This window comes from Gavia stellata, chromosome 20, assembly GCF_030936135.1.
Source record: "Gavia stellata isolate bGavSte3 chromosome 20, bGavSte3.hap2, whole genome shotgun sequence".
Lineage (NCBI taxonomy): Eukaryota > Metazoa > Chordata > Aves > Gaviiformes > Gaviidae > Gavia > Gavia stellata.
This window is the reverse complement of record NC_082613.1, coordinates 10,519,553-10,663,731: the sequence shown is the minus strand read 5'-3', so window position 1 is coordinate 10,663,731 and position 144,179 is coordinate 10,519,553. Positions and strand designations below refer to the sequence as shown.

Sequence of the window (144,179 nt, the reverse complement as noted above, 5' to 3'; positions counted from 1 at the left end):
CATAGAGAAATTATGCTAGCGTCAATCCAAACACTGCAAACAAAGTTAGAGCTGGTTGGTCAGGGTTTTGTTCAGTCAAGTTTCAAAGGTCTCTTAGGATAGAGATTCCATAGGCTGTCTCAAACTGGTTCCTGTGTTCAACCACTATTTCAAAAACTGAAATTTAACTTGTTGCAGGTAGTAAAGCTTGCATCTTGGCCTTTTGTTGTAGGCCTCGGGGGAGACTCTGTGACTCTCCAGTCTATAATATCTCTCTAGGTGCTATTTTTCTATTTTGTATAGCATTGAACAATGACACCAACCTTTGGGGTTAGCTTAATTTTTAAATAATTGATCCCTGAAATTTAAGATTTGAGTCTACCAGTGACGTGCAAAATAACATTACAGCTTTCAGTTTTGTGCAGTAAATTTTAGCAGATGCTCTGTGTTATAACCGTTAGTACACAGTGGATGGGCAACATTTGAAATATAACAAGGTAACCTGACTGTACTATGGAGAGAGAGAGAGACAAATTAACCTAATTTGGGAGTGATTCTATTCTGCCTTTATTTTGCAGTTTAGCTGAAGGTACTCTACTAAGCTCTGGTCACTGTGAATATGAAATATAGTAAGTATATGGAAAAAAAAAAAAGAAGAAAGGGGATTATTAACTAAAGAAATGCTCAGATTTATTGGTATACTACATATAGACAACTGTCACTTCAGATTTTGAATGGTAAGCATTTGTGTTGAACTAAATGAACACCTCTTGCAGCCATATTAAGTGTACCTGTGTACACTCAAACTTGATTTTAATTACAGCATTGAGCTAGGAACATTTCCATATTTCAAGGTCAAACTGTGTTTTAGCAATGTCACCTTTTGTATTAAGTAGCTGTACTTAATCCTTACAATGAAGTAAAAGATATGTAAGCACTGATACTATGCATGGAAAAGTAAACTATTTTGATTTCCTTTCTTCAGTAGCTTCCTTTGGTTTTAGTCTCTGATCTTGTACTCTCAAATTTGAGAGTCTAGTTATGCCAAAAACTCAGGAAACTTCATTAACAGGCCTATTATTATAATTATTATTATTAGATCTCAAAAGCACTCTAACACACCAGGCATTTAACTCCCATCAAAGCCAGTTTGTGTGAGTCTGTGCATATATAACATGGAACCCCCTAATGGATAGCTGCCTTCCCCCCTGCCCTCTCCCCATAGGACTCAAACACTTTTTCAGAATATGAATCTGTGTTTTTAAAATGGTAATATATCCAGAGCTTTGATTAAAATTAGTTGTTTTACAGTGTAAAATAATATATTTACTGACATTAATTCTGTACCTTAGTTCTTGTGGAAACACATGAATAAATGTCGGTAAGTACTGCATCTGCTGACTAGCAAAATGTGCCTAAGGCAAGTCGACATCATTTATGGACTATATTTCTTTCCTGCCCATGTGCCCCTCCTTATTGATGGGTGTAAATATTTCCAACAATTAAATCAGTGATTTAAATGCCAGTTTAAAGTCTGCTCTAAATGAATATTCTTAATCAGAAGTTGCAATCTGTCATAATCAAGACAGTATTAATCAGTGTTTACTCTTCATAGGCAAAAACCCCAGTGTCCTAATTTGAATGTCACTGAAGGTCCCTATGGTACCCATGTTGGGCAAAGGCCAAGTTAGGATCCCGGTCCTCGGCAGACTTCAGTGCTCCGTTTGAGACCATTATCTATCACCACATAGTAAAGCGAACACAGTTGCTGAAATAGTAATGCACTATGGAGATGATACAACAGACATAAGTCTATAGTAGTCTTTTCTGTGAACTGATGGGGGCCAGTCCCACATAGTCTAATAAATGGTTGCACAGAAATGTGCTTAATTAACTATGCGCAACAAGTGTTAAAGGGAAGTGTTGCGAGCTGGAGTTGACAATACTATTTTAAGTGTTTTGAATGACCTCACAACCTTAGTATTTTCAGTGTAACTTTTCATATGCCTTTAAAAAGCATATGGAAAAAGTAGTATAATTTGCCATAAGGAAATTTTTGCTCTGTTTGCCAGCAAGATTGTCATCTGGAATCCCACAGAGCAGATCAACACCACTTTTGTCACTGGACTGAGTGTGCTTTCTACGTGGGCTAGCCACTAGAGGGGCAGGAGCATAAGTCTTTCAGCACTCTGGCCCAGACCCCCATCTGCGGTTTCAACTCAGATCTTGAACTGGGGGGGAGGGAAGGGTGGCCTTTGCTAAGCCCTTGATCCTGCTGCTGCCTCATGGTTTGTGGATGCTGTGTATGGGTGGGGCAGTATAACCTGGAAAAATGTCCCTGTTCACTAGCTGCTGTGCTGCTTCATAGCTGGCACGTTTATAGAGAAGCTGCTCTTGTTCTTTATAATACAGTGCTAAAGCATGTTCTATCCTGTCAGCATGGAAGAGCTGTGCAGTGACAAAGCTTACTTGGTTAGCTAAAATACTTGAGGGTCTTGTCAAGTGGTTTAAAACAAAACTGAGCGTGTTCGAAGACTTTCAAGGCACTTACCGTCTGTACAGGTATCTTCACTGGAGCAGCAAGATGAAGTTTAGCTTTTTGAGATTGTTAGATTGTCTCTTGTTAGAGATTTGATCAGTTTCTCTTCTAAAGCTTTAACTTCTCAGACTGAATAAAAAGTTCTATTTTGTTCAACTTAATTTTCCATTCTGTTTTTAAATGTCTGAAAAAAATTTTATGCAAGTCTTCCAAAAGTAGTTCTGAGAGGTGTGTGAGAGACAGTCGTTAAGAATTAGAACAGACTTCTGTGATGGAAAACGTTAGGCATCCTTAACCACAGATGTAGCTTGGCCTGCATAGGTAATGATATGCTTTAGTGTATTTTTCTATTTCAGGCAAAGATGCCCACCCGAAACCAGCAATGTTCTTTTCTTTTTAGTGCACCAGTTTGTCAAAATTAACTTTCATTCAATAGATCCTCCTAATTTTAGACTAGTATGAAACTTTAGTTACAATGTTGGGTGTATCAGGGCTGTTTTAAAAGATGAAGTATATTAAAGTGTGTGTTCATAAATAAAGTCGCTGGGGCCCCTTTCCTAGACTAACAGATGCCCTTGTGGAAATGTCTGTTGGTGTGTGGTTTTAAATATTTTTTCAGCAATCCATTCCTCCTCCCCCATTTGGTACTCCAAATTGTAGAATCTTTATTTGTATGCACAAAAAAGAAGAAAAAAACCAAAACTCTCTTTTGTTTGCTATGGGTCTTATTTTCATGACCTGTAAGCTTTAACTGTGTCTGGGAATGGAAGAAACTACATGTTTGGCCCCCTGCATAATGCAAATGTGGCATGTTTTTAAAATAACTTTTAAAATTACAGGTGCACACAGCTAATTTCTAATTGGTTTTGTAGACAATAGGTATAGTCTTCAGTAACTGGAAAAATGCATGCTGTAGACTTCTGGAAAGAGCTTGCATGCTTTCCTGAAATATGTTTTTCCTGAGTGGCTTCAGCATAAGACACAGTGTAGATTGGGTGGAGCCTCACAGTCTCAGTAGGACTGAGGCATGCTGTTAATTCAAGGGCAGTCTCATAGTAGCTTCATGAGCTGCATAATAAAACATACATAGTAAAAAAAAAAAAAGGACATTTTCAAGGGAATTGCGTAAAGTTTAGTAAAGGGTCCTCAGAATTATTCATTTTTTGCAGACATGCTGGTGCATCATCGTGAATCTTTTTTGCTTGAAAACATGGTTATACAGACTCAGACTTTAGTTAATAGGTTACTTATGTGGTGAACTAGTAAACACTTCTAAATATTACTCAAGGTTTGTAATTAGTGTATTTTTGGAGATAGTGTTAGGATTGCTAGTGTTGTCCTCCCATCCCCCAGCTTTGAGCTCAGAGGAGTCTAGTTTGCTTGCAGCTGCAGTGGTAGGCATCTTTCAGGAAGTGACCTTGGCTTGTATTAATCAAATTCAGAACACACAGAAAAGCTTCTTGGTAACATGCTGACTTGATGTAAAATTTTATAGCATCCATTTTCTTTTAAAATGAGGCCATCTTACAGAAAGGGAATTTATTTATGATATCTCAATTTAAAGGAATTTCTCTACAATGACATGGTATTTAGAGAAGGTAAAGCAACAAAAACAAACTGCTCTTTTTACTGAGAGGAAAATAGCTTTTTATATATGTAATTAAGTCTTAAATTACTATTTGCAAAACTGTATTTTAGTCTAGCTAAACTACGAAAATACAGCGTTATTTGATAGTATTTTCATTGGTGTCTTTCCATTTTTGAACTAGAGTAGAAAAGCTTGGTAGTAGGGCATGATCTCAATCAGCTAAGATTCTCATGATGTCTTTAACTTTCTGACTTGATGTATTTTAATCACTTACTGCATCTTTTGTTAGCAGCTTTCAAGGCATTAAACTTAACCTCACAGTAGCTGTATAGAGCTGCTATGCCTATTTGCATAGATTGAGAAAGGAATCTACCTTTGCCTGTTCAAGAAATCACTGTTTGACCTTGCCCACCAGCTGCAAATTGGTTTTCATTGGCTGCTCTTAAATTAAGTGTTTGACTATTCCTGAAGCAGGTTTTAAGAGTTTTGCATGATTATCTTCTTGCCCAAAACTATTTTGTGAATTGAGTTACCAAAAGAAAATTATTGGCAGTATTTTCAGCGGGCATAGCTGTTTCTAAGAGTATCTGTCTTTATCCCTCCTTGGGACTCACACAGAGAGCTGAGACAAGAATATCTTTCATCATCACAAAGTGCTGTGAAAGCCTTTAAGGTTCTGGGTAAGATAATTTACCAATTTTCAAACTGCCATCTTTCTGGAGAATTAGTAATAGCTGCCACCTGACTGATGTTTTTTCCCTTAGGTTGTCATGCACATTACCATCTGGTGGGTTTCAGGGTTTGGAAAACGGAGTTCTACTTTAGGTGGCATCTTCAGCATAAACCTCTTCTGCATGTTGATGGCATATTTACTCATTTTACCCCTTCACAATTACATTCAGACTTGTCATTCTTTCTGCAGTGTGTTGGAGATCTGAGTATGCTAACATACATGTTCTCAAGTGTTTCCTAACTTGACTGCTGCCTGTTTTGGAATGGTTTAATTCCATGTTGTTTACATTGCAAATGTATGCAATGACTTGCCATTCTACTTGTTATCAAGTGAGAGCTGCTAATCATTCACTTAAAGACCTCTGTGTAACCCTACCCCTTTCTGCTGTGTTGAATATACTCTTAGGTTATGTTACTACTGAATTTTCCTTAAATACATGCTTTATACACTTCTCTTCATGCTGCCTCATATTATATTGTCTGTTATTGCACCAAACTGAGAACTCTTCATCCACATCTTCACTTACAGTACTTTAGTCCTTCTTCCTTGTTGTCTGCAAGGCCAATGAAGAGGTGATAAATCTGTCGCTCTCCGTGCATAAGTGTAGTTGACACTGACTTACCAAGATCAAGTGGATGCCAAAACACCATCACAGATTGTGTCATTCAGTTATTTGCTGTTGTCAGCATTTTCATCAATCTCCCAGGGAATAAAACTGGTCCCAAGCACAGATTTTTGGGATACCCCCCACCATGGACTAATTCACTCAGTCATTAGTCCCTGAGGTGAAACTACATTGCTAGTGATGATATTTTCACTGTGAAAAGCTTGGGTCATAATTATCTCAATTAAAATTTTAAACCAAAACTACTGATTAGGAGATGACAGAACCTGGAACTGTTTATACAGAATGGAGGCATACAGTGGAACAAGAAGCCTGTTCTATGTTCTTCCTCTAGTTCTGTAATCTTAAAATGAGTGGAGACCAAGATGCATCTTTTTCTGTGCCAAAGTAAGACAATCTATTACAAGTGTCTCGTGTCCAGACCATTTGCTACTTCTGTGGCTAGGTATTACTTGTTTTCCTGTGCAAGACTGTGAACAGCTGATGATTTCTGTACCCAAGAGCCACAACTTCAATGTCTATCCTTCTTGAAGTAGATGGAGGATGACTGGTTTTAAAGTCAACACCTTGAAGCAGAGTATTATTAATAGTACTGTGGGGACTGGACAGTGGGCAGCAGTATTCCTTGGGCTGCCCAGCCTTATGCCAGGGCAATGCCGATTCCTTGTGTGACAAGCAAAGTAAATCACTGCAGCTCTGTACTGCGCATTCCGAATCCTTTCCGACAATTCTGTGCTGGTGTCCTCCCTCCCTCCCCTTTCGCAAGGTCGGTCTTTCCTGTTTGCCAGCACAATCTCGCTGCTGTCACAGCTCCATAGTTCAGCGCTGCTTTGATACTGCCTAGTATCAGTCCTGCCCCTTAGATTACTGACCTGCTTTTCAACTACGATGGGGGTGGGGGACCCACTTCTGCAGCTCTTAACTTCTGACTCACTGCCGTACTGCTTCTGCACAGCTCCTGTTCCCTCTTATTTCCATGCTAAGAGGAACGCTCAACTCGTAGGAGGCTGCTGGGGGCTCTGCTACGGTCGCTGCTGGAGGGGAAGGGGAGGAGAGGACCTTTCCTGCCTCGGCCCGCTCCCTCCGGTGGGTGCCGTGGCGAGCCCCGCGGCGCGGCCGGCCGGGCCGGGCCGCAAGGAGTTAAGGGCCGCGCTGCCGCCCGCGGTTCTGTCTGCAGCCGCCGCGCTCTCATTGGTTGCGAAAAGGTGAAATTGAAACCACGGTAAACTTTTGACCCTGTAGCAGTTCTTGTGGAACGCCTTCCCCGTGCCAAGAGCAGAGGGCTTTTTCCCCCCCTTTTCCTGTATTTATTCTCTGTGATCGTGCCGTGCCGCATGCAGCCTTGCCGAGGGAGGGGGAGGACAAGCACAAGCAAGTGGTTTGCGTGTCCAGCTAACGGTAAAGCTGGAATATGTCTTACTGCTAGTGCTAGCTATCTTCTAAAACTCTGATCGGTAAACAAGTAGGAGTCCATTTTTCAACTTCCGAGATGGTTTTTGTGTGGTTAAAAACAAGAAAATAACCACCACGCTGATGCTGACTATCACGCTAACTAGAAAGTGGGGAAGGAGGATGAGTCATCAGGCACGCTGGCTGCACCGAGCTCTGCTGCTCAATGAACGCGTTGGGTTTTTTAAAGATTGAAGTGGTTTCTCCTTACTGAAATCCGAGGTAGAAATGTCTCGTTATTACTTAGTTAGTAAGTTGGTGTGTTCAATAAATATTTACATAACTGTAACTGTTTTTCTATTCTCCTGTATCTTCCTTAAAAGAATGTATTTGTTCAGTCTGGGAGACAGTAGTGCCAGCTGAACTTCATTGCCAACTTGCAAAGTGTCAGAGGGCCATGGTAGCCAATGTTATGAATTTTTATTTAGGTAGGGCGACTCTGACAAATCCTGGACCTAATTAGAATGTCTGTCACTTTCATACTATGCAGAGTTTGTCACAAAAAAAAAAAAAATCTGTGGTCGAGAAAATTCACCTTCCCTCTGTAGTTTTGCCAAACCAGACAAATTAAAACAGCATTACGTTTTCAATGAAGTATGAGTACGAGATTTAGTTAATCCACGTTTCTTTCCCCTTAAACATGTCTGTCTTTTTACTGACAAAAGAATAGCTGACTTGGTTACTGCATCAGCTGCCATTTCCTCCCTCCCCCGCTCCCAGGCACAGGTATCGGCCTGCTCCTCTTGCTGGAACATTAAACTTACCGAATGTTAAGTGCCACTTCATCAAGGAGTCACTCAGCACCTGACTTAGAGATAACATTCAAAACTCTTCCTCAACAAAGAAACTTGATTCCTGACTACTTCAGGCTGATGTTTTTACCTCTCTAGTGGCTTGTTCTTGTTTCATCAGATTTATACAGCGTGTTCATTTTCCTAATGAGAGATTAGGGTGGGGAGGAACCCTCAACTGCTGTGATCGGGATTTTTTTTTTTTAAATTCAGTTCCCTAAGCAGTGCAGTGGTTAAGAAGTGTTTAGTTTATGGCAGTGTTAGCATAGTAGAAGATTGTGAAGGTTCAATGTGGGCTGTTTTCAGACTGCTGCTGTTCTCGCTGCAGTTTTATCCGGGAATTGGGGGAGTCTCCTGAAGCTTTGCCAGCAGCATCAAGGGAACAATGAATATCATATGATTAATAGCAGATCCCCTGCCCCCTCTTGTGTGCAATTCTCCTTGCAACTGCAAAAGAAGCATGCGCTTGTAATGATAGTTGGTGGCCTCCCTGTTTGTTCCAGCTAGTGTTCCCAAGCAGCAGCTATTATATAGTTTATTTTTCCCCACTCCCTGTGATTCTTTGTTCTGTCCTCCCTGTGCCTGTGTGCGTCCTGTCTGCTTCTCATTGTCCGTTTCATGGCAGTTCGTCTGCCTTCACAGTGAAGCTGCACTGAAGCTGCAAATCACATTGCCTTTCACAGTGAAATGGAATAAATGCTCTTCTAAAGGAAAGAAGAGTGAGTAACAACTGCTAGGAACTAAGAATCACTTGTGAACTTTATTTCTGAAGTGTCATTTAAATGTCTCTATCTGAAAGGCTTCTCTTGAACAATTGCATGATTGCATTGTGGTAACATTGGGTGCACATGCCTTTTAGTGTTAGAAATCAGTGATCTCTAAAAATACTACTGCATATGCTAGTGGTAGGGTGGGAAACTGGCAAAAAACAAACACTGACTCTCAAGCTAAAAAAACACAAACTTCACCAGATTCATAAATCCTATAACTTCGAAGTATCCTACTTTGGGGGGAGTGTTATTGAAGACTACTATTGAAAGCTAATTGCTGATCATGAGAAAATCACTAGTGTAACCTTTACTTCTAATGAAATTGGCCAGAAGGAGGGGTATCAGGGATCCTGTCAATGCATTCTGTGACCGAAAAGCATTAAATGAGTAGTCACAAAGTTCTATACTGTTTTATTCTGTGTGTTTATTTTGAGGTTGGTTAGATCTCCCGAGTTTCCTCAGGGGGGAATTGCAATCTGCTGCTTTGGAGCTGCCCTTTTAGAATCACAGAATCACTAAGGTTGGAAAAGACCTGTAAGATCATCAAGTCCAACCATAAGTTTCTCCCTCTACCAAGTTTTCCCAACTGTGAATGAGAAATGTAAAAAGAAGTTCATGCCAAGGTGTTTTCATCTATTCTTTCTGTTGTCTAGAGTAAGCAGTTCCTATTGTCATGTTTTACTGAAGGATGGAAAGATGGTTTAGAGGAAATTCTAGAGCACAACCTCTCAATTTGGAAAATTGTTTTATATTCCAAAACTTGTTATCTATTGTGTGCTTCAAATTTCTGCTGGCTTTCATCACGGAGTTGTACGGTGAGCTGGACTCTGTTATGTAGTATTAAAGCATGCCACTTCCCCCTAAATTAGCTCCTAATTATCATGCTGGCACAGATCATGCTGAAAAAGAGTAGACCTGTAGTAGCTGGAACTTAGATTTTTGTTTGTTTTTTTAAAGCATTGCCATTGTATCTCTGTCTTCTCTGCTTTTATGTCTGTTTCAGCTGCTAATGAAACTTACTATCTGCAGTCCAAGTGTTCCATTATGGGATGCAATAAGCTGCTTTTTCTCTGCTTCTTCCTCAATAGGTTTGTGTCAAAGCTGTCCTGTCTGCATCCTTGTTGCAGATCTCCAGTGATGAGTGAACTCTTGGTCCTCTGCAACAATATTGGGTTGGGTTTCTGGAATGTAAATCCCTCTTTGAAGAGCTGTGTTAGATATGGAGACGTACCTTTACTGAGAAATACATTGAGCAGATGTAGAGGTCCTCAAAACACTTTCAGGCAACTTTCAGGTCCAGTTTTGCTCTAGCCTTGGAGCAGGTTTATAGCAGCAACTTCTTAAAAGACAGTAAAAAAAAAAAAAAAAAAATTGACATACTCGTTCTTGCATCTTCTCAGCTGGCATCATAATTTTTGTAAGTTCTCTTGTATGCTATTGGGATGTAGCAAGATTAATAGATGCAAAAAAAATTTAAGCTGCAGACATGTTGATTCCTTTAAGCATATGTGTACGTAAACATAGTCTTGTTTCTCTGGCACTAGAGTTCAGGAATCAGTGTCTAAGAATTTTTTTTTTCTTTTTTCTTTTAACATACAAAACAGTATGTAGAAAGCATAATGTTTTTCAGATGGAACGAAGTGGTGTGATCTCAGTGAAGCAGGCCTCCTGCTGTGAGTTGTGTTTTGCCTCCCGCACTTTCTTGAAAAATGCGGTAAATACAGGGATTGGCTGCTATAGCTGAACGGACATTATGCATTTATAATCTCTACAGCTTGCATTATCTATGCAGCTGTTGCTCATAAATGTTTCTGGGTTGATATGCCCTAATACCCAGGTTGTTCCTAGCTTCTGTTGTAGGCTGAAGTCTTCTCAGGCCACAGGGACGGTAAACAGTAGCTTTCCTTACTGATTTCTGCTGAAGCAGCAGACCAGGATATTTACTCTGTAGTCTTTTTAGAAGAGTCTGCTTTATTTCCAGCACAGTTTAAAACTGGTTTTGGGTTGTTTGTTTGGTTGGGGATAGGAGAGGATAGGATTGCTCAAAGAAATTCCGTATGCTAATGTAGAAACCTCTCTGCCATTTACATTCAGCTTTTTTGGTGTGTTCTGGAAAGCTGCTCTTATGTATTCTATTTCGTCATTAGCTCTGATTTCTCTAAACTTTCCTTCCGATGTTTATTGAGCATATAGTGCTTGTCCTTTAGGATGATAATCAGTATAACCTATCTGGCTATTTCTTAAAGTACTACATGAATTTTAAATAGTAGAGGGACCACATCCCTGAACAGATGGAGGAAGGAAAACAGAAGATTGGCTTAAGTGCTCCATAACTGTTGCATTTTCTCATTTGTGGTATGTAGTCATCCTTACAATAATCCGCTGAAGTCTAGATCTGGAAGGATAAGGCAACAAAAGGGATCAACTTTACAGTTTGTGGTATCAAAAATTCTTCCTGATGTATCACTGCACTATGCCCATTGTTCACTCTCTCCAATGAGATGGCTGTAGAAATGCATAGTTTTCTTCAAGATAAGTGAATTAAAAGCACAATACAATAATCCTTATAATAATAATAATACTGTAATCCTTGCAGTAGACAGTTTTAGTTCTCAAGGTACAAATAGGCAGTGTCCTCAGAAATCAAGGATCTGACAAATATAAATAGACCCAGAGCAAAAATGATATGCCAGCAAAAATGGTATGTCTTTTGTCTTGCTGGCTCCACATGCTATTGTAGTCTTTTGGTAATGATGCTGTGAAAATAGAGGATGAGTATTTTTCATTTTGGATGTTACTACTTAAACATATTCCCATTTCCAGCACTAGAACAGACAACTCTAAACATTCTTTCATAATAAACCTCAGGGCTGTGATGTGATAGAGAATAGGAAAATTAGTGATGCCTATCTAAATTTTTTTCTAGCACTAAGCTTTGTCTGTCCTAGAGAGGAAAAAGGGCCACATGTACTGAACGTAGATGATTACAGAAAGTTTATTTTATTTGAGGGAAGAATTTCTAATGTCTTACAGTAGGAGAAATAATGTTGCTTTTTATTCAATGCCTGTTTAATGTAATTATAAATTGAGGGGGCAAAACTGAATTATCCTGGCTATGCTAATGGAGGAGGAAGGGGAATTGCAAGCTCTGTGATGGTCACAATATTTCTTTTAATTGATCTATGACTGTTGCTTATAAGAAGAATACCTGTGTAGATAGCGACATTTCAGATTGAAACTAATTTCAGGAATTTTGAATTAATACTTTTAGATTATATGTATTGAATATATTGATAACTTTATGCTGCTTTTTCTCTTTTGCAGCTTCTTGCATAGAATATTCATTAGGTGATTTGTTACTTCAAAAGCTGTCATTCCCCTTCTTTTTTCCACAATACTGTTAAAGTAGGAAAAGCAGTTCTGTCTCTTTGTTTTAGATTTCTTTTGTTTTTTACCTTGATTCTCTACCACCTATGTAATGTCGTCCTCCTGGGTCCTGTGTCGACATTACTCACATGTTGTTGTGGCAGGATTAGAATTGAGGATTTCAGTCAGAGGAATCTTAGTTTGAAATATCCTAAAGTTGAAGAAAATTAAGATCAATATGAAGCTTGTTTAACCTTGCTATAAGAGGCAGAAGAGAACATTTGGAGAGGGAATAAATGTTTGAGGTTTTCAGAAGCTGAATAACAGAGCATGACACATAAGAACAGACTGGAGTCTTGTGTATTTTATGGGGAGGACAATGGGGGCATCCTGTTAAATGGAAAGCAAAACCGTTTAAAATTGATTAAAAAAAAAAATCACTTACGCAGTTAGCAGGCACATGGTATCAGAGAAGTTATTAGTATACTAAAAAGCATTTTGTATTTTTTAATAGGAGAATAGTTATAGCAGAGTTTATATTTGTAAGAGTATTCTGTGGTATATATTAGTTGCCTAATGATTCCTGGAAGCTAAACCTCCCTCTGGTAGATTCACCCTTTTTCAGTACTGAATAAGGCGAGGCTCTGATCTGATACGGCATGGTGAATTCTATGTTTCTGTGCTAAACAGGTATTGATAGTGAACACATTTGTGCCAGAAACACTATCTTTATTTGAAGGAAATAACCCTTCTCTTTTGCTTTCTTGTTATTTTATGGGTACATAATATAAATGTTAATTATGTCTTTTCAGGTATGCAGAAGGCATTTCTGATTTTTCTAGAAGTAAAGCATTCTAAGTTGTAACTCTCTTTGTTGCTTGCTTTTACACACTGTCAGAGCAAGATTAATACTGTTTAATGGCACTGTTTTACACAGTATACTATTCAAGCTGTCTTCATAGTGTTTTTCAGTTAATGGTTTCTTAAAGTTCCAGGGTAGCTTCTGAGAAACTTTGAAGGCTGCTAGTCATTCATTGGCTCAAAAAGTTAGGAAAATGTTGACTTTCTTGGCTGTAAAGGCAAAACTAGTCTTTGCTTTTAGGAAACTTAATTCAGTGTCTCTTTGAAGTGTGGTCATTAAAAAAAACAGCCTTGGTGTTTTAAAGATTTCCCCCCCGCCCACCCCCCCCCAGTCCCATAAAGTAGCAGACCTAAGACAATTTTTTTTTAGTAGTGTCTTAGGATCTCTGATGAGAAACTGAAGACCTTCTGCCCTGCTTGTACTGTGTGACAGTTATGTGTCAATCCTGAACCACTGCAGTTTGCAGAATGATGTTTTAAGGTACCAGTTTCATTTTGCTTAAAACGCTCCACTGTGATGTGTGACATCTTAGTGGCTAATAATGAGCAATTTGTCAATGAGTAGCTGGCCATGCAGTAATGGCAGGGCAGTAAGTGGTAACCCCTTCACTTGCCCAAAGATAGTAAGAAATCCCCACTCATCATCCAGAATTCTGCAAAAATCCTTGAATTTTAAAGAACATCTAGAGCTAGGAAAGCTAGGAAACCTCTAGTGTAAAGCAGTAAAAATAACTGTCTGGTGTTTCTGCAAAATGGCAAGATTTGTGAGTCTTTTGTAATCCAGGTCAGTGTTATCATTCATAGATAGTGGCATTTAACTCTTCCATGACAGATGGATGAAATTTACCTCTCATCCAAACTAAACTTCGCTTTGTTTTTAAGCGTGACAAATTTCTCTTTAGAATGAATGAAATAATCTAGCAATCTTCCTAGAAGTTGTGAGGATAGAAGGAAATATATCATTTAAAGACTAAGAAAAAATTTTAGAATTTATCAATGAAGTATTGTATGTCTTCTGTAATGCTTTAAAACTTAAGACCTAACCAGTTATTACTAACTTGAATGAACTATTTTCCATTACACAGGATATGTTCCCTGGTCAGTCGTAGGTACACTGTGGTCCTTAATTTGACAGATTTTGTCATTCTTAGTACCTCTCCTTTCCTTTTTTATATGTTTGTCACATGAATACAGGATATATTTACTAATCTGTCTCTTTGAAGGTACCTATTTTGAAATGTCGATATGAGGATTATAGCATTAAGAACTATGTAATCTTAGATATTTATTGTGAAACAACATACAAATGTTACTCTTCAGAACTGTACATCTTCTTGCTGGTATTAATAGGCAACTTACTTTAGGTTACAGCCTTTTCATTAGATTTTCTACCTTGATTGTTCAGCTCTAATTTCACATCACCAATATTGGTTTCAGAGCAGATGCAGTGAATACTGTAAATGAAATGTGCAAGGGGACTTCTTCATACTTTATGTTCTTTCTTATGCCATAAAAGACCTGAAGAGCTTTTGTCGTTTGCTGAAACGCAATAGTTTGCTCTGATTAGTGCTTATAATCACTTTTGCAGTTAAAGGTTGTTATTTTGATGTCTACATTGCTACAAATAATGCAATTTTTGTAGTAAGTCTGGCAGTTAAGTTGCCACTGCTTTCAGCAGTTGTTGTTCCGGTTTTGCAACACTGGTGTTCAATGTGGTTGATGAAAGATCATTTCGATTACTTATCATAACTATAAGTAGTGGACAGTTAGTGTGTAAAAAGTGTGTCTTTTTAAAGTTAAAAAAATGTGAACATTGTAGGTTATTACTGACGTTCTTGGAAAACGTGAGGTAGACTGGAATAATAGTTTTAAATAGGAGTTGCTCCAATTCAGACACCAGGTTTAACATAGATAGTAGTACCAGAACATTCTTAAAAGGTGTCTGTTGAGCAAACAGAGATATTTTATCTGTTTTTCTTGTCTCTGTACAGTGCACACCTATGTTTCTAAATAACTTGGGAAGTAGTTCTAAACAAAATTCAGGTCTTCTGAATCTTCTGATAGGACAAAACACATTTATGGTATTTTTCTATTTGAAGTTAATAAAAATATTCAGGTAAAAGTTTTTTCTTTCCTGCTGAAGATAAAATTTTTAAAGTAGTATTACTTTCAGCCTCAGTATTTCTACTGGAGCTGGTGATAGAAATCTCATTGAATTAACAGAAACAGACTTAGACCAATGTTAAGTGTTTCTGAAAATCCCAGTAGAAATATATTAAATTTCAATGGATCAAAATACTTACTACTTAAATGCAGAGAGGGAAAGGCATTGGTATGACACGTGTATTTCACGATCTTTCAACACACTGAGCTTTTAACCTGCTCAGGAAAACTAGCTAATACTTTTAGTAAAAATTCACAAAAGACTAACATAGTGCTTCAGACTCAGCTGTGGAAGAAGAAACCTGCTTGTTAACATGGTAATCACAGTGGAATTTTTAAAGTACATTTCACTGCTTGGCATGATAACGGTAGGATAGTAATCATTTTTCATATACACAGAATGATAAATTATATGTGGTTTCAAATGGGGGAGCTGGGGCATGAGCAGCTTTTAAGTGGACTACACTGTAGATAGGGATGATTGATGTATTTATATCACATTAAAAAGTAACACTTCTTAATGGGAAGTTCTGCCAACCTGATCCCTACCCCACCCTTTTATTGTACAGCTAGTGTTCCAAGACTTTGCTCAGTTTGTTGGGCTAATCCTGCAAGATACAATTCGAATTTTATAATGAGTGATTTACTGCAGCAGAAAATGGTGCTCAAGTAAAATTGGACTGTAAAAATACAGAATTGGTAGTGGATGTAAGAACAAATGTTCTTTCTCTTCAGGTTCTTGTTGACTTGGTTTGATGTTAGAATGTGTATATTAGAGCCTTATATGTAACTTTACCAGAGATTTTTGGAAATACTTCCATTAATTTCAGTGTGATGATGATGTCTGTGTAACAATACCCTGCTTTGGAAGTTAAAATTTGAAAACACTAAACTTTTGACCTTGGGTAGATGTTGCCATGTACAATGCATTATATTCAGCTGGTGAAGTAAAAATTGCATTTTTCTGGGCTCTAGTTTGTGGAAAAAAATAGTGTGTATTGGACTGCGATGCCTGACAGCTGACATTTATCAAGGGTAACATGAGCTTTACTCATTCTCACATTTTTAAGCAGCTTTCAAAGCTTTACATGTATACACATGTTCAGCATATGTCTTGCAGCTTTCAACATTTTGTTCTAAAGATGTTAACTCTCATTAAGATGAGAATCCAGACTATAAGCCCATAATGATTTTCGTTTATCAAATTTAGTCACAATGTTAACATTTTGTAAACTGGCACTATAGTGCAAAACATTAAGAGTAATGTTCAAAGCTTAGAAATACTTTTTCCCTGTTAAATGTTTTAGTGAACTTTAGGTCAGACTTTCAGTACATGGGATTGTTTTGAATGTATGATAGTCTTTCAGCAGCATACATTTTCTAGAAATCATGACATTAAATATAATAAAAATGCCATTTCTTATTAGAATAAAGTGCTAAAGCTTCTCTTTGAAAAAGAAAAAAAAGAAAAAAGAAAAAAAAGATGATGCATTTTCTTTTCAGTATTGAACAAATTGTCTGGTAGCCATTTTGATATCTTTGTAAACAGTTTGTGTGCATTGGCCAAGTAATGAAAAACTTGTTCTACGTGCTTTAAATATCATAAAGAATTACGTGATTGTCTTGAAATGTTCAAAACTCTCTATGTAATTATTCTTGCTTAATAGTCCTCTTAGAGAGAATTGTCTGGAAGAAATTAGTCTTTTCATATTTGACAATTTTTCTGCTAGTCTACGTAGTTTGCTGGTCTATTTTTAGACTCATAGTTTCCTGTTAGTTCAGTAACTTGGTGTAGCACTGAACAGATCCCACTGGTCTGATGCCAGGTGACTTGAAACTGTAGGTGACTCCTAAAGATAAAATGGATGGGTATGATTGTGATCGTCATAATTTTAATTGCTAATCAATGGTGTAAGGTACATTTCTTTCTCCTTACTAATGGTCTTACTAAATACTTCATACTAACATTACTAACATTCATACCAAATACTTTTAGTTTGTCACTTCTACATGGTAGTCTTTTCAGATGACCAAAGAAATTATTTTTTTTCTTCTTTAAATAATATCCAAATTGCTAAAGTCATAAGATAAATTAAGGTCTGAAGCCAGTCTGGAATTCAGACTTTGCTGGATCAGTTTGTTAAAAATTGGAGATTCAAGATGGGTTTTCTTTGCTCCAGTTTGGAAGCAGCAGGGTTTTAAACACTAGTTGATCTCAAACACTCCTGAGAGGCAGAATGGATTCATTGTATTTTCTGTGTTGTTTTGGATTGACCTCAGCCAAAATTGTGGTTATAATTATACCAGCCCTCAAATCCTCCCCGTTTATTTCCTGAATTTAAAATGTGGAGTTATATTTGTTGGATCATTTCAGGGTATTACTAATGCATAACCAGGTGTTAGAAGTCATGCAGGCAACAAACAAGTCAAAGTAAGATGACAGCAGAAAATATCTCTCTTTCTTGAGCTTGTTGATCTTGAAATAATCCATAGATTTTAACTACTGCCCTTAAAAGCTTTGCACAGTCATTTAAAGAAATGAGTGCATTGATTTATGACATTTTCAAATTTCAAAAGATGTAACAAGAAAAAAAGCTGACTTTGTTCAGTGTTTTGTTTAGACTCGTGAGAACCCTAAACTGATGTCTAGTAAAATTTGGTCTCACAGACAAAATAAGCTGGATGAATAGCAGAAAATAGCCTTTTATAAATAGGAATTAAAAGTTAGTGTAGTTGTGCCAGGATGATTGTTTTTAATTACTTGTGAATAACTGTATATTACAGATAATTCAGAAGATCCATTTTTCTCTCTACCAGTATCCCTCGTAATTTGTCTGCTGTTCATGGTAGAACGATGAGCAAATGGTTCTCTCACAAATGTTAACTTTTTCCCCTGTCAGACCATGTTTATATACTTTTACCTTGTAAAGTTTTTCTTCCATGCGTCCCTCCATGTACATGTGCTCAAGAAAACTAGTATTTTATGTATATAGGCACCTCTTTACTGAGGAAAGCTGCTTTTACGTGACTTTTCTTGAGCTATTTTGGGTTACTTTGTTGGAAACCCATGTGATTTCTCTTTGCAGTGACACACTGTGATCTTGGTGGTGGTGATGCTTTTGGTTTTTTTTTTTTTTGTTTGTTTGGTTGGTTTTGTTTGTTTTTGTTTTTTGTTCTGTTTTGAAGGTAGTAAATAAAATATTTTGTTGTAGTGACTTGAAGCTTGTCTGTCCTTTCTTGGCTAGCCCCAGTTGTAGAATTACAGTCTTTATTTCACAGTTGTAACAGACATATTGCCAAAGTGGGACTGATGGAGGGGCAAGCACATAAAGGTCTTAAAAGTGAGAAGCTTTCTTTCTGAGTTAGATTTTTGTATGCTTGTTTAATTTTATACAAGCTTAAATATATGGTAAGGTATATGTTGGAGGGGAGCAGATTTCTTCCTGTAAAATTTTTGTTGCTTTATCTGTTCTTTTCCTTCTGAAGTAGCTGTAGGCATCATTATGTAAAACTGTAGATGCTAAGAATGATTAAGGATATAAATACTCTGTTTTAAAAAGCATTTTGTAATAATAAAAATGGATGAGTAGCTTTATTTTTATCAGTGCTGGTCACTGATACTGAACAGCAAATTATAGTAGGGAGCATGGTGAAATTATCATGCTGTAATGAAATACATTTTTGTTCTGTACTGTTGCTACAGTGATTGTCTGCAAAACTCATTTTACTATTGTAAATGAGTGAAAGTCTTATAAGTATACTGCAGTATAGGTACAGTATTTACAGTGTGTTCTCTCATGGGTTGCTTGATTAATCTTAGATCGCTTTTCTACTTTCAAATATTTCAGATATGCGTTCATTCACTTACAATCAGTCTAGAAGAGGAAGGAGGTTATTAGCACACAGGTAACTTTTGAATACGTTGGCCAGACTGTATTATCATTCCCTAGTTGAGGAACTTGTATACCTATTGCACAAATGTTTGTGTTTACCTCCATGGTAAAATGTATCAGTGTTACTATGCCACTATTTTTAGACTTCTGTCATTATTGTGGCTGAACATTTGCTCTAAGTAATTTATCTAATATTAGAATGTTTTAAGTCCAGTTACTTTGTTCTGATGTAGGTGTAATGTAGATGTGGTGTTTTATTGGTATAATAGCACTAGTAAGACTTCCTATGTAAACAAGCCTGTAGTTTTGAGTTTTACAGATCCTTTCTAGATGTGGTTTCTCACAATGCACTGATGGTCAAGCGCTTCTCTTCGTTCCTTCTCTAAAATACTTTTTTTTTCCTAGGTTCATTTGCTTGTTTTTGTTTGTTCTAAATAATTGTAATGTATTTTTTCTTGAAGCAATTTTGACATTTAGAAATCACAGGTAATGTTGTAGTTTTAAATATTTTTTCATATTAATATACTTCTCAGTTAATGTAGGAAGGAAAACACAATTGCTTTTTCTTCACATTTGTATGTCTCTCTTGCAGGCTGCAGTATTGCCTGTTTGTTTTTTTTTTTTTTTTCCAAAACTCATTATATTTGCTCTTTCTTTTCAAACCCCAACTGTGACAGTGACACGACTAGCAAAGCATCTCATTTTTCATTTAAAAAGAAAGACAGATTCCATTCCCCCAGCACTGTAAAAGAAAATTTGAAAATATCAACAGTTTACCTTGAAGTCTAACTGAAGAAAATGGAGAAGCAAGGAGCTTACATCTAGAAGCCACTTTTTTTTTTTTTTTAAATAAGGAAATGTGAATTTCAATTACACGTAGTTGTAAAGGAGAAATAATAAAAACAAAAACAAACCAAAAAACCTGAGTTGCACAATTCACGGTTTCACTGAACTCTCTTCACTCCTCCTCTTTCATTGACCTCTGGCTCATAAATCGGTAAAGCTTTGACTTTTAGAAAATATTAGATGTTCAGAGTGATAGCGCCATGTTGATCCCACCAGTTTTTCTTAGGCTTAATCTATTAGTAGGGAAGCTTCCTGGTAAAGCTCTGTCAACAAACACTAGTAAAATCACATTTCATACTGGCAAAGGAGTCTCTACACAAGTTCCCTGAGTGAAATAGGTTATATGCGTAAATATATTTTTGCTGCTGCACTAAATCAATTCAAATATTAAAAAAAAAATCTTCTTACAAGTTTTAACAAATGTAAAACGACAAGAAATATTAGATCAGTCTGAGGATCATAGAGGTCACACAATAATTCTGTGCAACTTCCTTTTTTTTCCTCAAATAAGCTTTCCCTATTCAGAAGTCATGCCATGTTGGCTGTTCCTCTGCAGACTTTGTTTATTCATGTGCTCAGTGATATTATTCTTAAGGATGGAAGTCAATCAAGGCATGAATGTGAAATTCCCTGGTGCATAGCTCCTGAGAGTCCCCCTGGTCACCTGCCAGTCCTCTGATACAGTAGCCATTCGTAATGACAGATTGTGCAGTTTGGCCAGCAAATCTGAAGATTCACGTTTGAAGCCCTTCTTGGATGAAGGGTATCCTGGTGACCGATTAACACCTCGTGTGTCTGTTTGGTTTAATTCTTCCTCTGCAATTCCTTAAAATTCATTTTGCTTCTCCAGCCAGTTTGCTACAAAGAAATGCTGGAAGTGGGAATCTCTGCAGTATCTTCAGTGGTGAAGGCCAACATGAAGAGATTTTCAGAGCTATGGCTTTATCCTCTCTGAGTGCCCATTTTATGCCTTTGCCATGAAGAGGTCCACTGTCTCCCTAGCTGGCTTCCTGCTTCTGATGTGTTGTTTAAATATCTTTTTATTATCAGTTGGAGTTCGGTGCAAGGCACTCTTCTCGTTCTTTTTTTAGTCCTGTATTTCCTGTTTACATTCAATTTACCGTGTTCTAAGGGTGTTTCAGTTCTTCCCATGTAGACAAGCTTTCCAGTTTTTAAATGCTAACCTTTTCTCTGTGGATTCCCCCTTAACATTCTTATAGAGCCATGTAGGTATTTTTTTGATGTTTTTGTTCTCTGCTCCAAAAGCTGTGTAGGTGTAGCAGCTATTATCCAGAATTCACTTGAGAGCCTGCATCTTTTTTGTCTCTCTCTCTCTCTCACCGTTGTAATCACGGTACAGTCATACAGTGACAGTGTAATTGCTTTTCCATCTTGAGGGCTGGAGGTGTGTGGTGATGTCCTCACATGTCACTAGAGATGTGTAAATTAATATTCCACGCTGCTTCTAAGCTGCATGTTGTTTTTTAAGCACAACTAACTTTATAGGAGAATAATACCATCTTTGAGAATTTCTTTGATTTGTGTGTCATGAGTATTAACTGATTAATGTGCTGATTTTCTTTCCCTTTTTTTTCCTTGTTAAGACTATTTAAGATATTTGGTTTTAATACTTTGAATTGGAGCTACAAATGATGTGAGGAAATAAATACAGTATTTTAATGTCCTAGAAATTTTAGAATATATGTGTCATGCAGTCTGTATGTCTTTGTTTAATGTGGAAAAGAGTTCTGGCAGAATTCTAAGTAGTTTTGAAAATTAAATCTTCACTCGATTCATGTAGTGTAACTCAAGACTTCAAGTTTTAAATACCTGGGAATTTGCAGTGATTGTCTTGCTTGCTCGGTCTTTTTAGTGTGCCAATGCATGTTCCTAGTAAAAAAGTTATATTAAAAAATAAGCTTCAGATTTGAAAGGCCTTTTTGAACTTACAGTAGATGTATTCAGAGCCGATTAATTTAATTTTAAGTAGTACTCCTGCTGGTCTTATAAAGATCCCCTAAATACTATGTTAAATTTGGAATGAAATATAGAAAGTTGCCTATGTTTTAATCTATGAACATCTGGTGAGTTGTAGTAAGAATTTGGTCTTTTTTGTTTTCTGCTGTCTTCACTTCAGTATTTCTCCAAGGTTCTGATCTGCTTTCTCTGATGGCCAGGCAATAATGTTTTCTGAGGTCCATAGAAATGCTAGGCTTTGTTTGTTCCATGGATTTGCCCTTTTGTTTGATGGCTTTTATGAAATGTGTCCATCGTACCTAGCCGCTTACTTTTTCTTCTCCTTCTCCTGGAAAGACTCGTGTTTTCTTTTCCTGTTTCTCTGTGTTTGAGTCTGTTTCATGACTTCTGTCTGATTCTTCTAAAAACTCAATTCAGCTAAGAAATCCAGCAAGAAATAAGACTCGTTTAGTTATGGCACATAATGCTTCTTAACTGCATTTTACAGATTTATTCACATCTTCATGTAACAAACAAAAAAGGCTTGCTAGCCTTCCTCCCCCACACCCTCCATTATAGCCGTATAAGGCGTCTATTGTCTCCATTCATATTGAGATGTCACAGATGTGTACACTCTTCTGGGTTCTTTTCTTTCTTGCAGCTCTAATGACCACTGCTCCTTTGATTCCTTTCTCAGGCAAATTGGCATAGGCTACAAAAAGAAATTTAGGTCACAAGTAGTCTTTAAATTATTCTACTTGAGTGAGAGGAAGATTTAGCTGACTATGTAGTTGTATATACCAGAAATCTATGGCGAAACATGGCAAAACTAGTTTCCTCCAACGAATACTGTTTTGTCATTTCAGAGATCGTTGGCTTAAAAATATCGCCAAGGGAATGTGCAGTTTTAGTGTGAAATATAAATGTGCAATTGAAAGAGTTTTAAAGCTAGATTTATGCTTTTTTTTCTAGTGATTAAAATCAGGTGTGTTCACCTGTACTGTTAAAACAACTAGGAGTATTAAGAATGACTAATTTTAAATAAATACTTCTAATGTATTTTTATTTCAAAATGAACATAGATATTTTTGTTCTGTTTTCAGATTAGTTACCCTCAATACCAGATTCCCTGTCTGTCAGGACAGGGAATTTAGGGTTTAGCTCTAAGCGTGGATGTAGCTTTCTTTGAAGTACCCGGAACCCCACGTGTATTATGACTCTTGGCTCTGTACACTGAGGTGTCGTGGTAGGCAATTTGTATTTGCTCATGGACCATATAAGTTGCACAGATATGCAGATCGTTGAGTTGTGCAGGCAGCAGCAGTGGTGGTCTTTTCACTAACAATGATTTTTCTGTAAGCAGACAAATTCCTTTTTTACACGCTCCTCAGAAAAAGCAAGCGTTTACAGAAACAGAAAACTATTTTGTGCTTTGCATTACATCTCTGAACTGTCTTGTACCAACATCCTTTTATGGTTGGCTACTGTATTTTCCAGTTAAAACTAACATTGTGTTTAAACTATAGTAGCAGGTCACAGTCTTCATCACTTCTGTAGTCTGAGTTTTGCCTGTTGTCTAGTCCTATTTTTTAAGTTAAGAGCACTCAAAAGGTAAAAAATCCACAGATGCAGCATCATTTCTAGTTGTTTTACAGGATGCTGTGATTCAATCTAAACATATTAGCTCAGTTATTTAATTTGCTTCTTGTTATTGTCTTTGTTGTTGTTTTGTAATAACAGAATACTATTCCCTCAAATATTTGTGCCTTTGAAAGTGTTGTGTATTTCAGCTGTCTGCAAATCCGTGACAGCAGGCCACACAACTTATGACATGGTTTTTTTAAGAGGGTAATCAATGCTTCTACCCAGTACTAGGGGCTTGGTAGTGTTGGATGGTATGTTTTGTAGAACTGGCTTTCAGTATTTAGGAAGAGGGATGGGAATTACTGTGTGCATGTTTTGGGTGGCTTGTATCCCAGCTCATCTGCTGTGTACCCAGAGCACCGCTGGCAAGGCTTATTTCTCTATTAATTTGTTTGTGTGTAATTCTGCTAATACCAAAATCTGTCTTTGAAGCATCAAAATGACTGGAACCAAAATATTTCATTAAGCATTATATTGTGTTGTTTTCTTGGTATTTGTGCTATGAAAGTCTTGAGAGATTGGAGTTTTTCCAAGGTTAATATCAGAAACTAATTTGTTAATTGTGTAACAAATTGTGTTCTTATAAATTTAGAACAAAAGGTTGTTGTCTAAACACTAACATAAAAGATTCTTGGAACTGCAGCACGAGATTGCATACTTCGTAGACCTAATTTTCTGTCATTCATAAAAGTGAAAGATTTGCTTTTCAGTAGTCAGAATCAAAGAGGCGCTCTCTTTTGATGGCCAGCACATTCCAGTAAATTTTGAAGTTGATCTGATGTATGTAGTGTTCAAGCATTTTCACTTCAGAGGTCTTTATGTTGAGTGTAAGAACTTGCCTCACTTGGTCCATTTGGCTGAAAATGGTCCTTTTTGTAGCATCCACCCAACAAAAGGTTAGCTTTGTTAGAAGTTTGCAGTATCTTCCAGGAAACTCTATACAAGTATAGAAACAATTATATTTTACTGTTCCCCAGGACTTCCCCAAAGGCAAAATATGACCAAAAATCAGTAGAAATACTCACAAGCATCAGGACTGTTCTTTTCAAGGATTTGGGGTTTCCAGCTGTTGATAAACTTTTGTGCTTGTCAATAATTTGTGATTATTCAAGTGCTAGGAAGTGGCAGATGAAGTGAACAGGCTGATAGGCTAAATGTATGGTGGGATGATTAATGACAGTGCTGTTTCAGACACATGAGCATCAACTAGATCACATCTGATCTCCCAAGACGAACAGTTGCCCAAAGTAGAACCGGGGAAACAAAACTATGATTAGAGCATTGCAAAAATTCTAGATTGCTTATGGCTTTTAATTGAGAGACTTGCTCTTTAATTGAGAGGCTTGCTTTTCAAATATGCAAGGTATAAAAAGAACAGTTAGAATGTTTTTTTCAGCTGTGCAATTCCAATTAAAAAATATTTTTGCTCTGCAACTTGACACTTGAAAGCATTTACTACTTCAAATAAGCAGTTTTCTTAAAAGCCAATCTCCATACCTACCGAAATGATTAATACTTTCAATTCACATACAAGATTCAAAGACTAAATTGGAAATACTGGAGATGAACATTCATTGCCAATAATAGCTGCAGAAAACGCAACAAATTCATCTATTTTGAATGCTTTTCTGAGTATTACTTGTAGAAGTTCAAAAGCTGGCATTAAGCTTGGCATCTACTTGATACAGATCATGTGTCAGAAACTGATAGTGTGTATATTAAATGTTTCATTCTGTCAAAACCAGTCAGTTTTTGTCTGAAGGTATTTTGGTATTGTTAGAGATTTTGATCCAAATGTAAAATGACTTCTGTCTCTAAATTTAAGCTTGCAATGGGCAAGCTTTTACAAGGAAATTGCTGATATTTTGCCCAATTTTTAACTGCTGCTTTGGAAAACTCTGATTTTGAACTATTCTAATTCTAAACATGTTTTCTATAAAACTGTGATCTCTGTAAAATGAGTAAGATTTTGGCATGGTAGGGTCTGCTTCAATTATAACAATGCCGTAGCACTCAATGAGTTAATGCTAATTGTAATACTATAGTTGTGTTTAAGTTGTCTCTCTCTAGAAATCCAGTAAGCAGTCTTTGCTTCCATGAGACACTGGTAGGGTAGACTGGCAGAACAAAAAAAATTGCATGCATATAATACATAAAAACGTATGTGAACACATTCAGGTCTCAGGAAGGAGAATGGACTTGCTGATGGCACATTCAGAGCTTCAAGAGAGGGAATGAACTTGTTGATGACTTGGAGAGGGATCACTTGTATAGAGTGAAACAAACTCAGTTTAGTTGATGACATTTCCTGTTTTCACCAAGAACTTCGTAAGTATTCTCTGCTTTTGAAGTATCAGATAGGGTATAGCTACCTCAGAAAATGACAGTTGTTGCTGCTGAAAACTTGCAGATTGAATTCTTACTAAATTGAAACTATGTTGGGAAAATTGCTTCCTCCCTTTTAAGGGAAAACTAATTCCTTAGTCATTGTTAAAGTAAGGTAAGAGCTCTTGTGTCTTTATCAGATCATATAGCAAAAAGTCTCTGTCACTCTGTTATCTTACAGGAGCTGCTGTATTCTGTAAGAAAAAAACCCACCCATATTTATGTGTGATTTTGTTCCCATAAAATATAGTTCTCCCAATTTTATAAGTTGTGCCATGAATCCCATCTGATATCTACCAGTAGTTACCGCTTTGTATTTGTATTTGATATGATTGTTACTTAGTTTCTGGCAATCATCCCTTTGCATTGGACATTTTCTTTATAATGGCGGGGATTAAAGTTTGTACTGAAAAGGTAATCACATTATTGTAATGTGTAGTGGTCAAAATTGTGTAAGAATTAAAGTAATATATTGATAAGACATGAAAACAAGCTTTCATCAGGTAAGTTAATATATCTGCTTAAAAAAAAACATAAAAAGTTAAAGTGGTTAAAAGTAAGTAGTAATGTTTTCAGACTTACATGGTCAAACTGATAGTTTCACGTTCTAAGGCTCTTAGTTGATATCCTTTTCTAATTTAGAGAGATTTTGTACTTTGGACTAATCTTTAAATAATTCAGGATTACCTAACTCCATTTTAACAAAGCATGTGAGTTATTTCAAACTTAATTCCTGATTAAGCTGACATTGCAATATGTAGAGATGCATTGTACAGCATTTATTCTTCTTAACTAACCTGTGGATTATGTCATCTGTTAAATGGCATGAAGTCACTTATGAATTAGGTGTATATCGAGCTGGAAAGTGACTCTGCAATATTGTTATGTTGGTATTCTCTTGTGAGCTCTGGCAAGGGTATTTCGTCTTGTAAATGGAACATTTCATATAAATTTCCTAATTTTTTAGAGTTTTATTGCTGTTAGTAATAGTAGAGAGGTTTGTGCACTGGTCACAGTAACATCTCTTTCCATAGTACCCACTGTTTTTGGCAAGGATGATGGGAAGAAGTGTTTTCCACTTTTAGAACGTCATTAAATATAAATATAAAACCTAAGTAGACCATATGTATTTCAGTCAGCTACTGACTTGCTGGAGTTTCTTCTGCTGTTGAAGTGTCTGGATGTACAGAAAAGAATGGCGGTGCTCTGCGGTTTCTTACCAGTTAAGCAGTTATCAAGTCACATTACAGTAGCCCAGACATCACAGCCTCTTTCTTCCTTTGTGATGTTTGAGCTAGGGATTTCTTCTTTCCATATATATTTATTAATTTTTAAATTATTTTTTAAAATAACTGCTTACTAATTCTTCCAGACACAAGTCTGTAAGGACTTACCTATGTTCAAAACATTCTAAATATGTTCTAAAAACATCTGACTGATGCTATCAGCTATATTGAAAGCCCCGGTTACCTGTTCCAGTACAGTGGATTGAAAATTAGTCAAGATTAAAGGCCACCTTCAATATTTTTTGGCCTGCTGTGTTTGAGCATACTGATTCTTGTCGCCAGTGTCATGCAAGTAGGCGGTGTGGCTGCATCATGCCCAATTGCCTTTTACTTACAAGAGCTGTATCCTGAGAAACACAACTAGCCAAATAAGTTTGATACCTCTTCACAGCTGGGTTATGAGGGCAGCATTTGCTCCGAGTCTAGAATGTGGCTCACATGTCTTTGGAGCCATGATGAGGTGCAATAACCACTTTACTACAGTGCTTTGTGCAGAAGCTGAGAGGTAAGAAATTTTTACAAATGTTTGGCGGTGTATGGTGAAGGCATAAGGAAAAAGACTAGTCTTTTTTGTAACAGTGAGTTCTCTTTCATACATTTTGTTTCTTATAGCAGGGTCCTGTATCTATTGCTGTGAGTTGCAAACAGGGGCATATAGGAAACAAATTAACAAGTGATGACATTCCAAAAATAGAGCACACGCATTATTTATCAGTGGAACAGGAGAGGCACTCCAAGTGTGTTCCACCTCTGACCATCCTTTAACTGAAAGTGGCCTGTCATTTTAATATATGCAAAGTGAACAAGTCTCAAGTTAATTGTCATGTCTGAAAAATAGCCCAGGAGTGCATAGTGCTTACTAAACACTGCAGGGGAATTGGTAAATGAAACCTGACAAGGCCTGAAAAATTATAGTCTCCCTAAAATGGAACGTATAATATAAAAAGGATGTGTGCTGAGTTAAGATTATTTAATGTGTTGCAACAAGGTGTGCTTCACTGGCTACCAGATTATAGATGGCACTTTTTTATTTAAAAAAACCCCCTGATTCAGTGAAGTCTCTGAGTCAGTTATTTATTATCTAGTAAATGACCTTTTTGGCTGAGGGGGTGGGGGAAAAAAAAAAGAGTGGAGAATGATCAAATGCATATGTTTTGGAATAGTATTTTATTAGTTACTATACTGATGGAAGTGCTAGATTAGCATAATGATGTATCAATACAATTAACAATATAATTTGCTGTTTGCTTTATAATGTAAGTATAGCTGCTTTAATCTTAAAAGATAAGGCTTTTTAATACAAGGTAGTTACAGTACACCAAAAGCTCTTTTATTAACTCAGTGTACTTGAGTCCCATTATCTGTTTCAGTAGTTTGTTACATTGTAGTTTCAGATTCGCAAAGCTGTAGTTAAGGTTCAGTGGCATTTTTCATCTGCTGCGTTTTTCCCCTCCCCCAGAGGTTTAAAAATATGTTGGTTTTATGTACTGTAGTTTGAAGTGTAGTATAGTGTATTTGATTTCTTTTTTAAACAGGCACATTAATTATCTGTGAAACATTTAAGGAGGATTACAGATACAATCCTTTTTATGTCTTCTTTCAAAAAGTAATCATTGCATTTACCATATCTGGCATACTTGACTATGAATATAGATGTATATTTTTAACCTTCAAAACAGTGTAGCTCTAGCTCTCTGTCATATTGTTGTTGTCTGTGCCACAGGCAACAATATGGCTTGTCACTTAGCTGTCCCAACCAAACTCTAATGTAATGTTCTTTCTTTTATGTGTGTTAAAAATTGGATTGAAATTGGAACCCTCTGCACGCTTGAATTTGGTAGCTAGGCTATGCTGGATGCCTAGTTTCTATCTGGTGTAAACTGAGTATCTCTGTAGCTCATCCGGAAAGTGGGGAAATCAGTTGAAGGTCACTGTGTTGAGCTCATTGAGATCAAAACATGCCAAAAAATGTTTTTGTGTGAGCACTCTTGGTTTTTGGGTGAGCAGTTTTTAGACAGGAAATAGTATGCTCACGTGTTGAAAGTGGTACTGGGGTGGTGAGAGCTGATGGAGAAGCTGACTGCACAGCCCCAAGTGCCAAGCTTTTTAGAAGAATATTGACTCTGAGACCGGCAATCGCTTAGTGCATGACTGTGCTTTGATACAGGCACTCTAATAACCTAAACTAATTCATGTGAAGCAGAACAGAAAACAATGTTGGAATAAAATATTTTTTGTATTGAAAAAGTTAAGAAGGTGGCTGTTATCTCTGTACTCAGAAGAGGAAGCACGTAGGTTTCTTTAGAGTAGGGTTAACAGACTTGAATGGTCAGCTTTCAATCTGTAAGAGTTCGGGCTTTCATTAGCAAGAAAAGACCAAGTATTATTGAAAAAGAGGGACGTATATTATTTTTTCATTTAAATGTTGTAGATGATAATGTAATGACTTATTAAGACTATAGAATTTTAATATCCTGTTTTATTTATAATGGTAGTTACTTGAGGTCTAATTTACTTTTGATATGTGGCAACATTTTACTGTAGCGTATTTGGTGTTAACTTTTTGGTTTACTGGGTAGGGTTTTCATCCCTAGTTCAGGTTGTTTTAATTTCATCCTGGTCTGTAGAACAGAATTTAGAATATCTGTCTAGGTTGCCCTGCCAGTTGACAGTTCTCATAGGATGGCCAAACTGCAATGTTTGGCCAGACTGAATTAGTGCAAGTGCTACTCTAGATGCTTTTCTAACCCCTCAAGAGCCTTCAGATTATTCAGAATGTTATTTTTTAGTTACTTTACTGCAGTACTTATTTGAGAAGTTGTATTCCATCTTCTGTTTAAAGAGCTCAGATATTGACATCCATGGAATGACTATTTACTTGAGAGGAATATGAAGAGAATATTCTAAAACTAATTTAATCAGTGTTAAGATTTTTATGTGGTCTTCAACTTAATATATTTTCAGGGTTCTTCTCTTTCCCCTTGCATTTCCAGTCATAGAGAATCATTTTAATACTTGCGGGTATTGAATCTCTCCCACCTTTAAGTGATTTTGTGCTGTATATAGGTCTCCTGCACAGGTCAACTTCTCAGTGAGACTCTGTTCGTGATTCTGTTGAACTGCTTCTGTTCTTGCACAGGTGTATTCACCAGTTTATCAAGCTGTTGTAGAAATCTGAGGGAAAAACCTGCACATCAAACTGAACGCTGAATGTAATTTATGCTGCCTTTTTGTTTCATAAATTCTGACCAGTGGAGACATCAGAAAATAGCCCTTGTTGGGAAGATCATCATCGCAGGGAAGCTAGATAGCAAGCTATCACTGTATTAGCATTTTTACAAAAATGAACAGCTGAAGGATTTAATCTTCTGTGATGTCCAAATGTTTCTGATACTGCATCTTAAGATTTCTTAGTTTTTTCTTCCTTTTTTTTTTTTTTTTTTTTTGTACTTCTGTTCTGGTTTCCATGATTAGCAGAGGTTGATTTAGCATAAAATGGGGTTATAGAAGTCTTTAATTAGGAGACAATTTACTCTTGATGCTTACGCTTACGTGACCACATTGTCAATCAACTTTCTAATTGGTAATTCCAGTTCATATAAATAAAGCTACAGTCAGTATTGTCAAAGGGGTGGTTAAAACAGCAGATGAATGCATATGCAACCAGTTGATATGAAAAGCTTCAGTTTAATTTCTTCTTAAGAAATGAGCTACTTGAATAAAACTCCTTTACCTGCCTGTTAGTGATTACCTATTAAGTAGTCTGAGTAGAAGTATCAATTTTGAAACTCTTGATTTTGGATAGGACAATGGTGTGTGCTTACATGTGAATGTCTCATAAATATTTCCCAAGAGCAATTTATTTTTCTAATTAGCTTGAACAGCCTCTGCTTTATGTAGTGCTTTAAGCAGTTTTCAGTAAATCAATTCAATCACACAGCTGTTGTTTAAAACTTTTCCTAAGTTACTGTAATTCTCTATAGAGACCCAGAATCTCACTAATTAGTACACTTAATCATACCTTGTATAAAATGCATGATAATATGGATTAATCATTCCTAGAATGTCATAGGAAAATGGAGTAACAGAAACCTGAGTGTCCATAGCTCTGAAAACAGTTTGTTGTTCTCATATAATAGTTATGTACCAAGCAGTGTGTACAGGCTGACATAGAGTGGCTACACACTTAATTTTTACTTGCCACTCATAACTTTACAAAATAATTAACTTGGGCTGCAGCTTTTTATATAAAGTTTTAAAAGTTACTAAGATCAAACATCTACAACAGTTTCATTATTTATTCCAAAGCAAAAAATAATTATAGTTAAAATAAATATGTTTATATGTTTAGTTCTCATGTGAAAGGAAATCTAGCTTACTGGGTGGCATCTGTGATGTTAAGATTCAGACTATTGAGCTGTTTAGCATATAGCAGAGATGACACAGTTATTGTAAGTGAGTTTTAAATTAATTTAACATGAAAATATCTCAATATTGAGTGTTTACTTTTTGGTAAGATTATTAATATTAGATGAAAAAATGGAAAAACAAGCAATTTTTTTTTTTAAAGTAATGCCTTTTTTGTTTTTCAGGATGTGACTTAAAATGACTTCTGATTCTGAAGGTCTTCTGAAAAATATGCTGTGCTTGAATGTTTGCTAAGGACAAGTAAGTGACTGATTTCATATTTGGACTATACGTACCTGAATAGTTATTCCCTTACCATTTTTAAAGCTACAATTTGCAAACCATACATGTAAGTATCTAAGAAGCCTGTTCTTGAAAAGAAGAAAAGGAGGGGAGGGAAGAAAGGGAAAAAAAAAAAGAAAGAAAAAAGGAAAAAACCTTACTTCACTACTGCTAGAAGGTGAGTTTTCTAAGTTTGCTTTCTTGTGGATTCCTATCTATGTAAATGGGAACATCAGTTGTTTCTGTGGTCAGGCTTATAACAAAAGTATCTTTGCATAATTTCAAGAATATTTTGAATCAGAAGTTTCACTGGAAAGCTACGATGCTTTTTATACATTTGAGGGAAATATAAGTTTGAAATAACAAATTTTCACTAAGAATATGGAGTTGCTGAATGGAAGGTCCTCTAGTTTTATTTGTATCAAATAAAATTTAAATGTTTGGGGCTTCTCTTAGCATAAACCAGTTTAATACTATTTGCATCTTAACTGTGTGAATTATGTCTTGTTTTTTTTTAGAAAGGAGGATTATATTTAGTATTTTAACATTATATACAATTAAAAAAATTCCAGACCATCTTCATGATTCATTGAAAAGGAGTGGTTTGATTTAATTCTTCATAATTGGCTTATTCTGGGGAATGCTAAGAGCCAATTTATGCTTTTTCCCTAGTGAATTTTTCAAACAAGAAATGAGCTCAGACAGAAGAGCTTGCAAGCCTGCAAGATACCATGAGTACTTATATTTAGTATAGGGAAAAGTTGATGGTTTCATGGGACCAAAGAAGTGTTAAAAATGTTTTTATGCAAATAATATGATTTTTTAAATAGTTTGGATATGTTTTAAATTAGTATTGTATGGTTGTGCTTTGTGGGTTTGGGGTTTTTTTTTGTGTGTGGTCAACTATTTCAGCTAAACAAATACAAAAACTAAATCTGAAGCATCTAGTTGTTTATATTTTTGGGCCCTTGTTAGGACAAAACCTTCCCAGTTGCCATGTCCTATTTGGTGAATAGGTCTTTCATCTACAACTACTGAGAACATGGACGTGAGGGGGTAATGCTTGCTTGGAGAAGGAAACGAGGGCATTGAAAGACAAACTAGCAGGAAGTGATCTAATGAATGTTGTTAAGTTAGTAGCCTTCCAATTTGTGTAAGGGTGAGGTGAGTAAGACCAGGGAAGAAACTACCGTATCAAGCTGAAAACTTTCTGCTTACTGAGCTTAGTACTTCTCAATGTCCTTTTGACTCGAATGCTCTCTAGGAAATGACTTTCGGAACTTTACTGATTTCAAACATACTGTATTGTCGACATGCGCATCCTTTTCTTGGTAGTCTGGGACAGAATTTTAGAAGATTTTTTTTTTTTAATTTTTATTTTTTCAACCTGTCAAAATATTGAAACCCTGGCAGATTGAAAAATGCTAGTCCTAAATGCTGATGATTTCTTTAAATTCTATGGGTTTGTTTGGAAGGCTGTACCTATATTGTTGCAATAGATGGATTAATAATTACTAGAACTTGTTCTACCTGTCACATGCAAAAAACAGTACCTTTTTAACAATCCATCTATGGTTTTCGCTGAGAAATGAACAGACCTGACATGACAAGTATATAGTACATTGCAAAGGACGTAGGCACGTGCACCTTATTAATAAGGGCAAATGTTTTTTCAACGCACTTATTGATGAGCAAAAAGGTCTTTGTTATGTTTTGTTTTCTTGTTTCCCCTTTTTGTGATAAGTGAGAAAAATTTTGGAAAATTTATGATTATATCTGAAAAGATAAATGATAATGCAGAAACTAGTACTTAGTATTTGCAAATAATCATGAAAATTTGGAACTTTTTTTCCAAATATTGCTGCCTTTGGTTCCACTCTGTTGGTGGGATTAGGAACATCAGCATATAGTGGGTCATTCCTGCTACAGCCAATGGAATTAAACAATGTCTTGCTTTGAAGACTTTGAACCATCTCTTATGTCATCTTGTTTTTTCTCAAATTTGCTTTAAGTTTAACCTTGGAGGGCTCTGGACATCTTTGCTTCCAATCAACTTTAACATGCTCTATTTCATACAAATGTATACCTTTCTAAATTATTTGGCAAGAGCTAGGGCTTTGTTTTTCCAAATAAGTTTTGGAAAATCATATTGGACAGAACAAAGTGTAACTTGTGTCATCTGTTTTCAATAGCTAAATGGAGTGTAGCATAAAATGCTTTTATTTTATAAAATGTTTGATGAAAATGACAAAGTATTCCAGTACAGTGGAGTAAAATGGGCAGTTTAATTTAGAAATCAAAATCAGTTGCTGGTGCTGATGACATCAGACTAGCAAACATTTAAATATTATTATATACATAGCAATTATTGTTCATTAAGCACCTGGCTTTAAAATTTGGCAGTCCCAAGAAATTCTCTCTATAAATTATATAAACTAGAAACAGATAAATTTTAGAAAATTCTAGTTGTTTATCACTGGACAGAATCTATATTCAGCATTTCTTCATCCTTATATGTAATCAATGTGCTGTAGCTTCTTACATTTTAAGCAAATACGTGCATACAGATTTCATTAAGAAGTGCATAATAGTATGGTATTGATAGCTGAAGTTCATAACACAGTCCCACTGTTAGTTATCCTTCTATGCAGTAGGTTTACCATCTGCTTTGTGAGCTTGTACATGCAACTTGGAAGAAAAATAGCAGAACATTTGTCAGATTTTTCATGGAAGTGGTTGCTGTCATATCTGTATTTCTGTTACTCTGGGTAAGAATAATACTCTATGATGGAAGATGATTATTCCTGTGTTTTGGGTAATTTTTACTTAATCTAAAATTTAACATAATTTCTTATGTTTGCCTGGTTTTATGTAGTAACTGAGCTATTCATTGAGTCAAATTAAGCTAGCTTTTTAGCTATAATTACGCAAATAATAGGAAGAATTTCACTGTGTAATCCTTTTCTTTAGAAACTGCTTCGCTTAGGTAGATAATATTGTGCAGTATAACCAGCAGAGGAGTCTTTCTAGCCAGCATTATAGGTTCGTGAGCCAGAAATAATGCTATTGTCTGTTAGCTCAGAAAGTAAGTTTACAAAGATGTCGGTGTTAAACTTCTTTGCTTTTAGTAGTAAAAACACATCAGAGTTTTAACATTTGAAAGCTCTGTTTTGGAGCTGTCTTTTGAAATAATGATTCACTTCAGGAAAACTCCCCAAACACCCAATAGATTTCTTCTTGGAAAAACTTCTTACTTAGCCCATTAGAAATTACAGGTTCATATTTAATGAATAAATTTAACACCTGGTACTTTTTAACTGTTTCTTTCTTTCATTATTAATTCATTGAATAATGGCTTCTTTTGCTAATATTTCCTGTACAGGGAAATTAGTTTGCTAACAATTTGTATTGTAAATCCATCTGTATTGGGAAGCAGCTTCTGTAATTTCCTTAGCTAAGCAGTTACAGAGTTGTTCTAGGCATTACATGCCTTCCCAGCTTGTAATGATACTCTTAGGGAAAGGAAAATACATGTGCAGGAACTCTGCAGCTTCAGGCCTGAAAAAACTACCACAGGCTACTTGGGTGTAATAGGGAAACAGCCTACACAAATTACCTAATTTTTCCTTCCTTCTCCAAGCTTCTATATTTAGGCACTGAAAGGTTTTCTTAAATAGAAGAAGGGTTGTAATCTCAGATACGTATCATGTTTCTGAGGCAAAATGTATTAATTTTGTTTTTCTATTTAATCATATTGTGAGTTATCTGTCAGTACAGGTAGATGTTAAACCAGAAATGATGTTTCCATTCTAAATCGTTTAATGCAACCCCTGTTACCTACAAAATTACGTTCTGGTGAAATGTCTGTCCTAGCTCAAATTTTCAACTATTTAATGTATTTCAAGTCTTTCCTCCTCTTAAATAGAATTTGCTCTTGGCTTCTGACATACTTGCTGTGCCCACACCCTTCCTGAGCTATCCTTAAGTCTTATATTTTAAGCTCTTCCTTTCTCTTTCTGCAGTAGCTCTTAACCCTGCAGCTCTGTACTCTGCCTGTGAATGCAGTTACAGGGAGGGAAGCACCAATCCTGGAGCCTGTGCGTGTGTCACCTACAGAATGACTCTCAGGATTCAGCCTTAGCTGTGAGGTCTGTAGGCATGAGAGCCTATGAGTCATATGTTCTGTTGCGTGTCAGCTTCAGATAGCCAACTGCTTTTCGCATGATCGTAGCCTGTTTATAGAATCTGTTTTTGAAACTGCTTACTTGTTCAGATGAGTAGTTTTTCATTCAGCAGTTTAATTGAAGAAAATATTATCCCTGCAGTTGTTCAGTGCTACACTGTCATCTAGTGGCAAAACAGTGTATTTTTCTTGAACGTCACATAAGGTGGACCAATATAAATGTATTTGAGAGGCTTTTGCCCTGGAGGAATGTATGATTGAATAAAAGTCCTCAGGCTTGCTTTTCCATCTCTCTGTATATTGACTTTTGTCTTATTCATCCTGGTTTTGTATCAAAAATTTACATGTAAACCCAACTTCTTATCTGTGCAGTCTATGACCATAGTTAGAGAGTTAGGCATCTTTTGTAATTGTTTATTTCAAATGCAAGATTATGTTTTACTGCTGTTTTTAATTTTATTGTGATGTACAAAGTATATTATCCTTCCTCTGCTAATGCCTATCAATTGGGATGAGGATTGGTTATGAAGACAATTTTATGTTTAGCATTGTAACATTTGCTTAGCTGCAAAGAGAACTTGTGCTTTAAAGAGATGCTATTTTATTTCTGAGTTTTGTACATGTGCCAGATTAATCCAGAGTCTGCTCCTCAGTGCAGCCAGCAGTCCTCTGTCCTGTCTAGCTTTCAAAGGTTTGTACTGCTGTAATAAGAATGGCCTTTTAAATTCTCCACCCGTAGCTAACATCCTGCAACAACATTATTAGTTATTGCAAGCAACCCTCATGCAGCTTTATGCAAATATGTTCTTGTATGTCTTTGCCCTTTCAGGTTAAACTTTAGAAAGATAAAAGCAGTATTATTTTTTTGCCCCGAAAAGCCAGTACGCAAAAAACCCAATCAGTCAAGGTTAGTACATCAGAAGGAATACACACACTTACCTTTTTTTTATTTAGATGTCTTGTCCTGGAAGCACTTAGTTGACTAGGTGCCTTTCTAAGGGGTTGATTTTCTTTGCTGCAAGGGTACGCTGCTGACTTGTGTTTAACTAACTTCTTGTTCACCAGGGTGCCCAGATCCTGTTCTGCAGAGCTACTTCAAGTCAGTTGGCTACCAGCCTCTGATACCTTAACATAAACTTCATTTAGATAGAAGTGTGTCTGTCAGTTCCTTGTCCTTGTGATATGTGATCACAGACTCCTAGGGATTTGGTCATCCTAAACCAGTTTTTTTTTTAATAACTGTAGCAATGGTGGGTTTTGCTTGTGGAGAGCCTTAAAAAATTCTTCATTTTTCCTGAAATGTTTATTAGTGCCTGTGTTGTATGTTATGGAAAAGTTTCTCTCCAACTAACAAGTATAACTTGTCTTACCTAAATGTTTAAGGCCACTTACTGTTGTTGCTGTATGGGGTAAAGAAATGCAGTCTGAACTAGACTGCAGTAAATGAAATTTACATTTAATTTGGAAATTTCTGTAAAAAGGATAAAATAATGCTAAATTTCTAACTGCCCAGATGTGTCTCATTGTCATTGTGGTACAAAAAAACAAAATACAAATTATTAGATTATTTTATCATTCTAATTATGTTATAAAATACTCTGGCTACATAAATAGCATAGATCCATTAAAGAGTTTTTTTCTGCCCTCCCTCAGCATGTCGTTGATTATAGCATAGCAAGATCTTGTATAGGTGTCTTCTCTCCTCTGTGGCTGTCGTCCTTTTTCCTCGTGGGGAGTGAGGGGAGATGAGTGTCATGGATATATAATCTGCCAGGCTTGTTTGACATAACTAGACTAACAAAAGCAACCTATGATTTTACTGCATTATGGCCCAATCTTAGCTGCAGAAGCAATGGAGTTGAGAGTTCTGAATTCCTCAAAGTTTTAGAAAACTGTGTTCATTTTAGAAAGTTTAGCAAAGGATATGAAGTTAAGACTATAGTAACCTGTTGAGTTAGAGATGGTAATAGTAATTTGTTGGCTTTATACCAAGCCAAGTGTGAAACTCTCATTTAAGCCCACTGATTTACTCCGAAGGATGACAATTATTTGTGGCTGCAGTGCTTAGATTACATGACGAGAAAAAAGGAGCATACAGAAAAGGAAATTTTATTTAACATTTCTGTATTTTCAGTGTTCTGGTCACCCATCCTTCACTACCTTAGAGTATTGCTTGCCTTTTTCTTTAATGATATCTAACTTTATCCTTAGTATTTAACTATGTTTTGGCATAATGTATTAATTTACCACTTTCTCTTCAAGTTATCTAAGCATTATATATTTTTATATATATATTATTATATATCTACATTAAAACACTGAGAATATTTTTATTTTCAGACAAATTGGAGCTATACAGTGGTCCCAGTACTATGATACAAAACTTTGAACAACTCTGAAATAAATTAAATGCATTTTTTACATTTCTTTTTGTTTACGTTGATAGAAAGCTTTGTAAACCCACATTTTGGTGAGATACAAAATAGATTTTAAAAAATGGTAACCAAATATTATTTTTTTAATACTAAAAAGGTATATGGATTTCCAGTTAAAATACTGACTCCTAAATCTAATAAAAATAAATAACTTATCCAGATAAGTTCTCTGCATTTTAAATTATTATTTTGAGAGGTTCATTCACAATTTTTATTTTATAGCTTTTAGTTGCTGATGCATGGTCAAGATGAGTGGACTAGGAGAAAACTCCTTGGATAGCTTGACCAATGAGTCAAGGAAGCGCAAGCCATTGCCCTGTGATACACCAGGTGCAAGGTAAGTTTATATAGACTTCTCCCTTTTTTGTATTATGAGGTTTTAAAAAATATTTTTCAAGTTTTCATTGCAATTTAGAGTAAGTTCTAACTAATAATTTTTTTCAGTTGAAAAATGCTTCTGTTGTGAAGATACAAAACTTTACTATTATGAGTAGATATGCCAAAGCTGATGAACTATGCTCTATAATTAGACTCTTGCGGAAATCTTAATAGAGTGAACATATAAGAAATCACTGTTTGAAGCTGTGATTGCAAGGCAAAAGAAGAAAACCTTCTTGCTTCACAGAAATTTCAAAGGCAGCATCTTGTATCTGGTAATTGATTTGGCAGGCCTCATTTCAGGTGGTTATCAGCACAGAACACTGCAATAAGTTGAGCACTTTTTTAGACTTCCGTTTCTCCAGACTAGTTCTTTGCAACCTCACCTTGAATTCTGGCATTCCATTCTGTCTTCCTGCCCTTCACCCAACTCTGTCAGAGATCGCTGTCTGCAGGAATCGGTTTTCTGTCCCCTCCAACCTCATTGCTTTCCACCACATGTTAAGGGTTCTGTGTTATCCTTTCATGTTCTTATTCCCACAGAGTATTAACCTTTATTAAATTTGTCTTCAGTTTCACCAAAATACTAAGCATCATGTGTACTCATATTTCTCCCTTTTATATACGTCCCCACTGTCCCATGCTACGGTGCATCATGCAACAGATTGTGTATGAGACCCTCAGATTCTCCCACTGTATTCCAGTATCTCTTTGTGAGTGTCCTACATTCCAGTTTCTCTTTCCTTTTCTCCAGTGTCTGTCTGTCCATTCAGGAATTCTGTTTTTCAGTTTGTCATCCTTCATTAGCTTTCTTTATCTTTCAAGCCCCTGCTTTGCCATGTGTTTGTTTTTTCCAGTATTGGTCCATGCATAGTTTCCTAACTCTTCCGCTTGGTTTCTTCTCAAAGAATATTCATTCTTTTGATTCCCTCAGTGTGCCCATTCTTGCCCCTTCCCTTTCTCCTGAGCCTTTCTTTTCCTACTCTTGGCATACTCTGTGTATGACAGTGTTCTCTCTGTTGATTTAGGCTGTAGACAGTGTCTTTACTCAGCACATTAATCTATGTAGGAAGAGGAATTTCAGAGAGAGACTTTATCCAGCAACATTAGGTTGTCTGGGATTCTGATTTTCTTGGGTGTTGATATGGCATTTTTGTCCTGATGCCTAGAAACTTCTCTGAGCTATCACCTTCTGTAGTCATCTCGTTACAAGCAAACCCAAAGGGTTATCATAGAATATTAAAATTCTATTTCATTTGTCTAATAAATTATAAACAAATCTAAAGTAACTTTTAAAGTTAAAATATACTTTCTGTATGAGTGTTACAGTTTTATAGCAGGCAATTTCTATTTTCATTAAATTTAACGGCAGTTATCACAGGAGGATTTTTTGGATGAGTAACTTTCTCATATCCTCTTAAGAGAAATTTCTACTTAAAATTCTTAAAAAAACCCCACAAAACCCAAACCAAACAACAATGTAACTAAACACCCCCCCCCCCCCCCTTCAGACTTACGTTTGCTGGAAGAATAACTACTACCTAGGTTTAATAGGTAGGTGTTACATGAAGTACATTAACGTTCACAGAGTGAGCACAGCTTTTGTATATGACAGTATGTAAGTATATGAAATGATGTTTTTGGTTCCTAGTCTGACATGCAGTGGTGAGAAGCGTCGGCGTGAGCAGGAGAGCAAGTACATTGAAGAACTGGCTGAACTGATATCTGCTAATCTGAGTGACATTGACAATTTCAATGTCAAACCAGACAAATGTGCTATTTTAAAAGAAACCGTGAGACAGATTCGACAGATAAAAGAACAAGGTACAGTTCCCTGCTAAGCCAAAATAAATAATTTCATTTTCTTGTGATTCTTTTTCCAAACCAGTAGTTACTTGGGAAATTGAGTAGTGTTTTTCACAATAGCATGTAGCTGAGAAAGTCTTCAGACTTTGACTTGAACCAAACCTTTAATATGCCTTAAATAACTTTCTGTTTAAAAGTAAGCAAGTATTTACCATCACTTTTTTAATTGGGAATCAGGGCTTTAAAACTTTGTATGGCCTTTCTTACCAGTTTCCTGAAAATATTAGGAAAGCTTGAGATAATCCACAGAGAAATTAAAACCAGATGATATTGTACCATCAGCTGGTACAATATACAAAATAGCCACTGGTATGAAGAATACATACTGTTGTCTTTCACTTCAAGGGACTTAATGCTTAAAGGGACTTTAATGCTTTGAAATGAATTTCTTAAAAAATACCTAGTTTCTTATGGGGCACACTTCCAATCAGATACAACAATTTTTATTCCTATTAAGTTTCTATGGACTTTGCTTTCTTTTCTTGTGCTGTTTAAGACATGCTTCCTAAATATTTAAGTAGTGGACTCCAATATATTTAAAATTCATTTAGCTTGAGATCAAATAATTCAATAGTGCAGTTGACTGTACTCAGGATATAGTTAAGTCAACAAAGGAGAAAATAGCAATGCATCAAGTTTTGGTAATTTTTGTCAGTGAGTGTAATCCTAAGTGGTATAGTAATATATTTTTTTAATGGACAAGTATGTGCAAAACTGGTTTCTTGAAAGGTATAGTGAGGGGTATATAGATATGTTTTTTGTTGGTTTTTTTTTTAACCCCTCCCTCTTCCCCCCTCCCCCCCCCCCCCCCCCCCCCCCCCAAATGACTATAGCCTGCCAGGTATACATATTTCCTTTGGACAGTAAAGTATTAAAAAAATCAAGTAAGCTATGGTGTATATTTTACCTGTCTCTGTAAATTGCCACATCTTTTGAAAACATGTTAAAACAATTCTGAAAATAATAATCTTAACTTCTGTTTTTAAGGTTTTTCTTGTGTAATCTAGTGTATTCAAATGTAATAAATCTGTTTCATTATAGAGTTGTGTATGTGATAATCTTCCCTTAGGATGTTGTACTCCTCTTGTGGCCTGCTTAGCCAGCCAGCAAGTACCACAGAACAAAGATTACTGTTTGTTTTCTGTAATTCTGCTGCCTGGTGTGGATTCCCATTCCACCTTCCCTGCAGTCAATTTATTTAGGATATTTTGATTCTTAAAATACGATTTTTATTATAGACACACACACACGTATACATACATACGCACACACATGCACATTATTATTAACATGAGCCAAAGCCTTTTTGTAGAACAGTAGTGATGGCATCTGAAAACTGTGACCAGCGATGATGAGATGATCAAAATAAAACCAGAAGGAAGAGATACGTGTAATGAGTGTGTTTAATGGCCACTGAAAGATTCAGCAGGGATTCATCAGACAGGTGATCCCAAAAGCAGCAGAAGAAATATTGTTCACAAAACAAGTTGATCCAACTTTAACTGTCAAGTCAATTTGTGTAAGCAAAGGGTTTGGCATTATGTAGCTGTGACATTTTTTCTGGTCTTAAGCAGCTAACAAGATACGAGACTTCCTCTCTTATTTGTGCTTTTTTTTGCCTTTATTTACACGCTTCCTAGAATCTGGCTTGTAACATTAAAACGTGATCTTCATACGAAATGTTGCTTCACTGAAATGTATCTTCTTGGTTTCAGGAAAAGCAGTTTCTAATGATGATGATGTTCAGAAAGCTGATGTATCTTCTACGGGTCAAGGAGTTATTGATAAGGATTCATTGGGACCTCTTTTATTACAGGCAAGTACAAATTAGGCCCTAGTAAATCCCTATAGAAACAAATACTTAAGGCAGATGAAAATATTACAATAAAGCTTGTAATCCTATAGGAATAAATAGTATGCAAGAACTATACAGAACTATGTTGGGAAGGGACAGGAATAAAATCTATCATGTTTTCTTAATTTTGCTGAAATCCTCTGTAAAAGGAAAGAGAAGAATAGCATTTGGCTTTTTCTCATATTCTTGTGTTTTACTTTCTCCAGCAGTCATTAGCAAATTACTACTAAAGCAGTGCTTAGTAATATGAGGAATATTGTGCTTTTTTTAGGGGATAGGCATTAAAATAAATGGATGAGGTTTTGCAAAGACTAGAGGTTTGTGATGTGTATTGGGATTTGTGTTTCTAAATTGTGAAGCATTTTAAACAAATGTTGCCATCAAGTAAAATAACCTAAGAATAATTGTAAAAGAAGTTACGTGGCAGATACCTTTTCTTTATGCCTAGAGAACCAATCCCATATTTACAAGTCCATTAAAAAGCCCGTTTGAAACTTAACTGTTTTACATAGATATTGAATTTTTCTTTCAGTTAAGAAAATACAGTATTTTAAGATATGAATAGACCCACTTCTCTTACCTTATCACTTGCTGGTTGGAAATGTCTTCATGTTTGTGTTCTACTACTTGTTTCTACTGAATTTCTTCTTGTTTCAATTTGCCAGCTATTGAAATAACATTACGAATTTATTATCTTGTGTTCAAATAAAGCAAGAATGAAACAAGAAGGCTGGTTATCACTGTGAAAGAGCTCAATGGAATAACAAATGAACAGATTAATTTTTAATACTGAAATAATTTCTTACCAGACAGAATTTTCCTCAGAGAAAAATTTAAAACTTCAGCTGTACTCTTGAAAAGAAATGCATGTATTGTAACTTGACATTTATCACCCACATAGTTTTTAAAATAAATTATGTTCAGAATTAGGCAGTGTGTCTTACAGGGTATGTTGTCATGTTAATATTTAGGCATTGGACGGTTTCCTGTTTGTTGTAAATCGAGATGGGAACATAGTATTCGTGTCAGAAAATGTCACACAGTATCTGCAATATAAACAAGAAGATTTGGTTAATACAAGTGTCTATGGCATCTTGCATGAAGATGACCGGAAGGACTTTCTTAAGAACTTACCTAAATCTTCAGGTAATAAAAGCTGACTTACTACACTGTTACTAGGCTATTTGAAAACAGAGAAGAAAATAACAACTTGTAATGAATAACCTTTCAAAACAAATTACGTATACAAAGAATATTTGACTGTAGAAGTATGTTAATCTTGAAGAATATTACTGCGTTTTTACTAAAGCCCATCACCAGAAATAAATGTGCTGGAAATTCACGCTGTACTTCAGACTTTGCAGTTTGTTTACCTATAACTTAAAACAGGGATACTAAAGGAACATGTTGCCTAAAGCCACACGACTAGCTGAGGGAACTGCCTGTTTTTTAAATGTGTGAATGACTTTTCATCTCTCCTTCAAGTGACTAAAGGTGTCATGTAAAGGAAAGAGGTTTTTTTACTTGCTTCTCAATACTGCTATTCCCAAGGTGTAAAACTGACGGTATATTGAGAAAGCATCTTAAAATATTCTTTAATCTCTTTAATTAGGAACAAGGTATCTAAATTAAGAAGGATCAGTCATGAATTGATTTTATCTGAAAATCTTTATAAATTCTTACTGTGTTCTTCTAAGTTAATGGCGTTGCTTGGACCAATGAAACACCTAGACAGAAGAGTCACACTTTCAACTGCCGAATGATGGTGAAAACCTCTCATGATCTTTTGGAAGATGTAGGCAGCCACCAGGATACACGTCAAAGATATGAAACAATGCAGTGCTTTGCTTTATCTCAGCCGAGAGCTATGATGGAAGAGGGGGAAGGTAGGAAATTTTGTGGAATTACTGTGCACAAAAGAAATGTCTGAGTAAAGCTTTTTGGTATTTGGTATGTGTTATGAAATCTCTAGGTTCTGCAATCCATTTTTAAGTACATAGGAAAAGAATGCAAAAACTTAAATTCTTATTGTTTATACTTCCATTTTAACAGTGAAGGACGCTTCAGCTATTTTATTAGATGCTTTAATAGAATATAACAGGAGAGAAATTAAAGAAGAAACATTCTTTTTTAAATACAGATTTGCAGTCCTGTATGATTTGTGTGGCACGTCGTATGACAACTGCAGAAAGGGTATTTCCAGCAAATCCAGAGAGCTTTATTACGAGGCATGATCTTTCAGGTGAGAAGTGTACCCAAGATGAAGGTATGAAAGTATGTGTTTTGCCTGTGTGCTCTTGTTTTAAATAAATCAAGTATGTAAATAAATCATGTATCTGTAGTGACTAGCAGAATTCATACTGATAATTCCCAACTGGTTTTTGCAATATACCTCTGTTGGCCGTGGGGTATAACAACAACTGTGGGACGCGTTTTCTGTCTCTATGCCTAGCGTGCTATTGTTTGGCAGCTTGGTATAAAGCATTACTTGTGTTTTAACTTGGCAGCATTTCAAATGGTTGTCATTGTGCTTTCCTTTACACATAAGAAATATTTTAAATCATAACTGAAGCTAATGAAGGTTCTTTAGAATGCTTGTATTTTTCTACAGTACATGAGCTAATGTTTAAAGTGTTTTATGCTGTTTAAATTGAAATACTTAAATAATCTAGATGGGTCTTTTTCAGATGCCAGTTAGTGTTTATGATGTTCATTTGTGGATGTAGTTGGTCAGTATTTTTGAAAATTTTCCTGTGTAGGCATCATTTGGGTGACTGTAACCAGAGACTAAAGTTACTGTTTGCTAAAACTCTGCATTAACCTGTGGGTGCTTAACTTCCTCTATATCTACAACCCTTTGAATACTGATGTTTTAGCAACGTTCTCACATGGCAGATAATTCATAAATGCAACTTCTGCATACTCAAAATTTGGTGTTAGGCTGATGAACAATTAAAATGGTGATATTGGAGCCTTCTGAAATGTACCATATTTATACAAAAGGATTGGCATCGTCATAGAGAGTTTAACTTGCATATTTTGCTTCCTGTTACAGGCAAACTTGTCAACATTGATACAAACTCACTACGGTCTTCCATGAGACCTGGCTTTGAAGATATAATTCGTCGATGTATTCAGAGGTTCTTATGCCATAACGATGGACAGTCATGGTCAAACAAACGCCACTATCATGAAGGTAAAAATCTGTTTGCAGTGTTGGTTGTACTGCTTCTTCTAGTGGCTCCATTTTTTTCTGAAAAACAAAAATGCTAAATTCTGCCTGTGTTCATTTTTTTCATATTTTTTATTAGTGTTAATTGCTGTGACTCACATTTACAAGCTGAAGGAGTATGACCTCTTGAGAAATAGGAATTCTGATGGTAGTTATTTGTTTCTTCTAATGTACCTCTCTTGACAATTTCCATGGAAAATATCAGATACATGATCTGGGAGGCTGAAGTAATCTGTTCTTCCACAGATGGATATAGCAATGACAATTACAGCTACATTTCTGTAATAACATGTACTCCTTAATTATCATTAGTTTGTTACCTTTGTCTAACATTACTTTGACTTCTTTTTATATAAATTCATCCTTTCTTTTGTTAAAGGATAGCTCACTGAAAGTGGTAACAGTTGTGTTGATGCCCTTTTGTTATTCAAGACACAAGGATTCAAAATATTTTCAGTGTTCCAGTGTTATGTATTTTGTAATGCTAATTTGATAACCTTGATAGATAAAGTGAAGTACAGCCACTGTCTTAAGAAAGATGACATTTTCTAAGTTTTCTAAACTCTAGTCTTTTTGAAGGATTCACAGGGTAATTTAAGTAGAGGGGATATTAAATAAAGAGAAACTCATACTGGCAGAAAATGGAGTTTCCATTCCATTGGAAGTACTTCGACTTAACTGATTAAATAAATCCTAAATTAACAAGAAATTTGGAGCTCAGATTAAAAGCAATGGTTTCCACAATTTTTTGATTGAAATAAAACTTCTAAATTTAAAAATACTTAATCTGAAGGCTTCCAAGTTTCATTTCTATTCCACACTAATTATCTGTATATTTTAGTGCAATTAATATTTAAGAGTTGATTAGTCCTTCTCCCCAAGGAGAAGCCATGGAAACCTGCTAACCTTGCCTTGGAAGTCTGTTAGCAAATGTAGAACTGTGCCAGCTGTGCATGGTGAGCACAAAATACTGCAGCATCAAAATAATCTTGTTTGCTTTTATCTTCCCTGTACTAATTTAGGAGAAAATGTGGAATATGTCCTATTTCTGAATATCTATCTTGGGTGTGTCTTTATTTTTTTTTTTAATCTTCAGCAAATGAAGGGTATTCTGTTAAAAAACTGTAGAGTGCATATGAATAATTCTTGGGTTTTTAAATATGAACTATATTTGTATATTTCCTTTACAGCTTATACACAAGGTCATGCTGAAACACCACTGTATCGGTTTTCTTTAGCGGATGGTACTATAGTGACAGCGCAAACAAAGACTAAACTGTTTCGAAATCCTGTGACTAATGATCGCCATGGATTTGTCTCTACCCACTTTCTTCAAAGGTGAAATCAGTGGTATCTGTTTATTATTTAAGTGTCATAGCTTTTAAAAATACATCTGACTTTGAAGATACCTGAAAAAATAGTATACCAAAATAATTTATCTGATTAAAACTCAAACAGAGGGGGAATAACTTGGGAAGCAGAGTTGCATAGCGTACAAATAAATGTGTCAACCTAACACTGACACTCCCAGCTTAACTGTGTGGCAGAAAGACAGTCACAGTCAAAAGAGAGGTTTTCCTCAGTACCTGCATGGAGCCTGCATTATGTATTCATTATTCTTTTGGGTTAACATTTATAATGATGAAACACTGAAAATAGAAATGCTCAGTTAGATGCTTTATCTTACTCTTTTTAATTGCAGACCAATTAAAAAGAGAACAAACCCCCCAGATGCATCACTGATGACTTAAAGTGAAATGTACCTTAAATAGCACTTCCTGTGACCTGTTCTTGTTGATTGCAAGAATAATTGAAATGCCTCTCTGGAGGGAATCTGTCTGCTTCTGGCATTAAAGTGCCTCCAGATGCTGAAAAATGAGTAGCTGAGATTGTTCAGGGCATCATTAGTGTGCACAGTAGAATGGTGTCATGCATTGACTCAGGAAGGGAGTAAAAGAAGGAAGATGTTTAAACTGATAAATCTGACTAATGACTGTTGATGAAAGCCTTTTGAAGGGGTGATACTGTGTGTACTTACAACTCAAATCACCTAAAGGACCAAGCACTTCTGTAATGAATAAATGAGTGGCATGGCTTAGTTCTGCTTTTGTGGAAGCTTGAATTCTCACTGGTCTTATTGAAAAAATATTTGAAGAATTATGTAATAATGTTATTCTGTCTTTGTCGCACTTGATTCCAAATAAGGTTTTAATTTGTTTTCTTGGGATTTCTGGGGATGTTGTTGAACTTACAGAGAACAAAATGGATATCGGCCAAATCCTAATTCAGTTGGGCAAAACATCAGAACACCTGTGGCTGGAAACACAAATTCTCTTGGTGGTCTTATGAACATGTCACCTGGTCAAGGCATGCCAATGCAGAACAGGAACTATGGTATGGGAGATCCCAATGCAGTGGGTCAGCTCAGCAGCACTCGATACGGAGGCCCTGGTAATATGGGGCCAGTGAACTCTGGACCCGGAATGCAGTCCTCTGCTTACCAGAACAACAGCTATGGGTTGAATATAAGTAGCCCACCACATGGTAGTCCTGGTTTAACTTCCAGCCAACAGAATCTAATGATATCTCCCAGGAATCGAGGGAGTCCAAAAATGAGTTCACACCAGTTTTCTCCAGTTACAGGTATTTTATTTTTGCTATAAGTGCTTTTTTTTTTTTTTTAAACAGTCTTTCCTCACTTTTATCTGAATTCCATCTTTCATCCTTTTTAACAGCTCTATATGACCTTGTATGTGTTATTTAAATGTAGTACACCTAATTTCATGGTAAAAATTTATTTTAAAATAATTAACTCAGTGTGGCAGTCATACATAATCCAAAGGTACATACATAATCCATAGCTACAGACAGTACTATTAAGTTTGATCTCTGTCATGTGATACAGGTATGCACTCTCCAATGGGATCTGCCAGCAACACCGGCAACAGCACTTTCTCTAGCAGTTCTCTTAGTGCTCTTCAAGCCATTAGTGAGGGTGTTGGAACTTCCCTTTTATCAACACTTTCTTCACCGGGTCCAAAATTGGATAATTCCCCAAACATGAGCATAGCTCAGCAAAGTAAAACGAGTACCCAGGACTCCAAAAGCCCTTCTGGTTTGTATTGTGAACAAAACCAAGTGGAAAGTTCCATCTGCCAGTCGAACAGCAGGGATCTCCTTAGTGAAAAAGATAATAAAGAGGGAAATCTGGAGGCATCTGAAAGTCAGAGAGGACCATCTGAAAGCAAAGGGCATAAAAAACTGCTTCAGCTACTCACGTGCTCCTCAGATGAAAGAGGACTTTCTACAGCATCAAACTCACCTTTAGACTCAAATTGTAAAGAATCTTCTACCAATGTTACCAGTCCTTCAGGAGTTTCCTCATCAACATCTGGAGGGGTATCTTCCTCCTCAAATATGCATGGATCGCTCCTGCAAGAGAAGCATAGGATTTTACATAAATTGTTGCAGAATGGTAATTCTCCTGCAGAGGTAGCCAAGATCACAGCTGAAGCTACTGGTAAAGACACATATCATGATGCTAGTAATACAGCCCCCTGTGGAGAAGGCACTGTCAAACAGGAACAACTCAGCCCAAAGAAGAAGGAAAACAATGCTTTACTAAGATATCTGTTAGATAAAGATGATGTTAAGGACCCACTTTCCAAAGAGTTGAAGCCTAAAGTAGAAAGTGTGGATAATAAAATGGGACAATGCAGTAGTTCTACAATTCCTACTTCTAGTCAAGAAAAAGAGACGAAAATAAAAACGGAACCAGCAGAGGAGGTACAGTATAATGTAAAATGATGGTAGTGAACAAACCAATGTTTTCTTATTACATGAATGGCTAAATAGAGAACACTTTTTTAACTATGTCTGTGTAAACATCTCTAACAGTTCTGTGCAAATGGTGTGAAACTATACGCTCAAGTTGTATTGTAACTGGAAAAGCACAGAGAACTACAGGATATGTATATGACCAAATGTGCTGTACTGAAGTCCTGGACTAATGTTATCTTTAAGTTATGGTACGATTAAGGTAGCGTACATTTACAAGTTATTCCTTAAAATCAGATCTTTAACACCTGCTACTCCACATAGCACGTGTTCATTTTTATGGCTTATTAGGAAATGGAGCTATAACTGCCTCTGTAGTTAGTTGGCAATAACAAAAAGTAAGACATGGTTTAGTTTTGAAAATATAAACAATACACAAAGATGTGTAATACTTAAAATAGCTATAGATTGGTTTTAGTTCATTCACTGGTTTTAGCACTCTTCTTTTTTTCCTTAAATGAGGGATAATGTTGTTCCATATACATATATATTCAGCATTCAAATAAATATATGTATATTTGTTTGTTTCAATGTTTCTGGAGTTGAAATTCCAAGAAATGTCATGATATAGCAAACTATATCACTGTGGAACAACTCTCCTGAGAGCAGCAGTACACTTGTTAGGGACAGCTGTTCTGAAAATTACAAAATGTAGATAATATTTCTTTTGTAATTAGTTCCTAAGTCACATTTGGAATTGCTTCAAAGTAAATAACGCTGGTCAGTATGGCAGAGTTTACTGAAAACATGTTGATATCTTAGAACTTGGATTCCCCAAGTCAGTAATAACTATGTAAATAAAAAATTACTGCACAATTTTTATATTAGCTAATGGCTGACTATAAATGAAACACCTTACAACGTTTTTTGGAGTACCCTTTATGGAAAAAGTCACTAACAACTGTGTAATAGTACCCAATGCGTAGTTTCAGTACTTGCTCCTGAGATCTAATTAACATATTCAGAGAGGCTTGTTTTGTGAAGATATGAATCCACTATATATGCACTTCTTTTTCTGCTAAAACTGCATCTGATTTAAAGACAAATTTTTAAAGGAGGTGAGGGCTCCAGTTGACCAGAAAAATCTGTGGATACTTTTCATGTGGTGTTGTGTTTACTAGTGATCAAATTAGTCTTTTTGTGTATGACAAATACATTATTTATTGCTGAATGGTACACATTCTTGACGTTGTTTGCTCTCATTAGTGTTTTTATCTTTGTAATTTGTGATGACTGAAATGTCTATATTCAAAGGTGCTTTGAAACCTCCAGTTTCTCCTAATTCTCAAAATTAGCCCAGCAAAATACTTTAAAAAAAATGTAGCTAAATGATATCTGAAGTTGTTTGGAAATTGAGAGATAGCCCAAGGTACTGTCAGTGAACTAAAACATTTGTCTCCCAGTTACATCTTTTAAGATTAGCGAGAAGCTAAATAAAAGCTGAAGGAGAGCCATATGACAGTAAATAACCTTGGTATTTTACTGTGTCTTTTTCAGATGAGTGGAGACTTGGATAATTTGGATGCAATTCTAGGTGATCTGACTAGTTCGGAGTTTTACAATAATGCTATGTCTGCAAATGGAAATAACCTTGGAACGAAGCAAGCGTTATTTCAAGGAAATGCCCTATTGGGTAAGGAATTTCATCTAATATCACTTTGGTTTTAAATTTAGGGTTTTCATCTTAACTGATGTAAACATAATGCATCCTCAAATCCTTAGAGAATACTTTTTTGATCTCCTGTATCTTCAAGGACAAATGTAATGCAAAATGGCTAATTATGCTTTCATAGGCTATTATGTACACTATTAGCTGTCTTGACAGCACGCATCTACTATATACACAATGAATAACGTTAACTTCAGTTCCTTATTTTATGGTTTCTTCTGGGTTTGTCTAACGTAGGTTTCTCAGAGACAAGACATCAGGAAAAATGTTTTGTGAGCTGTAAATTAAAATTGAGAATTTTTGTTCTTACAGATGACTAGGGAAATAATATGGGATTGGTGGCAAGCTTTTGATTTCCCACTTATTCTATGCGAAAACATCTTGTGGCTTGCAAATTCTAATCAGTACTTCTCCTCGACTTTGAAAGGAATGCCCTTCCTTAGTAGGAAGCTGAGTAGGAGGGAAAGATAACCTTGCTAATAGACCAGCGTCACTGCAGTTGTCAGTTTCTTTTATTATGTTGGTCATCTCTTGATTATACAGAGCGATAGATTGCTGAGGTAACCTAAGGAGATGAAACACGGATAATGAAAAATGTAAAAACAGGAGCAAGAACACGTAAGGCCATTGACACTATTGGCTGTGGAGTACAGTGATTTCTGGGTTAATTAGTCCACATAGTACACTGTGCTCAGGAACACACTGCGTCTGGATTCAACCTGTTCCAAACAGAACCATTTGACTTGTTTCTGTCTCTGTGTCAGAGTTATCTAAAGGCTGGGGAGTCCACTCATGTATATCAAGGAGTCTGTAATACTAGTGTGTTTCAAAATGTTAAAAACATAGTTCATTACAGAACTTAAATTAAAATGAACCTTTTTAAGTCTAGGGCCAAAGGGAACTGCATTTGGCTTTTCCTGTAGAAGGTCCTAACTATGTATTCAAAATGTGATTTGTGTAGTGAGAACATAAGCAAAATAACTATTCCTGGCTTGTTTAAGGTCAAATATATGTGCCCATAAATAGGTCACGCTTATTTAAGTCATTAATGGTACTTTCTGTTGAAAACATACAGTTGCAAGCATCTTTTAATTCTTTAACAGGTATGAGGAGTCCCCAGTCTGTGCAGACTACCCGCCCACCTTTCAACAGAGCCATGTCTTTAGACAGCCCTGTGGGCTCAGGTGCTCCAGCGAGGAATGTCAATGCGTTCTCCATGTTACAAAAGCAGAACTTGATGGGTGGAAGTCCAAGAATGATTGAAAACCAGGAAAATTTTGGAGCAAACCTGGGTTTGTTGATTGTGCACAAATAGATCTCGTTGTAAAGCAAAAAGCTTTTATGTAAAAAATGTTGCAAGATTATAATACGAATTTCGGATAGAAGAAACCTTAATGTTAAAGACTATTAATTTTACTATCAGCATATAAATACTTTTTAATTATTATCCCTAGCTAAAATAATAAGAACATAACTGTTTACCATCTGTGTATTATTACCAGTACTTTACTTTTGTTTAGTAGCTAAATTATATTTTACTATTTTGAATTTAACATATGCTTTTGATATATAGAAGCAAGAACAGGTCATGATGGCAGTCAGTCATTAATAATTTTAAATGTATTTAGATTAATATAGTTGTTTGATAATTTAGAAGTTGGCATGGTAAGCTTTAGATGCTTTGGTAGGAGTTCAGTGAATTGCACTGTCGTTGGCAGGTGTCTTTGGTAAAACAAACCAAAACCCCATAAAAATAATTCTAAAATCAAAATATGTAATGTATTCTAGATGAAAAATTATTGTATTTTCTGCTCTTCATTATAGCAAGTGCTCCCAACAGAAATGTATCGATGAATCAGCATCAGTCAGGAGACTGGGGCTTGCCAAACTCCAAGGTGAACAGATTGGAACCTACAAGTTCTGCTTCGATGTTGAGACCAGGACCCGAGTTCAGTGCGTCCCTTCCCAGACCCACGTTGGGTGGCTCCATGCCTGGGCTGCCCGTTCGCTCTAATAGCATACCTGGTACAAGACCAATGCTGCAACAGCAAATGATTCACATGAGTAAGTTCTTTACTTTTTATTGTCCTACTGAGTGCAATCTCACTAGTTTCTTAGTAAGCATTCATCATCATAACCTTTTCTGTTTTGGTGGAGTATTAGCTTTTCATCCAAAGGCTTTTTGAGGTAAAGACTGCTATTGTTCACTGACTGGGATATTTGATGACTTCTGGTGGTTTTTTGTTTTCTTCTGGTGATATCTGTGTGTTTCATACACAGATAATTCATGCCGAGTCTCCAGATTTTTGGGGGATAATTTCTCTGTATTTCTTCAGTGCAGTACTTCTGTGCTAAATTTCAGGAACTACATGCTATCTGTGACTATATTTGAAGATACTAGTATTCTGATTAATTTAATTCATTGTACTTGATATAGGTGGTTTTTTGCTGTTAACTTCTTGGTAATCAGGTTTTTTTAAAGCTTTTTCTTAAGTATTTCAAAATTCTTCTCACAGTGGGTATCCAAATTTCATATAAAACCACATTGCGAATACAGGTGCTCTTTTAAGTATTTGTGTTTGGGAGAAAATAAGCTGCATGTCTAAAATATGAAGAGAGTCTTAAAGCCTGTGTTTTTTTCTGTTCTGTATCTCTAACAAAGGTTTAGCCTAGAGCTGAAATGGTTCTGTCTAATGTGCCAATGCCGGCATAGCCAAAAAGGGCCGAAATAGACAGTGGCATTCCTTTTTGCCTTTTTTATCACGGAAGGCTACCAGGGCTGTTACCAGTTCTCTTAGACAGACTTACTGTTTCAATGTGACATGGATATAAAGCTAAATCCAGAAGAAATTTGTGCAGTCCTGACTGAGTCAGAATTCCTCAGCTTAGCTTCCTAGAAACGGTTATTGCTAGGTGATTCCTACAAATACTGGGAAATAATGGGATGACACAAACTCTCCTATGTAGTGCTGTATGTCTCTGAATAGGTAGAAGGAAGGCCGTACTCCCAAAGAGCAAAATGTTATGTACCCTCTGTTTCTTTTGATTTTTACCCTGTTTTGGAATTTAAATGCCAAATGTTGTTGATGTCACTATGACAATGTATATTTGCTAGTACCCAGATTTCATTGGCTAGAAAACTCTTTTTTTTTTTTTTTGATGTAAAGTTGCTCTATCTGTCAAGCTCCTATTTGAGTGGCTTAAGGATTAGAAATAGCAATTCTGCTTTAACAGGGTAGCAGCTTTAGATCACTGTCATATTTAAATCTGTGGTCTGTTATATTTCTGAAATTATCTTGAGTGTGAGTTTATGTGTGTATACACTTTAAAACATGCTAATGGAAAGCTCGTGAAGCTGCTTGACAATTTGTGTGATCATCCACAATGCTTTATGTGAACACTGGGAGAGCAAGGTGACACCTTTTGTTTTTAAAAAACACCCAACTGTTTTATGTCACAGGGCCAAATGAGATAAACATTGGCATGGGGGGGAATCTGTATGGACAGCCAGGACCATCTAACCAACCGGGATCGTGGCCTGACAACATGCTGTCCATGGAGCAAGCATCGCGGGGATCGCAAAACAGGTAGAATTGGAGAAGGTTGTAAGATAAGTTTAAATACAACTGTTCACTGTTTGTCAGAAGAATTTAAGACCTGGAAAAAAATTAATGTAGCATATACAGTGGGGATAACAGACTGGAGTCAGAATCTATTTCCATTTCAGCTCCACAAAAGGCATTGCTAACAAAATCAATCAGCTTTGAGTTGGGAGGTACAGAGAAAAGAGGTGGGAAAATCCAAAATCATGTCTCTGTGGCACACGCAGAAGCCAGGAGAAAACAGAAGTTACATGTGTTTAAGGATACATGGCAGTTGACTGGGCATTTTAGGACCTAAATTTGGGACTTAAGCCTTACTTCAGTCTTCTGAGTGATTATAGTACTTAATCATCTCCAGGTCAACATATTATATAAAAACTAGGTATATGCCTTTATGGTCCATAATGGTTGTAATGTTTTTATATTTATAGACAATTAGTTAGAAACTCTTTGGATGACCTCTTATGTCCGGCACCAAATATGGAAGGCCAGAATGATGAAAGGGCACTTTTGGATCAGCTGCACACGTTGCTGAGTAATACAGATGTCACAGGTCTGGAAGAAATTGACAGAGCATTAGGAATTCCTGATCTTGTAAACCAAGTAAGTAAACGGAGATTTTGGCCATTTATTTTCCAAAACCCTGTATTATTTTGTTACTTGAAAAGAAAGTGAAGAGGGCCTCCTCATTCACTCTGTCTCCTCACTTCCTTGTCTTCATTTTCCTAAATCTGCCTTTGGAAGCATCTACACTGAGTAGTGATTTTCACTGGAGAAGCTCAGTGTTGATTAATTTCTTGTGCATTACAAAAACCTAAAATGGCGGCGTCTTACCCAAGTTTATTGTACTATGCCTTGGTATATAGGGGTGGTTTTTTGGGTGTAAGTCATTACGTTTCTATGAGCAGAGAATTGTGTTGGGTTTCTTAAGTAAACTGTTGTCAGCTGAGCTTGGCTTGTGAGATACTTGACTGGCAGTGACGTGTTAGTGAGTAAGGACACTTCCATCTCCTCCAGTGCCAGCGTGAATTTGTATGGCTAGCAAATAGGAAAAAAGAAATTCTATGAATAATTTGGAACTTGCCAAAAATCACAAAATCACACTGTCCTTTGTAGCAATAGCGGTTTAAAAGTGCGGAAGGGCTTGAATAACAATACTGATCTGCCTATGTAAGCAGTGTGCAGCAGAATTGAGTTTAAAAATAATAATTATTATTATTAATAATAACTTCTGCTATTTCATTTGTCTGGAGACAAAACTAATAGTAATCTGTCCATGCTATGTTCTACCCAAGAAACTATTGGTTGTTGTATGCTGTGTTAGCTTTATTGTTTCTTTAGGAATTCCTATTTAAAGAATATACTGCTAGTGAAAACACTTTTGTATCTGTTGAAGGGACAAGCTTTGGAACCCAAGCAAGATTCATTTCAAGGTCAGGAATCTTCAGTTATGATGGACCAGAAGCCTTCGTTATATGGTCAGCCCTATCAAGGGCAAGGGGCAGCAATGCCAGCAGGTTTTAGTAACATTCAGGGACAACAGCCTTCCTTTAATTCAGTGATGAATCAGATGAGCCAACAGAGCAATTTTCCACTTCAAAGCATGCATCCTAGAGCAAATGTGATGAGACCTCGAACCAATACACCAAAGCAGCTCCGCATGCAGCTCCAGCAGAGGCTTCAGGGGCAGCAGGTAATCTTTTGCTCCTGCGTTTACGCTTTCTTCTTGTTTTGGAATGGAATAAGGTGCACACTGAATTGTGTTGCTTCGGGAATATGAAAAATGACATTACAGCAGATGATTGAAAGGATGGATCTTTCATTTTGACAGTGCTTTTCCCACTGAGTGCCTAATGGCTGTAGGAGTGAAAGAACCTTCATTAGGACAAGTGTTTCTCCTTCATCAGCCTCTTAGCTACAGATTGGATTGGTTCCTGCAGCACACAACATTATTGCTACTTAAAACAGTACTCTTGTATGACGCAGCTCTGGATGATCTCTTTACCCATGTTAAGATTTAGTATTTTTTCTGAATCTCACTGATGTCATTAAATGGGCAGCTGCATTTCTCCTGTAAATCAAATGTTACTTCTTTTTCACTATGTTTTCTAAGTAATCATTTGGGCTTATTGAAATATGGGTTTGCTTTCCATTTATTGATTTGATGTCATTTTAGGTATTTTCTTAGGATGAAAGGTGAGGGAGTAGATACAGCCACATAGACCTTAACACTGGGTTGAAAGCACTGCTTAAAAAATTGCTGCATGATTTCAGCATTGAATTCCCCATGTGAAAATGCAGTAGTGATATCAAATACAACGTACAAATAACACTCAGAAAACTGAGATAGTACTGTGTGACATGGAATGGCAATGTTTAATCCTTAGGAAATACTGTGTTCTCTCTTGGTTGTTCTGTGACACTAATTCGATCTGTGTGGCTTTGGGGTTTTGTGATAGAAAGGGAAGGAGACAGAATTTTATTATTTTAAGCAGAGCTAGTGGTTATAGCTTTCTGCCCAAAACATGATTTGGAACAAATAGATAGTCTGCTATATATTCATTCTTCAAAAGTGCTAATTTCAAGGGAAGAAAAAAAATGAAGTCAGTTAGTGCTGCACTTTTGGGAGGGTTTTTCTTTTTGTGTGTGTTTGAGCTGCTGAACCAAATAGTTTGGTACTTCAGGTACATCAAACAAGGCAAAAATTAACCATTGCACTTTATGGATTCAAGAGATCCGTAAAGAATGTTTTTTGGAGGAGTTGCTATTATTTTGTTGAGATACTGGTATTTTCAAGCTAATAGTGCTAAAATGTCTTTTTCCAAGTTTATGAATCAGACCCGTCAAGCGCTTGAAATGAAAGTGGAAAATCCAGTCAGTGGTAATACCTCAGTGATGAGACCAGTTATGCAGCCACAGGTGGGATCACAGGTAAGTGATTATTACACTAGCCATCTGAAACAGTAATTTTTAAATAGGCACATCTTTTACACATCTGTTTAGAATTTGGACCTTCTTTCATGGTTCCACAGCATTCCTTTTTGTTTTGTTTCTTCCCCTGTACAACTGAAAAAAGGTGGGTTTTTACCTCTTACTCATGAGATTTCAGAGGGATTTGCTCAGTAGGTCATGCTATCAATACAGTATGCCAATAGTCTTTTCCATGGAGGATATGATAGCTAATCTACTTTATCATTTGTTTAGCACTAATGACAACTTAATGAAAACCTTTGTCTGATATTTTGATGAATTTTGTACTGGCTGTGGGTTTTCTTAACTTTCTGTTCTGGTAATGGATATGCTTGGTCTTAGAGTTAGAAAGAGAAGTAGGTGGTTTGATTGACTGTGACATGATTTCATTTGTAAAAGTGTTTTCTAATATGATTTTTCTTTCCTTTGGGGGATAGCAGCAAGGTTTTCTTAATGCTCAAATGGTGGCTCAGCGTAACAGGGAGCTAATAAGTCATCATTTTAGACAACAGAGGATGGCAATGATGATGCAGCAGCAACAGCAACCTCAGGCCTTCAGTCCACCACCAAATGTGACTGCCTCAGGAAGCATGGATAGTGCTTTGACAGGCCCTCCGATGGCTCAAGTTCCTCCACAGCAATTCCCCTATCCACCTAATTATGGTACTAGTACTAACATGGGGTTTTTTTTGTTTGTCTGGTGTTCTTTTCCCTTTCTTCATTTATTATTAATCCAAACTACCTAAATACCAATAATTCTGAAAAAATGGAAAATAATTCTACAAAAAAGGATGACCTTTTCCCTTCCCGTCATTGCAAGAAGATAAACTAAAAGTACTAGGTGATGATAACTGAAGTATATTGTCTGTCCTTCGTCTCTTAAGGAATAAGCCAACAACCTGATCCTGCATTTAGCAGAGTATCAAGCCCTCCCAACCCAATGATGTCATCAAGAATTGGACCCTCCCAGAATCCTATGATGCAGCATCCTCAGACAGCAACAATGTACCAGTCCCCCGAGATGAAGGGCTGGCCGTCGGGAAGCATGGCCAGGAGCAGGTGAACTTCACAGTTTTATAACCCGTATCTCAAAAATTGTCTTTCATTTTGTCGAAAGCAGAAGCTATGTTAAATAGCTTGTAGCAGGAAAAGGATTTAGAAGAGTGTCTATTGTCTGTCTCTAGTGTCTATTGTCCTTGATCCTTCTCTGGTTTAGGATATAGACTGATGAAATGTAACTTATGCTTAGCTCCATTTATTCATATTGGACCTCTGCAATCTTTGTAACTGGAAGCAATATTCAGTCTTTGAATATTGAAAAAATAACTTGGGGGAAACACAAAAGTTCAGAATAGTATTACAATGGACGGTACAGCCCTAACAGAAGCCTCCAAAAAGGTTACGGTAGGAAATGCATACACAAACTTCTGTGCGTATCTAGAAATTCAAAATTCCTTTTGGGAGGGAGATTTCTACTTCTACGCTGAACAGGTATTAGGTAGAAACAAGTAAATGTAAAACTAGTTTTATCTTTCACATGTTGACAGCTGGTGCAGGGAAGGCAATAGATCAATGTGTTAACTTCTTTGTCCTTTTGTGCTTCAGTTCTTTCCCACAGCAGCAGTTCAGCCATCAAGGTAATCCAGCCGCGTACAGTATGATGCACATGAATGGCAGCAGTGGCCATATTGGACAGATGAATATTAATACCATGCCTATGTCAGGGATGCCTATGGGTCCAGACCAGGTAAGTTGTACATAAAGATTGATGAAAAGATCTGTTGAATCTTTTCCCATTAAGTGCAGTTTGCTTCAAGCCATTCCTCTGGCACAATCCTGTTCTCAGTTAGCCTGTGTGTATTTACATCTGTGCACCTACCATTTGTATGTCCCAAGAGATACCTTATTTTTGATGATATTTAAATCAAATCCATGATGATCCCGAGCTGTATGCTGTAATTAGCTGTTGACTTGGAAGTATCATAGGTAGGATCAAGGCTTAAACTGCACAAAGGGTGCTTAAATACTTCTGAGCCTGGAGAAACCCCAGAGAGCAAAACATGGAGCTTATGATAAACATCTTCAGCAGATGTAAAAGATTACATAAAATAGCTCTCATGAGTCAGACCAAGAATCCTGGCAGCACAGTATCCTTCTGGCAGAAGCTGATGATGACACTTACCCTTATAATACCTTAGAATAGTCTGTGTATGCATAGCAAGAAACTATGGAAAATTCAGGCCCCTTATTTAGGGGAAAAAAGAGCCAATAACAGGCACTGCAAAGAAGTATGAAACACTAAATATAGTTCTGCGGTAATCTTTCCACAAAATACCAAGGGATGAGCAATGTAATATTGAGATAAGCTAAATTTATTCAAGTAGCAAGTCCCTCATGAAATTTTGTCTAAGGTACCTAAGGAAGCAGCCAAAATAATCTGAGGACTTCTGGAGGATACGTAAGGTATTGGAGGACTTTTTATAACAAGTACCTTTTATAAAGAGGGGGAAACGAAGGTGAAATGTCAGTTTTTCCAAAACCACATGTCATACAGTGAAGACACCCAAATAATATGTTTAGGAAATTCTGGGACAGCATTTCTTTTCTACAAATTTATCTTCAAAGTGGAACACTAAAATGCTATTCTACTGCATAGAAATTGACTGTCAGTACTTTCCTCTTCAAAATGCAGTATGTTGACCTGTTTTTTATTTTCTCTGGTGATTTGTTTCTTCTTTTCTTTAACAGAAATACTGCTGACACCTAGAAGCGTATCTTCAAACAAGAATGCGCTGTATTAACGATGCACTAGTATTATAAAGGAAAGCTACGCATTCTTCACGGCAACTAGTACTGGCCTTACGGAAATAACTGATTTTTCCTGTTAATCACCATGATGTCCTAAGTTACTTCATTCAGAGGGAAAAAAAAACCCAACCAAAAAACAAACCCAACAGAAAACCATTTTAATAGAAGCAGTCTCTGTATTGCTGTATATTGTGGTGTACAAAAAAAGGTCATAAATATTTTTGGCGCTCTGCCTCTAGAAATGTGAATTTGGCAATGGCATTTCAGTAGATATGATGGGTAGACTCCTGGTGTACCTCATCTGTTTACTGTAGCTACCCAAAGCCCTTTAACTACAGGCAGACAAAAGTGCCTGGAGAAGTCACGTGGTAAGAATTTTCTGATTTCTCTAGTAACAATATCTGACAGAGAATGTAGTTCCTAGCCTTGACTCTTTTATATTAATTCCTGAATATAAATGCTGCTTTTAATCTCTTACCCCCAAGAGTCAGGATTTCCCAAGCAAAGTAGCAGTGCAAAACGAATTGGCACGTACTAGTCCAAAATCCTGTCCGTTGAAGCCAAGGGGTAAAAAGAGAGGATAATAGATTTAAATTATTTAAACACAATTGTGACTAATATTTACATATTGATGTGCAGCTGAGTGCACTTTATAAAAGACTATATAATGGATTAATGCAATATCTTTGATAAGAACTTAACATGAAGGTAGGGTGTACTCATGTTCCTTCTCAAACACAATCTCTTAAGAATTATTTGAAAAGACTGCGTAATGTAATGTTTTCTGTGTATGGAAATTAGAGCAATAATCTTTCATCTTTTTGAAAATAACTTCAGAAAACTCAAGGCAAGGCACTGCAGTCTGAATCAGAACTTTGCAGTCTTTTTGTGAATAAATTTTGTAAATATGATCTTTAAGATAATGTATTATATATATGACTTTTGTAGGTCACTAACTCATTTTTGCAGAGTTTGTGAAGCTAAATATTTAACAAAATTGATTTCTGTAAACTCAGTGTAGTTGAGGTCCAAATAGAATTTTTTTTTTTTTTAATTAAATTTAATGACTTTGAAGCTGGGTGACTTTGGCCCACATCTTTCTCTTCTTTGGTCTTCAATACTTCATTTATTTTTACATCTTTAACGCATAGCTTTTATAAAAAGACCAGTTGTTAAATGCTTTCTCCACCTGTGAGCACTTTGTTACATTTCTTTTTACATAAGGCAATTTGACAAAAAAGCTCTGCATTGTAAGATGTTACTGACTTGTCGTGAGTCATGTCTTTCTATGTTGCCTTTTCAGTTCATGAATCTGAATTGTGTCTTTTTTGGTCAATTTTAATGAACTCTAAATGTTCTTCAAAAAAGTTTGTCTGTCGCAAAACATTTGTTGTTACATGACATCCAGAAATCTTTAAGGATATTAAGCCACACTTTAACCAAATGTCTGCACCTCATTGGATTGTTCTAATAGTAATGAATGTATTTTCTAAGCAGGTTTCTCTCATACCAGTATTTAAGTCTGGTTACAAATTTTTTTCATATTATTTGCTGATAGGTTTTTTTTCTCCCTCCCCCTCTATTTTGGTTCCTTGAAATGAAGATCCCTTTGCAGTTTTTCCAGTTTCAGGCAGTTACGACGAGTCAAACCTCTAAACTTCCATAAGGGACAACCCAGAAACGTTTAAGTTGTGTGGTGCTTTTGTTCTGTTGTTCACTGTGTAATGGAAAACTGACTTCTCCCAAGTGAGTAAAAAAAAATAATAAATCTGTGTTCTTGATTGCTTCTTCTGGGTACTGTAAGCAAGAGGTGGTTTTATTGTTCAGAATATTCAGCGCTCTTCCATTTTAATAGAAATAACTTTAACTAGAAATATTCTCAAAAAGTTCATCTTTAGGATACAGCCAGTTGTGTTCCAAAGGGAATGTAGATCCAGTCAATCTACTTTATGCAACCCTGTCTCTGCAATTAGTACTGAGTCTATAGATTAGGTGATAGTATTTATTTGAAACCTTCAGTCCAATTCATGTGTGTCTTTTAATGCAAAACTTTTAAAAGCCTGAGGAACTCTTATCATCTTTTTTCTTTATTAGAACATACTGATTCGTTGAGTAAGTGCTCCCTTGCTTTTTATATCAAATCAGAGTAGAACAATCTTTGTATTTTGTAGTTGTTCATTATATTGATGGAAACTACAAACCCTGATTGCTTTCATTAGGTGAGCTCTTAGAGTATATACTACTTTATACATCGTGCCCTTTTAATTTTTTTGAAATGAGTGATTCTATTTATACATCTATGTATAACTGGTGCCTGACTGATGTTATAAAGGATCATCATTTTCTCATCTGTGTTTAGAATGTTGGAGCTTTCCAGTACCTACTTTTTTGCTGAATCCAAAGATTTTTAGTTTAAACTTGATGAAGGGGGGTGGGGGGCGTTTTTAAAATGCATTGATGACATCTTTCTTGGCAGCACTGATACTAAATACTACATCTACTTTGAAAATCTTACCTACTGCAGTAAATAAAACTGACCTTGAAATCTGTTGACATTTAATATCTCCACCAATTCTGGTTTGGTTCCATAGCAGCAGATTTTTCTGCATGTTTTGAAAAAAACAACCTGTGTAACATTTTTCAACAGTAAGAGAACAGTTAGCCGGTACAACCACCTCTGATCACTGCTGCATAATGAGTGTCATTTTGCTACATGTCTCTGTTACTCTTTTGATCACAGAAACCATGTTTTTATACAATTCATACGTAGTCTTTTTTTCCAATCTTGGCCTAAAATACTGCTTTTAAAGTTAGAAAATCAGGACCATTTTTCAGTCATAAGACAAAACTATTTGAATGTTGCACCAATTAACAAACATTTTATTTTAGAATTTATGTGCAGACTACCAGATGACAGAATGATACAGTGAGTATGAAACCATGTAATTCTGAGAGCAATATTTTAAAAAAATATTTAAAAAAAATTCTCAGGAGAAGGCATACAGTATTGAGAATTGCATTTAAGTTTAGTTTACATTAAGTATTGCTTGAAATATCTGTATCTTTGTTGCAAAACAGAAAAATCATGGGGACTGATTTATAAAAGAGTTGGTTGTAAGGTATCACTGCTCTTCTGATTTTTGTGTTTGGATGTTAATAATAATGTAAATAAAGGTTTCTATTTAAAATCAGAATTTGGTGACGTAGTCTATTAGCTGTCTAATACTTCAAAGCTGATAACTGTATCCTGGAAAGGTCAGAGAAAATCCAGTGCTATTACTGAGGAAAGCTATGTATAGCAAATGATTAAATTTTTTTCCTAGCTGGCTGTAAAAGCTAAGGGAGTAACAGCTTAGACCTTCCACCTGTGAGACCCATTTAGCAACTGAAGTTGCATTGACACTGAGTGGAATTTAAGTCTTTTTCAACTTAAATAGCATTCTTTAGCAGAGCTGAAAGGAGAAGACGTGGTAGCTTTCCGCATACCTTGGCAACAACCTACCTTTCGTAAAATAACAGCTGCTTCTTGTGTCACGTACGAGTCCCACAGCTCAGTATTTTGTATAAAGGGACATGGTAACTTTTCAGGCTTCTGCCTGATAGGTAATGGGAGCGGTAACACTGGCCGTGCAGGATTCTGATAGTCACACCCTCATCTTGTCAAAGATTATAGGCTGAACACCAAAAAGGTAAGTGCAATTTTTTTTTTAATCTAAGCTAGTATTCTTTCTGTATTCTCACTGGGAATGGTAGACAGCTAACACTTTTCTCTGGAAAGCAGCAAAAATGTGCTTCTATTGGTGACTTTAAATTCAGTATTTTTTACTTATTTGTATTTATCTGGGATCGCATCAGCTAGCAGATATTTCTTTGATAATCCATGAAATCTGTAACAGGTTATAAAAAAAATCTATAGCTAGGTGAAGACAGACAATCATATATTACTTCCATATTTAAAAAAAAAAATTGCAAGAAAATTTTGGGAAGTATATTTGACTTATTCATGTGTGATACAAATACAAGCTCAAGCCTGGTTTTACTATATAGCCCCTACAATGAAAGACCCCACTGCCACTTTTTGAGAGGTTTTTTTTTCTCAGTTTCTAAATTCAAGTATATTTTTTTGAGTATAGGGGTGTGGTACCAGAGATCTATATCCCTCATGAAGTAATTCCACTCGAATTTCCTGATGTGCAAAACTAGAAAGGATATCAAAATAGTCTCCATGATGTATTTTTACTGTGTTTCTAGAAGTGCAAGTTTGTGTTTTGAAAAAAAGTACCTCTTTTGTTAAGAGTGAAGGCCACAGTTGGTCGAGTCTGTCACACGAGCTCCCTCCTGCGTGTGCCTTTTAAACAGGTAGCAGATTGACATGAAAAAAATTATAAATACAAGTTATAAATACAGGCTAGTGCCTGTGCTACAATGTATTTAATAATGTCTTTATGAAAATACTCAAATAGACTGTACAATGTGCTTCCTTAGTAAAATGATGGGGTTTTCCCTTTAAAAAGCCTTTAATCAGTAACTGTCGTTCAGAACATCTACGTTTTGTAGACTGAACTATAACTAGATTATTCTTTATTGGCTTACAAGTATTGAAATTCTTGGAGCTGCCTTTCTGTAAAATAAATGTAAAAGTTACACTACTAAGCGCAAATGCTGCTTTCTCAAAGGAATTGTTTTGGTTTTGAACATACAATATAATATTACCACATAAAAAAATTTCATACAAATCTGATTTCATTAAAATTTAAGATGTACATTTACTGAAATTTTTCAGTACTTTTAAAAATGGATAAATTCTGAAATGTACTATGCAACGTGAAGTAACATTTTGAGAAATGGTGTGTGGGCATTCCACTCTTTTTATTAACAAAATTCTTCACAACCTGAAGGAATTTATTTTCAAACAGTATATGGATCAATATTTACACAACCCCTCCAAAAATCTGACATCCTGTTAGTCAAGATTTTCTCTAATATTCCTAGAGGTGTCAACAGGATGGACAAATAGACGTGAAAATAAACCATATCCTCAGAAGAAATTTGAGAAATATCATGGTGTTGAGAATATTCAATGCTGCTCACTTCAATTTCTGAATCTCTTAAAAGTTCTTTACCACCATTACCTCTACCCCAGTTAGAAGCAAAAATGTCCGTTTTCTAAATCTTGCTTTAAGGTTTATACTTGGCTTTGAAGTTTTTCTCATGACAACTGAAGATGTAGTTGAACTGAAAAATATTTTACGTTTACTTCCGCTGTCTTTGTGTATGCTTTGCCCACTGGGATGGCAATCCTCTTTGGGATGTGGCTGTATTTCCTCCTCTGTCAATTCCTGGGTCAGTGTTAGTGGTGTTGTCTTGAAGTAAAATGCCTTGTGAAGCAGGTGAGGTATAATCCAAAGCAAAAAGCAGGTACAATAGTGGATTTCAGAGACCTGTATTTCTGACAGCATTTCCCATCATTTCACTGCATCTATTTAATTCACTCACCAGTGCAAACATTCTATCTATTTCAGCCTCAAAGTTTATCCAGTCCTCCAGGCTAGCATATCATCTTTCTGAAGTCATCCACATTTTCATTTAGTCTGTACATGGATTCAAGTTCTGGCCAGTTTGTATCCTCGTGGAGGTGCAGCAGTTGGGGGAGGTTAGCCCTCCCATCCTTCCCACAGTTGTCCTCTTTAAAATAAAACGAACACGATTTAGTGTATAACATTCTAGTAGGAGGTAGTTAGAAAGATATTTTTAATAGTTCCATGCAGGAAAAACCCAATTGAAACACTGTGGACCACCTATAAAAATACAGCAGGTGTATCACAGAAACAATCCAACTATGTTTGAGACTTCAACCTGTACATAACGTGTATCTCATTAATTCTAGCTTCATTTTGGTTCTAAAGCCAGTCTTGGACCTCTTCAACTAGAAATAAAAATACTACCATTAAATGAGCAAATCCTCTTGGGCGAGTTGAGAATGCTAGATGGTGCCCATTAAGGTACTTGTGCATATTTTTTCACTGCACAATTTGAGAGCACCTTACGATTTTTAACGAGCTGAAGTCTCAACCATCTTTTTAAGGGGAGATTCAGACGCAGTACTGGCCTGGCAAAGGTAACTATTTTTCATGGCTTTAAATTTGTATCTATCTCACCTTTGGGCTCTGGAAGATGATACTCAGTTCTCAACTTGTAAGTGTTAAAGGGTAGTTAAGTAAGCAAAAAGCAATCAGATTTTAATATAATGTCAGAATAAAACAAAATGTACAGATCTGTCATGTAGTCTACTTTCTCTTCTAACTAACTTGCTTTTTTTGCTCACAACACATAAGGCTGCGATTGGATAAATAGCAAGAAAATACATGATACTCTCTCTACTCAGAGAAATTACAATCAGTTTTATTTTCTGGATGGTGTGAGAGACCGCTAGGTAGCTGCTACAAGTTTAAATTTAGACAAAACCAACATAGTGGTATCTAATTTTTAATGGCAGTTAACCATAATTGGCTTCTTTCAGCTGAGCAGCCACCTTTTGCTCAAGTTTGAAATTGCCTTGACCTTAATGCTCCCAGATTCCCAGAAAACGTGTACCAAGAGGCTTTGTACAGCAGTAGTTGTCTGTCATGATGGCACTACCATATTTCTTGCATAATTTAGAGGACTTCCCACTTAAGCATTCCATGAGAATAGATGATGATGATGATGTTAAAAAAGGTGCTGCATGCAAAAAGTGAAGGAAAGAAAAGGTAAGGAAAAGCTTTTTGTGAACTGCTCCCAACTCACAGTGACTTGGCAGATGATGGTCTCTTCACATCTGGCCACTTTCGACGCTGAAACTGCCTAATTTTCAAGCAGCAAGAGGAGAAAAAAGTTAACCATCACCAAGAAAACCACCAGCACTACAGTCTGAAAGATGAGGAAGGAGAAGACTTTAGCCTGAATTTTGACTACAAAGATCAGAACATGCCATAACGTTGAAATAGAAATAGCTCCAGTATTTCAAAGTAACTGGGATGGAAAGATCTTGAAAATGCCATTCCAGACACTGTCCGTCCATGTGGTTCCCAATCCCACACTCCTAAGTCCTTTAGCATGAAGGTAGTACATTAAGAAGAATAATTTAACTGTTTTTTTTAAATGTACCTGTACTGCTCGTAGCTTCCATCTTTAAGTCCTAGAGGAGGAAAAATTAACAATGTTACTAACCATTGCCTGCAACAGAATAAGGTATCAGGTAAGGCACAACTTAAAAAAAGACCTAAGAATATTAACAGATTAATGTGTATTGCCATACACGTTAACTGGAGCTGTTATTTTCATATTGAATCCCTTATTCTAGGTAAAATAGGTTGTAAATCGAGATAGGTATTTTTGAAACTTCTGTAAATGTCCTTCAGTGCTGTATTTAAATGCCAAAACCTGTTGATTTAAAAATGTACAGTTCTGTGTGGTGCATGTACTAAATAAGACCCTAAATAGTATTTTGGGCTTTGGTGGACTCGGGTAGATACCAGTATTTTTAGGGTGGGGGTTGTCTTCAAGCTCTAAAGGCTATAGATTTTTAAAAATAGCATTTCTTACATCAACTTAATTGTACTAAGGGGTATAAGAAATGCAATTTACAAACAAGGAATACAAGTAACTGTACTTTTTGGTTTGCTATCATCATTAAATACAAAAAAAATCACAAGCAGTATGAAAACCAGATCCATTGAGTAGACCCAGAGAAAATGTAAGGGCTAGGAAATGATGAAACTAGCCTAGAACAAGAGTAGAGACCCATTTTGCTTTTTGGCATTTAAATCCATAGTTACAAGAGCTCATCTTTTGGTAGCATAACACAACCCTTCTTAGACGTGCCGTTATTTCACAGCTACCTTGCAGTAACACAGGTAGGAGAAAACTGATCAGCTTAAGCACTAGAGTCCTTTTTGAAGTTAAAGTTATTTTAAAGCCCGTTTACCACAGGCTGCATGGACTGCACTGCCTCTAAAAGAAATGTTTCTAAAAATTGTGCCTTCAGTTAGAATGCTGAAAATCAACTGCCAAACTGGTTGCCCAGAGAGGTTGCCCAGTCTCCATCCTTGGAGGTTTTCGAGGTGAGAGTGGATAAAGCCTGGGATAACCTGGTCTGACCTCACAGCTGACCCTGCATTGAGCAGAAGTTTGGACTAGATGAACTCCAGAAGTCCCTTCCAACTTGACTTGTCCGATAAGTCTATGAACTTGGAAGTGGTTATTAGGGTATTCTTTCCCTCTTTCATCATTTTCGTTTCTTCCTCATCTCCTTCCCCTGCATCTCAGCAATACCCCTCACTGTACTATTTAACTATCATTCTTCATTTAAGAAACATTATATAACACGAATTGAACAAATACAAAAATTTGAGCATGCAGCCGTCAGCCTCAGCAGGACATTACTAGTATAAAAAAACACTAAAATCTTTTTGACTGATAGAAGTTTCACAAAAACTCCTTTGGGGAGTTTTTCAGTATAATACGAGAGGCACTTACCCAGATCCATGTTCCTAGTTCTTGGATTGCATTGTTTATACCCTTTGCAGCTTCTTAGTTCCATGAGCTGGATGTGCAGTTGATTAAGAACGTCTCTATCTAGCGTATTCACTGCATTAATTAGCTGCAATAAACAGGTTCTTGTTAGTAACTATTGCTCTGTAGTTTGGTAACTTTCATATATGGAATACACGCGGTTTATCTCTAACGGGAAAGAAGCCAAATCATACTACGTTCAATGATTCAAGGCTTTATCTACATCCTGTACCAACACTGCGCTATTTCAATTTATCATCAATAAGGAACAACGATAGATTTCTCGAGCTGTTCTATGATTGGGTACCTGATATGGATCGGTATTGAGATCAAAATACTCCAAAAATCCAGTAGCAAATTCACAAAACAGGAAGTTGTGTGTCTCGTTGATTGTCCTCAAACACCAGTATGTGTTGTTGTTGGCACTGGTACAGGCACAGAAAGGGCCCACTGCAAATTGAAGAGTTATAAAGACATAAGCTAGATGCTGCTGTCTTTAGGCACTGTTTATTACTTTTTGTTTATGGTATTACTTTATTCGTAGACAGTTACCCTGTCTGACTCCTGAGCTCTAAAGCAGAGAATGCCTTCCAGCATCAGCTTCTTGATCTATGCATACCTAACCCACATGACATGGCTAACTTAAGTAACATCGTGGCTAGTTGCTTTCCCTGTCTTCTCTGGTTGGGAAACATTCCAGATGGTGAGATCCTACACATAACTGTACTGTACACAATATCTGTCGGGTTTTATTTGCAGTTGTTTTTAACTCCCTTGCCTTTTGTGCAAGGATAATGCCAATACTGAAACAAGAGATCATTTAGCATGAGGAAGGCTGCGTAGCTTTGGCTATGTAACTAATGATACTGATAACTTCTAGTAACCCAGCATCCTAGCCCAGCCTAGCCAGTACCTGCCTACCTATTAATTTAAAGCATCCTTACGTGTCCACAGGGGAGCAGTTTGCCAGTGTTGGTTGTCATGGGTGAAGCAGGTCAGACCAGGCATGCTGCATGTGTCGTTATTTTTTATCCTCTTAAGCAGTTTGCGCAGTTTCTTCTTCCGTCTTTGCTCTCGAAGCAGCCACAGCCTGTCTTTCTCCTGTAGGGCTTTCCTGCACACATGAAACATTAGGGTCATGCAGACTCTGTTATACTTGAACACACCTAAAAAAAATGAAGCAGCTAATAAAATAAGCTGCTTTGAGGGAAAGAACTAACTGGTATTTTTAAATTAAATGGCTTCTCTTCCAAATGTCTCTGGATATAACTCTTTGCAATTCAATGTCACTGAAATAAAAAAAATGAAGCCAAAGGGGCTTATAGGCTTGCCTGAAGTCTGTGATGTGACATTTCCCAAACCAGGAACCTTATCTCAGAATTTATAAGCATTTCAACATGGGCTTGGTTCCTTGCCCAGGTGTCTGTGTGTTTATTCTTTTTAATACAGAATAAATGAAATAGTACTATTTTTGCTTAGTTTGTAACTGATGTGCATGGACCAAATGTTAATATCTTTGCCTTTCCTCTTTCAAAGGAACAGGCCTTCACTTACTTGAAAGGATGAAGACTAGATCCCTTGTGCCTCAGTTTGCTTTTGTGTTTGGAATGGTAGCTGGAAAATAAAAACGGCATTGTTGATGAACAACAGAAAGACAATTGCTCCTGTTCATATCACACTTACTTACTTTCATACTGGATTTGAAGCAGATTTAATCTAGTGTCACTACTTTTTCCTTCAATTTATTCATTCAGGGTATGTGATGAATACAAAGCAGCCTTGCTAGAGTGGGTCAGGCACTTCTGAGCCTTGTTGTGCCGCTTTCTTTCCTTAGATCATTTGTGCATAGTGACATCTGGTGCCCTAATACTGTATTGCAATAGGTAGCCACATTATTCCAGCTACAATTTTCAATTTCAGTTGTCATTGGTTCTTGTTTCCCTACACGGAGCAGATAAAACCAATCGACGTTTATAATCCAGTTACAACATTTCTTCAACTGAATATTCACTTATCTGTTCAATCTCAGACCACCTTCCTGCCGTTCTCCTTCTGAAAGAATAGTACCAGTTGTACTTTGTAGGGTTGGGTTTTTTTCTTGTTACTAGCTAGAAGTTCCAGGAAAACTTTAACAAGATGCATGGAACTGTCCCAGCAATAGCTGTGTCTAATATATTCTGAGATATGGAGGGTGTAAGCAGACATACACATTCTAGCTGGGTGGCTCTACCGTTTTGGCTCTGTCTCCAGAAACACAAGTTTTTTACAGAAATTTCCTTTCCGTGTAGTTTGCGAAGTTAAAAAAAGACACAACAGCCTTAGTCAATGGCAATATTTTCTGACTGATAAAGTTACTACCCACACAAATCAGCAAAGACAAACTAAGTTCAATAAATGTTATTTTCTAAACAGTGCCTCAAAATTGTTAGTTGTCAGACTAAAATTCCCTTCAAAACAAGTCTTTCAAATTATTAGTACTACTGGGAGCTTTAATAAATTTAATCCTTATAGCAAATTAACAAAATAAGATTATTAAAGAATGAACCACCTCTCTTCAGCCCATTTTTTTTATCTTGCACAGACACTGGGTATTTAATTAACTAATCTAAATCCTAATTCAAAGCAATTCTGCAAACACTTAAACATATATAACTCAGATGATTAACTTCACTGATTTCAGTGGGATTATTCATCTGAATAATGCTATGCACAAATACAAATGCTTCCTATATTGGGCCTGAAAAATATAACATACTTTACATTTGCTATAAAACATTCACTAATAAAAATAACTTCATAATTACAGTATATATTAAACAAACTCAGTTGTTAACATCGGTTTTGAAAGCAGTGGATTATAAAAGAATATAAACTTTTTTGGGATTTGCCATTTGGAATTATACTGATTTCATTTTAAACACTTTTTACTATGGGTTCCACATATGGGTTGACATAACCCCAGAAATTGATGTTCTCTATATTTTAGTGACCTGTTGCTGACGCTGTGTTGCAGAATCCACATGGGCCACAAGGACTATGTACCTCGGGTCTGTAAACCGAGGGTATGTTGCACCTCCAAGGATTTAAGTGTTATGCTCAAAACCTCATTCCGTTATACCAGCGAGACAGAGAAGTTATCGTCCATGGCTGCTTTGTGGTTTTGTATACATTCAAGTACAGCTTCTTCTGTGATACTTGTACCTCTATTGCCACTCTGGCTGCTGGACTCCTGGTGCCATCTGGCTCACAGCAGCCTCAGAGATTGCTCTGTAATCACTGCGATCAGGAGGAGGTGCTCCTCGTTTCTTTTTGAACAGCTTTCTCAGGGGCAAAGTCTGAGTTAACATTCAATTTTGAAAGATTTTATGCTGTGCTTATTTGCAGAGCAAGAGCTTGCTTCCTCCCCTTCTTGCTTAAACCTTCTTTCCATGGGCTGATCCTACAGCCATTTTGCAAGTATTTGGCTATAGGAGAAACCAACTATGCAGAGACCTTAATGCATAGTCACTATTTTAGTATTGCCTGTTACACTTAAAATTCACAAATCATCTGCACTAGCAAAAAAAAGATCTTGTGCACTAAGTCAGGGGTGGTTACAAAAATACAGTTAATCTGCACCAACTGTTAAATTCCTGCTTCTCCCACCTGGCACAGCTGCTAAATATTGCACTGATGGCATCCTAGGAGATACTACATCTAGCCTTGAAAAATTGAATGGGAAGAAATTCTCTCATCTCCCCACCCTATTATTCCATACGCTTTACACACTATTATTTTTAAAGCAGATTTGTGTAACACTGCACCTTATTGACAATTTGCCCTTGTGGAAAGCAAGTTTTCAGAAAAAAGCCTGCAGCTTAAAATATTAGTCTCTGGTGTCTAATAGCAGCATCTTCAGTACAAGAGCATAACTAACTGGTTTATAAGCCATGTTACACGTCCTGTTAAATCATCACCGCTTGACACAGAGGCAATTAAACTCCTGCCTAGCAGAAGGTGGGCCTTGTACTTCTGCAGCAGTCCAGCTCCCCCAGAAAGCATTATACAAGGGTATAGTAAGTAGGCAACCACTTAAGAAAACAGACTCTGATCTCTCCTGTGAAGACATAAACCAGCTACAGTTGCACACTACAAATAATTACTCTGAAGTACACAAAAAATACCTTATCTTGTTACAATCACACTCTTCAGGTCGCTTCTTCTTCAGATGACCTCTCACCTCCCTCAGGTTTTTTATTTTATTTTGCAAAGTTTCAATCTAAAAAAAGTAAAGATACAGGTTAAAAAAATACAGGCAGGATTTAATCTTATTCTGACCTCCTCAAACCCATTCTGTTGTCACCAAACGCTTCCTTTTCACCACCCTCCCATGACTCCCACCACTAACAGGCATTTTCAGAATATCTCCCTTCCCAGAAGGAAACTACAGCAGGAGGAAACCTCACTGGTGCAGTGTGCCTGCTGTGATTAACGCATGTGAAAGCGGAACATGGCACTGGGGGAATGGGAGGGTACACAGTCTCAGGTAGACAACCACTCCCGGTTCCATTGTGATTTTTCCTCTTGTGCTCTACAGCACGTTTGCAAGGGGAGAAAGGTTACTCAAGGGAAAATGAAGCCCTTAAATTTAAGCCTGTTATGAACCTGAGAAGGGGATGGGGAGGGAGTGCTCTGAAGTTCCCTCTTCAGAGCTTCTGAAAGAAAAGTAGCAACACTCTGTCATTTTGCATGGCAGTCTTTAGCAACATCTGGCCACATGGGATGTGGATTAGCAGTTAATTGTGCCACCCACATAGTTTATTTTTAACTGAGTATTTTTTTTCAGTAAATGAAACTCCTGCTTTTGTTCAGCCTAGCTCACACACAGTGTGGCCCATTTCCACTCAGATGGGTTTTACAGTCTTCTACCTCGGTTCTTTACACAGCAGAAAAAACAAAGTAATCCAGTGTGAACAACAAAGTCACTGCACAGCTACCATTAGACATCAGTGACCATAACTCTAGTGGAAGCACATGGCTGCTGAAGCACAGACAGGACAGTGTTCAAGAAAAATACACAAAGAATCCAGCCCTGTGACTCCAAATCAGGACCACAACAGAATTGTGCTCTCATTCTCTTTGGCACTCTATATAGCCTACGTTTTCCGAAGAAAAAAGAATTAGAAGAGTATGGTGATATTGAAATTGTCCTTTTTTAAACCTAGCAGAGCTAGTAAGTTTTTCAGTGTCTATCTGCGTTGGTACATGTCAATCTGTACCATACCAGGGGGCCAACAACTGTGCTGTGAAGTGATGTAATTTGATAAGAGATTACAGGGGGTCCTTTATGCTTCTCTTTGGCATTTGTTCCACCATTATCTGGTCCTTAGAAGACTGCCTCTTTCATACGCAACACATGTGAAGGGTTTGAGCTTATATTCTTCAACATTAGTGACAAAAATGTCAGACTAAGTTTTACAGGCAAATTTCATAGGGCAAATTATCTCCAGATTCTTCATATACACAAGCCTAAGGAAAACAAATTCAATTCCACAGTGCAAGGGTTAAACACAAGCAAGCAAAATAAACAATTCTAGAAGCACAGAAACTAATGAAGCTCACTTTTCCTTGAGCTTATATTTGACAGCTGAAGGCCTCTTTTTGAGAGGTACATTGGGGAGCAGGGCTAATAAGATGTGAAAAAGATCCAGATGAAATTTTTCCCAGGATGGGGACACTTATAAGTCTCTCATTTATCTCATAAGGCTTAGGACATTTCTCAGCTGTCTCTTCAGCTGCAGTTCTCCCCTCCACTCAGCATCTTGTCTTCACAAACTTGTAATAACTTAATTATCTCTGAAATATCTATTCTGAAATCAGCCAGCAAGTTCAAAAGGCTCCAGGGAGGGACAAAGATACCCAGAGGCAGACAGACACAAACACAGTCAGCATGATCCTATCAGCCCACAGAAAACCATGCTAAAAACACACACTGAAAATGCATGACTGATAACATCACTGACCTCGTGGTCAATATGAAGTTTATGGTCCTTCCAAGCTTGCAGTGACCTGTACAGATCTGTGTCACACTGAACAGTATCATTCTCCAGGATATAACACCTTAGCATGGAAAAGCAAACAATGTTAATTATAGTGGATACACACAACAGAGCAATGCAAACAGCTGGTTTTAATAACACAACTCCAGGACAGATGAGAAGCCAGACTGGAAATGACACGCAGAATTCAAAAAAAACCAATGTTAATGCAAGAGAATAAGAGCGTGCTATGAGCCAGAAAGAAGTTTGGGTTTGAGTTGCCATGGAAATTTTTCAGAAGTACAAAAATTCAAGGAGACCATTCCTATCAAGCAGAACCTGTTGACTGCTTAATTTCTATATGTAAATTGTGCTGCACAGAGTTCTTGCTTACTCATTAAGCTGTCAACGTAAATAATCTCTACTAACTAGCAAGCACTGAAAGCATTACTCAGAAGAATTTTCCCCTGGATAATTAAGTGATACAGGGGTAGGGGTAAGGATAAAGTACTTCTTTATAAGATGTATTACTACACCATAAAGAAAAGGGGGGAAAAAGGAAAAAGAAGCAAAAGGAATTTTGCTGTTTTCTACAAAAGGGATAAAATTTTTCAAAGATATCTCCCTGACTTCAAAGGCAAAATACCCTCTTGACGATTTTAAGTCCTTATGTTTAACTAACTTCTAATGCAATCCAGGTTTTAAAATTCATTCAAAACAAACGAACAAACAAAAAGCTTGACAGATTTACCCGAGAAGTTTATTAGGGGTCAACAAATACCATGTAGTCATTTCTGAATGCTTGTTTAAATTAAAGCTGAGTATTTTCAATACTCCTTTATTTTCTTTAAACTACCTCATGCATGCTGTCCCACTGCCTTTTTTTCTGCAAGTGTTCCTGGGGACTCCTCATGAATTATGCACAACCTTCCTAACAGTTTCTTGTATGGATTTGGGATTCAAATGTAAGGTGGCAAAAATCAATTTAACTTGTTTCAGAAGAAAAGCACAAATAGTGATTGATGAGTCCTGAACATTCATGAGAGCTGGGGTAAAAGGGCACAATTCTCTGATGTCAACCTAGCTATGTTTCCTCGTATTAGCGAGTCTCTAACCCTGTAAACAGAAATCAAATGGAAACCACAGATTTCAACGGCAGCTAACTGGCTCATGCATGTTTACATGAGCTAGTCATTAAACAATTTAATGCATATACTCAATAATGATTGGTGGGTTTCCTGATAATTCACAAGCGGAAATGGTGACTAAACTAATTAAATACAGTTGAAGATACATCATCAGTACGTAGACTTGCACACTGAGGAGAAGATTTTTAGCTATTAGAGTGCCCAGACAATTCCCTCGCCTCTCTCTCAATATGTTCCATTTCCCAATGCTCCTGGCCCACCCAACTTCACTCATAATATAGATCTTCGTTTCCTAGCCCTGGCTACAGAAAGCTCTGAGAGGCTGCTTCCTCCCTTAGGACTGATTTGGTGTTTGAAATACAAAGCAACCAATGACATGAAACAACGTCATACTCCAGTTAGAGCCTTTGGTCTTCAGACAGCCCTGGTTACCTGCTGCACACTGAGATTACCATGGGTACAGCCCTTTCTGGTTTCAGAAAGGTGTACACACAACTGTTGCAAACAGCTTTGCTTGTCCTCACTGGAAACATGCACTGATCAGTGACTACTGTCTCCAAAGAGCAGAAGAGATAAAAGCACTGATGTAGTTCTTCAGTAGCTTCATGCCCCTCCGTACATAACAAAACTAGAACAAAACCGAAAGCTGTTGTAGAGATGAGAATAAGAATTTTAATGAAGCTGGACTGGGTATCCAAAAGGGACACAATATGCTTATTAATACACCCATTCATGTAAAGCAGCCACTTAAGCAGCAAAAGCTTTTAGAAATACACCACGTGCACTCACCTGTGAGTCACTTTTATTAGGTTAGGGGCTGTATACTCCGCAATGCCCCCAGTGCCACTGTATTCCCCCATATCTTTATCTTCCTCCTCACGAAGAATAGCCCTTTTAATCTTGTGCCGCTTGGTGATGTTCCTTGGTAAGACAGGGCGGTAGCCATCCTCTAAACCTAGGTTATGAACGGATCCATCCAGCTCAACAGATACAGAACGGATAGAGCGATTCCGGACATAGCTTGGTTTGTATTCTGCATAGAAAAGCAAGTGAATGGATTAAGAGTGGGAGAAACAGCATGTTACAGTTTGGTTCTCTTTGTGGTTCTTGGGAGAAAAAAACCCAGCCCATACTGTGACATTTGGAATTAACTGGATGACACATGGTGTTTGTTGCAGCTGTCCTCTGAGTTGCTGCTTCATCATCTTTTGCATGGATAGATGGATACCTTAGGGCAAAAGCAGAAGGATGGCAGAGGGGAAAGAAAATGTAGTTGTCCCGTATCACTTTGAGAGCAAACAGCTCATTCAAAGAGACTCTGCTCTTCCCCCCAAGAGTCACTAGATGGCACTAAGACCTTAAAAACTAACCAGCAAGGTCTTAGGTCATCCTTACAGACCAGTTCTTTCTTGTTTTCTACTGTCCACCGTACAATGCTCCACTCCTGCAACACTTCCCTCAAGTTGTCGCAAGTATTCCCAGTGTTCAACCTGAGCCTTTTCTCAATTCTATGCTTATTCTTCAAGGTAAGATGCTTGATTTTTTTCAGGAGGGATTAATATCTGAATCTTTACTTTTATCCACATCCAATTCTTTTCTTTGCAATTATTTTCCTGATGTGCAGACCAGTCAGTGAGTTTCTACACGAAGCACCACCCTCCAGTGCTATGCACTCCCTCAGACTTTGCTTCTGCATTTGCAGCCCAAAGGCAAAATGAAACATTTGCTACAAATTGTCACTACGCAGGATGGGATTCTCATTGATCTTTTCACCATTACCATGAAAGTGATTACTGTGAAGTTCTCTGTCCTGGCCCAAATCCCCAGAGCTCCTCTCCTGTTTGGCTTGAATGGCACAAATATATCCTAGTTATGGAGTCTAAATCCATATCTAAACTTCCCTACTGTATGATGGGGTCCACCTCTGACCATATTTACTGCTCACTGCCAACAATTCCTGAGTTACTCATTACACTAAGCATAATCATCTCATTCCTTGAGAAAAAAATCCAACCTAAGTACCATAGCCTCTCTTCTCCTCCCTGCCCAGTGCCTGAGTCTTGCTCTGCAGATGTGGTTTGGGGTTATCTAAGACATTACTGGAAACAATCAAGTCCCTTAGGTCCTCTGGTCACCTCTCCTTACAGAGAGCTGAAACACACAGCACATCTCACAAGAATGGGACTTCCTCCTGCAATCTGATAAGAGGAAAACCCAACCAATCTGCCAAAGGAGAAGACCAATCTTTCTTGCAATCCCAAGCTCCACAGGAAAGTCAACTTTCTCTATGGGATAATCTCCACAGCAAAGCAAGCAGGGGAAAAAAAGAACAGGAGGTAGAACAACCAAAACTGACAAATATTCACGTCAATTGGCATGCTTTGGCATTAACGCAGAGTGACTTTTTTCAAGAAGCCTTACTTTAATTCCAAATGGATCGCAAGGTCTCAAAAGCCATTTTGCAGACTGTGGGAAGAGAAATAAACATCTCCTCCCACCTGAAACTGGTCCAAGCACTATACTCTTGTCAGCGCCATACACAGAAACTAGAATAGCAGCTGGGTTGTCTGGCTTTGCAAATTTTCCACCTGTGGTTCAAAGTTTATTGCTGATATTAAGCCAGGTGAGTCATTGCTGAAGAGGAAAAAAAAACCCACCAAAAGACCAACCCTATTTCAGGCACCCATTCAGGAAATGTTTGACTAAATGAGAAGGAAACTCCCGTCTTTTCAGAAGCAAGAGGATGTTCCAAAAAGTTACACCCTAACAATTAAAGTATAAACTCCCATTTCTTTAATTGTTCCCTCATTTCATCTTGTTAAGCTCAGCCAACTAACAATTTACCTTCCTTCCAAGTCTAATATGCCAATCCAGCATGTTGGACCTCAGCAGATAGCTGCAGGGAACCGTCATCTACACACGTCGCTGAAGAATTAGAAGCCAGGAGTTACTCCTCCCTTGCAGCCAAACTAACCCAGCCTTACAACGAACAAATTGGTCTGGAGTGAGACAGCTCATAAAGGACTTCTTATAGCGCTTTATCACAACGTGCCATCCACAGTGCTGACTCAGCACTGTGATTAGTACCAAACTCCATTATTTTCAGAGGAAGTAGTTAAAATATTTAATAGGATCAATATTCATCTGTGCTGTGCTCTCCCACCGGCAAAGTGCACTGCAGGCATAAATACCAATGTCTAATTACTTATTAGTCAATCCTCCCCAGGTTTACATTTTACTCTCCAATTCATTTACCTGTGTAGACAACCCACAAAGTAGATCTAGGGCTGTTAAATATTTGGCTCAAAACACCTATACTCCCTTTGTCAAGTTATTAAAGTTTGGCTTTGGTAAGCTCCATGAGCCCCAATGCCTTTCTTCCTCTGGTCTTACACAAGCCAGCCGTCTTACAGATGGTACTGCTAAAAAGTTCCATCCTCAGAATTGAGTCTGGAAATGGAGAAATTTAAGCCTAAGCAAGCTAACTACGTTTCAGTGCCCCACTCATCCAGCTGACCATTCTTGGACCACCTGACAAGCATGCTTGTCTTTGTTGGAGCCTGAAAGGAAGTACGCGGTTCTGGTCCAGATTTCCCCAGAGAGTCTAGAGACTCAAACACACCTCATTTTTTACAACTATTTTTTGGTAGCATCTCAGGTTTCAACATCGTCTAGCGAAAGCATGAACTGCAGTATCCAAAACTATTATTCAACTGAATAAAGCAAGGCAACGTATTATAAAACCACAAACTTCATATCTGACATAAACATGTCCAGCCTTTGGGTTTATATTTAACTCTCCTCACATCTTCATCATTCAAGCCTTATTCCTTATTTTGCAGTCGCCAAATTAATGATTTAACACTGAGATCATTTGGAAATTATAGTTCTCTCGGGGATAACTGAGAAGACTGTAACCAACTATAACTACTGTATGGCAGTTTCCCCAATGCAGGAGCACGACTGCTCAGCAGGAACACTGCAGAAGACAAAGAACTCTTGGTCTTCCCTGGTGACACTCTACATAGGTATTTTGGATCTGATGTATTTTCCAGTATCACAATGACAATAGAATAAGGCAGTATGCAAGGATTCTGCTTCTACACATGCCACAAGGAAAACATCCACCACCAGCCTCATGAATTCCTGCTTGACATTTCCCAGTAATGTCTATATATTTTCCAGACTTTTGTAGAGAAGCAGCATTTTATTTTCTATAATACCAAAGTAAAATTAGGCACTTTGAAGTCAAGTTTTAGAAAGTATCTCAAGTGTCTAGAAATATAGATGAAGGTTTAAAGGTTTTTTTTTCTTGGGCATTAGGTACCTAGGAATTTCTAGAAATCTTATTTTGAATCTGTGTCCTTAGATATTTCAAAGAGGAAAAAAAAAGGAACCCAAAAAACTTTCTTATATCCAGCTTCTCACAACTACCATTAAAATTTATACTTCAAATGCATTATCTTTAAAGTAGCTGATGTTCAGGTTTGTTTGTTTTTGTTTTTTTTTTTAATAACAAAGAAGGTAATTTTGCTCCAGCATTGAGACTACCTCAAAAGAAAAACGAATGACATGAAAATTGGAATAAAAATGCACTAGCCCCTTTGTACATGCTTCTGTTTGTTGTTTACAAATCTGTGTGGCCTATCACCATTTCTCTACATACAGCTTAATAACTCTTTTAATCACATGCACTTGTTCATCACAGGAGATCAGATCCACAGCAAGAAAAACATAATAGACCATAAAACAGTCAAAGGTTTTAAGAGCTCACTATTACTTTCAGCTTTCTTCCTACTGCAAAGCTTTGTTTCATCTTTCTTATAAAAATAAAAACATACCAAGGAAAATAAAGAGGATACAGAAATGCAAACATTCCTGACACCCAAACCCAGATATACTGAATATTAATGCTTATGTGTTTCTAGCATGTAAAAACTTTGCAGGTGAGTTGTGTATCTGTACATGGCCCAAATGGCACATACATGACATGACCCTGTTTTGCAACTGAATTTACTCAATTTAGAAAACATTTGTGCCTGCTAAATGCATCGGTGTACCTGACAACAGGTCTAGACCATGCTTACGTTAGAAAGTAATCATTTTATCAAAACATTTGGTGCTCCAGACCTTCTATCAGCAATTTAGTCTAGTCTTTTAGACCACATGTTCTCAGCACACATGACCGGTTTTAATCTTTCTGAAAGACAAATCCTCATACCCTCATCAGGGTTTGCAACACAGTTGATGCACCCTAGAAGCAGGGCAACCAATTTAGTTTTCTGCAAATGACTGTACATTCGAATGCACCAAAAGTGTTCTGCAAATCCATCTCTATTGTGCATGATAGAAGGGAGTGATCAGGGTGTTTCCTTCAAAACTACACGATTGCTGTGAACTAAAGCATTAATGTGGACGTGACCCTAGTCCAGTTTGAAACTTCTATTTTCTATTTAGCTATTGTTCAATCTGATGAATAGCATTTACTGGCATTCAAGTACGGCTGCAGTATGATCCCATGCACTCATCAAATTCTGAGTAGCAGACCCCAAAGATGCCCTCAGAACTATGCAACCCAGCACAGACTGTACTTTAGCCCAAGTCTCATGAAACAGGTCATAAAATTCCAAATACATATCACCAGTATTCAGGTCACCCTCTTACCATTCACAATCCAGTGAGCCAGCTTTCTAGGTAAGCTGTTTAGAAAAACCTTGACTTGTATTTCTCTGTGCTTATTTGCATTCAGGGTGTGATTTATTAGATAAGTGCATGTAAAAGAATAGCCAACACCAAATCAAAGGGTATATGTCAACAGGTCCAAGCTAACCTCTTCCGCTGTATGGCACACCCTGGATGTGGGCAGAGGGAAGAACAAAGCACCTGTGGAGTCAATTATTTTACTCAAGACACAAGCAAGGGGAACATGATTGTCAAGATCCTATCTTATGCTACTAAAATTTATGCCTTACGGTTCAATGAGGCAAGTGAGCCAAAGGGTATAGTATAAACTTGGCCTCTTCTGAACAGAACATAGGGAAAAAACCACCATTCTGATGCCTCTGCTAGAGGGAGCAACCTTTACTTTTTTTACCTCAACCTCCTTCATACATAAACTAAAGGTAATTATACACTTAACCACCTCCTCTGGATGTTGTGAAAATTACTTAATGTTTAGGAAGCATGACACAGATGAAAAGTACTTAAGTAAGTGTTAAGTATTATCAGATAGCATTATGTTGCCCTCACTAAAATTGTTTTCCTCTTCTTATTTAAGTGCCTTCGATCTACTCCTGTTATTTGACTCCCCATGACTGAACTTTCTTCTGTGTGACTTTAAAAAAAAAAAAAAAAGTTAAATGAACTGCAAGTTCTAGTATTATTTAAAGATTATCTGCTGTGCCACATATTTAAACAGCAAGTATAGCTGAGTAATTTCATCCCGGAACCAATAATTTTTTTCAACTAAAAATTAGCTTAGTAGGTACTAATCAGCTTGCAAGGCAAATATAATGGGAGAAAATCAATTTAAACTCTGTTTGAAGCTTGTGCCAGGTCATTATACAGAAAGACTAATCTGCTAAATAATTAAGGCTCTGTATTTGTGGAGTGAGACGAAAGAAACATTACAAGTGAATAATAATTCTGTGCTGCCGTTTGCCTCTTTAATCTATAATTAGACTATGTACTTCAAATATAGATGTTAGTCTGACTAAGGTTTAAAACAGAGCCAGTGGAATGGGCTTTCTGAATAAGCACCTGATCTGCGCCAAGGAAACTAGAAACAGAGTCATCCCCTTTGGACGTGATCGCTGGTTAAAAGTCAGCCTTGTCTCTGCTGACTGAGCACAAGCAAGCAGCTTCTGTAACAAAGTACATGCATCCTTATTAAAAATAAATTACACTGCAGTAACAGCTCCAAGCATTGCAGTACCTACTGAAAATTGGAGCATTTGCTGTAAAACACTGTTGGTGTTTCATGACCTACGTAAAGATGTGCTACTTGCCGCTTCAGTGTGTGTACTGCATTTCCCAGTTTTGAAAGACATAAATATAGGACCCTAGTTTGGGTCCTCTTCCTACAGACAAGGATATTTTCAAATCCAATTGTCCAATATGAGGCACACTGTCTCATAGTTAGATACACAGTAAATATGCTGATAGAATTCAATGCCCATGAAAATCAGGACAATTATGTGTGTTAGCGAACAAACTCGTAACAGTTTTCTAAGGCAGAGACAGTAATACAGTGGGTTCACTTACTTTTCTTGGAGAAGAGTTTCTTTCTCCGTCCGACATGGCTCAGCTTGTATTCGTTCTCTTCACAATTGCAGTCTTCACTATTCCTGTTGTAATACTTGGGCAAAATGTTGGAGGTGCCTTTGCTGTTGCCTGCAGCTGCCAAGTTCGCCATTCCCTTGCACTTGTGTAGCTTGAGCTTTCCACTGGCATCTTCCACACACTGCCATTTCTGGAAGAAAAATTTGGTCATTAAAACTCTGTCGCAACTGTGCTTTGTCTAATAGCCAGCTTCAGCCATCTATCAGAGATTCCTTGTTGTAGTAAGCTGGGGTTCATCTATCACCCACTACCAAAACAGACTTTTTTGTAATCTTCCATTTTCAGACAAAACAGGAACTCTTTGGAATACTCTTGCATTTGTTTCTTGGAGGCAGAACAATGGAAATTTCTTAACAAAATCAGTACTACAGCTAAAAACACAGGGGTGACATGTGACAACTTTGAGAAGCATAACTGTGGCATAAACCAAGGATGTTCAAGCCTTATCCACAGGTTTGTAAAGAATCCTTGCCTACCAGCAAGTGTCTTTGTCAGGCTGGCAGGAATCTATGCCACTATTATGACGTTAAAACAGTACCAAGCTCCAGGCCTGCATATAATCTCAGCCCTAACCCATACTCTACAAGAAGGGAAAAAACTTTTCGGAGGAGTCTCCTCTTTCCTAGTTCAAATGCCTGACGGCGGGATGATTTTATCCAAGTTGTGAATTCCTTTACTGTAAATATCTGGTCTGAGCTGGTTATCTAGACTCATTCTATAGCCAAAGAGGAGGAACAGTCACTTCCAGGATATAATTACATCATTTCATCCTAAGGTGGCCATATAAAAGAGGTAACAAAAAGGACTGCCCTGCAGAAGTGCCTGTTTCTCTTCACTGACCTTTAAAAAGGTCGGTATGACTGGATCAGCTATGGAAGTCTGTAGTAAGATGAGTTTATCTCCATCTTGAGTGTTTCTCTTAATAGTTTTTCTCATTCAACACCCTTGGGCTTGACTAGCAATGGTGAGCTGTACTGGATACCTGTGAAGTGAGAATCCTCTCCCTCATCCGCTCAAACCAGAGAAAATCTCATCTCTAATCTCCAGTTCCTTCTGTTACTCAAAACCTGAAGTAACTTGCTTATAGCTCCCTTTGTGCTGCTGTCAGAGCTGTGCTAAGGGCAAGGGAGTTTACCCACCTTCAATCTGGCACAGAAGTTTTACCCACTTCCCAGATATATCACCAAATGATTTCACCTACTCCTTTATTTACCAACACACTGCTAGTTACAGAGCTAGGCTTTGAGATACATAAAAAAACCTCACAGTAGCAGTTGCTACTGCTTTAAATAGAGACTCTCAGAAACACTTCAGCTTTTTGCTGAGTCTTGAGAGGCGTTCCTTTTTTTCCCTATTACAAAATCCTAAGTCTGTGCCTCCAGGACTCACTGGAATATTGAGAATTTTCCAAATAAAAGAACAGAAGGAAAAACAGCAACAGCTCCCAAGTGAGATGACATTTTACAGCAGCCTGCAGCTCTACAAGGGAGATTCAGTCACTTCGATTCCCACAGAGAGGTGCTCCCAGGCTAGGACAACAAAAGTCTACATTTTCCATTGAAATTCACTCCATTGTTTGCATGACAGCAAAGGAAGAAAACAGCATCACTGTGCTTTTATAATACAGAATTTAACAGAAGTCAGAAGTGAACTGGCCAGTTACAGTGGGTTTATCTATGTCCATGAGAGATCCTCTCATTTAAAATGATCAGTTTTATGATGTGTCCACTTATTTCCTCAGACAACTGGATGCCAGGTCTGCTGAGCTATAATTACTTCTTAGGTGCAGATATTGTGTCCAACGTCCTGTACGATCCAAGCCTTGCACCGATGCAGATAAACCTGGCTTAACTTTCAGCACAAGGAATCACAGGAAATCAATGAGAGATACTGACAATAAGACATTGGAATCAGACATCTTTGCATGACTGTCTTTGTCTGTAAACCAGGACACATTCACCTAGATGGGGTGTAGAACAAAAATAACCTTTGAAGAATAAATTGCTGTCTTTTTTTATTATTTTTTATAAATGCCTAACTTTGATTGATGCAAAGACTGAGGTTTGAAGTGAAAGTTTTTTTACTAGAATAAGCAACAGTTTCTTTCACAATGAAAAAAAAGATGTAAAAATGTTTGTTGCTGTTTCCCATTTCAGTTCATCTGAATCTTATTTTTGAAAATACATGAACCAACTGCATTTTCTGCTCAGTAAAGCTCTATGCTGTAGGTGTCTGATACATGAAAAACAAAGATTCAACAAAGGGCAAGTTAAATGCCATGATGAGAACTACTGTAAATAAGTGCTCTGTGGCCCAAAAATATTTTTTCTCTATTTCTTTTATCTCCTGTCATGAAAGTGATGCTCATTTTTTCCCTCCAGGTGAACTGGAAAAAAATCCTTTAATTTTTGGTGCAGTTTAAATCTTTCCAAGCCAGCTGTATGCTACACTGAAAATACCTTAAAGGCTTTGCTGGAAGGGCACATTGTATGCATTAACAGGCCCGCTGCTGAACAACTGCAGTGCAGAACTATGTAAATTACTTCAAAAACAAACACTGAACACATGCAGGTAGGGGAGAGAGAAGTCTCAAGCTTTTACTTTTTTCCCAAAACAGATATGGGCATGTGTGTGAATGTGTCTGGGATTCAACAACTTACCCTTGGTCTGCTTGCAAGTACAAACACAAGTTCTCTAGGTCAATATCATGGCTATATCAGTTGCAGTCATTTCCAAAGGATGCTTTCAAACTTAGGGAAAAAGGGCAGTAATTGCAAGCAAACTGTGAAAACCTCTTCTTGACAGTCAAGAAGCTTTAAACATTGTGAATTCTGACATTTTAAAGTGGTTTCTAGTGCACAGCATACCATCATGCAGAAACCTGTGTCAAACCCTGGAAGCAACTAAAATATTTTATAAGAGGTAATCACTTAAATAATTAAATCCCTGTATGAAGAACTCCAGAGTGTCCCAGAGATACTTTGGCTCACAGGTACAAATGATAACCATCCAGCAGCAAAACATAATTACATATAAATAGTGGATTAATTCATCGAGTTGAGAAAACAAAGTGCCCTCAGTTCACCACTTGCCCCTAACTTTTCAGGTCTTTTCTTCATTAGACCAAAAGACGTGTTCCTAATTCAAGTTCTATAGCTTGTAATACTTCACAAGAGCTAAGTCCTGAAAGGGAAGACAGTTTAATACAAACTAAAAGTCAGTGGAAAACCCAAACTCCCCCACAATCTTCATCTCAGCTCATGTCAAAACTCTAAAGGAAGAACCTGTCTTTCCCCCTGCAAAGCCTTGCAGATCAGCTACTCAAGCCATCAAATAAATGGCTTTTGCAATATGTCCTGAAGTTCATCAAGCTCACATTGTGCAAAACTTTCCAGACACCTCATTTAATCATCAAAACTGTTCCAGCTGGAGATTTCCCACCATCTTCAGGCAGGCCAAGTTAGCTGCTGTGCTTGTGCTTTCTGCCACCTACTGTGCTGGGCTTGTTCTAACGCTTCCACTCCATCCTCTGCCCTACCTCCCACTGCACAACACATGCTACTCAGTTATTTCTGTGCAAAGCAGAAGAGTCTGGGCTTTAGTTTAATGGAGAAATTACTGCTACTGAACAGAAGTCGTCTTCAAATGTATACTGCTGTATTGGGTTTGGGTGGCAAGGTTTTGGTAGTGGGGGGGAGCACAGGGGTGGCTTCTGTGAGAAGCTGCTAGAAGCTTCCCCCATGTCCAAGTGAGCCAATGCCAGCTGGCTCCAAGACAGACCCACTGCTGGCCAGGGCCGAGCCCATCAGCAACGGTGGTAGTGCCTCTGTGATAACATATTTAAGAAAGGGGAAAAAAAACCTGCACAACGGCAGCCGTATAAGAGAGGAGTGAGAATATGTGAGAGAAACGACTCTGCAGAGCCCAAGGTCAGTGAAGAAGGAGGGGGAGGAGGTGCTCCAGGCGCCGGAGCAGAGATTCCCCTGCAGCCCGTGGAGAAGACCACGGCGAGGCAGGCTGTGCCCCTGCAGACCATGGAGGACCCCACGTCAGAGCAGATGGATGCCCAAAGGAGGCTGTGACCCCCTGGGAAGCCCACGCTGGAGCAGGCTCCTGGCAGGACCTGTGGAGAGAGAAGAGCCCATGCTGGACAGGTTTTCTGGCAGGACTTGTGACCCCATGGGGGACCCACACTGGACCAGTCTGTGTCTGAAGGACTGCACCCCGTGGAAAGGACCCACGCTGGAGCAGCTTGTGAAGAACTGCAGCCCGTGGGAAGGACCCGGGTTGGAGAAGTTCACGGAGGAGTGTCTCCTGTGGGAAGGACTCTGTGCTGGAGCACAGGGAAGAGTGTGAGGAGGAAGAAGCGGCAGAAACAATGTGTGATGAACTGACACAACCCCTATTCCCCGTCCCCTGTGCTGCGCGGGGGGAGGAGGTAGAAAAAATCAGGAGTGAAACTGAGCCCGGGAAGAAGGGAGGGGTGGGTGGAAAGTGCTTTTGAGATTTGTTTTAATTTCTCTCTATCCTACTCTGATTTTGATTGGCAATAAATTAAACTAATTTCCCCAAGTCGAGTCTGTTTTGCCCGTGACAGTAATGGTGAAGGATCTCCCTGTCCTTATTTTGACCCATGATCCTTTTGTTACATTTTCTCTCCCCTGTCCAGCTGAGGAAGGGGAGTGATAGAGGCTTTGGAGGGCACCTGGTGTCTGCCAGGGTCAACCCACCACAACTGCAAAGGCAAAAAAAAGACAGTTTGTAACATATATTCTCCCCTCCAGCCCAAACTACCTGCTATATGTATCAACAAGAATAAATTAGGACTTCAATATCTATGAAACATAAATCTTAACAGCAGCAGTTGTAGACTGAACAGATGCCCTGTTTCCCTCCAGTAACACTATTCACCTTGAACATGCAGATGACCCCTTAGCAGAAAAAGACATGGTATTTTTCTGTGTGTCAAAACCCCATTATTTCCTTCACAGAGCCCATCACCATGAAGTGTTTTTTGCATTATTATGCATCAATGTCTTCTTACTGTGACAGCAATCACAGATGTTAATTCAAAGTCATTACTTGAGGCCCCAGTCTGAAATAAATAGCCATGACCTTCCCTGTAGGATTTTTCCCTACAATTCACTCATTTCCTTCAGTGAATCTCTCTCAATTGACGTTGTTTTCTTTGGGGGAAAAGGGCTGATAACACAAGCCTTGCTAAGACAAGATTCCAGTTGAAACATACAGCTTTCAGAGCTGAGCCCTAAATCATCATGCTGTGTCTCATCAGCTCCTCTTTTTGTTAAGCGAAAGAGATTCCATTCCCTTTTACAGAGAAGTGAAAAGTGAAGCTGTCTGATCAGTTAGCTGCCAGCAAGGCTGCCTCCCTAACAGTTTTAGGAATATAGGCTCTAGGAATCAAAGGTTCTGCAGGATAATAAAGTCCTCTGTCCCTGCCAGCAACCTGACAAAAAAGCTTCAGCAATATCCATCTTCTCTAGTTTATGCGGATGCTTTCTGAACCCCATCCTTGCTGCCACACTAGATGGTGAGCTAGAAACAAACTGCTTTAATGGCTAGAAATATTCTAACTTCCAGTCTAAATTGATTTATGAGTAGTCAGGATACATTTTTTCTTGTATGAAACAGTACAGTTACAGTTTAGTTAGTATGAAACAGTTGAAGTTACAGTTTAGTCAGCTCTTCTCCTTTGCTGTGGTTTGCTCCTTGTGTTATTTTTTATTGGGCTAATGAGGACTAAACAGCAAAATCCACAGAGAGACACAAGCCCCTTCTCTACAAGAGGTAGTTCTACTGCTTTTGCGGGCAGCTTGTCCTACTGCTCAGATGTTACAGGTTTCAGGAAACAGTCAACTTGAATTTCCCATCGTTCGTCTCATGCACATTACTATCTCTCTATGCTTGTTGACCGAAAATAATTGGCTCATGTCTTCTGTATCACATCTCTTAGATTCATGCAGACATACTCCTCTCTCCTCAGCTATTTTTTGACTGAATATGCCCAGTTCCTCAGCTCTTCCCAACAGGTATTATTTTCTTAATCTTTTAACATTTTTGTTGGGTTTTTTCCCCGCCTCTGTACCCTCTTCCAATTTATCCATTGGCAAAGGATGAGTCTGGTTTCCTCTATTTCATATCATCAGTATATAAACAGCAGTGCCTGGTCTTCATTCCAACTGGACATTATTTCATTACACTGGCTCATGATTTTTGGAGATTTGGACCTCTGGGCTCTCAGCTCAATTTCAGTTGTCACACACTACATACCACTCAAACCTTAAAATTAAGATGGATGAACAGTTTATTGACAGGAATTTGGAGGGCTTTTTAATGCCTCAAACTGTGGCTGAAGTGAGGCAGGTGGGACAATCAACTAGCATGCAAACAAAAAATCAGGTATTCAGCTAAATTTAAGATTACAATTATTAATTAATTTATTATTAATAAAATAATTGGCAAACAATCCCAGCTGCTGTGTTAAGTACTGCAGAAGCTAAGAACTGAGTTCAGCCTAAGCAGAGACTACATTAGTGGTGGAGGCAAAAAAGGGGAATTGATTTGTCTGAGGTCCCACACTGAGCTTCTAACAGTTCTGAGACTGAAGCCGGTCTCCTGACCTCCAACTCATTGTCTTTTGAGCTAAACCACACTGCTACTCATGTCAGGATATTTGAAAAATTTAACCCAAATTTTTTTATTACTTTATTAAATTTTGGCAAGCTACTTGCAACATCCACTACTGTAATGAGTTTTAAAATCTCAGTTAACAAGAGATGCAAATTTCTTGGTTTTGTGAAGCAACAACAAGCAAAAAAACCCGTAAGTAAAATAGCCTCTGGAAATCATTATAGGCTATTTCTGGCTAAAGGAGGAAAACAGTTTTGTTAATTATACTTCCTGATAAGGAATACAATCCTTGAATAACAGCCTTAGTAAATCATCATGATTTTAATTTTCATGGTTTGTTGCCTCCCAATGTTATCAGTTTGAGGGATGATAAAATTTTTAATGTATGAAGTTATCAACAAGTCATTTCTTGTTGCAATCACAGATTAAGAACCAGATCCTGAAAGTTGCTGAGCGTGTGCAACTCGCACTGGAATTCAGGAACTCCAAAGATCCACCTAATGAGCGACTAAAATTATCTGGATTCTAGCTGGCTTGATATGCTTCACTTGTCAACAGAACCTAAATTCTTTAGTAACCTCAGGATATCTCTGCTAGGTACAAAAGAACCGGACAACCACAAAAGATACACAGATTAAAAACTTTCTTCCCAGTTTTAAAAGAAATTCCTTATAAAACCTGACTTAGTTTCCTAGGTCTGGCTAACGTAACTTCAAGCTACACTGCCCTCAGGAAAAGGAGAACAGGTAAGTAATTTTTTCTACTGCTCCAACCCTTAGTACTAGGCAATGGCTAATGATGATTATGGCGGCAGGAATATGATCTAGAGGTACCACTTATGAATTGCTGTCGGAAAGCACACATTGATCAGAATAGTTTTCATCACTGCTATGCTGTGCTATGTCAGAGAACAGGGGGACCAAACAAGTAAGTGACATACTTTTACTTGATATCTTCATGCCAGTTACAAAAGAGAATGTCCCTTCATGATGGTGGTACAGCACAAAGCAATCAGAGGGAAGACTGTGTATCAAACCTTTCATTTGCAGAACAACTGAAGGAAACAAAGTGCAAATTCTTGCTTTTTCAATGTTCTCCTGGTGAAAACTGTCATATAAAATAATATTTTTTAATGCTTAAGGCATTAAGGCAAATTCTATTTGTATCAGACTTGCACATAAATAGAGCTTTGGAAATAAAAGGATTTGGAAAGGAAATAATGTGAATTCAGACAACTATTTTTCTTTACAAGTTAGCAATAATACCGTACTATGCCAGGTCCTTCTAAAGACAAAATTAATACTTTTTTAAATTTTTTTTTTTTTTACATGTACAGCATAGATTCTCTATAGCAATCAGCAATGCTGCAGGTATTGCATGTTTAACAAATGTGCACAAAGTTGGCAAATGACTTAGAGGGAGATTTTGTGCAGCTGTTGTTATGATACTGTGGCGTTGCTGGGAATTCTCTACAGAGCAATGCTGATATCATAATTGGCTTGCACAAAAGCACATTAATGCAGGCCGCCAGATAAAAGTGGGTCAGCTTCCACTTTCAGCCAGTTTAGAATGAAAGGCCGAACTACACCGAAGAGAAAAAATTTGTGTGGAAGCCATTGGATACTAGGATAAACGTTTTTTATTTCATGTGGGAAGAAAGAGCTCATCTCTTAAATCCTTGAATATAAATGCTGAGCTGCTCTTTCATCTGAGCCTACAGTCACCCTTTGTTGGATGCAAATAACTAACACAGACCAAACCCTACTAACTGAAAAAGAAAACATGGCAACACACAGATTCCCATTGCACTCAGAAGAATTTACATATATTAGTGTTGCCAAAAAAATCCCACATAATGGACTCTGAAACAAGGTTTTGAACAGCATGAATAGCCTCATCTCCATGATCCTGGTGCTCTCTTATCAAAATGATTATAGGTCAAGGAGGTTGACAGAGATTTGCAAAGGAAGAGCATTTTGTGGTGATAGAACTGTATTCACAAACTTGCACACTCACAAAGCAGAATTTCAAATTCTCCATCTCACATTCAAAGCTTTCTTTACCTCTCCTTTACTCTAAGCTCTGTCCTTGTCTCTTCTCATTCACTCCCCTTCTGAGTCTTTGTCCTCCATTTGTGCTTCTCGTCTCCTGCTCACACTTCAGATTCCCTGGCACTGCTCAGACTTCTCTGTGCACGGAATAGCAGGTCCCCAAAACTTGTTTAAGTCAAAAGAAGGAGTCCCAATGACTTTAGCAAGCCTTCATCTAATTCTGACCCAGACTTCTCTTCATCTTTGCATCAGGATGTGAAAATTCACCTTTTGCACTGAACACTCCAGATACTGTTAAATGCATAATAATAAAGTGTCCTGCAGGATCAGGAGACATTTGCTAAATAACCACTGTATCTGTATACCATAAACTCCCCCAAGGCAGTGGTATGTTATTCATTTGGGCTCATTCTACTTACTATGCAGAGCTGTGAACAGCACCAGCAAACAGACAACACCCATTTGTCAACTGAGAAGTTAGTCTTGCTTCACTCTGAAAAGACTTTTGGGTGCACCCATATTTAGGCACAATTTATCTTCAGATTTAGGCACAATTTATCCTCAAATAAGCACATTCGTCTCCCACTATTCCTGCTGTCTAGACAGACTACTAAGACATATTCTCTAGAGCAGGGGTTAGGTGGATTGAGACTCCCTTGAGAGCCCTTCCCAGACTCTAATTGACTTGATTGTTAGGCAATTTTTCCTGATGTCCAACTAAAATATCTTTTTTGCTCAATTTCATCCTATCACTTCCAATTACATCTGACTGAACTGCTCAAAACAATTCTTCTCCTCTCTGTCTCCTGACAATGAGGATGCAGCACACGCATCTCTTATTAGCACACCTTTACTTCGGAATTTATTGGCAATTCTGAGTACAGAGTTGACATTTTATGCCCACTTCTTACAGATGTCAAAGATATTTTATTATCCACGGAAGAAAACATAAGCCTGTGAATGTGTGTAGACAATACAGGGCCTTCCCCCTTTCTTCCATAACTGAGACACGTGGTAATTAGAGTAAGAAAGCCTGAATGTAGCTAAGTTACCTTATGCAAAGAGACAGCTTCAGTGACAACATGGACTTGGAAAGTCTCTTTTCCCCTCTGTTCTTACAATAATGTTCAAAATAATTGGGGCGATGAAGACAAAAGGAAGAAGTTGAAACATGTCTCAAAGGGAAAATACTGATGGAAAAAGAAAAGCTCTATTTCCCCAAACTACTTGCTGGATGATACTGTAACAGAAACAATGACTTTTCCCCCAGTTTCTCAAAGAACACTGCAAATTCAAAAAACAATGGCTTGCTCCCACCCATCTAAAATTTCAGCTCGAGACATATGATGACAATAAACTACTGCAGTTCAGTATTTTTAGGAAGAACAGGACATTATAATCTCTCTGTATACTAAATCTGACAAAGAAACCACAGGAGGAAAAGAGCATCTGGAAAATGCTTATATGTATAGATTGGATCCAAACACCTAAGGAACAATGGACTCATTTCACAGGTGCACTGAACTACATGATTGGTAGAGCCCGAAGCAGGGAGTCTGGCCTCCAACAGTAGAAAATGAACTACTGTAGCCTAAGTAGCCCATTACTGACTATAGCCTTGGTAAGTAAGACATTCAGACCATGTCTGCAAGAACAGTTATATTCCACAGACAGACTTGTTCTGACAGCCCTCTAGCTGCCAGGATATGAGGTAACACCAGTCTAATAACAGAGACATTAGCACGTGGACCTATCTACCTTCACCCCTTTGTCCACAGGCAGAATGCGTTACAGCCCTTGGAAGAGGGTACTCTGACCGGTACCTGCATGAGAAAGCAATGGCACAGAGTCAATTTTGCCATGTTCCCAGAGGATGAGAATTGCCCCAAGAGTGGAGAAATCTCCCGAGGAGTGGAGCTGCTGGAGATAGCTTTGCTATGCTTTTGCACTGCTCTGGTAAATTTGCAAAACTTTCTCCTGCACGGAGACCATATATTGATACTACTCTAAATTTTTTTCCCCCGAATTTCTTCTACATAACTTGGATCAAAAGTTAACATATTTTCATATCTGCCCAGAACAGTTATGTAACAAGATAAATGACACACAATCAATGAGCTTTGTGCCCATATACACAGAGACTGCCTGCAGTCATAATTGCATGTGTGATTTCACGGTGTATTTTTGTTAAGAGGAGGGATATATTGAGTCCACAGAATGTTAGTTTCCCATTATTATATGTAACTCCAAATAATAACAACAAAATGAGTTAAATTAAGACTTCAGAGCAAAGGGAGCTGTATGTATTTGGAGGAGGCCAATCTGCTAGGTTCATTGTAGCTTCTCATCACTAATGAATCTGAAACCACATTCTATTTGGGGAATAAAATGTTAAAACAGCCTAGACAGCTCTCTTAACAGTACTCAGGAATCAATACAGAGGCACTTGAATAGTAATTTCCTGACTGACAGTCAGTCTCATAAATGCTCTAACACAGTTTTGAGCAAAGGCCACAGAACAAGCCATTTGATTTATAAGCTGGCGTTGATGACAAGGTGAAGGACATTGTCGCAGTTAAGGTGTTAAGCTTAGACCAACTAAACTGCTTGCTTTCAGTCAGGGGTACAATGCCCTACCTGGCCAAGCTGTTCACAAGCTGTTTGATACTCAGCTCGCTGACAGAGGTCTTTCACACGCTGGTATTTGGGTAGAAAGTTTTCTTCTTGGGCATCTACCTTTTCATTCTCCCTCTTATGCAGCAGTTTACTGGAAAAGAAAAAAAAAAAAAAAAGATTTATTTTTGCATTAATATTAATTCCAGTTTGCTGAAAAGGCTCAGAGGAGTAGGTTATCTGCCAAGCCCATAGTATCACTGGTGGCCAATAGTTAACAGTCTAGTAGAAACTAGCACTTATCATCATCTCCGATAACACACAAGTTACTCATATCATGCTCTCAGGGAGCATACAAAAACATACAAAACCAAGACAGTGTGTTTCATTTCTGATTGGCAGGCAGTAACAACAGTTGATATAAAGAGACCATATCCTCCTCACTTTACAAGGCTGCACTTTGCAAAACCTTCATGCCCCGTGTTATGTATTAAGGCAGAGGAATAGAGGGAATGGCCAGCAGATGAACACGCAGAGAGGAAAGCTTATTCATACTCCCACGATACAAGCAGGAGGGTCGGGGGGGCAGCAACTGAAAGAAAAATGGGATGGCTTTCCATCTCTCAATCCAAGTAAAACTCCCCTTCCCCCACCCCAACAGCACATTTATGCAGGCTGTAGGCAAAGGCTATACATTCCCTCCTATCACAATCACTGCCATTAGGCATACTGCAGCCCTGTCCCTGCTGGCATGGCTAAATGGCTTTAGGTCTGTGGTAGAGTGCTGCTTTGGCTTTAGCTATTCAGTATCCTTCTATTTAAAAAGATTGGGCTTTGTGATTAACACTTTCCTTACCCTCTTTCCACTAGGAATGAGTCTCTCCACACCTTCATCTTTTTCTTTAAATGGAACCTAGCAGGAAACAAGGAGAGGAAGAAGCAATTCCCACAAAACCAGTAATCAAGTCATGCCCTAGTTTTCTCTCCCACCCCCAATTCAGATGAGAAACATTACATATAACTGCACAAGGGGACATCCAGCTTTATGAAGCAGGCACGTATGCCTCTCCAGGGCAAATCATGAACAAACATAGGACAGACTTGTTCTCACAGGGACAAAATCCACAAGAGATTCACACAGTACCACTATTTCAACATAAGCACGTTTAAGGCACAGGGGATTAACTGAATTGTCCTTGATCACAAAGGATTGCAAATTAAATCAAGATTTCCTGACTCCAGTTTGGGCTCTTAACCTGCACACTACCCCCAAAGTATCCTATCCTAAAGCAGCTGCTCCTTTCCCCCCTCTCCCTCCACCCAACTACTTGTAAAGCAAATCTCCTTCTTCCCTTTTTCTGCTCTCTTTCTCTAGCAAGCATCCAGTCTAATTCTCTTCCTCAGTCTTTTTCCAATGAAAGTATTGATGGAAGGTCTCAAATAATAACTGCAATTCTGAGAGCTAGCCTGTCTTTATATTATAGTCTGATATACAACCAACTCTTTCAACTCAATTATTCTACAATTTATTCAATATGAAATGCTTTGCTACAAATGATGCCACAGAGACATTTAAAATCTATAACTCATACAGCTAAAGACCTTCCTGTGTAGCTCTCTCACTGCTACACAGATTACATTTAGTATATCCAGATGCCATATATGCCATACAGCTAGTATATGAACCTGACAAAATGAAAATAAATAACTGAAGTCAGTCACATATTGGCAAATAGGTCTTTAGATTTTCCAGTGAACGATGTACTTATATAGATGGTAATTTTATTATATTTTCCTTTAAATTTGCTGCACGTTGCTGAATACTTGCTCAGTCTCCTGTACAAACACACGTGTGTTTACACATCCATTTCCATTTCTTACCTATTCACTGGTCTCTCAGAATCCAGAAGCTTTAGAATGGATTTACCATCCATATCAGACGGAATATCCAATCCAGCAATATCTAGAATTGTAGGTGCAAGATCAATATTCAACACAATGTGAGGATTCCTGAAAAAACATATATGAGAACCTGGTTTAAAGCCCATGCAATGATACCAAGCAACTCCAGCTCTTCCACAGAGACCAGAGATCTGAAAAGGCTTATTTTGTGACATCTGTAAAGAAGAAAAGAGGTCACAATCCAGTTCCTTTCCATGAAGGGAATTAAAATGTAAAATATAGGTAAGTTGCATAACCTCAAGAAGGACTAATATGAAGATTTAAAACTTCAGAACAGAGCATTTTTGAGAAAGCAAAGTAGTTAATAAGGCAAAGTTAGTTAATTATTGCAAAAGAGGGTTCAAAAGTCTTTCAAAACATGAGAAAGCATTGGAAAAACTCCTTGGGTGTCTTACAGAATCAAAGTGCCAAATATGCTGATGACTTTATTAAAAAGTAGATTTGGCAGGTAACACATGCTTTATCTGTTTCTGTATCTATATCTTATAGAAATAAGTACCTCAGCTCATATCACAGCAAACATGTTCTTAAGAGAACATGAGGAGAAATATATTGCTAGACACTACAGTAAATAACTAAAAGTTGCTGTTAATGTAGAGTGTGAGACGGAAAAAGGAAAGGGATCAGGAAAGAAAAAGCAGAGAGGAAGCAGTTATGGCGAGAAAAAAAAAAAGAGAAAATAAAAGCACAGCTTTAATTGAAATAATATCAGTCTTTACAAGTGCACAGTCGTCCATTCTGCAAACATGTAGAAACAGCCATGCCCTGTTACTTAGTGGAGTAGTGGCATATGCTCCTCAACCACCACAGTTAACAGGACAATATTTGAACTTAAATCGACTTCAAATTTGGTTAAAACATTGGCATCAACTCCAGAGCAGTAAGACAGCTCCTATCCCCAAAACCCTTGAACTGCCACAGCTAAATGTGAGGGAGTTCACAGATCAGAGCATCTAGTTGCACAGCCTGGCATTCAGTAGCTAAACAAATGCCCAAATTTCTAATCATGTGACTTGGTTTTACTATGGGTCTGGTTTTGCCAAAGTGTTTTCAGTTTATGTTGAACCTTACAAACTTATTTCAAATATGTCTATGACAGTATTGTGCAATTACTCACAATATTACATATAGACATACTGTTTATCAGCTGTGTACTACTTCTTTTCTTTATTTCTTTAAAAAAAAAAATCAAGGCAGGCAGTCTATTTCTTAAAAGTGGGGAAAAAAAAAGAAAGTGAGCATACTGCTATACAGACGGTCTGCTACAGCACTGAACATGAATCACCGTGCTATGATTTGTAGGCACAAAGGAAGGATGGGACCAGATGGGCTGCTATACATGTCAGTGCAGAACTCTAGCTCAAAATACAGGACAGAAGAAAGCTGCTAAATTCACACTAATTAATGAGACATCATTTAAAAATTACTACATTTTTGAGCGAGCGAGCAAACAGGCACTGACAAGAGCATGGATGATGAATTAAATTGATGTACCTAATTTGATTTTAATTACTAATAATTGTGGTGTAGCATATTTGGTAATAGAAATGAGAGCTTAGTAATGACTTGCCACAGTGACTGCTATTAAATCTTCGTTGGTATTAAAAGGGAGTCATGACAATTACTCCGCAGGAAAAACATAAGGTTCACGCAAAACATGGATGATTGAAGTTCTACCATTTAAAGAAAATCAGTCTGAAAGGGAGGATCGATTTATTATCTGATATATTCCCCCTCCAAGGTATTTTATCCTGTTCTTCCTATTTGTTGTACTGTGATGGGCTCTGTTCTGTTAGACTCTGTCAGGCTGACTCCTCTGATTCTAATAGAAATATTTTTTCATCTTCAGAAGTCACTGAAAAATAAAATTCAGTGGGAAGGTTTCACAGCTTTTCTGTATGTCTGGGTGTAAAGATCCTTGAACTAGAGCAGACATGAGGTGGCTGGTCTCTAGCATTGCATGTTGCAGAAAAACTAGCTCAGTCCACTTGGGCCATATTAGCATTGCCTCTCCAGGAAAACCAAAAACTGCAGTGAAAGTGAGAGAGCGCATGTTCTTAGAAGGCTAATCCAGCTCACTTGAAATTCTGTGCTGCTGCAGACAAACTTCTTTCAGTGCTGAGGTAATATGTTTAATTCCACCTGAGGAATCCCTCCCCTGCTCTTTAAAGAAGTAATATTGTTTATTTCACATGTATAACTGCTGTAAATAAATTAGACACACAGTGCAATATCTACAGAATTTAACATTATTTTGCCTAATGGTAATGTGAATCGGTGAATTTAACCAGCAAATGGAATGAGACCTTTTTTCCTACCTACTTGCTACTGTATTACACACTAGATCTGCTCCTCTGTGGAAAAGAAAAAAATTGTGCGTGGAAGCCTTTGTGTGTGTTAATTATGCTAAAACATGCACACTGATATAAATAAAAGGCAGCAAATTATGGCACTCTGTCCAAAATCATTACTTAAGTGCAAATATTTGCTATTGAAATAATTGCTTAGAAAGTGTATTTACATAATTTCTTAGCTGATCAAAGCTACCATTTTAATTAACAGTCATATTCTGCATGCTTGCGTGCATCCGACAAACAGCCCTAACCACGTAATCTCAAAGGATGAGCCAAAAAGAATCTTTGTGTATGACATTATATGAACTATTACGTACGATCTTCTTCATGAACTGAAGCAGGTGACTCCACTAAGTGATTTAATGTCCAGCAATAATTATCTACTGGGGCAGTGAACATCATACAATATATTTTTTACCTTGAAAATGTGACAGTTATGTGTATCACTTGCACTCCTCAAAAGGAGGCAAATAAGTGTTTTCTAGATTGGACATATTTCAAAGCAGCTTTTTCAACTACATCCATGGAAGTGTAGCGGCTTGTGCTACACACCTATGCAAGAAAAAGGCAATGGCATAAAACCTTGACTATGTTATACCAGCACATGCTATCAGTTCTGCTATCTGAGTAGACATTTTTTTCTGCCAAAGATGAGCAGGAAGTCAATCAGGATGGGAGAACTTTGTGCCTCCATTTGGATGCCAGGTCAATACAATATAAAGGATTTTTCTGGTCACTACGTACACACGCACACACTAGCCAAGAACTTACAAGGATCCAGCCTCCACATTTGGACCTCGGACATAGAAAGGAACTCTGATATCGAACTCATATGGCATGGACTTTCCTTTCACCAGCCCAAATTGCCCAATATGATAACCATGGTCTGCTGTGTATATTATATACGTATTGTCCAGTTCACCTGTTTCAACCAACATATTGTAAATCTGAAAAAAAAACCAAAACAAAATATGAAATTCATTCCACTGAGTAGTACTATATGCAGAATATTGCATATAATTTTCTGCCTATGTGTAATATACAAATACAACAGTTTTATTATGCCACTGAGTTATCACAATGAATTATTCTGAATAATCCATAATCACATAGTAATTTTACTAACTGAATATTGTGGCTATTACAAGGCAAATGTTTGTTTTCTGTTTTAAGGTAAACACATTAGCATGCCATATTTTCAAAAGTGTTTGGGTTCAGTATTTTGCATGAGAGTTGTCAAGACAGTACTAAATACATACGGTAACAGAGATAAAAGTTCCAAGGTGATAAGCATTTTTGAATTTTTCTCTCCACTTTTATTTTTTTCCTGCAGCAAACAATTCTAAAAAAATGACAGCATTTTGAATCTCACACTTATTTAAGCAACACTCAACAATCTTGCCTTCAGACAAATGAGTCCCCAGTATGCAAAATATTTGCAAAATCTCTTCCAGATAAATATCACTCAGTCATACTCTCTCACTAGCTGGAGAACTAACATGGAGAATTAAGAGGAGCTTTAACTCTGTTTGTGGTTGCTTCTATGGATTTACATGAGAATTTCTATGTGAAGTACCAAGTTGAGCACCACAGATCAATTTTTACGTGACACTTTCACTTGCAGATGTACAAAGGTGGTGGAGCACCACCAAAGTGGTGCCTCACACAGACGCAAAACACATCAGCACAGAAGAAAACAAACTCTTTTGTTATTGTTGGTTTGGATTTTTTTTTTTTTGTTCTTTTTTGGGTTTTTTGTTTGTTTGTTTTTTAATTTTGAAAGACTATTAGATACATATAAATCAGCAGAAAAGATCAGGCTAACTTGGCGATTACAACTAAAAAACAACCCAACTGATTTTGCCTGCAGTTAATCACTCAAAGCGAAACCATTTTACTAAATAGAAAATCAAAACAGTGTAGTAAAACAGCCGATCTCCCCTAATACTGGTATCTGATCCATCTAAACAGGTTCATTAATATGAAGTAGAAATCATACTTGCCTGAATCACTAATTGTAAGACATTGCTAACAAGTTGATGCAATGCCATCCAGATAATCTCATCTTTGCCTTACAGGACTCCTCTTATTTTATGTTCTACTTTTTTTGAATAAGAATGCCAAGAGATAAGCAGTAAATTGCAACACCTTTAAACCTGCCTTCTTACAACTGGAAACCCATTCTTTTTCAGACTAGCTTTTAGCTAATTCAGACATTTCTGTTCAAGACACCCAGCTTGCAGTAAGAGATTTCATTGTTACATATTGCAGAGTTAATGAAAAATAAATCTACCTATATATTCATTTACTTCTAGTATTTAACATCCTAGGTCTGATTTACCCTAGGATTATTCCAGTTAGGGTTCCTGGAGCATCACTTTTTGTTGCTGTTTTGTTCTCTCAGAAACTCACTGTTACAGGATCAAAATAGGCCCACAGCTGGGTAGTTATTTCCAACAGGTTGTAGGATGGCTTTTCACTACCTGATGATACATTTTTAGAATTTATGATGTACATTTTTTCTGGTGATCCTTCCCTCTTCCCCTTAATCAGTAGTGGTTTGATGGCAACAAATCAGCTCATTTACACCACCCAACTCACAGTACCTGTCTTTAGGAGATGAGGATCCTTACACATTGACTAGAGAGACAAAATCCTCAGAGATGAAAGGATTACACAACTATTAAAAAACTGATGTAGTCCTCCTCCTCCTTCCTTCCCCCTTATCTTCATATACAGCACAGCTTGGAGCTTAACTCAGGAAACAAGCACCTGTTTAGCCAAAAAAAAGCGACTGCTAATCTTACCATCTCCATAGAGTCGTCCACAGACATGAGTGTTTGAAGACGCTTTCTCTGGAGCATGTTAGTGAACTCCATGTGTATAGGTTTCATGGGACCTGTATACCTCATTATCCAGTGCTTGTCTGGGTTTGGAGCATAGTTATAACTGGGAGTGCTAAGGAAGAGAGAGAAAATCAGAATGTTTTAGCAGTGTAGAAAAAAGCCATAGTAATGTATACCAATAATTTCTAGTTGATCGACACTATAGAACTAACTCTCTGAGGTGCACAAGAAAATATTAGATCTACTTCAGAAAAGTCTTATACTTTCATGTTCTATACAAAAGATGGTGGAAAGAAAACAGCTCTGTGGGGAATAAGATCTATTAAAAGAGTAAATATACATTGTTTTTGCAGTGTCTTCAGACTAACATGGATACATTTCAAGGCCAAGAGACTAGCCTCAGAACTCTAACTTCACAAGTATGATCTGGATAAAGCACGTACTATAGAGTTCCTACTCATGTAATTGCTTTGCTTTCGCTCTGCCCACGTTAGCGCCAAATATTATGGCTTTTGCAAGCTGTTTAACAATAACTACAGAACTTGCTGAAAAGGTTCTACCATGTTCTTTAACAGCTTTTTTGAATTCAACATGACTGGCTAACTTGAATACTTTCACACTCATGTACCCAGAGGAGCACAGGCACCCTACCTGGTGGTATCAAACTGCATGTGAGCTCATGGCAAGCAGAAGTGGATACATAGCCGGATTTTAAAGACCTGCCAAGAAAAGCAGGGGTGAGGGGAAATAGGACTGTATTTTGCAGACACTTCCAGCCACCAACTCCTTTGTGATCATCAGAAACTTTTTAATTAAAGTCCCTGCAAAATCCCAAGAGCTGGATTCAATGTCCTCCTGGAATCTCACAGCCCCTCCAAATTCTCATGATCCTGTGACATCATTAAAGTGATGAGGAGAAATATCACTGACTGTCCATAATTTCATGTTGTTGGCAGTTCCAGAGGTTGCTTTTCTGTGCATAATTATATTGCTCTAGGTTAGCTAGATCTAAACAAAAGATTTATTTTGGTATATCATTACCATAATGTTGACTCTCTGCATAACCAACTCACTAGAAAGCTTACATTTGCAAGAAATATTATTTTTTACCTACTATATCTATTCCTAAAAAAGTTTGTTATTACTTAGGATTGAGAACGACCTTTGTCAATTTTTTCATATATTGGCTCAAACACATCACCTGCAGAGTCTAAAATAGTAAAAATTACTTCTCCTGAGTCATTTGTTGAGGCTTCATTTTTTCATTCAAAGCAGTAAACTCAGTCTATGCAAATGTGCAAGCCAAGAGGATGACACAGTAACACAGGACAAAATAGCAGATACTCAGTTATTCTTCCCAACACAGAATTTCCTGATAAATTCAGTTCCTATTTGGCAAATATCTACTGTTGGTTTTGTGTATGCAACAGAGTAGCAGGGTAAGTTATTAAGATAAACAATAGTAATATAAGTTGAAATTTCTCCTCAAAATACTGTGTATCTAATGTATCTTTGAATATGACAGGTAGTCTTAAGAGTTTTAATATAAATATGAAATTAATAATCTGACAGTGAAATGTTTTGTGACGAAAGCCTCTGTTAGATGCTATCTGAAAAATGTGCACAGGCGGCAAATGGAGGCTTCTTCATCTAGGGAGGAAAGGGATGGTGTTTATTCTCTCTGTATTGTTAATAGCCTCTTGAATTTCAGAATGTTATTGTGGCTGAAATAATGACATTGCTCCTTTGAAAATGCTGACAGTTATGGAAACTGTTGCTATGTGATGCCCAGAATGAATCAAAAATGCTTGGCAAACTCCTTTTCAGCTTACTTTGTGATTTCCTGGCTGATTTGAAAGCTCCTGCTGTTTAATCCAACCAAAGCCCGTGATTTTCTTTGATTACTACAAATGTAACCCTCTTACACTTAACAGATTTGTCTGTCTTATGGGAAAAACACACAAATACAACATTCCTAGAAGTTGGTTAAGATAACCTCTTCAAATGTACGCAGAAGAGAAGTCCTAGTCTGATTGCATTTGACCTTGGAAAAGATGGGTGGCAAAACGTACCCTCTATAGAAATAACATTTCTGCTCACTGTTAAACTGCCCAGCTGTTGCATTCTCTGCAGCTATCAGTGTAGGCAGGAAAAAAAGAAAACCAGCCATGTATCCCAGGGATTTGCTGTGTGAATGCTGGTTGATGTGAGTAATTTTCGAACAAGAAAAGACTGCAGATGCACATGAAAAGGAGCTCTATAGAACAAGATGGAGAGACTGCAGTATAGGGTGGAATGGTCATACCAGCTAGTATATGTACTAATAGAAGCAAGAGAACAACAGCATAAAGTAGCAACAGAAGTACATACCAGAGTTCCCAAGCAAAGAACTACTCCGATTGTCAGTCTATGCTAAAATCCATACCACTAACTTATAGCTATTATTAGCAATGCCACACAATGCAGTATGTATGTCAACCAGTGTAAGTGTTACAGTCACACGTTCACTTTGCTTTGTGGATATAGCTCAAGAATCCACCTGCGGACTTCGTCAGCACTGCCACAAGAAGAGGTACAGAGACATGCCAGAGGGTGTACTGCCTTCGGATTCTGGGACTAGAAAAGAGTGAGAACTGCCTATACCCCTTTATCATTGACAGATTTATCTGTCACTGGGGGATTCCCTGGAATGTGGGAACAAGGGAAAAAACGGAAAGTAGAGAACTAATTTGTACATACAGTGCACGTATGTACACGTTCTGCACGTTCTGCATTTTTACATTTAATCTTAAACCCAGGCCAATGAAAACCCTTACAGATTATTATTACGTAGTGCCAGGAAAATTGTTTAGAATAAGATTGGCAGTTTCTTTGCACAAAATGTACATAAAATCCTATTTTATGTTCATATCCAAAAGAAAAACACAGTTCCTCAATCTACTAAGATGATTTGTTTCTTTACAAGCGAAACTTGTTTCCATGAAGTGACACTTCCTGTATAATTGTTATCATTGTAAGAAAAGTCACCTACAATTAAAAATAGTTTTGTGTAACTACTTTATAATCAGGAAGATAAACCTAGTTTGTGTGAAAAATAAAATTTAAACTATGAGCAAAAGAAAAATAGATGTAGTTTATATTTTTCATTGCTGGCCTTCCTCAAATCCTTCTACTCTTTTTCATTCAATTTCAATTGCTACAGAATGTTGCTTGATAAATGATTATGATCTCTGAGATACGAATGCTTTCCAAAGGAACTTCTAATAAGACTGAGGTCAATACTGGGTATAAGCTATAAGAAGTTGCTCATTTGGCATTTCTGTAATTTTCATTTCAAAGAAAATAAACGAGCATAAGATGGCAAACAAACATGAAATACTGCATTGCTGTAGATCTAGGACACAGATTCTCTTCAGTAGCACAGCACAAAATAATGAAATATATAATTCTAAGTTACGCAATACCTGGACAATAGAACAAAGGAAGCTTTTTCTCGCAGGCTGTATTTGAAATGAAGTGAAAAAGCTCAAATGGATTTCGCTGGACTTTGGACTAGCCCTGAGCAGCTTTGGCTACCAATTGATTATTATTTCCATCAGTTCCCAGTTCCTTCACAAACCCAAAATAAAACAGAATTCCCCTTAAAAAAAAAAAAAAAAATTTAAAAAAGGGCATGTAGGAAGAAAGTTACAAATGTTGAACATCAATGAAGGCATGAAGCCAGTAATTAGAAAAATACTGGAATGTCTTCAGTTGTGCCAAAAGGTAATTTGGGAGAACTATTCTTTTTATCAGCATGTGAGGAGATGGCTGTAATGGAGCATTACAGAGCTGTACCTGTAAAATGTCTCTGCGCTATAAATAAGAACCATCTCATCATGGAGCTCACGAACATGTTAACTCGTGAACCAGGTGATACTGCTTTTGGGACCCATTCAAGACATTGTACTGGGTCATGTACAGACATACCAGCTCACTCAGAAATAGCTTGTCTAATCTGGGGCTGCAGGCCTGCATTTCCTTTCTTTCCATATATGAAACAGAAGTAATAAGTATTGCATACTACGTGATTTTTGGTAATACCCATAAAATAATGTAGCTTGTACATAAGGACAGGGAGATAGAGTTTCTTCCCCTGAAGAGATTACAGCCCAAGAACCAGATTTTGATCCCCCTGCTCAAAATACAACAGCGCCTTACATCCCAAATAGGTTGTAACAATCCAGTGAATACAACATGAATCTTTCCATTTATCTCAGTCAGCTACAATTCTGAGTGCTAGATGCAGTAGCCATTCTCAAGATACTTGTACTAGTCTGAAGTAAAAAAAAAATAAAAAAAATAATAGAATCTTGAAACTCTTCTTATATATTTGTGACAAACTTATGGCAAGAGTATTATAAAGCAAACATTATTTCCCCAGAGGTACCCAGGACTTCTATACTCCTGAACCTGGAAATTAAATGGGTTTATTTTTCCTTACATGTGTTGTGAGGCATTAGGAAAGAGATGTGAGTACTGAGGGGCTGAATCTTCAGGGCCGTGAGGAGCAGCATGGCTTATAACCATCAGTACAGGCCTGTGAGGATACATCTTCTTTGAGATTCTGAAGAAGGTAATACTGTCATTGGTAATCAGATCAGTTAGATAATCCTGCAAGTAGAAGTAGAAGTATAATGAGATACTTGAAAAATAATTTCAAGTTGGGGGGTGAGATGGGAAGGGGAGGTCTCAGGTATCATAAGAAACAGGAAAAAAGAAGCTACTTCATTCAGAATGGGAGGAAGAGGGGGGAGTAAGTTACAGATGCTAAAACTTCAAAAACTAAAACCAAATCATTCTTTCTTCACTGCCTAAAAATATGAAAAGCAACAGCTTCCTCTCAGAAATGAATGACATTAAAGAAGATCAAATAGGACTCTCTCTTCCCAGAGTGCATAATTACATTATGAAGATCACAATACTAAATACAATTACCAGGTATTAATAAAAAAATAGAAAATCACAGGTTAATGTCTTAGCTTTTTGGTGTTGATACCTTCAAGGTGTATAGTCTGACCTTATATCATAAAAGTACTTTGAAAAACCAAATGGTTTGATGTTCATTTTTCTTAGCCTCCCTCTGAACCAGAAGTCACTAAAGCTAGAAGATGCTGGGGTAATTGGACCAAAAATTTCATTCAATATTACAGACACAGTGACAATCTGATAGAGATATAGCTCTATCAAATAAATTGCTGAGAATTTAGAAAACTTCCTTTGGAAGACATGGACTATCCTTCTATTTTCTAAGTATCATTATCAGTCTTCTGATATCTGCTGGAGCTATATGGATTGAAGACAGTATTTTTAATGACAAGCCATGTTCTCTGTCAGGCTGCATCACAGGAAATGCTGCAAATATAAATACCCCTCAAACATGAGTAGGATATGAAAGTGCACCTTTAAAAAACAAAATAGCAACTGTCACGTCATAGCTGAATGTAGAATCAGAATACTGGAGTGCTCTCAAAAATGCACTGATGTTTATCTAAAATGTGACTGTTCTTTAAGCTGGTTGGTCGCTTTCTTAAGTGTGTAACTCATCTTTGATTAAGCCATTACAAGAGCATACTTTTCAAGCTTCATTTTGAAGATGACTGTTTTCACCTGGTCAAAGTGAAAATAATTCAAATTCAACATTGCAAAACCAGTGTTTACCAGGCCAAAGGACCAAACAGAAACATTTCCCTTAACTGATTTCTTTTTTTTTTAAAAGCTCCAGATCATAGAGGTTGTAGTAGACTGTGTGAATGCATACAAAACTACAAAATTCATCTGAAAAAGTTGACAGAAACTGAAAAACAAAAATCAAAGTAGAATATATCCTGTTAGAAAATATGAAAGAATTTGCAAAAATTTGATTTTCAGAGGGTAAGTGCTTAGCAGTCGCTTTGGAGGACAGAATCAATAATGTTTTTTTTCTAGTTTTCCACTGGCACATGATTAACGTTAACTATGTCGAGTACATAGGGCTAAAAAATAATCTGATTATATTGTTCATTGCTGGAAAATTAAGTTTCCAGCAACAAAAATGGCAGGGAAGGAAGAAAAGCAGTCTTGTATTTCAGCTGCTGTTTGTTCATTTGAAATCCAGTGTTAACATCAACAAGTGCTGTTGCTCTGCACACTATCATCTGTTTATTACCATAGCTGTGTATTATGCAAGAATATGAAGATCATCAATACAGTTATACTTTCATCAGCCTTTTTTTTATTTATTACCAAACACGGCAAGAAAAACTAAACCAAATGAAAACCTAAACATTTTCAAGTATTACATACACAAAACAGAGCTGAGGATATTGGAACATAAAGTTCGCTGTTGGCTCCTTGGTGTGATGGGGAACAGTGCCCTATGAAGTCACTTTTGCCTGACATTGTTTCATGTAAGATATATTTCCATCATAACATTTTTGGTACATGGCTGTGAAGATTAGCTCTCTCATTCTTCATAGATCAGAAGGGAAATAAAAAGACAAATAATTCTGTACATCAGTTGCCCCTTCCCCTTAACAGCTGGTGATAGAAGAGGAAACCCTAGAAGCCTGTTAAGTTCTGTCTTTCAACACAAAGTACATTCAATTAAAAATGGCAAATAGGAGAGGGGAAAGGGGAAATCACACAGACATCAACCTTTTAAAGGAAAAACTGACTGTGAACATATTGCTAATGAAACACAAATATGGAGGCAGGATTTGTGCTCAATAAGAGAAAGCGAACCAAATCCCTGTTAAGCAAATACACTTTACAAATTAGTATCACTCCAGAGTGAGTCAACTTCATCAGTTATACACTACTTAAACTACAGCAGTTTATGGATTAATTTATTTATCATCATACTTCAGAGACAATTCAGGCCATTTTAGGAATTCACTAAAGCTGGTTCCTTTGGAAAGGTAACACTTTTGGTTGAAATAAACATACTCCTGACTGCAAATAGGTAACTGTTTGAGCTGTAACATGTGCTAGATGAGGAAAAAAATTATACTGCATTTGACAATGATTATCAAGCATTTTAGTAAGTTTGGCCAAGGTATAACATCCTTGCAAGAATATTAGGAAACGTGCCTGTAACAATGCACGGAGATACAAATTTAATAGTTAAATTCTCCACTTATTCAGAATTATCATAAGATATACCAAGATATTATGAATTCTCTCTCCATCATATTATGGCTGTGAAACAAGTTCCTTAAACTAACATAAAAAGATGGGTCTAGCTGGAGGGAACTGGATTCTTATCTCATTTATGCTTGTGTAACTCCACTGGAGTCAGTTCTGTACCAGGGGAATAGATGACAATCAGACTCAGCACACAATAATTAAAGTACAAAGCACAGAAGTAGTTATCTTGCAGCATTTGAATCCATTTTCACATCTTCAGCTCATAATACAGTCTCAGGTTGTTTTGTTTGTTTCCATTGCTGCTAACAAGGTTTTCAGTAACATGACCCTCCCGCAATGGAACATAAGGAGAAGTCCTAACACCACCCCTACTGGGTTGTAGCTAATGTTACATGTAGCAGCTTTCAAGGTCGAAAAGAATTCTTTAGTTAGACTGAAACCATAAAGCGCAGCTTTCTTGCAGTCATGTCTAAATGCAAAAGTAATAGAAATAAATCAATAGGACATACCCTGGAGTAGTCATATCCATGTTTCTCCTTTGCTCCATTTCTACAGAGTGTGTAGTTGTAAAATCGAGAGTTTTTAAGTAATCCAACCCATTCTTTCCAACCAGGAGGCACATAGGAGCCATTGTATTCATTAAGATACTTTCCAAAGAAAGCTAGGGGTAGAGAAAACAGAAGCATAGTAAGAAAGCGTAACAGAAACACGTCAAAAGAAACTATATTTAACCATGGTCTTTCCTTTCTGTCTCTTCTGAAAGGAGCTTTGGTACATTTAAGGTAAGAGATAAGTTCAGAGTTATAAGTTTGCCTGTGTTTCTTTATTTCAGAGCTCCATAATGCAGATCTTTTGATTTACAACCTGACTATATATGAGAGAAACTGGACCACAATTACCATTATATTTTCTTTAGTGCCTGATACATTCAGAGTCAGATGAACAAAACAGAGAACGCTTAAAATAGTGCCAGTTGCCACATTATCTCATCCTACTCTGAATCACCCAATTTAGCTACATTTTTCATTTTGGTTACACCCACTTAAGCCATCTCCACCTAAGGAACTGGCAGAAGCAGTGAAGTCACTAGTAGGAGGCTGGCTCAGAAGAAATAATGACAAATGAGGACCATAAATATGATGAGATTTTAAACTTGCTGCATAGAAGAAATGAAGCAGCTGCCTCTTTGGCTGAACAAGTGCAGAATGAGTACAAGGATTCTTACAGAACATGGGGCAAGCATTTAAGCCATCTTCCCAGAAGAGCTATGTATATGCTAGCCTTGCTCTGCAAGCCACAAGTGTACAGACACAAATTACTTTCCAGAAAATGGTTAAGGAAAATGAAAAGCATTAGATTTCTATGAGAAGAACAAAAATTCTCTAAAGTACGTGATGTACCCAATGAGGCTTTCACACTATTCCAGTAAAAAAATAAATAATTTAAAGGAACATATTTTTCAGTATTAGTTTATATGTTATATCATCACTATGCAATTACAGGATAAATGATACTGGACGACTCCATTTGTCTAGCTAGTTTTTTTAAAGCTTAAAGGCAAAATTCTGCTCTTGGGTCTGCAGGCTGCACCACGATTCAGCATCTGACTTTTAGTGATCAGAGCTCAGATCTCAATTTTTGAATGGTCTGGCAATACAAGTTAGCATTACCATAGTGACTAGCACAAAGATCTTTACACTTGTTCCACTTGTCATTACAAATATTTTTAATCCAGAGGCACATAGTGTCTGCAGCCTCTCACACTGGCCATCTATCAGTGAACGCCTGTGCTCCTATAAGGACAACAGAATATCTAAGATTCTGTTACTTAGATTAAACCTCACTTCATAATCTGTGGGATTTGAGCACACAATTCACAGTTCCCAGGTTCTTAAATATTTTTTTTTAAAACTTGCAGCCTATAGTGTCTGATACTGCACCTTCTTGTACTTATATAAATGCAAGGAGCAATACTGTGGATAGAGTAGAACAGGTTTTCAGCCAGTGTAAAAAGGGCCAGCCTTACTGAAGTAAATGGATTTGTGTCTATTTGTAGTAGGCTGAATATCTGTCCAAAAGATAGACGCAGTGAGAAACAGTGATACAGAACAGTATGTGACAGAGCTCCATATCATTACCTGACAGTGTTTTTCTTTTCTAAAAAAATGGGAAACATATTAGCAGCAACATAATAATATAGTGGAATGGAATTAAATACGTTTACAGGGAATAACTACATTGTGCACTGAAATGTCCATAAGATCCAATTCAAAGTGCTTAGGTAGAATGCAAAAGCATATTTTGAGTCATCCTCCTCAACGAATTTCAATGTATTCAATTAACACGTAAGGTGAGCCAAGAGAAAGTGAATGTTTGAGATCTTTCAAAGTGTTTGAAAGAGATGAAAGTGCTGAAAAAATTAAGATCTACACCACAGAAGATGAGGAGGGCACATCTATTGGGATACAATTAATAAATTCCTTAAAATTACACTATGCTTTCAAAATATTTTGCAAAAGCAGGTAAGGTGTTGTGCTATTTTACAGATGAACCACTTACAAAAGGGTTAAGTGACTCATAAGCATGCTGCAAGAAAAGAATTTGTTTCACTGTCCTAAACTACCTCATGACGTCTTCTTTAACCATGCAAAGTAAACTAGCAGCATTGAACAAAGCAAAATCTACTCTACTGTAGATGAAAACTATTGCGTTACTCAGGGACTGCATTTATACAGTACATACACTTTTTCAAATGATTTTGCTTTATGAACAACTTCTAATTTTTAAAGAATGAAAGGCAACTCACAGCAGTTATGGGTAATAAACCAACACAGACACGTTTTTTTCTTGTCCTCGTAACAAGGAACACAGGATTGAAACACTGACCCCTGTCTACAGTAGCACATATGCACAAGGCAGTCCAAAGCCTTTGTCCCCCGTTCAACACATTGTATCCAAACAGAGATATATTTGGCATTTCTGCTCACGGGAACCAATCCGTTCCTAAAACCTTTGGCTGAGCCAGCTGAAGAACTCAGGAAAGAGGAATTCTGTAAAGAATTACTTCATTGTTATTCTGCAGAGGCATTAAAGGAAAGTCTGGCGGAAGTTCCTTCCAGCACCTTTTGCATACCCCCCATTGTACATTCAGGATGTCTTTATAATCTTTCATGGATGTCAAAGTGCTTTAAATAATTTTCTCTGCTGTTTCCAATCTTCCATTTCACATCTTTTTCTTTCCCCCCTCCTTCTCAGCTGTTTAAAGGCTTGTTATTCAAAAATTTTTAAACATCACTCCTCTGGAGTACTAAATATTAGGTTACAATAAAACTCTTGATGCTGGTGAAAGATTTTGATTTTGGATTGTAAAGATTCTCTCTAACACAATTTTTCCCCTCATCAGATTAGTTCACCACCAGAGACAGCTGCTCACTAGAGTACACATGCCTTTGGTACATCCAATTTCAAACCACTCCAAGATTTCATTAACAAACATTCAGAGGCTGCTGTTTGATATGCTCAGCCACGTTCCTATATCCAGTCTATGAAATGATAATTGAAAAACATCCACGTGGCTGTTTTTAATAAATGCATTAAGAATGTGATTTTGCTTTGCTTTAAATACTATACAACGTAGTTTCTCCTAAGACTACATAAAACAGGATATGCAAGAATTGAGTCCTTTGTACACTGTTACCACTTCCGCAGGGGTTCATAACCTTCTAAGGTTCTTTTCTCAGAGTCTCGCCCTTCGATGATAAGCACCTGGAAAATTCTTTGGTATAGAGTGGAATTTTTACAAGAGGTTTTGTTTTTTAAATGCTTCCTGTAAGGGAAAAAAAAACAACTGCACACAAGAATTTTCCCTGTGCTATCAATTAATACAAAGGTCTGCTCTGAATGTAACACAACTGCAGATATATCAAGGCCACAGCTCATTGTTTAAAAAGCAGATTTAGCATGTTGTCAAATATAGCGTAAAAGCACAACCAAAAGAATGGACCTCAAGGCATCATTTACCACCACTGAAATGTTCAAGCTAGTTCTATCATCTATCTATATGATCTACCAAACTCTACAAGTTTGTTGGGGTTTTTTTCCCCCTTTTTCTAAACAATAATTCTTTTCCCAATACATACCTAAATATACTTAACACAACTAAAATGCATCTACAAAGGATATTCACAAACCTTTGCATTAAATTCAAAACTAAGATAATTCAGGATGCATCAATAAAATGATGCAGGGGATCATTCATCCCTTTTCATTCCATATGGACTGCCCAACATTTGGAGTTGGATAGAACAGACCTTTTTCAGCTCTCAAACTGAAACAGGAATGCAGTGGAAGTCAACAGAGATTCACCAGTGTAAAACTGCCAGATCAGATTTAGACACAAAATTTCAGTCTTTCGGTCAGTTTCCTTGATTTGGCAGCTCTGATTCTGACCATAGTTAGTCGTCTCCTTAGACACAGTTTTGTTAATTACTGGCCAAGATCACTTATCCATTTCACTAATAACCTGTTTAACACTATGATCATAGCGTTTGTGTTCATTTTAAATCAAGTAAGAAGGAATTCAAGAAAGGAATGTATGAGAGAAGTACTGGTAGTAACTTCCTGACAGTGATACATTACATTCTGTTGGGAAGCAGTGAAATATAAAGCTCTTGCTAATATGTAAAGCCAAGTCAGGCTATGGACTAGAAAAATACACTCTGTGGAGCAACGTTAGCCTGGCTTCAGGGGGACCTAATAACCTTTCCACCTGTGAGAAGATTATTGAGAAGACAAAGCCAGGCTCTTCACGGTGGTGCATGGTGGGAGGACAAGAAAGAACCAGCATAGACTGAAACAAGTGAGGTTCAGCCTGGATGTACAGAAAAGCTTTTTCACAAAGAGGAGACTCAAAGAGTGAAAACAGGTTGCTCAGAAGCACTGTGCAATTCCAATCCTTGGTGTTTTTCAAGACTAGACTGGATAAAGCCCTCAGCAACATGGCCTGGGGCAGGCTTTAAGCAGGTGGTGGAAAAGAGACCTCCTGAGGTCCCTTCCAACCTGAATTAGCCTGTGATCTTATGATGAACTAGGTAACTTATGAAGCCCATCTTCAGCTGAACATACACGATTCCAGGATTTTAGAATTTGGGAACCTATTTATAAATACTCATGCTCTCATAATAAATCCTGAAGCTGAGAAAAAGTAAAATTCAGCTTTTTGTTACTCCTGGACAGTAAACTCAGTATTTATACCACATGCCCCTCCCTCCTGGAGTCTTCTCTTCATATCCTTCATGCTACTCAGCTGTATCGACCTATTAGCACCCCATTAAATTGCACTTACCACCATGACTGTGAAGTTAAACTCATGTTTTAAGCTATTAACCCTCTACATTTAAACATGTATGTTGTGCATTAAGTACTTTAAAGATGTATTTAAAGCACTGTTTTTCTGACACATTGCAACAGCCAACTTTCCAGGTATTAACTTAGGTTTTGAGCTGCAAGTCTTAGTTCTTTCACTTCTCTATCTGATACCATTTTTTCCCAGCTCAAAGTTGAACCATTAGCTACATTTGACCAATCCCTTCATTTTAGATTGGGGGAAGGGGGACATTTCTGATCTTATTTCTGTTGTATATCTAGCAAAAATTACTTTTAGTACTTTTTGTCCTCTAAGAGACAATCAGAGGAAAGCAGATGAGAAAGCACACTCAGCATGGCTAAGTACGCATGTAACCAGCAGTAAGCCCAAAGGTCAAGTCAGCTTTGCATTCACATCATGGCCAAAAATACTGACAATGTACAATGGAATAAACCCAGTGAAATTAATGGATTTACAGCAGAAGTATGGAGGTTCTGAGATAAAATCCTGTAATTCAGTATTAAATTTGGATCCACGGGCAAGATTTTTCACGAGACTTCAGTTCTCATTAGGTATCAAAACAACTGACCAGATTTTCCAAAAATCAGTAACTCCTAAGTGCTGACGTCACTTGCACAAAACAGTCCCAGCTGGCACCTTTAGTGACAACAGGAAATATGACACTACTGCAAAGATTAGGAGATACGGCATTAGCATTAATACCTCAGTAACTGCAGTAGATCTAATGCGTTGCATAAAACATACAGTGCGTTCCTAAATGTAGAGTATTTTTAAGGAGGAAAAGAGGGGCTTAAGACCACATTTTGTTCTCCGATCCCTTTACTTCCATCAGTTTCAGGACGCTAAGGAAGACTGGGCTCCGAGTACTTTTTTGCTATTTCTGTTCTTTTGTATGTCTGCAACAGTCCTTGAAATGATGAATTCATTGAAGTAATTAACCAGTTAGACTAAAGAGAGAAGTCCAGGTGTATACAAGCACACATTTTATTTTAGTCTATTGCACATGATGGCCCAATTTTTCTCTAACCTATAGTACACTGATAGCACAAAATTTTCTTAGATCACATGCTCCATCCACCATTACAGGGACATAAAAAGAGTAGTAGTAAAGGCAAGAGCCTTTACATGCACAGCTCTTCTCTGTAACTGGAATAAAAATTATCATTACAATTCATGAAACCTAATAGTTGTAAAAACCATGTTGTACACTGACTGGTAACCACTGTAGTTAGAATAGCCTACAGGCTTTCTTGTTATACCAGGGGACTAGTCTGATATCTAGCAGGACAAAGGCAATGCACAGTAATCTTTATGACACCTTTGTTCCTCTTCCTGAATTTGCATTGCACATTCCTCAGTTGTGGCCAAGAAACAGTGCCAAGATCTATTTAATGAATCAGGAGAATTGGCTGAAAGGGAGCAGATGAAGCCAAATAAAACAAAAGGGCTCAAACCAAATATTTTGAAACGGTCAACAAGGAATCAAAATGAAAAATGATGGTGACCCAAGTCTTGCTTGTCCTTCTCAGGTGAGCAAATTCCCAATGGAATTGGGGCCAAAGCCCCCTTTCACTAATGCCTATGGCACAGCTTACAAAACATCCCTCTCACACACATCCTCTGAAAGTTAAAGGAAAAAAATCTAGAAATGGAAATCTTCATATCATCAATCGTTATTACAATTCAGGACAAGATGACTTAGTGTACCGCAACAGCATCATTTCCTATGCCAGGCAGCACAAGAGAAAGCAGGAGTGCTGGCTGGCTACGTGGGTTAGAGCACTACTCTACAACACAGCTCACTATCGCTAGTCAGTCTGCTCATATTTCTTGGTGGTCAATTCTGACCATTCCAATTTTCCACAAAATGTTTCCCAATGTCAAAACCACCAACGAGACATTTTGTTAAAAATTTATCATGGGTGTCACTCCCTCCTTTTATGTATCATGGTCACAGAATAATCTTTACCTTTAGATTTATCATCCTCTCATCACATGCAACATTTTCTCCTCCACACATAAAAACCAAAAACCTCCCCAACAGTGGATTGTCAGATCGTTTTTAACAACAGTCTAAGCAAAAGCTTACCTAGCTTAACGATGAATCTTTACTAAAATTAGGGGGAAAGAAAAAGACGAAGTGTTTCTCACAATCTGCAACATTTTATGTTGAAAACAGATAGATTTAGGGGAAGAAATAAGAGAGAGGATAAGAAGGAAACAAAATATGACTGGAAATAAGGGAGCCACAGACATTGGCTTATTTCTGTAGTTGTGGATGCCTTCATCTCAGACTCCTGGGAAAGTTTTATTGGATTGCAGGCTATCTTGTGGATTTTACTCAGTGAGTTATTCACAGAAGAGTACATATTCTTCTGTTCCGGATAGTTAAAATGTGCATTAAATAACGTAAAGCTACATGCAGAAGACAGGTGATGAAACAGTAGCTGTATGGGTAAGTTTCACTTCTGCAACCTCTGCATAATCCTCAGGAGACCACAGCTCTACTTCACGTGTTCTCATTTTAAGTTATCATATATTATAATATGTTTAAAGTGAAATTACTGATGCTTAGAACTCAATTCATAGAAACAGAGGGAAAGGATATATGCATGTTTGACTTGAAACCAACTTATATTATAGAACTGAAGTTAGATCTGGAAGGAAAAAAAAAAAAGTAATCTTTAACACACATGAGGCAGGAAATCCAGAACTGTCTTTTGTTTGAAAATGTCATTCTCCAGAATATTTGCAGGATATTCCAGCTCAATAGTTCACCACCACGGACCAAGCCTGCCAGAAGTAGTAACATGGACAGAGTCAGTGGATTTTGGGCTATACATCAGGACTCTTCTTACGTTCTTTCCAGCATAGATCCTTGATTTCCTTTTGCAATAACAGCTATCATGATATAGCCACTATGCCGAATCTTTCTTTCACACCATTTTCCAGTCTAACGGTCTCAAACCATCTAACAGCTATAATTTGACAGACCTTGTTAAGATAATATTTCTATAGACAGAACAAGAGATCTAAGGAAAATAATTTACCTTCAAGATAAATAATTCAGAAACCTGATACCCACTTTTGAAAAGTCACCTAGATGTCTTGGAGGTGAACGTCATAACACTTCAGTTCCTAATCGTGCAAATTACTTCTAAAAATTAAGTCTGACTCTTAAATCACTTGGTTATTATTTTTAAAAATGGCCTTCAGTTCTTCATCAGCTGCAAAAGCTATCTGTCCTGCATAGATGATGTTACTCTGACTTGGATGATCTATTTTCTTTATACGCACGTGACGTGACAGAGAAGAAGCGCAGCACGGCATAGTGGCTAGGGCACTGGAGTGTCAATCAAAACTTGCATCTCTTCTTAATGTTGCTCTTCACCTGCACGTGACCTTGTAGAAAGTACTTCACTATTCTGTCTCTACTTCTGTCTCCTCTTGGACTCTTTAGGTCACCAATTACTCCCTACCAAGCAATTATACACAGAGATCAACTTCAGTTAAGTTTTTAAGTATTTCTGTAATAAGAAATTGCAACCAGCAACTATTGTGGAGAGCAAATTCTACAGCAGGGAACTGACCATCTAAGAATTTTTCTCCTGGCCTGTATCTAGATATTAAAATCTGGTCACATATTTTTTTGGTTCATTCTTCCTCTAATAAACATTTACCAATAGCCTTTCTCCTCTTTTTTTTTGCAATTTAATGTTAAAGTCACTTTAAAATGTCAAAAGCTTAGACAGTGAAGTGGAAAAATAATTATTTGAATGCAGTCAGCCACTGTATCTTCGTAGTCTAATATTAATGGGAGGAAATGGAAGATTGTCACTGAATTTTAATGAATTCATTAGTTAATTACTGTAAAGCCCTGTGAAAGTGCTAAGAATGATTATTACTTTTATACCCAAGAAATTTTTCATAATGGCAGAGATGGACCTCCCACAACGACTTTTCTCTAGGTTCAAAATACACGACTGGTGCAAGATGGCATTTATTAATTCTTTGCATAATCCAAGTATGGACTTACCATCAGAGTGAGATACTGACATATTACCATACAAGTAGCAGCTTTTTCCTTGTTAATAGGTTCATTTAACTGAAGAGGGTTAGCTGTACTATAGGGTACTGCTCAACAAGAACAAGGATGGTAAGTTAGCCAAAATGTGTACTGCATTTGTTGCATACTGAGCCACGTTAAGCCCTAACATAAATTAACAGAACTCTCTCAGAAGATTCACTGAAGTAGAAGTGTCCTTCTGCCAGGCTGAATTTGGCCCACCATCCCCAATTCTGTTGAATTTAATAAGATAAGCTCGTCTTTTCATTTCCTGACTGCAGATAAGGCTGACAAAATATTCTGGAATCAGTCACTGATTTTAAGACCTAATCATTCAGCCAGCCAAGCAAACGGAAAAGAGAAGCTTTTCTCATTAAGTAATGTCTAAGGGAAAGTTTAAATCTGTATTCAAATAAAACATCTTGGTATTTGTTGCTGCAGGACCCAAGCATGCAACAATGCATTGTGCATTTTAAAAGCTGTCTCACAGAAAGAGATGTGTATGTTCATGGAAAACAGAACCTTTTCTCTGTAAATGTTTACACAAGAACCTTTGGCAGAGAAATTCCCTGACATTCAGAAATGTTTGTCACATGATCTCTTTGTTTCTTTTCCATTCTAATCATCTCCTGCTCCAAGTTGAAGTACTAGCGTCCACTATTTTAAGTTAGTGATGATTCAGATGTTGCTTACACTGACTCTTCGAAAGATTAATTCATCAGTTGACTTTGTTTGTTTACATAAAGTGTCCTTCTTGCCTAATTTCCAACAATATGTAATAGGACAATGATGTGAGAAGCTCTTCAAAATTGGACCGATTCCTTAATATACTGAGATTGGGAACTTGCTGTTTACGTGTAGTGGTTACATAACAAGAACACAGCCTTTCAGTTGCTATTCATGACACCGGCATTTTTTAGATTGTGAGACAGGTTAATGCAGAGGAAGACATACCTGTAACACCTACTGCCTCAATGGTTTCCACTGCAGAAGGAAACCCCAACCTTTGGGTTGCCATGATACGTGTTTTAATGGAGCCACATAAAACGACAGTGAGCCCTATGCATGATGGTCAAAATCCTGACTGTTAAAGCCAAAGACAGAACTTGCCTTCAGCTCAGCCTCTTCCTTTCATCTCTATTCTGCCAAGTCTAGTGCCTAACAAAGTTGGTCAAACTTTTTAAAGTGCCAAAGTTAAAAAATGTAAAACTGACAACCAAGGCTGAAACTGAGAAACAATTATAAGAAAGTCACACCTTTTCCATCTCCTCTCATATTTTTTACTTGCCACTTGTGCAAGAGGAACCTGCACCACACTGCTCCCTCCTGCCCACATACCACCGGCACATTTCCCAAAGGTGTCAGCAGCAGCAGCAGTCTGTATAGATCCAAACCACAAATGCCACTGCCACAGGGAAAATACTACAATGCAGAAAGAATGGTCCCCAGCAGAATAATTTTTTGAAACAGAACAAAACACACGGAGATCACTATGAATAGAGAAGAGGGCAAGGAGATATGAAATGATTGGCAGAAAAGAAAAACAGAGGGAAGGTTAAGTGGAGTAGGAGAGTACAATTTCTTCCTTCAAGTTTAAACTTAAAGAGAAGATAAAAACACAGGGAGAAGGCCTGGCTTATGAATTAAGGAAAAAAAAAAAAACCTTTCCAAAATAATAGCTTTCTTACTCCAAGGTTGTGAACTTAAATATAAAAGCAAGCCTCAAAACACTTTATTTCTCATGGTCTCTTTTTCTTCTCCTCCTTAACAAAAAAAAAAAAAAAAAAAAAAAGGCACCAAGAAGCTAAACTTCACGTTTGCAGGGCAAACCAGTACTACCACGGACCTCAAAAAAAAACCCCCAAAAACTCCCCTACAAATGAACTCCTGTGCTTTCCAGATCTTCCTTTGTTCACTACAGTCATGTTCAAGGAGGACTCCCCATTTCAGAGAAACTGTATTCATTATCTCCAAAATACTGTCCTTAGCAGGTTACTTTTGAAACTGAGTGAACAAGGTTCTAAAGTACAATTTCCTGCTGTTTCTGAAGCAGGTAAATCTGATCAGATCTTTGGGGGGGGGGGAAAAAGTAAAACATACCTTCTTACTGCTGACATCTGTCATAGTGGGTAACTCAAGACTTTAACTGGAGATCAGAAATGAACACCAGCCTCCAAGGATGGCAATTTCCATTTAGATTTGTATAATAACATATCACATTTAACTACATCAATGAGGATCTCATTTACACCTGACAATTGTTTTGTACTTGTAAAAGCACTATTTCTGTGTGTTCCAATAAAATTAGTTTGCAAATTAAGAGAGGTAGACTGAAAATATAATCTAGATTCACTAAGATTTTGGGTCTAAATTTAAATATTAAGTTAATGTAAAAATGTAAGATATATGAATACCAGGACACTTGCAATAGCTATGCAAGTCAGTAGAAATTGCAGGTGTTCAATTTGTAGTCACTAAATATAAAAATTATTAAAATAGACAAACATCAGTAAACACAAAACAAATAACCTATGAAGAACAAAACATTAACCTTGCTGTGGTATTCATAAGATCATTGGTATTAGTGCCAGGAATGATAAATGGAAGGAAACAGCAACCAATTAATAAGGTATGTGCACTTCCCCTAATTTATTTCTTTCCAGATTAATTCAGGTCTTTATTCTAGAAAAACAAAACAAGGCAATTACCTATTTGTTTTAAGACCAAGAGTTTGCATCAATAATATGTAAAACTCACGCGAATAATTAGAAAGAAAATAAGTGATCTTGTTACAGTTATTATTCAAGATTTATACCAGTTTCTGGAAGCCTCAAATACTATAAATTCAAAGAAAAAAAGTATACTATCCATCACAAGTATACTACAATACTATAAATAACACAAACAGAACCAAGATTATGCCTGTTTCTCATCATAACAAAAGGCATTAGCAAGAAAAGTGATAAAACCACTGTAACGAGCAAGGACCCAAATCTCATGTCTGGAGAATGCAAGAAGGAAATAGGTGTGAAACATGTGCTACATATTTTCTGAAATCCTTTCTACAGGATATTTGTTCCTAAGGAGTACTGCAAGCAAAGAGCATCATTTGTTTCTCAGGAGTACCTTTGATCTTGCCAATTATCCCTCAGCCATTATTTATCCTAAACACCTTTCTGGGAATGGATTGTCTGGAGAAAGCAATCCAGCTGACAGCTCTGCCCCAAAGCACAGAAGGAGCAGTCCCTTCTCTTGTATTCTTAGTTTGATTAATATATCTGTTTTATGAAAAATTCAAATCGCTAATTTCTTTCCATACCATCTTTCTTGTCTGTTCTGTGCGCTTCAGGTAATTTTCAAATTTCCCCAAGTAAAAGTACAAGGAAGCTAAACCTACACGCAAGACACTCTGGCATTCTGCACTGCTGCAGTCCATCACGAGAACAAATTAAAATATTATATACATTAGCCTCTGTACTAATAAGTCTAAGGAAGCTTTCAGATGGAGCCAGCCTTGATCTTACCTGTCCTGTATCCTGTGTTGTTGAGGTACACTGCAAACGTACGTACTTCATGCTGAGCCTGCCAGGACGGAGAAGAACAGTTCTCATTGTTAGTGTAAGTGTTGTGGTTGTGGACGTACTTCCCCGTAAGAATAGAGGAGCGAGATGGGCAGCACATGGGTGTTGTCACGAAGGCATTGATGAAATGAGCACCTCCGTGTTCCATGATCCGCCTTGTTTTATTCATCACTTGCATAGAACCTGGAAGAAGAAAACCATCTCAAAATTACTTTCTTGTTTCAGTCACAAGAGCTAACTAAGAGCTCACGTGTTGTATCAGAGACCAGAATGAAGCACAAGCAGTAAGGGCACTGTAATCTCACAGTGAACCCAAACCCAAAGAGATTATTCTCACCCCTCTAGTGAAGTTCTCCCATTGTTTTAAGAAGGACCACATACTGAAGTCCTAAGTTAAGATTTGACTCAAACCTGTTGACATAGATCATAATGCTTTTTTAATTTCTCTCTCTAAGCTCAAGATTTACCACTGTAACTATCTGCACCATCTGTGCAGCTTTTCTAAAACCACCAGTATTGTTCCAGTAGCTGAAGGCAAGAACCAGCATGAAGTAGGCTGAGACAATGTGGCCTGAGGGTGAAATTCACTTTGTGCAGCAACCCTGACCAAAGTTTGCATACTCCTTAAGCATTGTTTAATCCTTGGTTTCAGAAGATACCTGATGCACTGCCTTTTGTGCCAACCTTCTGCAAAAGGCTGAGGGTTGTAATCACAGAATCATTGAGGTTGGAAGGGACGCCTGGAGATTATTTAGTCCAAACCCCTGCTCAAGCAGGGTCTGCTAGAGTTCTTCTCTAGATAGAATGTTCTTTTCCCTAATGAGGTATTAGCAGGTATTGATTTCTGTAACTTTCACTGAACCTAAGACAAAGTAAAGCCCTCATAATGACTTCCATAACCAGCCCACTGAGTTCTATCTATCCACTTGATCCATTTTGATAATAGTGTTATCCAAAATTCTCTAAATTTTCTTAGGCTTGGTTCTGCAGAATCAGATTTTTAGATGTCTACTTGGGACAGATAACACCATATAGTTTATAACCATCATCTAAAAACAAACAAGCAAGTTTAACTGGCAGGAACTTGGATGAATTGGGGTAACAGGAGTAAAAGTATTTTTGTCAACAATTACCAAAAGCCACACTGCTGCCAAATGGCTGTTCTGTTTCCTATTTAAGGCAAGGCTTTGGACAAAGACTGGATCTTTACCATAGACATCCACCTAGCTAAAATCTGGATCCATATCAGAGTTCTTCTTACATGCAGAAACACCAAGGATCAGAAGAAAAAATACATTTAGCTTCCTTCATCTATCTGTGCCTGTAGGTAGAACTGCACCAGAGTGAGTTATACTTGATCTAGGAAGAATTTCCATTTTCCAAAGAACTTGTAATGGTACCTGTCATCAGCATGACCTTGCAAAGGAGAGTAAACCTTTCCATCACCAACCCTCCCTTCTTGTTATGAGCAGGGAAAGCCAATAGACAACATGGAGATGAAGGTATGGGTTCATGCTGGAGTAGGATTAGGGCTAACTTACCCAAGGTTGAGTTGGATTAATAGTTCAGCTTTAATCAATGCATCCTGCAACCATCTGGCACAAACTGTATGTTGTTTCTGTCAATAATGTGTTTAGGTTTCTTCTAAGCTCTTTAGGCATGGATTTCATTATGAAATTGCAACAGTAAGTCGATTTGATACAGGGCACATTGATATAACCAGGAGTCAAAACCTAGAGGGAAAATGGTCATAAGCCACATACGAAATCTGACTCTCTGGCACCATGAAGGAAGGTTAATGGCTACTGTAGGTCATTTCACCTAAAAATTGCCATGGTATTAAGTTTTCTTGAGAACATTTTGTTGGAATGAATATTAAAAAATTTAAAAATCTGTTTGTGCATTTCTCAGGTCAGAGCACATCTCTGTCAGATCACTTTGGGACAAGAACCAAGGCAGGTTATTGCATTCCCCCTTTAGAACTTCACATATCAAAAAGAAGTTTCTGAAGAAAGCAAGGTTTTTTGTTTCCATAACATGCGGGGTAAATGTTAGTGCTCAAAGGCACTAACACCACAGTTAACAATTGTAACAGTCAATTATACGTTATGTGACCCTGAACACTGTCGACGTTTCCTCTGTGTTGTCTTATGAGCTAGCCGAAGCATACATAGGCAGACCAAAAGAATGTTTTGTCATCCCAATATTAAAATACAATTTAACAACCCCTTTAAATGACAGAGGCATCTGTGCATAAATAACAGTACATGTTAAGACTCCCCTTGGGGACAGTAACCTCCTTTAATAAAACTGCTGTAATGACAAGGACCTATATATCAACAGTCTTTAATACAAAAGCATATGATCTAATCTGCTTCCCTGGGTTGAGAACTAATACAGAGTGACAGATCAGTGGAAGATAAAAATCCAGCATACTCTTCTGTACAATCTTAAATAGGCCAGCTTTAAATATTTTAAACAGCATTAAACCAGCCAACCAAAAACTTACTTTCTTCAGCTTGCCTCCAATACAAACATAGAGTTGTGAGAAAAAGCAGAAATTGATCTTTCTCTGGTAGAAGATTAGTTACGTGTTAATCAGCAACTGGAACCTCACCAAATCACCTTCTGAGTTGGAAAACCTTCCGGGGTTTCATTAGTGGATGTAGCAAGGGAAGTCATGTTTTGAAGTGTGAGTATATAAGTCAGAAAATGTTCTGTTACCTGTCTAAACCACTGATAATAAAAAAAAATTATTTAGTAGTTAAATGTGAAATTTCTAGGCTATTTAAAAAAAATGTCCATTGGACTACCGTGAAAATATGAAAATTTAATCAATTTGATGCATTCAAGCTGCTCACTGAACAAAGCGAAGCAAAACCTAGGTTGAAATTCCACTTGAAATTTGTGTGGTATCCATAACTTTGCTTAGCGTGTCTTCATAGTTCACTTTAGGGATAAGGCTGATATTTTGACTAATATTAATGGAGAAAATATACCAGTTATTTATGAAATAATATTGACTTCATCATTAGTTGTGTTTTGTTGTCAGAGGTCATAATTTACATGAGTTTTAGGGAGCTCCAGCTGTTGAAGAACTTGTATTAAGTCCCAAGTGACTTAGTCTACTCTGAAGCACAATTTAAGAAGTGGTATCCATAAGCAGATAACTGAACCCCAGAATGTTAATTAACTGTCCCTGAAAGCCTTCTATTTTTATCCTATTTGAACCTCATTAGACACCCTTTTCACATCTTCATTTCCTTTTTTTTCCCTCATATTTAATTTTAACAAAGATCTAAGGCCCTAATCTCTATGTATGATAACTAAGAAAAATTATCTTCCATGCCACTTTTGTAGTTTCTCAGAGGAAGATGTAGGAACATACAAATCACCTTTCACTCAGACTTCTCTAACGTGGCTGAAATATCTTCTGAATAATCAGATCTTTCTCCAACTATGAGATAATGAAATAAGCTGGTTTGTTAAACCACAGCAATATGGTAGATAAACCTAATTAAACTGGAGATGCTGAGTCCATCACACAGGGGACATCAGCATTATACTAACTTGGACTTAAATGGCTCTAATGGGGAAAAAAAAAGTCTTTGTTTCTAATTAATTCTTTCTCCACATCAGTATCTTCCTCTTCTTTATATTCTGCTTGTCAGTACAACTCTTTTGATTCAACTGAGTGTGTATGTTTCAGTAGTTCTTGGTGTTCTCATTTGTCTTCTCCCATTTGTATCCATTACAATTTACACTCGTTCTCCTTTGACCTGGAGATTCTGCATCCTTTTCATCAGCCCCTCATCAGTCTTTTCCTTTTTTCAATACAAGGCTGAGGTTTGGTTTCCCAAGTAAAACTCATGATTAACAGTAGTGAAAATTAAAAAAAAAAAAAAAAAAAAAAAAAAAAAAAGAGAGAGAGAGAAAAAAACCCCAACACAGTTGTACTCCTTTCCTGAAAGGATGACATTCTCTTTCTGGTAAACTCCACCTGCTACTGGTACATTGTTAAATCTATCTTAAATTAAATAAAGGAAAGGCTGTTATGAGCACTTGAGATTGTATTGTCTTCCCTTTTGCCTCAAAAGTAGCCACAAAAGAACAATGAAAGCTACAACACCCACCATTTACGGAATATTCTTAGAAACAGATGAAATCTTAGTTATGCACAGCTTTCTCTGCTACACTTTCATAGCTTCCAAGTTTTCCTTAGCTTTTATTTGTAATTCACATCTTGTTTTTATCTTTCTTAAATGCATTAACCACAATCCCACAAATGGCAATTTTTATTAACTTGGACAGCTCACTAGACAATAGACAAGAATAAAAATTAATTCGAACAAATTTGGGGTCTCACAAAGCCATTAGTGGCAAATGACAAATATCAAATCTCAGCTTCATCAAATGGATTTTCCTTAGTTAGATCCTAATTTGTGTGGACACATGCCCATTATGCTTGAAATTGGAAAGCATCAGATTATCAGAGAAGAGAAATATACTGCCCAAAGGACTTAGACAATTGCATCAGAAACAAGCAGGCTAGCATAGAATAGAAGATGATAAATTTTTTAGGACCACCTTCTGAGCCTGCAAGATAATGTACTTTGGTTCTTTTGGATATACATTATTGAAACTGCTTTTTTTGTGATCCAAATAACCATTTTTTAAAAAAAAGTGACAAGGACAACAACAAATCTTCTGATCCTACTCATTTGAAATACATTTGTATTTGGTGGGGTTACTGCCATAGCAGGCTTTCTCACCACCTTTGAGACCAATGTGACATCTATGATACTGCAGACATGCAGTAACACCGATAAAAAGGACGCATCTGTAAGAATGCTGCCACGTTGCTGTGATTAACTTCTCAACTAGATAAGTAAGTGTGTTAAGTAATACAAGTTGATTAACTGTACTGTTATGTTCTGTTTCTTCTGTGAGGTCTGTTTTCCAATTTTTCCCATCCATACTAGAAATTTGATGCAGTAACTGTCAAAAAAACCCACCAGACCACACATATACAAGCTCTCATCTTTCAGATGATCCAGGCTTTACACTCACTTAAAAGCATATTTCCAATGCAAAATTATTAATGTAAACTGGTTTGCGTTAATCACTTCTCCTAACTACAGACAACATTTGGTAAATATAAGCTTCTTCAGGTAACAGAACAAAACCCAAACTCTGTCAGTTAATTCATTATTCCAAATCATTAGGCAAAGTGTGTGTTCAATCTTCATCTCCTTTCTTCAATAATTAACGTAGCATTGAATAACACAGTAGAACCTTTTCAAACTAAGTGATTTTGGTCAGCAATTAACTACACATCTAAATGGACAATACCAAGAATAGTATGACTATTTTAGGTAACATTTAAGTAATTAAAGTTAAAATTGTATATGTAATGAATGTCTGCAATTACACAAAAAAATTTGGGTAATTATATGGTGCAATAATCAGTTATGAATTTAAACCTACTGCTTTGGCATGTAGCTTACCAGGTTATATGCAATTGCCAGAAGCATAGTTTAGGTGTCTAGATGAAGACAGATAGGCAGGAATCTCATATTTCCACAGAAACAGGAAGTTTGACATTTTAAGTGGAGACTAACTTTTGCTGTCCTTGAATTGCATGCAGACAGAAAGTATTTTTTACATAAAGGTAGGTTTAAACTTTTGGTACTTGTTCTTCCTATCATTTTTCGCACTGAAAAAAGATAATTATTTCGAACGCAAGAATCTAGCTTCAAGGAAAAGCAGTGCCATAATTGTTAGCTAAAATTCTCTTTATGTTGGGCTCTTACCAAGTTCTACATCCTGATCATCAGTAAGAACAAGGATGATGTTCGGGCGGATGTTTCTACGGTCTCTTTGAAATCTTCCTTTCAGACGCTGATTTAACAGGAAAGCTGAACTTCCATCCAACAGTGATAAAACAGTCATCATGAATAATCCAAGGACAATACTATGCTGTGCCATATTGTGCTGCTTTATTGTTCTCTCTGAACAAGGTAGGTTAATGGCTCCTATTTCTTTTTTGTTTGCAGGTCTCCTATAAGGGAGATGGAAACAAGTATTTATCTATACCTTGACCCCCCTGCCCCTCCAAGGAACAGCAAGGTTCTCTCCAAATCTAACTCCTAAGAAAAAAAAAGCCCACACAACAACAAAGCAACTGAATGTTTTTCTAGTGCCAGATAGAAGCAGAAACTTGAAAAATTCACAGTTCATAAGCCATTACCAACGCAGGCAACGAAGTTTCACTCTATGCTCAAATTTGGCAGCAAGTTCAAGGATTTAGCAGGGTATCAAACTCTTACTTTTGCTTTGATACATATAAAAAGCAATCTTCTTCCTTAAGGTTCTGGGATGTTTTGAGATGACATTTTTGTTTACTGCATCAAAAATGCAGATTTTGAAGGAAAAAACCCCAAGTCTATCCATATTTTTAAACAGGACTGTGGTAAAATGTACTGAGCTAACAACACATGCAACTTCATGGAGCAAACAATGCCAATTCATAGAGGATCCTCAGGTAGAAGACTTGTTACATACTGATTTATCTTGCAAATTTCATTAGAGAGCAGAGCTGCCCAGATCTTGGAACTATGGTATGATACTGTTTGAAGTCTACTACAGCTTTGATGTTAGTGTGATATCCCTTCAGCATTTCTGTTGGCTTCCAAGATTTTTTTTAAAAAATATCATTACTATTAATGAACACATTTGAAGGCCCATTACTACAAATGTTTGGGAATGGATGCATCAAAATGATTTGCACTGCCTATGACTTCTCTCCATCATAAATAAAATGCCCCAAAATTGACTTGTTTGCAAAAAAGAGCATGTCTAACTGGTACTGCTCCTGTTAATGAGCCAATAAAAAATTCCAAGCAATTCCTACATGGAGATTCCAAAAAATGAATAAGCGTGCTGAAGAATTTTTGAAATCATAGTTTTGCTCAGTGATTTTCTGGTACAAAGGGATTTTCTCTTGCTTTTGGAAGTCAAAATAACAGTATGAAACTGTATTGAAAATATCAAGTACTAATTATTTCATCAGATCCAGTGATCAATGAGTCAGGTTTTGATGAATTCCCTACTTGCTGCCTGCCTTTTCCTGGACTGGTGCCAACAATCTCTTGTAATGCAGTGAAAAATCAATTAAAAATGACACAAGGGAGACTATCTGCTTTTTGTAAAGACCAGAAATGCCTGAGCAGAAAGAACCTAGCACAGTGTGTTTTACCTAAAGAAATACATTGGCTATTCTATCCCTAAAGCCACTTGGGAAAACAGTTTTTTCTCCAGCAGATTATTTCATAGCTACATTATTACTTCGTCTCTGTCAGCGTCTGTTCTTTGAGATAAACTTTCTTAATCAAAGTTCTCATGCAATTGCAAAACCACTGGTCTGAAAAATTATACTCGGCTTCTATGCTTATTTAAGAAATGCATATTGAATTTTTCATATAAGTCAACAGATACGTAGCTATAGTATGAGGCAATATTTATTAAGGCTGCTTTCCAAAAATGTACACTAATAGGGTTTTGAGGAAACGAAAAATCCTTCTTCCTTACTAGTCTCTCCAGTGAGTTTCACAGGCAGGTAAAATTAACTTATTTCATAGAAACTAAAAATTGATTTTAAGTATCCTAGCACTTGTTCCAATGGGTAGGGAAAGAGAAAAGTCTAACTTCCTAAGTTTACAGATACATCTTTAGTACCTCTGCTGATGATCAGAGATTTGCCAGGCTATAGCAGAAGGAACATCAACAAGTCCTATCAATTTTCATTCCTTGTACTCAGAATTCCATCTGCAGCAGTACAACTGGGAAGAATCATGTCATATTCAATGTGCTGTTACTGTCCAGAGTAGTCCAAAGCAGCTTGAGAGGCAAACCTGGATCTGTTTCAAAAGAAGAGGGGAAAAAAAAAAAAGTTAGTTTAGCAGGCATATATTCCTGGACACCAGCTTTTGGGGGAAGGGGGTGGAGAAATGGCTTCTGCTCGCTCTTCAGAAATGACTCCATATGTACTTCTGTTTTTTCTTTTTTTTTAAAAAAGCTGACAACATAGATGTTTTCATTATATACAAACGTTTTTCTGAAGGTCTAAAAGTTAACGTGCGTTTTTTCCGCTCTGTACTAGCCAACTGCTTCACGGAATAATAGCATTTGCTGACTTTTCTTGCAGCATTTAGAAGGCTGTCCATTCTTGTTATATCTGCTCATAACTACATTTACTGTAGAGTATTGTGCATGTAACAGTCTTCCTTGCATTCTTCTCACATGTTTTAAACAAATGCATGGAAGTAACCTCATGACCTCATTGCCTCTCTCCCCTCAGCCTGTCTTTTCCTCAGTTTATTGCCCCTCACTCACTCCACTGTATCTAAAGATAGAAGTTGTCGCCAGCTCAGAGAGCTGCTTATACATATATAGATAGATAAGCAATATAGACAGATGTCTACATTTGGGGGTGTACATAAACTGCTATTCCACAGTTATTTTATCCACACTTGTATATTTAGGGTTAAAAGAATTATCTCTGGGAGGATACTGCGGGTGGAAGAGAAAATTTCATGTCAAGTACAACAGACATCTTCTACCAAACTTGTCATCTCTTTCTCAACCCCCTCCTCGATGAAGATTTTTCAACTATTCTGATGTGTTATGTTCCTATTATTATCAGGGTAAGTACTGCTGGAAACCAACTCAAAGTATGTAATTATGTGCAAAATTCATACCAATAACTAGGTAAGAAAATTAAAGCAATTTTAGAAAATAACCTATTTCTTGAAGTATGTATTCATAAAAGGCAGACACGCTACAACTAACTGCATATACGCAGTAAAATCTAAAAGCCAGCTTTAAATAGGTCCCAGAATAGCAACAGAAGAGTCTCTTGCATGGATTGCCAGTGGTCAAATACAGATTAATTTTTTTAACCTCTAGTCTTCAGTGAACTTCAGGGAAGACATATGACATAAAGTCTCTATTAACAGTTCTTTCCCCATTTCTGTCAAGACATTTAATCTGCAACTCATAGTAAAGCCAGAAAAGTTCCACAGCAGTGCCACAATCTGCCTTCATTTTTAATATAGCACCCTCTCTAATGATGCATTTTGATCCGAGTGGTACAGATGGTCCACTGCTTTATGCGCCTCTGCAGGCCACCCTCCAATATTAAAGATGCTTAATCTGTAGTGGCTCTCATGAGAATTAGGTATGCCTCTTATTTTCTCCCAGATTACACATATGAACTTGACAAGTCTGGCCACTCCTGTTTTAGATTTAGGAAAGTGCTATCAGAAATTGATGAAATGTTCTTCAGCTGGGGCATCTAGCTGAGCTTCATTAAGCCTATGAAACCTCCTAGCAGCCTGCTTTAGAGAAAGTCTGGTCCTCTTATTTTCTATGGTTTACAGTTGAGTTTAACAAGTCCCTAACTCCCTTCATAGCCTGAACTAGATACAGCTGCCTCTTTTTGTTCTTAACTCCTGCTAGTATGGGGAATGAGAATAGAGCCAAACTTAATTCTCCTGTGTGGCAACAGAGAACGTTACACTAAGTCACATTATAAATGTTGAAGAGATAAAGCCAGACTTCAGTACATTTATTTATAAAAGAATGGAGCCAAGTTCTGTTCCCAAGTAGCATTTACACCAAGGAAAGACTTCTTTTTAATACTGCCCTCAGTAATTAATGTCAGTTCTACAGCAGCACAGGCAGGATGCACAGGGATGACGGGTGTCAGTTCTACCCACAGATGGTATTTTTAAAATGCTATCGATTAGTATTGCTTGGCACAGATGTAACAGGCACTGTGTGCAAAACTAGTAACTGACTGTGGCTTGCACATACTGCCACTCCCAACCTTGCTAATGCAAGTCCTAGCACAACTGTACCATGCATAAGCCCAGCGCAACTTCACTGACATCAAATAATTAAGTTATTCCAATATAATCAAGAGTAGTATGTGACTCTTCCTTAACAGAAAAGGTACAAACATGCAACAAATTCATTCTTGTATCAAATACGTAAGTTAATCCTGCTTCAAGCCTACTTCTAGAAAGCTGTTTCTAGTAACGGTTACATTAACTTTTTTTTTTTTTTTAAATAAGCATACTGCAAAACACTAAATACAGAATTGGTATGGCAAGTTCAACTTGCCCAACAGCCACCACAGAGCAGGGTAACAGCATGTAAGCCGCACAGTGGAACTGCACAATAAGGGAAAACTGGTTAGCAAGGAGCAACGCACACCTGCTGTAAATATGGCTGGAGCCAATACCAGGTGCATTATTTAAGCAGACTTAGGTGTGCCATTTGTCCAATGTTTAAATTCATTGAAATACAGGGTGCTGGAGCCATTCCCTAGCAACCAACCCAATTAAACCCACTTTGCCAGTTAAATGGATTCAGCAGTGCTGCTGTTCTTTTAACTCTTGAGTCACTCCTATACACCCAGGTTTGGTTACGATAACTCCTTTTTCACTGACACTGTCAACCATCATTTGAAACCATTATATTTTGTTTGTAAGAGATGAACACATTTTTATATGTGGTTTGGGAAGAATCTTGTTTGCAATCAAACAGGGTTCCCAGGGGAAGGCTGGTACCGACATTACTGCTGTAATCTAACAACATGCTGTGATTTCTCATAGTTTTATACTTTCTGATATTTTTTTTTTCCCCCGGCAGTCAAAAATTCAGGGAGAAAGTACAAAATCAAACCTCCAGTGCTAACTGTAGCTCTCAAAGATTACACTTGTGCCACTTTACCTACACAAACTATGGCTAAAGTATTTTTATTTGCAAGTATCTACAATTTCTTCAGAATAAATCAGGAACAGAGCTTCCAGACTTCTTAGAGCACTGAATTACTATTCAGATGGGCTCTTCTGACTCGCTGTCCTTATGCTGGTCAACTCTATACCAAAGCTAAATATTTATCCAGGGGAAGCTTACTTGCATTACAGAATCTCTTCCCTATTCTGTAACTTTATTTTAAATAAAACTGAATTATAAATCAGTTATAAGTTTCCCTAGGACTTGATATTTTAAAAAGTGTTTTAAACAGCACAATATACTTTCCACAAATCCACACTATCCTTTCGGTTCACTGCTTGCATGTTATTATTAGAGCTTCCCCAGCAATACACACAAAATTAGTTAGTCCTCAGATAGGTTAAATTGCTATTTGGATCCCCCAAATCCACAATAATAAACATGCTTTTCTGCACCACATGCAATGATAACCCAATAACAACTTGAAAGAGATTAAGAATTATTTCCATATTATACTTACCATCTTCACTTATTTATAAATAATAAAAGATACACAAGTCTTTGATTTTAAAGATAATTCTATTAACTTGTATTAAGTACAGTAACAGCCACAGACTGTCAATTCTTACAATACCAGAAAGGAATGAATGCAAGTGCTTTAAGATAGAAAAAGAAGGCAAGAACAGTTACCATTACACAAATACATTCTACCAAGCAAACAGAATTTTTTGTAGCCGCAGACAGAAAAAAAAAAAAAAAAAATCATGCTGTGTATATACCTAGGCAAACACATATAGACATTCAGATAGACATACCACCCGGGTACGCACGGTAATTTGCTAAATGAGGAGCTAAGTGCTATGGCATCAGTTGTCTTCGGAAACTCTTTTCCGCACAGCCACAGCCCGGCGCGGCTACCTCTCGCCGACCACGGGGATACATCCCACGGGAGGGCGGCAGGCACACGGCCCCTCCAACATCCACCGCTGCCAGGACCATACCCCTCCTCTCCCCCGCAAGCCAGCCGCGGCGGGATCCCCCCCAGCAGGGTTAACAGCTCCCGGGCTGGCACCGAGCGCCCACCCAGCCGTGCCAGGGCAGGCGGCAGCCGCAGGGCCGGGAGGGCCGAAGGGCGGTGGCGCTCCGGGGGAGCTCCCGCCGCACCAGACGGGGGTGGTCAGGGGCAGCGGGGGCGCAGCCATCCCGACGGCAGGACCGCATCGCACCGCCTCCCCTCCAGCCTCCGCCGGTCCAGCATCCACCCGCCCGCTCGCCCCTGCCTGCCCTCCCAGCCCCAAGCCCCCTTTCTCGTTAACACCTCACTCAACTTCCAGCCCCGCCCGTTACCTATGCAGCAGGAGCGCGGCCAGACCTGCTCGCTGCCTGCTGCGTTAGACCCTCCGCCCAGGCCCCCCGCTATGGCAGCCTGGCTCGGCCTCCCGGAGCCCCAGATGCGGGGGCACCGCCGCCCAGCCGCTCCCAGGCTCCGCGCCGTCCCCAGCTGGCGAGGCGGGCGGCAGGGCGGGCTCCAGACACCCCTTCCAGCGCTCCCTGCGCGGGCAGCGCAGCCACCGCCGCACACTCACCCGCGGAGCCGGCGCTCAGCCGTGCCGTGCTGCGGCCGGCGCTCTCCCAGCCCGCCCGTGGAGGCCGGCGCCCGGCGGGGCGGAGAAGCGCATCCTCCGGCCGCGGCGCCGGGCAGCGGCCGAAGCCCGTTTCCCGAACAAGCACTTAGAGGAAGCGCTCGGGCGGGTGCTGCCCCCCCCCCCCCTCTTCTTCCTCCTCTCCCTTCTTCTCCTTCTGCCGTTTAAAAAGTTCATTTACCTCGAGGATCCTCCTCCCAGCATTGACGCAATGCCCCGGCGGCGCGCAGAGAGGAAACCTGTTCCACCAGCCCCCGGCTCGCTCAAAGTCCATCGGCAGCACCGCGGGCTGCGGCTCTGCCCTCCAGGCAGGAGGCGGCGGGGGCGCAGCTCCGCACCCCAGCGCGCACGGGGGAAGGGGGCAGGCCCCCTCCAAGGGGAAGGGGCCGACGCTGAGCTGCCGCCGGGTGCGCAAAGCCTTTATAAGCAAAGGGGCCAGTCCATTGAGGGGTGGGGAGAGTGAATTAATTGCCCCTCATAGTTTATGCTCTTCTTGTCTCCGCTCGCTGACGTTCGCCGAGCTCGGTCTGGCCCCTCGCTGCTGCCCTCCCCTGAGCGCTACTGGGCTGAGGAGTGAGGTGGCACTCCGAAGGGGAGAGGGGCTGGGGTCTGCCTGCAGGCCTGCACCGCCACACCTGCGGAGGGAGGGCCCGAGGGCTTCTTAGTGTGGGGGGAACACAGGCCCCGTTCCGCTTGTGCAGTTGAAATTAAAGGACCCAATATTCATTAGCACTTAAGAAAAGCTTAATCAAGCTGTTCGAGGTAGGGACTGTGTTTACAGCCCGTGCTGTCTACGCTACTTGGAAGAAGTTACACTCTACTCCTAGAACTTAATAGTGTTTGGATAAATATCTAAATATGTAGTATCTTCAGGGGGTTCTTTAAGGACCTCTTCAACACATATCTTTCAAAGATACTGGTACATTAATATGTTAAAAAAATACGAGTATAACATTTTCTTCTAGCATTCCCATGCTGATAGTGGCACACATGTAGCACAGGTTACCTCAGAACTTCCTGACACTTACTAGAACATCTAATACTGACTTATCCATGGAGGAGGCCACAGATCACAAATGCCAGTGTATCTGTAAGTTTTTATTTTGAATCTGTATCTTTAGAATATGCATTAGAAAACATACACCTGCAAATACAAAGAATTTTATGCCACTATTTTTATCATAAAATGATGCTACAGTGGAAATGGTTTATGTGGTCGAAAATGGACAGGATATAGTTTTCCTGTGCAAGAACAACAATCAATGGAAGAGGAGGAGTAAGAAACAGATTAGAAAAAGAAGATTCTGTCATCTCCCTACTCAAGTCAAAAGACACGCTTATACAGCTGCAGAACCAGCAAGGAAATATGATGGTTCCTGAAAATGCTATAGCACAATGACTAGCTGTAGTTTTAAGGAAAAAAGGTAGAGACTCACAGAAAGAAATATAGAGTTCTACAAGTAGATATTTTGAAAAGCAATGCAAGATATATATATATAAATACTTCCGTTCCATCTATGATTTATTTGGATTTTTGCTTTAAAACAAGCATTGCCTCCAATGATCTAATTTGGACTTTGCTGGAGAAGGCTAATCATCTTGAACATTTTCTCATTGTTGGCTACATTCTTGGCTACACGTAGATTTGGCCCTAAATCAGCAAAAAATGAAATGGCACAATTCCTCCAAATACAGGTATGTCACTGCTAAGGTACCAAGTGTGCTCCTGTACGGACAGGAATAAACAATACAAGTGAAGCACTTCAATGTCAGTACAACTGCGTCCACACTAGGGGCTGCAACAGTATAACTGTATTGGTATAAATAAACTGCTCCCTAACAGGGAGTGACACTAACACAAAAGCTACATCTTGCTAACATTTTGATAAAATTGTTATATTGCTTTCCAAGATAACATTTGCCCTTTTGCTAGCGACTTTCATCTCACAATAAAACAATTTACAGACAATTAATTTTTACAACACACCTGTGAGCTATGACATTCTGATTCTGCACATTTTAGACATGAATTGGTGTCCGCTAAGGCAGCTGAGTCACCCAGAGCCAAACAGACTTTCAGCAACAAGGCCAGGACCAGAACCAGGAAGCCAGCATTTCTCTGTCCTAACCACAGGCCAACAGTTTGCCATCTGCAATACGCAACCTCTACAAACGATCTCTGAAGGGACTGCAAACAGTAACTACCAAGCCAAAAGAAAATACTAAGTTTGCTGTAGCGGTCCACATTTTACAGTGGAGAAGGAAATGGACAAGCTCCCTGCTTAAAACATAATTTTTCTAGAGCACTGTAAATGGGATTTTCCATTGTAAGAAACACATGACCTAATATAAAGCTACACTGTGAATTTTCATTAATATAAACTACAAGCAACAAAGATACTAAAACTAGTATTAGTGACATTAGTATAGCAATCTAAATTTGATTTAACATCACTGGAAAATCTGTCGCAATAGATCGCTCATTTCAACAAAAGGGTATATTCACCTCACAGTGAGTGCATGTAATTTCCATTAATGTTAATGGCAGTTATGCAAGTGCATTAAGAGGATAATATACCCCCTGGTCTGAGACAACCCTGCAAAGTGAAAGGTGCTTCCTCTTGAAGAGAATGGGGTTTCCATCTCATGCATTTCAAAAGAACTTGTTCTGGCACTGTTACAAAACAGGATGGGTAACAACTATTATGCATACTTGGTGAATAGTTTCCAAAGTTAAAGCAGTTTAGCGATTTCAGCTAGTTTTCCTATTGCCAAAAATTCAAGGGTTATAGACGTATTTAAAACACTGTGGTTTATTTGAAGTCTAGTGCAACAAAATAATCTGAAATTACTGGTAAAACAAGAAGGTCTGAAAGCCTACTGGTGCAATGGGGAAGGAACTTTTTAGGTATCTACTTTTTAAATAAAACAAACTCTTTCCATTCACTAACTGGAAAAGGATTCCATTGGTGTATATGATTCATCACAACTGATCAGGAGTTCAAAAGATAAAATGAAGAAGCAAGATCATTCCCTTACGCTCCCACACCAGAGCTTTTTCACTGCGCATCACCAACTACATTTCAGATCTCTCCCCCAGTATGCCATTTAACAGCTTGGAGTTATTTTACTGTACCTCAAGTAACAAATGTTGCTTATTATCTAAATAATTTGTCTAAAAAAATCCCAGGATGTACCTATTGAAATTAGGAGATAACAGACATGTAGGCATTTCTTTAAATATCATCTCATCTCCCTGCGTCATTAGGCACATAAATCCCTCCAGAAATTTTATCTACAGTTTCTCGTCCACCTTACTTTCAAATAGTGTGGCACAGAAAAATCATATCGAACAATGCATGTTAGACTGTTAACCACACTATGCATTTGCACTTTGATCCAGTTGGCAGATAGTGGAGATCCAGACCATTATCTTTTCATCAGTTCTGACATGACAGCTGAAACTCAAGGGTGTAACAAGCACTCATGGGGAACTGTCCCCACCATAACAGAGCGCAATACGGACAGCAGCATGTCAGCGGTACAGAGAAGCAACTTCTGGGAAATGAGAAGACAGTCAGAAAGAGTCCAAAGTCATTAAAAAAACACCCCAAAAATAGAAGATAGGCAACATGCTGCACGAGGCATGTCTTTTTCACTGTTGCCAAATATACTGTGTTCTCATGTTACGTGAAATAGAAAAGAAGGGCTGGCTTTCACATTTTTACATACTTCAGTCAATGCCTTCCAACTCTTCTTCGGACTTGCTAATCTTTATAGTAACTCATCATATGTAAATCTCTCAAACCATTAGTCATTTTGATTTCTCCTCTCTGCTATTATATTTTTTTAATGTGCTCTGAGTCATCTTTATAAAGACCTAAAAATAAAGCCAGCAACAGAACACAAGTGTGATCTCGCTTACTTTTCCTCAGTGTAATTTATTACAGTAATCAGTCCGGAGTTACACTAATAACACTGGTCAGAGACCTTATGGCAGTATAGAGTTTAATTTTTTACTTCTTTAAACAACTGCATTTCAGTTGCATATAATGTGTAAATGCTGCTTCAACAAATCAGAATGCTATTAGGAAGGCTTAAACAGCACAATATGCTCCACTCCTTGACCCCTCACATTGCATGTGTTGTATATCGCAGATTCCAGCTCAATATGGTTTTGTGGGCCATTGCTCCACTCTTATCTTTTAAAGTCAAGTTGTACTTTCTATAAATCTGCAATCACATTATGGGGGAAAACGGTTTATATGTTTTAAGTTACTATGAAAATGGAAAAGGGGAACACAGCCAAGAAAAGCAAAGGAGAAAGGAAAAATTCACCTAGCTTGATTGATCCAAATGCTAAGCAAAGAAATACATTATACTCTTCAATGTGAAAATAAGCATAGTATACTGTATGATTTCAGTTACAACTATGCATTTACAATGTGTCAAGACTTAATATAATTTTAGCTTAAGATTAATCAAATTAATTTTGATCGTAACTCACAACAGCGGATGCAAGTTACTTAGCAAAATATTGAAGCAGCAAAGATGATGGGGAAGTTGTGACAGTAACAAAAGTAACACTCCAGTGCACTGATAAAAGTGATAGCTTACCTACTTGGACAACAAACTCAAAACAAATCTTTCCTGGAAAGCCAAACAGAAATTCATAAGAAAACACTATTAGAATGAACCTGAAGTTCACATCCAAAATATGTGTTCTGAGCATTAATATTATTAATAAGGCTCAAAGATGCATCTGAAGATCTATACAAAGGATGTAAATTCAATGAACCATTGTTGGTCACACAGCCCATATAAAGAAGAAAAGAGAACAGTAGTAAAAAAAAGCAGGCGTCCTTTTTCCCCCATTTGTAAATTACCCTTACAATAGCTGCTGGTGAGCCAGCAATGATTTAATAATCTATTTTAATAAAGAATTCTTCTTTTCATAAAGAATTAACTTTTTTTTTTTAACATCCTGATGTAACTTTCCCTTGTAGGCTTTCAACGCATTTTAGTATGGTGCACAGGCTGCCTCTTATTCTGATACCTGGATGTTGAAAATGGTTGGATTTGGAGCAATGGGACAACAATCAACTGAACGCATTAACTAACGATTAGGTACAGTCTCAGCACAAGGTGGTATGTCATGCAGAATGTGAAAGACTACTATATTGACTTTTACTAAAACTTCTCTTAGAGAAGCCAATAGCCATTGCCCTTATTTAAATAACATTTCTTAAGAAAATAGTAAAGTATGTAATGTTAAAATACTCTGTGCCTATCTAATAACAACTATGCTCTGATGTGAAAGTACTAGAGCAGAAAAATGTATAATCAACTGATAGAGGATGGATAGAGCAGCAGGGCTCACCTTAGTATATCACTACAGTGTTCATTCTTTTCTGTGGCCCACTGTGCATTTAATGTTAGTCAAGGATCCATCTGCGTGACCCCACTATCTCCATCTATCTCCAGTAGAGCACTCCTGGCACCCTGGAACAGTCACCTTCATGTCCTACCTCTGAATAGCTCCCAAATTGGTGCAGATATCCAATGTATGTTACGTACTCTTTGCCATGTAAGAGTTTGGTTTGTGGTTTTTAGGTTCAGGTGAATTTGCTGCACCTAAAGCAGAAATGCCTTCACTTACAAAGACCTATTCTGTAGGCACAAAGTCCAAAGGGATGCAACTGGACTTCACCTGCATTGGGAAAGCTACAGCTTACTGTTTACTTACACTGCTTTTCATTATGTCTTCTAATTATTACTGTTTAGCAGTTCTCCCTCTCTACCTCAAATACTTTTAATAATAATATAGATATCTGGATCGGACTGATGTTTATATATTCTAAGCTGGAATTCAAATGCACAATTTTAAGAAATATTAGGAGAGCAAATTACAGAATTGCCAGCATTTCGCACACACAAAGAAGGCTAAGTAATTTTCTTGTTCGGTTGCCTCAATAGCACAAGTGAGGCGAAGCTTATGGTGGGATGTGATACCTGTTATTAGATAAACTGCTACACGTGGGAAGGAACAGACACACCCTCAGGCATATCAAGCACTTCAAGTCTGAAATAGAAGCAGCAATCTTCAAAGCTAAACTGCTCTGAGTTTTAACTAATGTGCTAATCAAGCCATCAGAAAGAAAAGTAGCTTGTATCTCTGATATAGGAAGGCTTGCTAACAAAGAAAGAGGAGGCACAGCTTGCTCGGTTAAAACACAGAAGTAACTCATCTCCTGAAAAATGCAGACTTATTACTAAGGTGGGGATACGGAAGAAATCAGAACAGAGGTTAAGAAAATTGTAATACCTATAAAAACAGTATCTCTAGCAAGTCTATCATTTTTACCTTTTAACAGAGACATGAATTTTAATATCGAGGCTTATCTTTTGAAGGTGCTTTATAGATGTCCCTTGAGGGTCAGGACTGATTCATCAGAGATAGAGTGGTTACTTTTATGAGAAATGTTCACCTACCAGTCATTGGCATCTCTCACTTATTGATCATCTTGCAAGGACCTTGGGGGGTTCTTGACTCACTTTCTGTAAGGTCGTTTGGTTATGCAGGTTATTTCCTCTGAGGACTACAGAGATATATCAGCAAGTAGATACGCAGTTTTGATAGTGTTATGGTAGCTTCATTACTCTCAGTACAGGTAATGTGAAGTAGTTTGAAAGATTTAATGCATACATTATGTGCTCTTAAATATAATTATTTATATTTTGAAAAAGTTGCCTTTTAATTAGAAATCATCAATTTCTTTTTTTTTTCCCCCTAGTTCCCAAGGGCAGAGATTATTTATATAATGTCTGAAGGACACTAAAGCCATCTCAATGGTTTCTACTTCATTCAAGACAAGAAAAATACTGAAACAGAAACATGTCCTGTCCCTGCTAAAGAATGCTTTACTTTCTTTTCCAGAAACTGAAAAATAGAGTTGAATCTACATGTGAGCTGTACCATCACTTCCCTACCTTTAGAGTTTACAATCTCCTATAAGGAAGTGACAATTAAGATTCCTGCATGCAAGAAAACCTAGATCATGACTACAATACTATACTATTAACAGCCACTGACTCAGTGATGTCTGAAATGTGTCTTTGAACCCTGTTTCTTCCTCTTCTAATCTTTTGTGTTAAATTTTTTTTAATACATTTGTATAAATAGATCTGATTTTTGTTCATCTTTCAAAAATTTCAAGCTGATTATAGAGTTGTCTAAAGTACTAAAAATAAGTCTTCAGCTACTGTGCTCAGAGTCCTGTGCAATTAGATTCTTCTTTCATACTTTATATAACAAGATAAAAGATTCCAATTCTGTAATCTGACTAGCATCCAGGTCTTCTACCTAATTATCTTACTTTCAACCTTTTTTTTCTTTCTATCACATAAGTACCTATTTCAGGTGATTTATATCTATATTTTCTTTGTGTGTACAGCATATTACAAGATCCAACTGAGCCCCTTTGCTATTCAATACCATCACTTTGAGTTATTATTTGTAATCATAATTTCTCTTTTCATTTGAGAAAAATACTTAGCTCTATGTCATTTTCTCTAGATTCACAAGCAGCATCCTCTCTATTTGCCATTTAAAAAAAACCCTTTAATGATCATCATTGTAGGAGCATCACTGGCTACAGCTATATTTGGCAAAGAACAAATTGAGTCTGACTGGTCTCTCTAAACATCATTTTGATTTTTTATTTTTTTATTTTGAAACATGACAGCTGCCCTTTCTGGCTTAGAATACATATTATTTCCGATTTCAATAATTCCTTGAAAATTATGTCTGATCTTGAATTCATAGAGAATTTTATTACTAACTTTAGTAGAAGCACAGTGTATATTTCTATCACTGCAAAGCTTATGCATTACCAGTGAGCAACAAATTACAGGCCAGATACCCTACATATAGTAAGTCTCATTTACACACCTGAAGTGGAATGAATCGATTTTACAGAAGTGATTAGCACCCACAGAAAAATTTATGTAGCTTTCCTTAGGTCCTGAAATTGTAGCTGAACACTCTTGACGTTTGGCAATGCAATCTTTTTATTTGTATTTTAGTTAGCTTTATGTTATTTGTATGCCTCATCACTCTCACGGTTGATTACAGTAATAATTCTTGAGAAACTTGCTAGTCCCAAAGTACAACAGATATCAACTGCCTCCCCTGCCAAATAGAAGTGTTTGACATGAGAATATCTGAGTGTATTTCTTCAGGAATTGAAGAGACTATTTTTCAAGACAAGACTGGATGCTCTTAGTTAGAGAAAGTTCTTATCATACACTGAAAAGCTGATATGTAAAGTGTAGATACAGAGCAATTTGTTAAAATGAGATTTTAAACTCAAAATCTATTTTTGCACATTTGGCTCTTAGGTTTTTCTGAATAAAACCATGTAGCATCAGCAAAAAGCTCCTGGAGGTACCTATCAAATCATCACACAGATTTTTAGTAATAACAGTGGTAAAACCAGAAAATTTAACTACTATCCTTCAAGTATGAATGCTGGTAAAGTGCCAATTAATATTTATAGCTCAGTAGTAAAACATTTTGAATTTGGTTTACTAGCAAAGAAACAGGTCAAGACAAACTTCAGGCTTAATAATTTCCAGCTGAATGGATTTAAAAAAGGTCAAAATCTTTTGTGAAGTAAGGTGGAATGTTTTATCTGAAGAGCTCTGGCTGTATGTAATTCCAAGGCAGATTTCCTACTCACCAGCAGATTTTTGGCTTGTGTATTTCTAAATGCACACAAGATCACAGACCAAATTTTGTTCTGACTTGCATCAGCTTAATACAAAGTAACTGAAATAGCCTAGTATATTTTACCAAGACAAAAGTATTTTAAATGAACAGAAAAATATTTCATCAAAAGCACCGTGACACACTTGCTAAATGAGAATCTATTCAACGCTCCCAGTTTCATGATTAAAACCTCTAAAATGCCGAGAGCGATTTTAATTTTTTAAAAACTATCTTGGGCATAAAATTCTTGCAAAACATGGTGGTTCCAATATCTAAGATACAGAAAAAGGAGCAATATATGCAAATAATATCCCAGTCTCAGGCTCATCAAGTTAAAATCAAAGTGAGTTATATCAGGTAGCACCTGTTTAGAATGCTTGCTTTTAAATGCTGCATGAATTAGTAGATATTTGAAACTTAAAGCAGTGTGTCATCTGGTAGAAGGAAGCTGATAACACTTCAAATGCTAACAGTGGAAAACATGGTAATTTTTTTAGGGACAGTAATATCTCTTAAAAAACATCTTTATTTGAACCATATTAAAACTGAACAGTAAGAAGTTAGAAGTAATAGTTCATGTCGTTGTCCAGATCTTTCAATATATTGCTTATGCCCTATAAAGACTGTGAAAGACTTTTCACTAACAATTGGGATAAAGTGTTGTCTCAAAAAATAACACGTTCATTTTTACTTGTTTTCTAATGTAGATAGGTATCTAGTCTATTAAAATTCAAAACAGTCAAAAGCAAAAGCACCCAAACAATCTTTCAAAATATATAAATACTTCTGTTTAAAAAATAATCTGCGCAAAGAAAAAAAAGGTAGCATT

General features: G+C 37.5%; 2 protein-coding genes across 4 annotated transcripts; one reads left to right on the top strand and one right to left on the bottom strand.

The window, feature by feature from the left end:
- Window positions 1–31,475: 31,475 nt before the first annotated feature.
- Window positions 31,476–60,603, top strand: NCOA3 (nuclear receptor coactivator 3). The gene is made up of 22 exons (XM_059827377.1): window positions 31,476–31,542; window positions 38,404–38,518; window positions 40,211–40,383; window positions 42,141–42,241; window positions 43,252–43,426; window positions 43,978–44,166; window positions 44,421–44,522; window positions 45,336–45,476; window positions 46,703–46,850; window positions 47,767–48,155; window positions 48,418–49,298; window positions 50,847–50,982; window positions 52,122–52,314; window positions 52,847–53,082; window positions 54,479–54,605; window positions 55,052–55,223; window positions 56,017–56,313; window positions 57,447–57,551; window positions 58,031–58,253; window positions 58,475–58,649; window positions 59,196–59,337; window positions 60,339–60,603. Exons 2-22 carry the CDS (start codon window positions 38,421–38,423, stop codon window positions 60,348–60,350), a joined length of 4,215 nt encoding a protein of 1,404 aa, XP_059683360.1. The 5' UTR covers window positions 31,476–31,542; window positions 38,404–38,420; the 3' UTR covers window positions 60,351–60,603.
- Window positions 60,604–66,001: 5,398 nt separating this feature from the next.
- Window positions 66,002–128,187, bottom strand: SULF2 (sulfatase 2). 3 transcript variants are annotated; one of them, XM_059827014.1, is made up of 20 exons: window positions 127,948–128,187; window positions 122,078–122,317; window positions 109,611–109,762; window positions 106,418–106,587; window positions 101,896–102,046; window positions 99,860–100,035; window positions 96,654–96,782; window positions 95,629–95,685; window positions 94,797–94,926; window positions 83,380–83,587; window positions 76,906–77,149; window positions 74,954–75,050; window positions 73,115–73,209; window positions 70,506–70,565; window positions 69,896–70,065; window positions 69,259–69,401; window positions 68,916–69,039; window positions 67,545–67,575; window positions 67,185–67,241; window positions 66,002–66,083 (listed from the first exon to the last, which is right to left on the bottom strand). In XM_059827014.1, exons 1-20 carry the CDS (start codon window positions 128,120–128,122, stop codon window positions 66,053–66,055), a joined length of 2,640 nt encoding a protein of 879 aa, XP_059682997.1. In that variant the 5' UTR covers window positions 128,123–128,187; the 3' UTR covers window positions 66,002–66,052. The 3 variants fall into 3 exon arrangements, with proteins under 3 accessions (XP_059682997.1, XP_059682998.1, XP_059682999.1); XM_059827015.1 differs by having other exon boundaries at window positions 67,545–67,566; XM_059827016.1 differs by lacking the exon at window positions 67,185–67,241.
- Between the last annotated feature and the right edge of the window lie 15,992 nt (window positions 128,188–144,179).

Excerpts from the sequence above, each read along its gene's own strand:
- SULF2 (XM_059827014.1), bottom strand. The coding sequence starts at position 128,122 with ATGGCACAGCATAGTATTGTCCTTGGATTATTCATGATGACTGTTTTA. Across the intron at positions 69,402-69,895 it reads AACTGCTCCCCTGTGGACAC|TGGGCCCTTTCTGTGCCTGT; the intron begins GTAAGGATGCTT and ends TTCAATTTGCAG. Across the intron at positions 67,576-68,915 it reads AACTAGGAACATGGATCTGG|GACTTAAAGATGGAAGCTAC; the intron begins GTAAGTGCCTCT and ends TTCCTCCTCTAG.
- NCOA3 (XM_059827377.1), top strand. The coding sequence starts at position 38,421 with ATGGTCAAGATGAGTGGACTAGGAGAAAACTCCTTGGATAGCTTGACC. Across the intron at positions 48,156-48,417 it reads CCAGTTTTCTCCAGTTACAG|GTATGCACTCTCCAATGGGA; the intron begins GTATTTTATTTT and ends CATGTGATACAG. Across the intron at positions 49,299-50,846 it reads AAACGGAACCAGCAGAGGAG|ATGAGTGGAGACTTGGATAA; the intron begins GTACAGTATAAT and ends TGTCTTTTTCAG.